The sequence below is a fragment of the Panthera leo genome, chromosome B2 (assembly GCF_018350215.1).
Source record: "Panthera leo isolate Ple1 chromosome B2, P.leo_Ple1_pat1.1, whole genome shotgun sequence".
Classification (NCBI taxonomy): Eukaryota; Metazoa; Chordata; class Mammalia; order Carnivora; family Felidae; genus Panthera; species Panthera leo.
Window position 1 is genome coordinate 124,162,920 of NC_056683.1, and position 144,179 is coordinate 124,307,098.

Genomic DNA, 144,179 nt, shown 5'->3' on the forward strand with positions numbered 1-144,179 from the left:
TGCAAACTTAGCATGTCCAAACTCAATTCTGAATCTTTATTCTTCTCGTGTAAAACCAAAACCTAATAACCTGCCCCATCCAGCGGTCATCCTTCCTGTTGCTCGAGCCTAAAACAGAATGCTCCTTGGTTTCTTTTCCCCCATTTTGCATCACTTTCAGTTCTTTCAGAAATCTTGTTGGGTCTATTCCTAAAAATCTATCTAGAACGTCATCACCTCCACTGCTACTACTCTGGTCCAGTGTTTCTTCCCTGGATTATTACAAGAGCCCCTAGCTGGCCTCCCTGCTTTTGTCCTAATTCCTACACCTATTTCAAACACAGATGAGCCTGAGTTATCCTTTTAAAATAGAAGTCAGATCTTGTCACTCCTCTGCTCAAAATGCTACATGACCACTCCATTTTTCTTAGAGTAAAAGCCAAAATTCTTACAATGCTCTATAAATTCTACATTCTATGCTGTCCTAACACCTCCCACATATTCTCTCTCTCTCTCTCTCTCTCTCCCCTTGTCTCCTGCTTTTTTCCTAGCTCCAGCCACCCTGAAGTTCTAGTCATTCTGAGAACTTACCAGGCATGTATCTGCCTCAGGACCTTTGCACTGGCTATTCCCTTGGTCTGTAATGCTTTTCTGATAACTTCATGGCTGAATCCCTTGCATCCTTCAGCTTTCTGTGCAAATATCACTTGCCCTGAGGTCCCAGTTGACTTCCCCTTTTAAAAGCCCCCCTCCTTCCACATTTACTTTGCTCCTCTTCTTTTCCTCGATAGCATTTATCACCTTCTGATATATACATTTTACTTGTGTGATTTGTTTCTCTTGGTCCCCAAAAATGTATCCATAAAAGCAGGAATCTCTATCTGATTCATTCAATGCCGGAGGAAGGTCAACATTTCAGATGCATACGTAATGTTTTTGATCCAGATTTCCACTTTGCTTCTCCAGAAATGAAAGTATTTACGTAATAAGGTAGAGAAGGAGTTGAGGACATAGTCCTGGCAAAGCCACAGACACGCAAAATAGCAAATAATAAATAAACAAACAGGTCAGGTGTTCTGGATTTAACAGCGTGGGGATGCAGGATTGGCTGCAAATAGGAATTCATCAGCTGAACAAGGCAGTTATGTAACTAAGAGCACAAAATCAACTTACTCCATGATAAGAAATAAAAGGATGAAGTGACAAAGGAGTTCCACACTAAGATACTGATCTGGGCCCTGGGAAACTTCGTGAAAACTTTTACCACAAATAAGTTTGGCAAAGAGCCAGACTTCATCAAGGAGGGCAGCTGTCTTTGGAAGAGTAAGGAAAACTAGGGCTCCTCCTAAGAAAATTGGATCTATCTAAAACTGTATTGAGTTTACCACCTCACCCCAGAAACCTGTTCATAGGCCACCATGAGCCAATGTTGGAGAACCCTAATTAACAAAAAATAGGGGCACCTGGTGGCTCAGCTGGTTAAGTATCCGACTTCAGCTAAGGTCATGATCTAGTGGTTCCTGGGTCGGAGCCCCGCACCCGGCCCTCCTCTGTCGGAGCGGAGTTGCTTTGGAGTCTCTCTCCCTCTCCCTCTCCCTCTCCCCCTCTCCCCCTCTCCCCCTCTCCCCCTCTCCCCCTCTCCCCCTCTCCCCCTCTCCCCCTCTCCCCCTCCCTCCGCCCCTCCCACATATGGGCTCTTTCTCTCTCTCTCAAAAATAGATAAACATTACCAAAAAATTTTTAAGAAAAAAATAGTAATCATAGTTAAGAAATACTATTTCAGGGACGCCTGGGTGGCTCAGTCAGTTAAGTGTCCAACTCTTGGTTTTGGCTCAAGTTATGATCTCAGGGTTCATGGGTTCAAGCCCCTAGTTGGGCTCTGCACTAACAGCATGGAGCCTGCTTGGGATTCTCTCTCTCTTTCTCTGCTCCTCCCCTGCTCGTGTGTGTGTGTGTGCGCGCGCGCGCGCGTGTGTGTGCACGTGCACACACACTCTCAAAATAAATAAATAAACTTTTTAAAAAAGAGATACTATTTCAGCATCATGACAGTTGCTTGGATGGAAATGATGCTTAGGTCAGGATGTGGGTAGTTGCAATACTGAATTGCAGTATTTTGAATAAATATTTGAAACTGACGTTTACTCTGCTAAAAGAAAGAGAATCCAACCACCACGTCTTAAACGTTCAATTCTCCATAAACACGTAGAATTAAACATCCCAAGGTTACCTCCGTGAATGCTCAAATTGAAAGTTTTTTTATTCTAAGCTTGGTATAATTTTATAAAGTTCCCAAGATAATCAAAAGAAATACTATTTAAGTATCGGTAATTTTTTTTTAACTGAAACCAGAAAATATTTCTTCCAAACAATCTGAGCTATTGTGTGTCTGGCTTCTGTACAACTTTGTCATTAACATCCTTCATCTAAATAATTCACTAAAATGTTATAAAGGAGTCCTGCTTCTCTACCGAATACCCCTTCTCTCTGTGTCATAGAACACAGAAATAATTAAAGGAAATTCCGCTTGGGTAGTTTTACTGTAACAATGCTAATGCAGAGACGTCCTCTGTCCAAAATCTATTTCACGTCTGACATCTGATGCCAATCCTTACCGTGAGAAAGGCCACGAAAACAAATGCGGAGGCACTGAATTTAAATACAGTCAGTCCTGGGAGGTCTCTCTGATTGGTCTCTCCTCCTGGTTGCCACTCGTCAAAGAACGAATTTACCAACAGCCATCAGCCGAGCACATCCAAGCTGGATGGAGGCCGCACGCAGGCGGTGTTGTTGAAATCTGGGCAGCGAGGTAGAAGGGTGGCCGGTGCGTCAGTCGGATGGAAACATGCGGGGACTGATGGCCAGCAGCTGGAGGAAGTATGGACACGCTGGCAGGGGGACACATGAGTGGTTAACTAGCGAATCAAGCCTACCTCTCCCGGAAACCCAGCTGCAGGTCTGTACCCATGACTTAAGCCTTTTCTTCCCCCCAAAGTATCTTGGTCAGTTTTAAAGCCAACAATGCCTGTATCCGTAGGATCTTAAAACTTAGTGGCTGCATTTTACTCCCTGGGGATGACAGAAAGCTGACTTCACGGACTGGCACGGTCTGGGGAAGTAACGTGAAAGTTGCCGTCTTTTGACAATGATGAATTCAAGTGAAACTTGCCACAGAGATGTTCCAAGAACTCGTGATAGGTCAGACTTCTCCCAGAAATAACCTGAGGGCAGGAGAGGGGACGACAGAGTTGTGGGCCTTGGTTTTAGGACTTTGTTCTTTACACAGGAAGCGATGTCTGCTTACAGGAAAACAAGAGGCCCCCCTGCAGCTCTCTGGCGGTGTGAGGAGGGGACAGTGTTGCTCCGAGAGTTAGAAGAAGCCACGGATCTTACCTCAGGGAGGGCAGCGGGTGGGGGGGGGGGGGGGTCAGGCAGGCTTTTGTCTCTAAGAAACACCAGCGGCTCGGCTTTGCCTGGGAAGTCACCAAAGAAGCCTCAACCTGAGGCAGCACCAGGGAAAAATATTTGTAGAAACCTAAGGACTCAATTAATGTTATCAGCAGGAGGGAAGCGAGGGATACTGCGGTCCCCAGAACAAAAGAGGGAAACCAACCTATTTTCTTCTCGTCTGGAACATCAGCTGAGGACACTGGTGTCTAAGTCCTCCCAAACTACCTCTTCCAGAAAGAAATTTTAGATGCATTTTATATATACTCACGTATATATTTATATTTACATTTTATGTTTATAATTGCATTTATACTTATGATTGTATATCCTTCAACAGTTACACTTTTGACTGAATATTTTTAGAGACGTTCCCTGAATAACAAAGTTCTTGCATCAATAGACACGTCAGAGAAATATTAAAAGAAACAACTTTGAGGGAAGTTAACAAACTAGAACATTTGACTGAAAAAGCAGACATCTGTGGGGCGCCTGGGAGGCTCAGTCAGTAAAGCGTCTGACTTTGGCTCAGGTCAGGAGCTCAAGGGTCCCTGACTTTGAGCCCTGTGTTGAGCTCCGTGCTGACAGCTCGGAGCCTGGAACCTGCTTGGGATTCTGTGTCTCCCTCTCTCTCTGCCCCTCCCCCTCTCACACTCTCTCTCTCCCTCTCTGTCAAAAATGAATAAACATTTAAAAAAATTGCTTTAAAGTAGGCACCCTTTTTGCATTAAAAAAAAAATCCAAAATAATTTGAACCAATACACCAAGAATTAGTGAAAGAGAAAATTAAGGATATCATAAATTTGTTCCGTATCTCTGTGCCTCTCTTCGCTAGAAAAGGAGTTCTTTATGTCAAGAAATTGTCCTAATTTGCCATCTTAGATAAATCTTTTAGTGCCACTTTATATTTGGATACATTTGACTCAACCAGTGGAAGTACTGATTACAGGAAGGGACTATGTCCTTTCCCCTTCCAAAATTCTGCAACTAATTGCAAACTAATTGTAAAAAAAATGCAACGAGTATTGATAATTACCATAAATGGCATAGTTGTAAACAATAGTGTCTATCACACAAAACCTTTTAAATAGAACATTAAGTATCTTTATATTCTATGCATATTGAACTCAGAGAGTGTAACAGAGTATTTAAAATTTGATGGCCCCAACTGTTTAGAAACTATTATCATTCATATAATTGATGGAGAATGAAGAAAATTGAGTTATGCAAAACAGTCCAAGTTTATCAAGGTTGAAGAGTAATTGTTTTAAGCACCAAAAGTGATAACAGTTTTAACATTTTTATTGATTCGTCTAGAGAAAAAAATCTCAACATAGTTAAATTGCTTTTGACTCCAACTTGTTTTTTACTCGTGGTAGTAAATTTATATTTATGAGTTCATCTATTCTTATAGCTTTTGTAATCAAAGTCGTATTATATCACAACAGATTTTAAGTTAGTAGTTTTGATAAATTAGATTATGCGTAAGAAAACAGAAAGAACCCATAATTTAGAAATACATCACATACATAAAATATATTACTAAAATATTTTTTTCTGAAAAAATACAGTCCTTATAATATAAACATAGTAATGCTAGGTTTTTTAATGTTCACTATATTTTCTAACCTTAGCAATACATTTCTAGACTTCTGTTTATCTTTTGTATTTTATTTTCTAGTAAATTTGACCATGTGAGTCCCTGAGATATAAATATTTATTATTCACCAAGTGCTTTACACACATTGATTCATTAAATTCTCATGCCAACCGTCCAAAAAAGATGTTACTATTTCCACTTCACAGAGAAGGAAACCCAGACCCATAGGGGACAAATAAATGGTCCAAAGTCACTCAGGTATTAGAAAGTCCTACTAGAGTTCAAAGCCAGGGCTATCACACTCCAAAACAAAAACAAAACTTTTAATTTTTATGCACTTCAAGCTAAAATACCTGAACTTACATCTTACCAAGAACAAACTATCTGGCAATATAAATATTAAATAAACTATCTAATTTTGTACCAAAATAACACACATAATTGTAAATTCTTCAGGATATAAAAAAGATTATACAACACTAGATGAGGTCATGGTCAGCAAAACAGTTGTTCTCACCCCCAAAATCAAGGAAAGACCCTCAACTCTCATAGTTTTATTATCATCAAAAGACATGGGGTATCAGAATGGATAAAAACACAAGATTCATCTATATGCGACCTACAAGAGACTCATTTTAGGCATAAAGACACCTGCAGATCGAAAGTGAGGGGCTGGAGGGGCACCTGGGTGGCTCAGTCAGTTAAGCATTGACTTCAGCTCAGGTCATGATCTCATGGTTCCTGAGTTTGAGCCCCACGTCAGGCTCTGTGCTAAAAGCTCAGAGCCTGGAGCTTGCTTCGGATTCTGTGTCTCCTTCTCTCTCTGCCCCTTCCCCACTCATATTCTCTCTCTCTCAAACATCAACAAACATAGAAAGAAAGAAAGAAAGAAAGAAAGAAAGAAAGAAAGAAAGAAAGAGGATAGAGAACCATCCATCATGCTAACGGACGTCATAATTTGTTTTAAATAAGAAGATAAAGAGTTTAGTATTTTGCTTGTTTGTTTGAAACACAATATAAGGCTTTAATTTTTTTTCTTCTGTAATAGTGGATACAAACATTACATTTGGTGCTGTATGAGTTGTATAACAGAGAGGTTGTTTTCTTTTTTTTTTTTTTTTAATACCTCACTACTTCTTAGCAGCTTTATTGAAAGCAGTGTGTATGCAATCTGGAACAGTATTTTTTATATTGCTTTTGTACCTTGCTGTTGAAGCATCATTTCATGGCTCTTATATTATTTACTCCCTCAAGAACCATCATTACCTTGTGAGCTAATAGTGTAAAATCAATACCTTCTAGGTTGCTTAAGAATTTATCTGCAATTTTTTTTTTTAACCAGTGAACTTTCAAGAATATTTAATTTCATGTTTCCACTGAAGTTTGGCTGGGAGACGGGAAGCCCTGCAGAGGATTACTATCATAATAGCAAAGCACCAAATATGCTTACACTTCAAAGATTTTACTCTAAGAAAATAACCAGACAATTAGTGTTTATACCAGACAGGGCTCACAAATAACTGGTATCTCAACGTACAGACACTGCAGAAATCCTCTCATGTCTAGCTTAATAACATCCTAGGGTAGGTAGGGTATTTAGGGGGTGGGGAGGTTGTTTGTTTTCTATAGGATTATAAGATTCATTAGACTTAATTGCTCAATTCAGGCTTTTTTCCCCTTTGAACAGATATAAACCAGCATGTTGCATGAATTTCAGCATGTGGCAGGAATTTGGCTGCAAATTAGTTGCTACACAGTCACTTAGAGAAATTTTAGGCTACGATATAATTTTTTCTTTAAAGAATTCAAAGTTTCCGTATTGATGCTACAGATATCGCAAAAACAAATGGAAGGAATTTTAAAATCTCATGCATCATAAACATTAGCTATTAACTCAGATTTCAAATACTCTTTTTTAATGTTTTTTTATTTACTTTTGAGAGAGAGAGAGAGAGAGAGAGCGTGAGCAGAGGAAGGGGCAGAGAAAGAGGGAGACACAGAATTCCAAGCAGTCTCCAGGCACAGAGCCCCACGTGGGGTTCGAACACTGGAACCACCAGATCATGACCTGAGCTGAAGTCAGATGCTTAAAGGCCTGAGACAGCCAGCCAGCCACCCCCTCAAATATTCTTTATTGTGACATGCACACATAACGATGTCAGAATTCATGCCAGCATTAAAGGATTTAAGTTCCATATGGTCCTTTGTGCGGCAATACAACATCATTGGGCTAGTTCTAAATTAAGTAAGTGCATAAATAGTTAAGAGCAGCCATTCGAAGAATGAGGGGTGGACCTACCGACGAAAACCTACTCTCCTACTGTAATATGAAATACCGTAGGATACCATCAACGTGTATTTTTGACATCTGCATTCCTATTTCATCATATAAATTCGCTTTATTTCCTGCGGGCTCCAGCTCATTGGCATAAAGAAATGACGACAGTGATTCTGAGAGTGGGAATGACGCTGAGAATCAAAAGGAAAGAGACTCTGCTTTCCTCTCCTCCTAACCCAGCTCTGTTCCCTCACTGCAGGGCACCCAGAAGGTAAGTTCCGCGAAAGACGACGTGGAGCCCTTCCTGTGCATCCTTCTTCCAGCGACCATCCTGCTCTTCCTGGCCTTTCTGCTGCTGTTCCTGTACCGCCACTGCCAGGCCGCTAGGCCCCGGGGGCAGGTGTTCAGCATCGACCTCCCAGAGCACCCCCCCTCGGCGGGAGAGGTCACGGACTTCCGGCCCGGCCTCCCCTGGAGCGGCGAGCCTGGCTTCCCTTACTCCCCGCTGCCCCGGGAGGCGGCCCTCGTCCCAGCGTGCTCACCACCCTCCTACGAAGAGGCCACCAGGACCCGCCCTGGGGCAGGGACTCTGGATGCAGGCCTGCGGCGTCAGGAGGGATCACCTGGCCCGGGGGAGCAGCTATAAAACTGCTCTCGGGGAACTATTTCAAGCTAACAGAGAGCGCCCCCCACCCTGCCACTCCCCAGGGAAGGGAGCGGTAGGGGGGTTCCAGACCTTCCCTGCACTTCCCTGGCAGGCTCCAGCATGAATCAGGCGCTTCAGGCTGGGGGTGAAGCCTGACAAATGTCAATCTGGTTAGCCATCGTCACGCTCCGTGGGGAAAATTTCTCCTAAACATGTAACAGCCCTGAGAAAAATAGGAAAGTGCTACAGGGGTTGAGAAAAAACTAGGATTATTAGTCAGCCTAGGAAGTAGGTCTGAAGGAAAAGGAAAACATTGATCAGCCACAGGAGCCTGCTTTTGCCACCAAATAAAATGTGTCTGCCTACACACGTTTTTCAGGGTTTTATGGTCTCACTAGTGAGTTCCAGAAGGAAAACCTCTCTAGAGCTGCAGTGGCCAGTTGTGTTGTAAACAATGGTAAAGTAGGTTTCAGTATTAAGAATGAAAGTGCAGACATTTGCAAACACTTTAGTTAAAGAAGACAATAATAATAAAGCTCTCTGGAATTCTCTCCTGCCCGGTGTAGCTCTTGCTTACTTGTGTTCTGATCTGTCTCCTAGCGCAGGAAAAGGAGGAGGCTGTTGTGTGGGAACGTCTCACACTAGAACGTCGTGGTTGTCAGCGCTGTGGCAGGACAGGACAGGACAGAGTTGCTGCTTTCACACATCATCTTAGGGACACTATGGCTGAATACGGCCTTCCCCAAATAGAGTAAGAGAGTAGATATTGGTTTAACGTTGGAAAGTAAAGGTCCACATTTTGGGTCCCATGGTAAGAAGACATAGATTAGCTCTAACAGGGACCTCGTGAATCATATGGTCCAAACTCTTGCCTTACAGATAACAAAACTAGAACGCGGGGAGGTTAGGAAACGTGTCTGGGGTTAACGACCTCATAAAAGAGCTTGGGTGAGAAGCCTCTGTGCCCTGGGCTAGCGCACCAGATTTTCTAGGACAATTGCTAATGTGGAATTTCGGGTCGTGCTCTTGGCTGGGCACGAAGGCTCCCAACAGGAGAAGCCCAGCTGAGTTTGGAATGGATATAAATCTCCCTCCAGGATTTTCAAATGGGGAGGTAGAGGTGGGTCATGTACCACTTGGGATGCTTATCAGAATACCCGTGGAGGTGGTGGAGGTCACAGGAGGGCGACATCGATGATTCTAGAACTCTTAATTTGATGCGATACTTTTCTTGGTACCACTATTTTTTGTTGCTTTCACAATACAAAAGCCAGGCAACACTCCAGTGGTTAAAAATGAACAAAATGATTTTTTTTTTTATGTGAACATTTTGGTGCTATATATGCAATGTGGTGTGGTTTTAGGAGGATAACAAAGGAAACCCGAACAGGATACATTTCTTTCTAAATATAATCTGATGGAAATTATAATAGCATCTCTGAGGACTGATGTAAAATATAAGCGATTTGAGTGAAGATCAATAAAATTTCTCTCAGGAAAATTATACTGCACGATGCCCTGATGGTCTTTAAGGGAAGTAAATAAAACAAATGGAAAAGAGAAGCCCAGGAGACAGCCTTCTTCAGATTTTTTTTTTTTTTTTTCTTTTACGGTGATCTCAGTTCCTCTACCAGGGACTGATTTGTTCTTTAGGACATAAGGGGAGATTTATGCAGGGGAGGGCTGTTCTAGAAAAGTTTGCCTCCTCTTAAAAAAAAAATAATAATAATACAGGGAAGGAAACACTCGGCCTCTTTGCTGGGTGTTGATGTGTCTGCATGTGATGGCTGGAGCTATGATAGCCATCATGTAACCATGAGGCAAGATACCAGCCATGACTGGTACTGAGGATAGAAGAATAGAAAGAAGTGTTGATGACATTGTAGAGGAGCTGAATTAGCCTTTCAACGGTCTATATTTTAATGACAGAATGTCTTTCCTACTCTTTTAAGTCATTTAGACCAGGTTGGTACTGGTAGACAAAAACATCTCAACTGCTCCAATTTCTAAGGCTATTAAGGAAATGTATGGCCATGTTTCAAAAGGTCCTGATAAGACCTATTTAAAAGAAGTAGTCAATGATAGGATTCCCTTCAAATGTGATCAGTGATCTGAGAAAGAAAGATTTTCTCTTATGGAACCAAACTGAAGCAATAAACTATTAACCAGAGGTTGCGTAACTACAGCCCATAAGCCAGATCCTGCTTGCAACCTGTTACCGTATGTCTTGGAGACAAGAATGGTTTTTACATTTTTATTCTTTTTTTAATTTTTTAATGTTTATTTATTTTTGAGGGAGGGAGAGAGAGAGAGAGAGAGAGAGAGACAGAGACAGAGAGCACAAGCAGGGAAGGGGCAGAGAAAGAGGGAGACACAGAATCTGAAGCAGGCTCCAGGCTCCGAGCTGCCAGCACAGAGCCCGATGCAGGTTTCCAACTCACGAGCTGCGAGATCGTGACCTGAGCCCAAGTCGAACGCCTAACTGACTGAGACACCCAGGCACCCCAACATTTTTAAATAGTTGAAAAAAAAAAAAAACAGCAAAAGAAGAAGGATTTTGTGACACATGACATTATATGAGTTCAAATTTTGGTGTCTAGAAATACAATTATTGGAACACAAGCTATTGCCACTTGCCTGTGGCTGCTACGTCAGACTAAAGTGATTGCAACAGAGACTATAATGCCCTTCAAAGCCTAAAATGTTTACTATCTGGTCCTTTAAAGAAACAGCATGCTGACCCCTGCTAGAGACCAATGGATTTCAACCCTGGTTGCATGGTAGGATTACTTGAACTTTTAGCAATGCCAATACCAGGACCTACCTAGACCAACTAAACTGAAACAGAGCCGGTGATGCTGATATAAAAGCAAGGCTGAGGGGTGCCTGGGTGGCTCAGTCGGTTAAGCGGCCGACTTCAGCTCAGGTCACGATCTCGCGGTCCGTGGGTTCGAGCCCCGCATCGGGCTCTGTGCTGACAGCTCAGAGCTTGGAGCCTGTTTCAGATTCTGTGTCTCCCTCTCTCTCTGACCTCCCCCGTTCATGCTCTGTCTCTCTCTGTCTGAAAAATAAATAAATGTTTAAAAAAAAAAAAAAAGCAAGGCTGAAAGCGATGAAGTAATGTGAGTAGGCCACAAAATACAGGTGAGCTTCAATGTGGATGGATGTAAGGTTACAGGCTGAGAGAAAACTAGGTCTGTAAATCTAGCTCTGAGCCGTCACTTAGTACCCAACCTTTTCTGTACCCTCTGGAGGCCATCAGCCTAATATGCAGCTGTAGCCAGTTCAATTCACGAAGCAGGCTTTGCAAGCAGACTATGAAAGACAACAGGGTAAGCAGTCCGTCCTTGCTTAAATGTTGACCCGCCTGGAAAGCACGGGTGGGGCCGGTTGCTGGTGCTCCAAGACAGACAGAGTGGAGCTGAAGAGAATCCACAAAGGAAAAAACCGATTGTTGACAACCAAGAACTATTTGGGGGAAGAAGTGTAGCCAGAAAAAGGTAAACAGTGACTGGAATGTGGCCATTTTCACCAGATTCTGCACTAGCCCAGAAAATATTGGCAAGGCATCATTTTATAAAAAGGAAAGGAGTCTAGGGTCTGGCACGTCAAGAGCCCGGAAGCCAACACTCCATCCCAACCGCAAGGAAAAGCTGAACGGAAGAATCCACACTGCTTGGACCCATCAGAGAACTAAGGTCACAGGACAAACCACTGCCCCCAAAGTGAGAGAAACAGGCAGAAACAAAATCATCACTTACAGGAGCGGAAATCCGTGAGCAAAAACCTCCTCAGGAACCGGTGTGGGTGTAGGGAGACCTGAACTGTGATGGACAGATGGCTGGAGGCTCAGGGTGATTAAATCTAAGAATCACAAACTCCGGAGGGGGCCCCCACACTTCGTGAGTTTGCCTCCAGGAGCCTTGCCCGGTTCTCGCAGTGAAGGTCTGAGGACAATCCCCTCCTGCTTCTGGGAGGGGGAGAAGGGAAGGGAACCACTTTGAAATAGCCGGAGCGCTCTGTTCTTCACAAATGCTCCCCTCAGACGAAGGCTGAGGCCCTTTTAACCCCGGCTTAATTGGCTGGGCTTCATGAGAGCCTAGTTAACCTGGGGAAAGGGAAATTCCCAGCCCCACCTGTTGGAGCCTTACACCAGGGAAGGAAAACACCCAACTGCAGCCCTTCTGGCCATCTTGTTCTACTCAGGGGAGTGAAGGAAAAGGGAGAGGCACTTGTGAAGTTCACAGCCCAGTGAAGCAGGCTCACTAAAAAAGGCTGAGACCTAGGGGCACCTGGATGGCTCAGTCAGTTAAGCAGCTCAGGCCATGATCTCGGGGTTCATGGTTTGAGCCCCACGTTGGGCTCTGTGGTGACAGCTCAGAACCTGGAGCCTGATTCAGATTCTCTGTCTTCCTTTCTCTCTGTGCCTCCCCTGCTCGTACTCTGTCCCTCTCAAAGGTGAATAAACATTAAAAAAAGATTCTTTAAAGGCTGAGATCTAATCATAGGACTAGAGACTCTTCCTTCTCCCTCCTCCTCCTCCTTGCCCTAAGCACCACATTATTAAAGACCTATTTACTGCAGCTGCTTTTACCCAGCACATCAAGTCCACCTTTTGACAAAAAATTACAAGGCAGAGGCACCTGGGTGGCTCAGTGGAGTGTCCGACTTCGGCTCAGGTCATGATCTCATAGTTCATGAGGTTGAGTCCCTCATCGGGCTCTGTGCTGACGGCTCAGGGCCTGGAGCCTGCTTCAGATCTATGTCTCCCTCTCTCTCTGCCCCTCCCCTGCTCATGCCCTCTCTCTCTCTTTTTTTTTTTTTTCTCTCTCTCTCTCAAAAATAAACATTAAAAAAAAAATTACAAGACATACTAAAAAAAGAAAAAAAAAATGCAGTTTGAAGAGACAGAGCAACTCAGATCAGGACCAGACTCAGATATACCAGAATTATCAGAACAGAAAGGTAAAATAACACTGAAAAATATGCAAAAGGCTCTAAAGGATAATATAGACAACATGCAGGAACAGAAAGGTAATGTCAATGGAGAGACAGGAATTGTAAGAAAGAACTCAAAAGAAATGTTAGAGTTCAGGAACGCTGCAACAGAAATGAAGAATGCTTTTCATGGGCTTACTAGTAGACTAGGCACAGTTGAGGAAATAACCTCAGAGCTTAAGGATATGTTACTAGAAACTTCTAAAACAGAAAGGCCAAGAGAGAAAAAAATACAGAACAGAATATCCAAGAACCAAGAGACAACTATAAAAGGGGTTATACACATAACAGGAATACCAGAAAGAGAAGAAAAAGAGAAAGGCACGGAAGAAATAGTTGAAGAAATCATGACCGCAAATTTCCACAAATTACTGTCAAATCACAGATCCAGGAAGCTCCGAGAACACCAAGTGGGAATACTTCCAAAAAAGGAAAACAAAAACAAAAACAAAAACACTACACCTAGGTATACCATATGCAAACTGCAGAAAATCAAAGATTAAAAAAATTATCTTGAAAGAAGCCAGAGCGGGGCGCCTGGGTGGCTCAGTCGGTTAAGCGGCCGACTTTGGCTCAGGTCACGATCTCGCGGTCCGTGAGTTCGAGCCCCGCGTCAGGCTCTGTGCTGCCAGCTCAGAGCCTGGAGCCTGTTTCGGATTCTGTGTCTCCCTCTCTCTGCCCCTCCCCCGTTCATGCTCTGTCTCTCTCGGTCTCAAAAATAAATAAACGTTAAAAAAAAAAAATTAAAAAAAAAGAAAAAAAAAAAAAAAAAGAAAGAAAGAAGCCAGAGCAAGAAAACACCTTACCTGGAGAGGAGCAAAGAGAAGAATTATGCCCAACTTCTCCTCAGAAATGATGCAAGCTGGTGGAGTGAAGTGAAATATTTCAAGGGTTGAGAGGTGGGGAAAGAAAGAAAACACCAACCTGAATTCTGTACCCTATGAAATTATTTTTCTTCAAAAGTGAAGGATAAATAAAGACTCTCTCGGACAAACAAAAACAGGAAATATGTTGCCAGTAGACCTACCTCGCAAGAAATATCAAAAGAAGTTGTTCAAAGAGAAGGAAAATGATATAGGTTAGAACTCAGATTAAAAAAGGAAGAGGTTGGGAGAAGGAATAAGTGAAAGTAAAATAAACATTTTTTTCTTATTCTTTTTTTTAAATTTTTTTAACATTTATTTATTATTGAGAGACAGAGACAGAGCATGAGTGGGGGAGGGGCAGAGAGAGAGGGTGACACAGAATCCGAAACAGGCTCCGGGCTCTGAGCGGTCAGCACAGAACCCGGCGCGGGGCTCGAACCCACAAACCGTGAGATCATGACCTGAGTCGAAGTTGGACGCCCAACCAACTGAGCCACCCAGGCACCCTCTTATTCTTTTTTTTTTTTTTTAAGTTCACCTATTTATTGAGAGAGAGAGAGAGGGAGAGTAGAAGTGGGGAAGGGGCAGAGAGAGAGGGAGAGAGAAAATCCCAAGCAGGCTTCACTGACAACACAGGGGCCCAACTCACAGGGTTCAATCCCATGAGCCATGACCTGAGCTGAAATCAAGAGTCTAGAGCTTAACCGAGTGAGTCACCTAGGTGCCCCTTTCGTATTCTTAACTGATCTAACAGGTAACAATTGGTTCAAAATAATAATAATAATGTATTTGATGATTATAGCATACATATAAATGATATTCAATGACAGCAAGAAACAGGAGGGAAATTAAGAATGTTTTGTTATTATAAGGTATCTGTGCCTCTGGTGAAGCAGTATAGTGTTATTTGAAAGTTGACTTAGAGGGGTGCCTGGGTGGCTTAGCTGGATGACTGTCTCACTTGATTTTGGATCAGGTCATGATCCCGCAGTTCATGAATTCGAGCCCCAAATCGGGCTCCGTGCTGACAATGGGGAGCCTGCTTGGGATTCTTTCTCTCTTTCTCTCTCTCTCTCTCTCTCTCTCTGCACCCCTCCCCCTCTCTGCACTCCTTCCCCACTCATGTACATGTGCTTTCTCTCCAACTAAGCATTAAAAAAAAGAAGGTTGTCTTAGATTGGTCATAAGTGTATATTGCAAACTCTAGGGCAACCAGTAAAGGAAGTTAAAAAAAAAAAGCATAATTGACATACTAAGAAATGAGACAAATGGAATCCTCTAAATTGCCCAGATAGCACCACAAATGGCAAGGAAATAAGACAAAAACAGAAGCAAAGAACAGGGCAGGGAATAGAAAACAGTAATGAATATGGTAGATGCTAATCCAACCATATCAATAACACTTTAACCTTTGGTGGTCTAAATACACCAATTAAAGACAGATATTATCAGGGAGATTAGAAACAAGACTCAACTACATCGTGTCGACAAGAAACCACTATAAATATAAAGACACATATAACTAAAAACAAAAGGTTGGAGAAAGGTATACTATGCTGCCACTAATCAAAAGAAAGCAGGGGTAGCTATATTAATTGCAGATTTCAGAGCAAGAAAAGTTATCAGGGATAAGAGTAGCATCACATAACATTAATGGGGTCAGTTCTACAAGGAGACATAGTAATGTTTAATGCTCATACACCTAACAAGAGTGTCAAAACACTTGAGGTAAAAACTGAGAGAGGGGCGCCTGGGTGGCTCAGTCAGTTGGGTGTCTGACTCCGGCTCAGGTCATGATCTCCATGAGTTCCAGCCCCGAGTCGGGCTCTGGGCTGACGGCTTGGGGCTTGGAGCCTGGAACCTGCTTCCGATTCTGTGCCTCCCTCTCTCTCTGCCCCTCCCCTGTTCATGCTCTCTCTCTCTCTCTCTCCCTCTCTCAAAATAAATAAATTAATTAATTTTTAAAAAAAGAAATAAAAGAAGGGACATCACTATAGAATCTATAGATTCTATATTCTTTTATTTCTTTTTTAAAGAAAAAATGATATAAAAGGAATATTATAAACAACTCCACGTCCATAAATTTGATAACCTAGAAGCAATGAACCAATTCCTTAAAAGATATAATCTGTCAAAACTCATACAAAAAGAAATAGACAACTTGCATAAGCCTACATCCATTAAAGAAATTGAATCAATAATAACCTTCCAAAACAGAAAGCACCAGGAGACTGGGAAGGTCATCTAAATCAGTATTCTTCAAGGCATGATCCATGAAATGGTGCTGGCTCATAAACTATGTGTTACCAGTCTGAGATAAGATAGAGAAATTGACAGGAAGTGTCTAGAAATGCCATAGGAACTCAACATTTTTACAAAATCCATGCACTTCATCAGTAGACTCATCTCACTGAGCATGGTATAGACCAATTAAATTATTGTTGAACTCATGGGTTAAGAACCACATGGTGAGCAGCACATAGTCTTGTGCAGTAGAATCACACAGTGGCTTATGATGAATTAGAATTTTATTTTTTAAGGCGAGAAGATGCTTCATCACAGACAGCTTGAGAAGCACTGATCTAGGAGACGAGATGTCCCAGGCATTGCTGCTAAACTTTTCCTCCATCATGGAGCCAAGTCAATCTGCCACTGACCTCTCCCATGTCTGGAACTCATTCTGAACATGCAGGTCCAAACAAACTCAGGAGGCACTACCGGGGGAGACTGTTATGCAGGACCCAAGAACAGGCTGAGAACCGACTGATTCATAGGTGTATGTTCGAGACTGGGGCTGAGCAGCTCCTCTTCTCAGAACGGGGAGCACTGAAACACTGGGCACCTCTCCTCTAAAAAAGTCAGTAGGGAATCAAGTCCACCTCCTCCCAATTCTTTCATTTTTCCTAGTCAGGAAATAATGTAATAATGTATGGCAACCGCAAAAGCCCCGTAGGTAAGAGTTTAAGGGAACATCTTAACTGCCCTTAGTTTTTAAAAAATGGCCCTTAATCAAATGATCTATTAAAAATATTTCCTCTTAACTACATCAAGGATTTACTTTCTTTTCAAGAGCTTTTTGAGAATGTGAGTTATGCAGCTACCTAGCTGTGGCATAGTTGGCTATCTCTTTTCACTTCAAAGCATGATCCTCTTAAAAAATCAGTACGGATATGCCCCTTCCTTTTTTTAATAGCCACTCATCACAGTCTCAGAAATTATATCAGGCCTCCTATTGATCAGAATTGATGTTTTAATTTTTAAAGACATTCTCAGCTTTAGACCTGAGCCTTCTTACCCTTGACCCCACGTTCGAAAAAAAAAATGTCTCTTCATTTTCTGTGGCTCATTAGAAAGGTGATTCACAGGTGCTCCTAAAAACATTCAAGCACTATCTAGGTGTCTGATATACATTCTGGCTGGCATTCATCCAACATTTATCAAGCAATTATGTGTCAGGGACTGAGCAAAGTGCTTAGTGTAAAAGGGGTTTCATGGGTTGTTTTGTGTCTAAATAATGGAGGAGTATGATAATTCTCACCAAAACTAAAGGAGAAGCCCGACTAATGGAAAGGTTACATTTCCTGTTAGACTAGCAAGTTGCTACACATTTTACAGTTACCATACTTCGGATAATGATTACTACAAAAAGACCAAAGATTTAATTACATTATGGGTGTAAGAGTAGCCCCAGCGCAAACAGTGACCGGACCATCAAATATGTGAAGACTAGGACCAAATTTTACTCATCACTAAAACCCACCAACCTCTACTACAGCACTATCCATAGAAGGTACTCTTTCAGTTATTACCCGGGAAAACATATCACCCCAAACTTAGTGACATAAAAAAAAACAACCATTTAATTGTGCTCACAGATTCTCTGGGTACTGCAGGGACAGTTTGTGCCTGCTCCACGATCTCCAGGGCCTCGGCTTGGAAGAAATCAGGGACGTCTGGAGATGATGCAGTGGTAATGGTGGGGAGGCAGCATGGGCTGAAAACGCGGTCACCCACATGTATAGGGGTTGAGGGTGATGCCAGCTGTCAGCCCAGACAGCTTGGAACCTACACATGGACCTTCATGGAGCTGCCTGGGCTTCCCTTCAGCCTGGTTGTTGAATTACAAGAGAAACTGGCCCAGAGAAAGAATCAGGTGGAAGTCCTTCATGATCTAGCCTCAGAAGTCACATAGTGTTACTTCTACTGTACTCACAAACCTGTCTTGTCTCAAGAAAAGGAAGCACAAGACCTCCATCTCTTGGTGGAGGGGGGTGGGGAGTGGGAGTGGGGAGGCATCAAAGTCACATGATAAGAACGGCATGTTGGATAGGAGATGATATTGAAACTTCTTTTGGGAGTGAAATCTGCCCCAAGTATGGAATAATCAGTGCGTGACCCAATGATATCAATAATGAACATTAGTGCTTCTCTCAACTATTTGAGTTCTTTGAGAACACAGCGGGATTGTCCTTTCCCACCTCCTTGAGGTTCATCAAGGCCCTATGGTCTGCTTCCATCAGTGAAATATGAATGGAAGTGACTCGCGTAACTTACTGCAGGAAGCCTTTAGTTGATCTTCACGATTCACAGATTCTGTATTTGCAGTCACCCACTTGCTGGCATGTATTTGTAATCCCAAATCAATACTCACAGCACTTTCTTGGTCACTGGTGGGCATCTGCACGTGGAGAGGAGAGGGGTGAGAAGTTGGGAGCGCTGGATGCACACGCTCCCAGCTGAGGCCCAATAGGGCGGAGCTCAGCCTTCTGGTTTCAGCTCTCACGCAGTAAACAAGTGTCCTTTCTGCAGTCTAGGTAGTGCTATGTTTTTCACAGTTTTGTGCTACTTGTGGATTTTGTTGCTTAAAATGGCCCCAAACATAGTGCTGAAGTGCCGTCTCCTGTGCCTCCGTGCAGGAAAGCTGGCATGTGCCTTTTGGAGAGAGTATGCGTGTTATACAAGCTTCATTCAAGCATGAGTTCCAGTGTTGTTGGTTGTGAGTTCAGTGTTAATGAATCAACAATATCTGTTAAATAAGATACCTTTATACAAGGGCACCTAGAAGACAAGGGACCACAGGCTCACAGGAACCTAACTCTGTATTTCCTCTAGAAGCAAGAGTTTAGTATTCAGTAATTCAATGTTCGTGATGACGTTATAGAACAAAGCTGCTGCCAGTAATGAGAATTGGCTGTGATTATGCTGCAGGGCTCCGCGGGGCTCTCTCCCCGTGTGCTGGGGTGAAGGGAGACACCTGCTGGTAGAACCGAGCCACAGGGCGCCACCTGTGCCCCAAAGCTTAACTAGAACATCTCCTTCACAGTGTCATACCAACATTGATTAAATATGAGCTAATAGGAGCGCCCTGCTGACTCAGTCGATGGAGCATGTGACGCTTGATCTTGGGGTTGCGAGTTCGAGCCCCACACTGGGTGTCGCGATTGCTTAGAAATGAGATCTTTATGTATGAGCTAATAGAACAATTTTACCATAATTAATCAAGAAGAAAACTAGCTGGCTTATTCTGACATATGGGTATAAAACTTGAGCCTTCTGAATGTCATTAAATCCGTTCTAATTGAAATCCTATTATTTGGAAATAAATCCTTTTCTTTCCCTCCTTCTGTTCTTTAACACGACTAATTATCACCTTATAACTATAAATAACTCAGCAGAGTCACCTGCTGTTACCTTCATTAATTGTACCTTCCACACCCTATTAAATGAACGTCTCCAAATTAAATGAACGTCTGTTTTTTTATAAATAAAATGCTCCCCCCTTAGAAAAGGCATTGAGAACTGTAAAAGTTACTCTGCAGAGGAGAAGAACAACAGATTTCTTAAACAACAATGTATACTATTTCCTTTTTCTCTCAAAATTTTCTGCAGAGCAAAATTGTATTCCCGACTTTGCAAAGTCACCTACGCAGTGGATCACACGTTATATAGGTTAAAAGCAACGGGCTGTTTTTTAAGAAACAGTCAAAACTCATTACTTAGCCTTCACTAAATAATTCAAACTTAGGTCGGCATAATAACATATTTGATGTAAACACTAGCAAGTGTCGTGTGTCCAAAGGCCACTGCACACTTGTTAGGGCAGGGAGGGAGAAAAGAAAAAAGAGAACATCAATTGCTTTGCAAGCAGAACCGTACAATGGGATATCATCCGACAATAAAAAAAGAACGAAATACTAGCACATGCTACAACATGGATGACTCTTGAAAACATTACACTAAGAGAAAGAAGTCAGCCACAAAACACACATTCTACTCCGCTTATGTGAAATGCCCACAATAGGCAGAGCCACCGAGATGGAAAGTAACTTAGTGATTGCCAGGGGCTGGCTTACTGTTGCGTTTTTAGCTCATTAAAGAAATATGCTTTGGAAGAGAAAAATAATGAGATCATGAAAGACTTAATGTGTAAAGACAGGGACTCTGCTCAGGGCCTTTAGCAGAGTCTAGAGGAGGGTGGTTTGCAACGATTCAAATGCCCATCCACCGATGAAAAATATTTTCCAGTGGAATATTTGTCAGCCCCAAAAAGGAATGCAGTACTGAAGCATGCTACAACACGAATGGATGAAACTTGAAATATTTTGCCCAGTGAGACAAGCCCCTCATAAAGGACCACGTGCTGTCTGCTATGGTCTGTAGGTTTGCATCTCCCCGAAACTCACATCTTGAAAACCAAATGCTCAGTGTGATGGTATTAGGAGGTGGGGCCTTTGGGAGGTGAGTAGGTCAGGAGGGCAGACCCCTTCATGAACGTGGTTAGTGTCCTTGTAAAAGAGGCCAGAGAAAGCTGCCTTGCTCCTTCCACCTTGTGAGGACACCAGCAGCAGTCTGCCGCCAGAAGGGCCTCAGGTAACTCTCTGGCGTCCTGATCTGTGACTTCCAGCCTCCAGAACAGTGAGAAAGAAGTTTCTGTTGTTTATGAGCCACCAGTCTGTGGTGTTTTGTTACGGTGGCCTCACAGATTAAGACGCAGCACTATTTCATTTATTTGAAAGGCCAGAAAAGGCCTACAGAGACAGAGGGCAGATTAGTAGTTGCCTAGGGCTGGGGATGGGGCACTGGGGAGTGACAGCTAAAGAAGTTGGGGTTTGGGGGATGGGGAGAGGTGACAACAATGCTCTAAGGTTGATTGTAGTGATGGTTGCATAACTGTAAATATACTAAAAACCACTGAATGGTACGCATTAAACGGGTGGATTTTATGGTATGTGATTTCCATCTCAATAAATCTCTTAGAAAAAAATAATGAATCTAACAAAACGTTTGTTTTAAAGGCACTAGAGTCCTGTGGCTGTACCTTCCCCATTTCTCTGTGCCCCTTTCACCTCCCTCTCCCCAGCCTGAAAGTTCTAGTTGGACCGACTTAGAGGTTTGGGGGTCATTTCAAGGAAAGGTCAGTAAACAAGGACACTTGAAGATCGTCTCCAGGCACGACTAGGGCGCCATCTGCCTCCTCCTGCGAGGGACCCTGATGGCTGTCTGGCACCTTGGACACCGTCTAGGTGTGAGTAGGGAGGGCCTCACGCCCCTGGCCGGGCCCCTTTCCAACTCGCGCATGGAGCCCTGGGCCCACGGGGTGCCAGCAGGCACAGGCGAGCTTGGAGCCGGCAGGCGCCAGCCCACCGTCGCCCTGGGAGGGCAGGCTCCCTCCCGCCTTCGCGGAGCGCACCTAGGGTGCTGGCCGGCGCTCCCGCCGCTCCCCGGGAGCAGCCAGGACTGCAGAACCGGCTCCCAGCACGGGTGGAGCCGCGGAGACCTTCCCGAACCGGTTACACCAGAAAGCCCGAAAGCCAGTTGCTTTGTCCTCCACCGCCCCGCTCCCACAGTGGACACCTTGGCGTGCCTGTTAATTTAAAAAGCAAGGGCGAGGGAGGGAGTCCGAAAGGAAGCCGGGCCTAAGCGGACCCTACAATCCGGACCCCGGCCCTCACCCCTGCGGAGGGAATCCGACCAGGGGGGCGCGGCCCCGGCTGGAGCAGCTCGGGTGGGAATCCGGGCTCCCGCGGACGCAGCGCCCCCTCCCGGCCCAGGCCGGGGCGGCTCCCGCGGACGCGGGTCCCCGGCACCGAGGGGAGGAGGGACGCGCGTCGACGCGGTGACCGGGGCGCGGGGCAGCGCGGGGGCGGGGACTCGGGGGCCGGGGCAGGCGGGCGCGGCTCGCACACGCAGCGGGGCGGCCCGGAGCGGCCCCGGCGCGGCCCCTTCCTGGTCCCGCTCGCCAGCCTGTCTCCCCGGAGCGTCGGCGCCGCCCATGGCCGAGGTGCTGGAGCCGGACCCCGCGACAGCCGAGCTCGCGGCGGTCCAGGCCGTGGAGACGCCGGGCTGGACGGCCCCGGAGGACGCGGGCCCCCAGGTAGGCGCCTCCCACGGGCGCGGAGGGTGCGGGCCAGAGCGCGCCGGCTGATTTGCGGTGGGGCCCGCGGGTACAAAGTACAATTTTTGAAGTCGTCTGGGCCCCCAGATGGGGAAATGCTGCCCAGATGGGGAAATTCGGTCGGTTAGCCGTAATCTGTGGCTACATCTTCACTTCTCTTGAGGTTAAAAAAGAAAAACGAATTATCCGCAGTGGGACCCTCCCGGCCCAGGGGACGTAACAGATGCTCGGTCTCAACGAGAATAGAGCCGACCGACTCCCCCACCCCTGCGTGTGGGGCCGAGGCCTCCAGCGGCTCAAATCCAAGGATGGGAGCCTCAGGGGAGGGGCCCTGCCCGGTTCTAAAGAACCAGAACCAGAGGCCCATCCCAGTGGGGCGCAGGTCCCGAGATCAAGGGCAATCCTGGTGGACCCGAGACCAAGTCACCTGTTCTGTTGCTTCTCACGTCCTGCCTTTTTAGAATTGCTTCCCAAGTTTCCTCTGTTCTATTTTAGCCCGGAAGTTACGAGATCCGACATTATGGACCAGCCAAATGGGTCAGCACTTCCGTTGAGTCTATGGACTGGGATTCAGCCATCCAAACTGGTTTTACAAAGCTGAACAGCTACATTCAAGGCAAAAATGAGAAAGGTGAAGACAATTTACCTTATAAATTATATATATAGTGGCTGAGTGCCCAGGCTTATTCTTGCGTTTTAGCTTACTAAAGAAATATACTTTGGAATAGAAAAATAATGAGATCATGAAAGACTTAAAGTGTGAAGACAGGGACTCTGCTCGGGGCCCTTAGCAGAGTCTAGAGGAGGGTAGTACTGGGTAGTGCTTTTCAGCCTCTGTTCTTGTCTGTTTCTGCTGGATGAACTGGGCCTCTGTGTAGCTAGTGTTAAGTCCTTTTCATGGCGAATGCTTCCAGATAATTTGGTGACTGCTATGGTAAGAGTCATCAGGAGGTAGGAAGGTACAAAGAACACAAGATCCAGGGTCTCCAGACATCTGGTTCGGGCTCTGGTGCTACTTATGTTTTACCAGTTCACTTAGTCTACGGGATCTCAGTTTCTGAATTGTAAAACGTGACGAATAGACTGGACTCTATGGTCTCTAATTTTCCTTTCTAGCCCTAAAACTAGAATGTATTAACCAGAAATATTAATAGTACAGAAAGTGCTTAATGTGGCCAGTGGATAATTGAATCATTTTCCCTTTTTTATTATTATTTTGAGAGAGAGTGCATGAGTGAGCATGAGTGGGGCAGGGGCAGAGAGAGGCAGAGAGAGAGAGAGAGAGAGAGAGAATCCCAGACTGCACATAGTGCAGAGCCTGACATGGGCTCAAACTCACAAACTGTGAGGTCATGACCTGAGCGGAACTCAGGAGTTTGACACTTAACCGACTGAGCCACGCAGGCGGCCCTGGCCCTTATTTTTTAAAGATGCAAATTATCTTAAAGGTAAATTTTCTGTCGGTAGCATAAGGTAAGTCAGGAAACTCAGATCAAAGAAATTAATAGATTCAGTCTTTAGAAGTAGCCATGCAGATAGTAAATCTGCTTTCACGGTCCTTTCATGGTATTTAAACTCATTATTTTATGGCCCAGAGATGAAAATGAAGATGACCGCTCCAGTGACAAGCTACGTGGAGCCCGGTTCAGGCCCTTTTAGCGAGTCTACCATTACCGTTTCCCTGTACATCCCCTCTGAACAGCAACCTGATCCGCCCGGGCCTTCAGAGTCAGATGTCTTCATTGAAGACAGAGCAGAAATGACCGTGTTCGTCCGGTAAGTGGTAGATAACTTAGAGCCCTGCGGACTGCCAATTTTCCTCGCCTGCACTCAGTTTAGCTCCTGTGCAGTTTCAGTAGGCTTTTCGCCCTTGCACAGAAAAGAGATCCGATGCATTTTGTGGTGTTTTCCTGCTGGGTTAGTTTTACGTGTTACTAAGGGTCTCTTGCAAGGTTATAATCACTTCGTGTCATGAAGAGTCTGTGTCACAGACCTTCCGCAAATAAGACGCGATGCACGTCATTCTCAAAGCACAAGACTGCCCTTACCTGCCATCGAGGTAAACCGGTACGAAAATCCTAACACGTGGTGCACGGTACCCCTCCTCCCGGCTTCGAGGTTCTGAGAGCCCCAGACTCTTCCCTGCGTTCTCCGGCCCAAGGGATGGTACCTGCTTCCTGCAGTTACTGCCTCTGTTAGTTGAGTGGTTCCTATGTACCGTTTCAGACTTGCAGCACCTGTTTGGTGCATTCCTTCAATTCTCTCTGTTGAAATTTAAAAGCACACACGGAATGTGATAACAGTCTCATATGGGAGTCCCTTTATTCCGTTCTGTCCCTCTTGTCACCACCAACCTGCTAAAAGCATCTGTTTCTCTGTCTGTTTCCCATGTACTCCTCAGAACACCACCGTCTGGAAGAGACCGCACCATCTCCTTGAAACTGCCCTCGCCACCCTTGGCAGTGCCCTTGCATTTGTCACATGATGGCAGCCCTTGCCCGTGTGACCCCTGAAGCCTTTGTGTATTGTATATTGACTTTGTATATTGACTAATCTATTCTCTGGATACTTACACAGCCTGTTAAGTCTGAGAACGTCATTCTCTGGCCGTTCGTCTCGTCCTGTTCCTCTCTCTCACCTGTTCCTCTCTCTCACCTGTCCCTCTCTCTCATCCTGTTCCTCTCTCTCACCCAAGAATGCTCCACATTGACCCTCATGTCAGAACAGACTTACTCTGGGTGATCTGTTTACAAAGCTCTAACCCCCTGTGTCCCGTGACTCTCCTATTGTCTCTAGCCCTGATTTCTCTACTTGTTGGACATTTCCATGTGAAGGGTGTGGGGATTAAACTCAACAGCTCTAAAAATGAGCCTTCCCCCAGTTGCCAGTTTATAGGGGCAGTGATCTTCTAGTGGCTGTCTCAGAAAAGGGCCTCATTTGACAATAAATTTCATATATTGAAAAAATAAAATAAAATAAAATAAAATAAACAGTCAAAGAGGTATAAAAAAAAAAAAAAGAAAAGAAAAGGGCCTCATCAGCCAGACAGCCTCCCCAGCAGAGGTCTCCACGGCCACCGGCAGCGCACTCTTCCCTGACAACTGATTGCCAGATCTGGTCCATTCTCCTTGGAAATGATCCATGATTCTGTTCCCTTCTATCCATCCCTGGGACTTCCTCAGGACCTCATCTTACGGGAACCACACCCAAGTCATCTTCGTGGACCCTAGTGCTTGGCACAGTGCCCGATCCCCCGCAGATGCTCGGATGTTTATTCATCTCCGATCTCGTGTGTTCTGCCTCAGCAGCCTCCCGGCTGTTGGGAGCAACCTGCCCGCCGTTCTCTTCCTGTGCCGCTCCACACTGGAGTCCTTGATCTTCCTTACGACAGCAGCAGCAAAGCGATGAACCCCAACCTGGGACTTCACTAAAAATCTCTGTGGCTTTCACTTGCCTCAGGGTGAAGTTCGGATTGTTCACGATGTCTTTTATCACGTGACCCAACCCCATCTCCCCACTGGTTATGTTCCCCTGACCTTCCCACCCTTCACTGAGCAGGCCATTTCTTCCATCTCTCTCTCTGCCCTTTTAAGTTCTGATTTAAGTTCCAGTTAGTTAACGTACAGTGTAATGTTAGTTTCAGGTGTACGATACAGTGATTCAGCACTTCTACACTTTACCCCCGTGCTCATCATAGCAAGTGCCCTTCTTAGTCCCAGTCACCTATTTAACCCATCCCCCCACCCACCTCCAAACCATCAGTTTGTTCTCTATTGGTAAGAGTTTGTTTTTTGGTTTGCTTCTTGTTGGGTTTGTGTGTGTGTGTGTGCCTTTGCTCATATGTTTTGTTTCTTAAATTCTACATATAAGTGAAATCATATGGTATTTGTTTTTCTCTGGCTTATTTCATTTACCATTATATTCTCTAGCTCCATCCATGTTGTTGCAGATGGCAAGATTTCATTCTTTTTTATGCCTGAGTAATATTCCATTATGTGTGTGTGTGTGTGTGTGTGTGTGTGTGTGTGTGTATGTATATATACACCACATATTATGTATATACCACGTCTTCTTTATCCATTCACCAATTGATGGACACTGGACGCTGGGCTGTTTCCATGCTTTGGCTGTTGTAGATAATGCTGCTATAAACATCAGGGTGCATGTATCCCTTCAAACTAGTATTTTTGTATTCTTTGGGTAAATACCTAGTAGTGCAGTTGTTGGATTGTAGGGTAGTTCTTTTTTAACTTTTTGAGGGACCTCCATACTGTTTTCCAGAGTGGCTGAACCAGTTTGCATTCCCACCAGCAGTGCAAGAGGGTCCCCCTTTCTCCACATCCTTGCCAACACCCGTTGTTTCTTGTGTTGTTGATTTTAGCCATTCTGACAGGTGTGAAGTGATATCTCATTGTAGTTTTGATTTGCATTTCCCTGCTAAGTGATGTTGAGCATCTTTTCATGTGTCTATTGGCCATCTGTATATCTTTTTTGGAGAAATGTCTATTCGTGTTTTCTTTTTTTTTTTTAATGTTTATTTACTTATTTTGAGAGAGAGCAAGAGAGAGACCACGTGATTTGGGGAGGGGCAGAGAGAGGAGGAGAGAGAATCCAAACAGGCTCCATGCTGTCAGTGAAGAGCCCAATGTGGGGCTCTGTGCATGTTTTCTGCCCATTTTTTAATTGGATTATTTGGTTTTGGGGGTGTTGGGTTTTATAAGTGCTTTATATAATTTGGATACTAAGCCTTTATCAGATATCTTACATGAAAATATCTTCTCCCATTCCATAGGTTGCCTCTTAGTTTTGTTGATTGTTTCCTTCGCTGTGCAGAAGTTTTTTATTTTGACATAATCCCTATAGCTTGTTTTTGCTTTTATTTCCCTTGCCTTAGGAGACATACCTAGAAAGAAGTTGCTGTAGGTGATGTCAAAGAAGTGACTGCGTGTGTTCTCTTCTAGGATTTTATGGCCTCAGGTCTCACATTTAGGTCTTTAACCCATTCTGAATTTATTTTTGTGCATGGTGAAACAAAGTGGTCCAGTTTCATTCTTTTGCATGTTGCTGTCCAGTTTTCCAACACCATTTGTTGAAGACACAGTCCAATATTCCATTAGATATTTGCTCCTTCTTTGTCAAAGATTAATTAACCATATAAATGTGAGTTCCTTTCTGGGTTTTTTATTCTCTTCTACTGATCTATGTGTCTGTTTTTGTGCCAGTACCATACTGTTTTGATCACTGCAGCTTTGTAATATAACATGAAGTCTGGAATTGTGATGCCTCCAGCCTTGCTTTTTCTTTTTCAAGGTTGCTATGGCTATTCAGGGTCTTTTGTGGTTCCATACAAATTTTAGGATTGTTTGATCCGGCTCTGCGACAGATGTCGTTGGTACTTTGATAGAGATTGCATCGCATGTGTAGATTGCTTTGGGTAGTATTGACATTTTAACAATATTTCTTCTTCCGGTCCATGAGCATGGAATGTCTTTCAATTTCTTTGTGTCTTCTCAGTTTCTTTCATCGGTATTTTTTAGTTTTCAGAGTACAGGTCTTTCATATCTTTGGTTAGGTTTATTCCTAGGTATCGTATTGTTTCGGGCACAGTTGTAAATGGGATTGATTCCTTAATTTCTCTTTCTTCTGCTTCGTTATTGGTGTGGAGAAATGCAACTGATTTCTGTACGTCGATTGTATATCCTGTGACTTTGCTGAATTCCTATATCCGTTCTAGCAGTGTTTTGGTGGAGTCTTTCGGGTTTTCTATCTATAGTATCATGTCATCTGCAAAGTGTGTAAGTTTTACTTCTTCCCTGCCAGTTTGCATATATTTTAATTTCTTTTTGTTGTCTGATTGCCGTGGCCAGGATCTGCCACATCTCTTTACCTGTGACCTCAGGCAGGTTTACTCACATGTTCTTTGCCTAAAGCTCTTCTTTTGTAAGATGTGTATAGTCACAGTGCCTACCTGTCTCATAGGGTTGCCATGACGATTACATCAGTTGATGTCTGTTAAATACTTAAAACAGACACACGGTCTTCCTACTAGCTCTAGCTTCCTCTTTCTCCTCTTCCTGGAGCATCCACTTTTCCCCTTCAGGACTTGTATCAAATAGTACCTCATCTGTGATGCCTTCCTCAGTTTCTCCCGTCAGCCAGCCACTCTGTTCTCCTATTATTCTCAGTTATAATGATCTGTGTACAGACTGTAACTTTCTCAAGAACACAGCAACATGGTACATGTTCATATCCTGCAGCTCCTGGCAAGGGCAGGTGCGTGGGAAGGGAATCAGATGTTTGTGTACTGAGTAAAGCTGTGGATGGATCACTGTAGAACAATGTGTCTTCGGAAAACAAAAGATGATTTCTAACTAGGGGGCTCAAAACTTGATTTCAAGGAAGAAATGGGATCTGAAAGTCCGTTCCCTTTCGGCAGAGCATACTAAAAGTTGGCTCTTGGTTAAGGAAATATTAAATGTAGGAAGCAAAATATTTCTCAACACGTGGTTCAGAGTTATAATTATCAGTCAACATTCTGAAAATTAGAACCGTGTTATCAATTTATCTTCAATGTTTTATTTCATGTACATGTACATACATCGATTCCTACACCATTCAGTGAGGATTTGAAAGATACTAGGTGTCTGATGAACATTGTTGAATGAAATAGACATGGTTTGTACCCTTGAGAGCTTACATCTTAGCTGAAGAATGGTAGGACTAATCGTTCCATTGGCACATTGATAATAAAACTTATGCTACAGAAGGCATAATGGGAATATGTTTTATTTTCTGTGTTTCCCAATCTTAACCTTCAAAATCAAATTCATCGTGTTTACATGTCGGCAACTCAGCTAGGTCTATGTACCATCATAATTTAACCTCAGGACATTTTTGTTTGTATACTTTAAAATCTATACTTAAACTTTTATTCTCTTTCCCCACTTTTTATTTAAATCTTCTGCCTGTCTTTTCTTCCCCATCCCCATAGCAACCGCCTAACTGGCTCCTTCCCTCCAGTCTATTTTCCATCTGTCTTTCCCAGATCCTATCAAGTTACTTTTCTGCTCACCATCCTTCAAATAATCTCCGAAGGCCTTGGGATGACATACAAGTCTCTTCTTTCTGGCTCTGACTCACCTTTCAGAGCTCATTTTGTGGCTCACTATGAACATGCTTTGTGTTTTTGAACTTCTGTTCATTTTCTTATCCTTCTCCATTTTCCCTTTTTCTACCCAGCAAGCCCATCCATTCCAGCCAACTCCATCCATTCCAGACCCAACTCAGAGGCTATCCCTTACTCCTGGGTCAGTCGTATCCTCAGTGTTCCCAAGCATATTGATCCTGTCTCTGTTAAATCTCTTCTTGGGCTAGATATAAAGAGCTGCCTAAATGTTCCTCTATAAATTCTTACATTCGAAACTGTATCATACTCATCTGTAATGTAGAGCCTACCCTTTTCCCCAGGAGAGGAAGAAAGGGGAAATATTCCACAGCAAACTGAAAGTCTGAAAGGGAATCTTCTAAGGGGCTTTCATTGTCACCGCTGACCAGCAGCATCAGCATTGTTGGGAGCTTGTTAGGAACGTGGTTGCCCGGGGCCCCACCCCAGACTTCCTGAATCAGCATTTTAGCAAGTTTCCCAGGTCACCTGTACGCTCCTTAGTCTAAAAAGCAAGAGTTAGAGCACGAAATGGTGAAAGTCCCAAATCTGCCTGCCAGCAGATGGGACACGTGCCTCCTCCGGGGTCTCCTCAGTGCGGCCACTTCGAGAATGGACACCAGAGGAGAATGCTGGGGGGCGGCGGGGGAGGGGGCGGGGGGAGCTTGGGAGCAGCACTTGAGAGTACCGGCTTCTGCTTGCCTCTTCAGACTGACCTTTATGTCCGCATGCGACTCATTCGTGGTTATTTGCTTTCTCCTTCGCAGGTCTTTCGATGGATTCTCCAGTGCTCAAAAGAATCAAGAACAACTTTTGACATTAGCAAGCATGTTGAGGGAAGAAGGAAAAGTTTTCAATGAAAAGGTTTACTATACCGCAGGCTACAACAGTCCTTTCAAGTTGCTTGATAGAAATAATGAAGTGTGGTTGATTCAGAAAAATGAACCCTGCAAAGAAACTGAATGAGGGGGAAAAAGGAAGTACCATTGCTTAGCGTAGATATCCAACGTACCGACATGTAAAATACAGGTCTAATATCCCCGCCCGAGAGAACTATGGTGATTTGAGCTGATTTCCAAGGTGCCTTTTAATGCTTGAAGCTTTATCTAGATACACAGGTAACAGGGGAGAGTCTTCTAGAAACATGAGAAGCAGTCACAGCTCTGGAGCGTGGGTATTTCTGTGAGGGTCCAGGAAGTGTCTTATGGCTTGACCCTTCTTCGCCGTATCACAATCATGTTGGCCTTTTTTGACTTGAATTTATGTCATTTGGATGTTATCCCCTCTAGCTATTATCAATAAAAATGCTAACGAGGTATCCTGTGTGGAACAGTTCGGCTCTCAAGCCTAGAGAGGTGACCTTCAGCTGAGAACAAAAATCAAATTCTTTTGCACCTTTTAGGTTGTGATTTTTGATACGAGACAAGCTAGGTTTCTGGCTTTGAAATTATTATGGATATAAAATTTCAAAATCTCAGGCAATTATTTTTCCAAAGGTATTTGTTTGCACTGATGATTTACTGGTTTTTTGCGAAAAAGAAATTAAATTTCTTTTTCAGCTCACTTAACAAAACCAACTGGAAGACTCCTTCTAGCCCTCCTACTAGAATATCCACGGTACCAGCCTCTACTGGTAGGAGGTAAATATTTCTAATATTTCCTCTAGAGTTCTATATAAAATAGACATCTCTTATGCAATAAATTCCATTTGAAAGAAGAGAAGCATACTTCTGATGACGAGCATTTAGTTGTGATCTGAAACATGTTCAAGAAAAAAAGTTGAGTGGTGCCTCGGTGGCTCAGTTGGTTGAACATCCGACTCTTGATTTTGGCTCAGGTCATGATCGCAGGGCTTGCACTCACTCTGTGTCTCTAAGATTGAAAACGGGGCCCCTGGGTGGCTCAGTCTGTTAAGCATCCAACTTCAGCTCAGGTCATGATCTCACGGTTTGTGAGTTCTGAGCCCCGCATCAGGCTCTGTGCTGACAGCTCGGAGCCTGGAGCCTGCTTGGGATTCTGTGTCTCCCCCTCTCTCTGCCCTTCCCCTGCTCACACTCTGTCTCTCTCAAAAATAAACATTAAAAAAATTTCTTTATTAAAATTAAAATTTAAAAATGGATTTTGTACTCTTCAAGCGCAGCATATCCCATTTTTCCCTTCTCTTCCATAAATTATAAACTAAAACATTTTTCAGCCCTAAATCCAGAGAATATTTCTCATAGCAATGAATCCGTTCTTGTAATTACGTGGCTGGCACCGACTACAAAATATCTCTTATGTCAACATTTCTATGGAGATATTTTTCTTCTCTTATTTATAGGAAATTTATGTGTGGACTTTTTTTTTAAAGTTTATTTATTTTGAGAAAGAAACCGAGCGAGTGGGGGAGAGGCAGAGAGAATCCCAGGCAGTCTCCACACTGTCAGCACAGAGCCTGATGCGGGGCTTGAACTCATGAACCATGAAATCATGACCTGAGTCGGACGCTTAACCGACCGAGCCACCCGGGTGCCCCTAGGCTTTTTCCTAAGGCTAAACGATCCACCTGTGCTTTTGGTCTAATTCTTGTTCCATCAGTTATGCTTCTGCTCTCCTCTTCAGGCTTTCCTGCCCCACATGCTCCAACCACTCTGCCAACAGGGTCAGATTCTGCCTGATCCTCCCCGCCCACCCCCCCCCCCCCCCGAAATTAAATCCTAGCTCCCCCTAGACCCTTATGTGGGGCAATCATTCCCATCTCTCCTTTGCCTGGATTGTCCCATTTCCCTGGGAAGAGTTATCCAGCTTCCTTGGGAGTTCAAGTTTTAAGGAGGGATCCCAGGGATGGTGAGAGGGATTAAGGTGGGCGCACCCCCCCCCCCCCCAGCCACCAATTCTTCCCATAGAGCCGTCTACATTTGTCAATGTTTATGTCACTTTTTTGTAAGATTGTCTTTCTAGAAGTCTGAAAACGGTTCCCTTAACACCCGGTGCATGTCATGTGTTCCTTCTTTTCTAGTTATCGCTTAACCTGTCTCCCTAAACATTTCACCGTGTGGAACACCTGCTGTGTTCCAGGCCCCGCACCAGGCGCAGGGCTGCTGCGGGGTGGTGGGGAGAAACCGCCCTCATCGGCAACTTTGTAAATTAACAAACCCTGTAACGCCTTTTGCTCTTCCATTCAGTCCCCCCGCCCCCCGTCCTGAGAAGTACAGCAGGGAGTGTCCTCTTGGAGTCTGTATTCTAGAGACGGAGAGCGTGCAAATGAAATGAGGCCCTGGGATAGAGTGTGGCTCGGCAGGGGGCAGTGGACCTCACACAGGGGGTCAGGCCAGACCTCTCCGAGGAAGAGACGTTTGAGACGGGGATGGCGAGAAGGAGCCGGTCAGATGAAAGCCTGGCGGGCTGGGGACCTCTTGGGCAGAGATGGCCATGTCAAAGGAAGAGGCCACCTTCGGTATTCAGAACAAAAGGCTGCACGTAGTGCTTGCTGAGCAAGAGAGAGCTGAGCTTGCACAGTCTCTCTGGACAAAGAAAACTGCTGACCTTGAATGGGGTTTCAGGAAGCAGTGGGGTCAAGGGTTAGCAGACTTCCCGAATCCCTTAGGAATGGAGCGTTAGTTGTGGAGGCGTGGCTTCCAGAGTGAGGCTGCTGCTGGTTGGCCTGATCTGGGAGATTACTGATGTGAAGTTGTCATTGATCATTTCTGGGACTTCCGTGGAGCTGTGGCCAAAGACCGGTCATTTCTTTTCTGAGACTGGGGGTTGTGGCAGGCAAGCCCATGGACATGTGCCCCTCAGATCCACCTTCGAGGAAGGACCAGCTGCCTGGCTCTGAGGGGTGTGGTCAGATGACATCTCCAGCTGACACTTTCTTCAGGGTCTGCTGCAGATTCAAGGGTCTGCTGCTATGCCCGAGCGAGGCAGTGGGAGCTGACAGCATGCTGTTTTCTGGCATCTTCCATCCAAAGACCGAGCAAGGTGGTGGCCCAAGAACTAGCTATTTCTGCCCAACCCAGGACCCTTCAACAACAACAACAACAACAACAAAAACTGTGAGAGAGCCAGAACCTCTTTGGTACCTTGCTAAGAAGCCCTCACCTCACACAGAAATTAAGCAGAAGAAGCTGGAGGTCAAGTATAGGAAGTGATGGTAAAAGTAGTAACCACCAAAAACGTTCAACAAGCCAGGTTTGTTCTGCCAAGGTCAGGACCAAACTCGGATAATGAGAAGGGGACACCGAGTGGATGCCCCCAACAGTTTTGACCCCCCCTGCAAGTTTCTGAACACTCTGGGCCTGCAAAAGAGGCTCTCCCTTTCCCCATTAAGAACTTGAACCACCCCTCCCCCCTTCTCCCACCCTAACAGGAGGAAATGCAAGACGCATAGAGATCTGGCCCTGTAAGGCAACAGGTGCCCTAGAAGCTGACCTACCCCATCTCCCAGGTCGATACCCAAGGTTAAGTCATAGCACCACCTGGCTGGGGTCATGCCAGGCCGGATGAAGGAAGCAATGGGTAATGTGCCGAAGGTACTGTAGGGGCAGGGGCCAGGAGCGCGCCCGTGGGACCAGGTTCCGCAGGTGCTCGGTCAGAAGACTGGATAGAGGGAATGTCTACGACTTGGGGATGTCACTCAGGACACGGGATTTAACACCGTGAGACAAACTGCAGGCAATGGTGCAGACTCAGTGCCTTAGGGTAGGTGACTCCCAGAGGCCTGGAAAAAGCGATAGAAATGTTGAAACGCCTGAACTGCCAAGAGAGATATAATAGAGGAAGGAATGCCAAGCTCCCAGAAGGGGCCTTGCTGGAAAGGATAATTAGCCAAGGCAATAAGACCCATCAGGAGATTTTTGCCTTATCTGCTAGGGCTGCCGTAACCAACCACATAGCCAGGGTGGCTCAAGCAGCAGAAGTACCTACAGTGCTGAAGGCTGGGAATCCTAAGATCAAGGTGTTGGCCAAGTCAGTGCCTGGCGAGGGCTGGCTTCTGGCTTTGCAGACAGCCGTTGTCTTTATCCCTGCGCAGCAGCTGGGGGGAGGTATCGGAGGAGGTCACCGAGAAGACACCACCACCCTTTGACCCAAGAGCTGGACCCAGGTAGTTGGAGGCTCCCACTCTGCCCTGTCCTTGGAATGTGTGTTCCACTTGCCCTTCCCGCTCCTAGATGCCCCTGCAAGGACACAGCCTTGGGATAGAAATGGTGATGGGACGGGATGCCTGGGTGGCTCAGTTAAGCATCCGACTTCGGCTCAGGTCATGATCTCGCGGTTCATGAGCTTGAGCCCCACATCAGGCTATGTGCTGACAGTTCAGAGCCTGGAGCCTGCTTTGGATTCTGTGTCTCCCCCTCTCTCTCTCTCTCTCTCTCTCTCTCTCTCTGTGCCTCCCATGCTCACACTGTCTCCCTCTCTCTCTCTCTCAAAAATAAATAAACATTAAAAAATTAAAAACAGAAGTGGTGATGGGACCATCTGGACTGGATACATGACTCACTCAGTTAAGGCCTCTTAAGTGCAGCCATCCCCCCTTGTCTGCAGGGGAGACATGCTAAGACCCCCAGCAGATGCCTGAAATCACGATAGTACTGAACTCTCTATATACTGTTTCTTCCTATACACACATCCCTATGATACAGCTTACATTTTTAAAAATTAGGCACAGTAAGGGATTAACAATAACCAATAATAAAATGAAAACAATATAATAATATACTCTAATGAAAGGTTTATGAATATGGTCTCTCTCTCAAAATCTTACTGGACCGTACTCACCCTTCTTGCGATGATGTGAGAGGATACGGTGACAAGATGAAGTGAGGTGAGTGACAGGGGCATTGTGAGGTGGCGTTAGGCCGCTACTGACCCTCTGACCATACTTCACACGGAGGATCATCTGCCGCCGGGATTGAGGTTGGCCGCGGGCATCCGGAGCTGTAGGGATCGAAGGTGCACCTAAGGGGGGTCTACTGTAAACATCAGAGGTTGGGGGGGTTGTTGCAGAACACCACTCATCCTACAGCCAGTCACCTAAGGCAAACCTCATGGGTTCCCTTGCTTATCAAAACTGCCACCTACCGGTATGGAGCGGTCTACCTCTTTTCTTTGGTCCCTCCCTGCCCTCCGTGTTCGGGGGCCAATTTCAGAGGACACCTGGGATGTTCCTGAGGAAATTGTGAACCAACAAGAGGCAGCTCTGGTCTCTTTCTCTTCTTATAAGAACACTGATCCCATCTTGAGGACTCCACCTCATGACCTCATCAAAATCTATTTCCCAAGGGCCCCATCCCCAAACACCATCGCACAGGTGGCTAGGACGTCCTCGTATGAATTGGGGGGGGAGGGGGGAAGGGGGAGATGGGTGGCAATAATTCATTCCATCCATAGAAATTATGTTCCTTGGGAAGGCCCAGAGGACCGGCCATTTAAGAAGGCCACTGGGAAGGCACAGATGACAGGTGTGTGAGCAAAACCACGTTGCTCGGCGGCAGCTCTCCTCTGCAGTCCAGACCGGCAGGACCGGCTGGGGTGGAGTCTGGCTTGCTGACGGCAGTGGGGGTGATGAGGAGACTGTGACGAGCTAAGGTGGCAGTGCTAACTGCAGACACCAGGGTGCATTATCACATTAACCACTAAGGTGGTAAGGGCAGTCAAGGCGGGCACCTAGGTGGCTCAGTTGGTTAAACGTCTGACTTCGGCTCAGGTCATAATCTCACAGTCTGTGAGTTTAAGCCCCATGTTGGGCTCTCTGCTGACAGTTCAGAGCCTGAAGCCTGCTTCAGATTCTGTGTCTCCCTCCCTCTCTCTCTCTCTGCCCCTCCCCTGCTTGTGCTCTGCCTCTCTTTCTTTCTCTTAAAAATAAGTAAAAATTTTAAAAAAAGAAAAGAAAGGGCAGCCAAGGGAGCCTAACCTGTAGTCTTATGGAGATGGTTAATAGAACATGGCATCTGGAGGGACGAAATAGATGGGGTAGCCAACAAGGGTAATGCTTTATACGTGATCAAAAAGAGAGCAAGAAAAGATAAGCAGGGGATCTCCCCTTGCCCACAACTATAATCCCTTGCCCAGTTTCCAGAGTTGAGCCTCTTTTCAGACCCAAGACTCACTGACTGAAAAGATGGTTGGATTCCCAGGGAAAAGATCCCTGCAATATTTCAGCAAGTGTGCAAAGTAACGAGTCCCCCGATATTTTTCTAAATATCCATCGGGGATGTACATTGGAGAAAGAGAAACACCCAGATACACTGGGGTCCAAATTGACACTGGACACCCAGAAACCCAAAGTGTCATCATAGTTGCCCTCCCCCATTAAGTGGGACCATACAGAGGTTAGGAAATAAATGGAGTTCTACTCAAAGCTTGGCTTCCAGTTGGTCCCTGTGTTTGTAGACCAACCAGTCACTGGCTATTTCCTCAATTCCTGAATGTATAATTAAGATTGAAATACTTGGAAGGTAGGACAATCCCACATTGATTCCTTGACCTGTGAGGAAAGAGTGTAAACTTAGAACCCCACACCCCCCCCTCTCAAATCAGGGCACTAAATCAAAAACAATATTCCACGTCCACTTCTGGCTGTGACGGTAAAACCAGACATTGAAAGTGCATAGCAAATGACTGTGTTCTCTGAGAGAAGGGGGGCGGGAACGGTGAGTTCAAAGAACGTTGAAGCTTATGTTTTCAAGGCTGCTTCTAGGCAGCGAAGCAGGAGGGGGAAGTCAAATGGAGACCAGCAGTCGCACTGAGTTGGAGAGACAGAGATCAGTATTAAGGGATGCCAAAGTGTAAAAGTTAAAATAAGTAAAAATTTAAAAAAATTGTTTCTGCTGAATTGTTGAGCAGCATGGAGGATGAAGAAACATACACACACACACACACTGACACACACACACACACACCTCTATACATCTACAGTGAGTCCTCTTGAGTCCTTGGCCAAGCACTGGTCTGTGAAAGTATAAAAAGAAACTACCCAAGCCAAGAACTGAAAAATTAGAAAGCAGTAAAAGTCATGATTCACAGATTTTATTTAGGTTTGGGAACAGTTTTTGTTTTGTTGGTTGTTGTTTTAGGGAACGGTTTTTGTTTCTGCTAGCAGGAGTGGAAATAACTCATCACGCATGGGGTGGTGTATGTATCAGGTGGTGCATGTATGTATCAGGTGGTGTCCTCACAAGGGTATTGCCTTAGTAGTAAGGTTAAATTGTCTCTTGAAGACTGTTCTGGACCTTCCCTAATGAAACTTAAAAGCAAGCCTTGGAAGGCTCAAACGAATTCCAAGAAATGTGGCTGTGCACCAGAATAAAGCCCAGTACTATTTAAAGGAATACAACAAAATCCACCAACAAACAGCCTAACTCCCAGCATTCAATTAAAAATTACTAGAAAAAAAACGCAAAGGAACAGGAAATTATGACCCATAACTAGGAATCAGTTAGGAACACACCCAGAAGTGGCAGTTGGGAAGGAATTAGCAGCATGGCCCACGTGATCTGGCAGACCTATGCCATTAGAGGTGTCAGTGGTGAAAAAAAAAGTCCAATGTAGAATTCATGATAATCCCCAGTGGGAGAATCACAATGCAGGTACCTGGGTTCCTGAAGGGAGGCTTGCTAACTGTAAGAGAGAGTTACATCCTTTTTGAAACAGCTTCTGGTGTGCTACTGGGCCCTGGTAGAGATGCAACCACGAGACACCAAGGGATGACGTATCCAGAACTGCCCATCTTAGCTAGGTCCCATCAGAACCACCAGGTCACAAAGTTGGTAGGACCAGTCGCCGTTCATCATGAGGCAGAAATGATACATCCAGGAGCCATCATGAGCAGGACCAGAGTTACATACACAAGCTGCATGAGCAGGTCGCCCCAACTCCCACGTCCTCGTGGTTGTACCCACCACCCCCTCCCCTACTTCCCTGTGGTTGTCTGGGTCAACTGAAGGAAGAAGGAAAAGCTTGAACTTGGCATGTTGATGAGTTGGCTTACTTTAAGGATGCAAGGTGAACATGGACGACAGCTGCATTACACACTCACTCAGGGGTGATGTTGAAAGACCACCTCAGGGAAAAAGTTTTATGCAATCTTTCTGCAAAAAAGAAGGGGGGTTTGAATTTTTGGTAATGGAACTAGTCATTTACTTTGTGAGGGAGGAAAGGTGAAATATATATGGGGTCATGGCAATGGCAAATGGCCTGGCCAAATGGTTAGCAGTTTGGAAAGGGGAAAGAAAAAAAAAAGGATGATTGAGACAAGGGAGTCTGGGGATAGAGGCACGTGGAAGGACATGTGGGAGCAGGCACAGAGCTTGAAAACACCGGCTCATGTCAATGCCCACCAGAAAGCACACACCACAGAGGGGCGCTAAGCCACCAAGAAGACAAAATGACAACCTGTTGCTGTTAGCTTTTGTTGGTGCCCACCCCAGTGCTGGCACACTGTGCACACAAATACGGTGGCAACGGAGGCAGAGATAGAGGCTATGCGTGAACCCCCAACAACACGGACTCCCACTTACCAAGGGCTGGCCTCGACACTGCTAACTCTGAATGCCCAGCCTGCCAGCAATAGATAGCAGGGCTGGGACCCTCGTGAGGCTCTGAGAAGATCAACCCGTCACTTGAGGCCAAATTCACTACCTAAGGCCCATTCTTTCCTGAAACGGCCAGAAGATCCTTCACACAAGCTTAGACACTTATTCTAGACATGCAGCTTCCTTTCCTGTTTATAGGGTCTCAACAGCACCCCCCCTCTAGAGACTTAACAAAATCTCTGATCCACTGGCATGGATGTTCTGAACGTGTGATCTACACATCAGAACACCCAATCAGGGAGAGTTACCTATGGCCATGGGGTCCACTAGGCCTCTCACGTATGGCACCACCTAGAAGCTGCTGGTTTGGTTGCAGCCAACACCCTACCAAGTTACATACTTCCTAAATCAGAGATCCTACATAGTGCTGTGTCCACAACAGGAAGGATACATGGCTCTGAGAACCAAGGGGTGGAAGCAAGAGTGACCGTACTTACCGTCACTCCCAATGAGCTGCCAAGGGACACAGGATTTCCCACCCCACCGCTCAGGTCTCTGCAGAGCCAGAGGTCCTTGTTCTCAAAGGCATACACCCTCCCTAGACAACACAACAAGGGTCCTGTTGAACTTCACCTATTGCTGCCACCTGGGGACTTTGGACTCCTTGTGTCTGGGTCCAGCAGACAAGAGCCACCATCTTGTTAGGGATGCCTGACCCTGGAGTGCAAGAGGAGGTAAGTCTGCTGTTACATGATGGAAACTCAGGGCACCCACATGGTGTATCCCTTGTACTCCTTGCCGAGTTAGAACTGTGAATGGACAAGTGCAGCAGCCCTGGTCCCAGAAGGGTTTGATTCTCACGATCTCAGAACCCTCAGGAATGAGAGCATGGGCCACACCACTAGGAAAGCCACTGAGATGAGCAGAGGTGGCAGTTGAGGGTAAAGGGCATGGAGTGAGTGGAGGAGGGAGGAGAAGTACCGGCTGTGGCCCCAGACCGGTGGCAGGAAGGGCTGTAGTTGGTCCCACCAAGCTCCTCTAAAAGACACTTTCTCCTCAGGAAGAGAGAAGTCCACCAGAGCCTTGGCGGAATGGCCCTCTGCGTTTATGGGGGAAGCAGACCCACAAGGTGCAAGGGGCCGAACTGTGGCAGGCATGGAGACATGCCACTTAGATCTCCTCTCAAGACTGGCCATCCAGCGGCAAGAAGTGTGGTTGGCTGATAGCCTCTAATTGGTGGCTTCATCGGGGGCCACCTTAGCTTTCAAGCTGAAGTCATACTATCCCAAGGGTTGGGGACCAGTGATTCTACTAAGCGGTGGGAATTGAAGGCATGCTTTTCTCAGAGTGGCCTCTTGCCAAAGACCAGACAAGGCAGTGGTAAAGGACCTTGCTGTTTCTGTCCAACACAGGAGAGTGAGTGAACTCCGGTGAGTGAACTTTCCCCAGAGTTCCCCATAGGTTGGGCAGCCGTGTAAGGTCATTACTGCAATCTGATAGCTCTCCTGGCCTTATCCTCCTTCTTCGCTTTTCCTTTTAACGGTGTTACACTCCAATAAAACCTTGCATTCCTAATGGTCTCAGGGTCTACTTCCTGAGGAACTTAAGCCAACATAGAAATACAGGCACTTTTCTTTTCAGTAGTTAAAATAAAGGTTTTGAGGTTGAAATGGCTCCTGTCAAGGGACAGAAAGGAGAATTAGGCCAGACTATTTGAATAAGGAGGACAGCGGCAGATCTTAAAGGCTTTGCGGGCCATAGCAAGGAGTTCGAATCCCATGGGCTGTAAGATTCTGTCTTTGTGGAGGGTTTCAAGCAGTGGAGAGCTATCTCTTGTTTTTAAGAGCTTATTTTTATGGTAAATTAAGAGCGGTTGAAGATGCACAGTAAAGACCACAAGACCAGTTGGGAGGTGTTTGCAGTAGTCTGGTTAGGAGACAACAGCTTGGACCTGAGAGACAGCCGTGGAACTGGTGAGAAGTGATTGGATTTGTGAACTATTTTGGCAGTAGGGTTCACATGACTTGCTTATGGTTGAGATGCGGCTTGAAAAGGAAACAGGCCACAGGAATAGGCCTTGATTTGGGGCCTGAGCCATCGTGTAATGCCATTAATTGATAAAGTAAAGATGGTGGTGGGGGGTATGGTTTGGAGACAGGAGGTTTAAAATACCTTTAATGCAGGTGTTGCGTAAGCAGCAAATATACCAATCTGGAGTTCACAGAGGAAGTAAGGACAGGAGATGTCCAGGAATCACCAGTGTGTTGTGTGTGTGTATATCTATCTATATGTGTGTGTGTATATATACATATGTACATATATATGTGAATACGTATATATGTATATACATATATGTGTGTGTGTGTATACACACACACACACACACACACACACACATTTAAGGCTATGGGATTAGATGTACTCAACAAGAAAGAGTATATAGCGTTAGAAGACTAAGAACGAAGCCAGGTCATATCATTCTCCTTCTTATAAAACCTTCATTCTTTCCCAATATTATAGAACAAAACCCCCCAATTCTTTGGGAGGACATCCCAGGCCTTCTATATTCTTGCCTGAGATGACCTTTCTACTCTCACGTCCTACTATGTTCTTCTGGAGACATTTTAACTACATGGCTTCCTCTAAACACTGGCCTCTGTGCCTTTGCTCATGCTATCCCCTCCATTTGGAGGGTCCTTCTTCTCCCACCTTCCCCCGCTTGGTGAAATCCTCCTTGTCCATAAAGTCTTAGTTCAGGTTCACAACCAATCCTTCCCCCATCCATCTAGACAAAAGTAACGACACGTGAGGCACCTGGCTGGCTCAGTCAGTACACATGCGACGCTCAACCTCATGGTTGTGTGAGCCCCACCTTGGGTGTAGAGACTACTTAAAAATAAAACCTTAAAAAAAAAAAAAAAAAAGCAATGACATCTTCCTCTGAGACCCCTATCACTCAACTGCAAGTGAGTGAAAACCGCAGTGCACCTAGAAGGTAGACCACTCAAGGCTGATGCAGTGACTCTAGATGCAATCAATGGACCAGGTTCCTTTCTCCTTCACCTTCCACCCATGTGGCTTTCAACCCATTGGTGCTGAAATGTCGGAAAAGTACTGTTCTTCTAGCCTCCCATTCTTTCAGGGAGAAACAAAGCAACAAGAGATGGGACTGGCTCCTGTATCAGCAACCTTCCTGGAGATTTCCAGACCACTGCTCATGTCTCACTGGTCAAAATTGTACCCTCTTGACTACAGGGGAGGCTGTGAGGTGTAGCGTTTCAGTTGGGTGCATTGCCATCTCGAATCAATGTCAGGTGTTCCAATGGTAAAGGAGGACACACAGGGTGTGGGATCCCAACAGGGTTCACTGTGGAGCTCAGAGTGCTCTTCCTTTTCAACCATTCTGACACGTTTTACAGGATAGTTCACAGTGTGTGTGTGTGTATGTGTGTGTGTGTGTGTGTGTGTGTGTGTTTCACTAGATTTGAAGCCCCTTAATGAGATCTCATCCACATTTTTAATGTTTATTTTGAAAGAGAGAGAAAGAGAGAATGTGAGCAGGGAAGGGACACAGAGAGAGAGAGAGAGACAATCCCAAGCAGGCTCCATGAACTCAGTGCAGAGCCCTATGCAGAGCTTGATCTCACAGACTGTGAGATCATGACCTGAGTTGAAATCAAGAGTTGGACACTTAACCGTTTTAAATCTTAGGACTCCCTTATACCTTGCCTAGCATATTAGAAGTATTTAATAAAGGGCTTTTTTAAAATGCCAAACACATGACTCCAGATTGCTCTAGTCCTTGTTCTATGAATAAAAGCTGACCTGTGTGGAAGGCAGAAGAGCTCATCGGAAGAGACTGTGTTACAGTAACTAAAGGGCTAATGACAGAAAAAGAGACCTCAGGAATCAAACGGACCTCAAAAGTCAGGTCCATATTTTATCTGAAAGACTCTCCTTCTCACCCTGCCCAATAATATCCTAATATCACCCAAGTGTATAATCCTGTTGTACTCATTTCTTGATGGAATCTCAGCAACACAATTATTCATATTCACTTCATGTGCTGAAAACACATTAAGGCAGAACCGATAAAGCCAGTCGCATGCTTCTCCTGTCCTTCCAGGGGGGTGGTGTCTTGTCTCCTTGTTATTGTGACTCTCCTAACGAATATACTCCCACCCTCAGGTGAGAAGAAATGGTTGTAACCCACATCCTTCAGAAATAGGAGGGCAGAAATCAGACCGAAGTTGAGGTGGCTTCCACCGGACAGACCGCACGACCGTTTGTTTCTCCCCCAACTGTCAGGAAAAATAAGGCGGAAGTAATTTGTCCCTAGGACTTCTATGATTATCAGTGACTTACGGCCTCAGGATACAAGGAAGAGTCAACAAGTCTACCCTGATGGGTTTTTTCAAGGTGACGGGGTCTGTAAACAGACCCCATTCCTCACAGAGGAATAAGGTAGCAAAGCTGCCATATTGGCCCAGGGAGGAGTCTAGATTCTGGTTTCCCTAGATTTCATCCACGCCTGTGAAGAGTTCTCGCATCTCTCCACATGCCACACCACCTGAACTATCAGTCGGTACATTATTCATATTTATCCAAAAGTCCAGAGGACACTGTTCAGGGCTGTTTTTCCATATGTCCTTTGAGATGGCACCATCCACAGTATCTGTGATGTTCCATCTCCTCTCTGTTGGGTCCCCACCTCCCACAGGCACCTTCTGGTCTTCACTGCTGTTCTGTTTGTATCCAGCAAAGCACACACCAGTTCTGTGGAAGAAGGCCGACCTTATTATTCAAAAATGCACGCACAAACGAAAAGAAGTAAGGTTCAACTATTTCCTTTACAATTGTTTTATTCAAAGCAAATTTTCAAACCTAGTATCCTTTTTCTTTAAAAACGGGGATTTTTAAAATAGTTTTATAATTAGTGGTGATGTTGTTTTACTTTACCTTCGACATAAATGATTTATATATTAAGTTAAAGTTGTCTGATATTCACGTACATTCTAATCGGGTTTAGGGAGCGAGGAGGTTTCATATTCAGAAGCCAACACCACTTTTCTAAAATGTAGAAGAGGAGATCCTCGGGCCCAGCACGGCAGACGGTAGCTCCAAATGGTGAAAAGTCCTTTAGCCTTTGGCCAAATATCAGGTCTTCATTGCGGGCTGTGTGAAAAGAAGGGTTTTGTTTTCTTCAGAGGATGGAAGAAGCCTTCATTCCTTAGGTTTGTTTTTGTCTCAAAGCCGTGTCTAAAATGGGGGTCTATGGTTGTGATGTGTAATAAACCTTTTGATAGTCTGGCCCGTGCGGTCCAACGTTTAGATGATGTTTTTATGCCGAAAGAGATGACCGCTGGTAGCCGTACTGCACACGGGCCAAGGATCTCCGTGTTGTCGTCTCAAGTCCTTCTAATGAAGGCGACAAGGCTTGTTTCATGTAACCAACAAATAAAGGAGTCCAGGTACACGGCAGTTGGGAGGGAATGGGGGCGGGGGAGGCACAAGAGTAGGACGTAAAAATAAATACTTTACACACTTTTCTCCCACGCCTATAAGTATTAAAAATTCTAGCTGGAGAAGATTAGAAGGTAATTAGCCAACTCAATTACTTATAAAAAATATAAAAACTCACAAACCAAATGATGCAAAAAATCTTTTAATCTAAAATCTCATTTCCCAGGGTTAATTAATAGCCAAGCCCTGCCAATTTTTATTAGTGTATTTGACTAACAAGAGGTATTCAGCATTTTCTTCAAAGTATGAGAATATAGAATAGACTCTGATAAACCTTTCTAAATGGGGGCATGGTACTGTATGTAGGCAGGTCAAGGAAAAATAGCCATACCTATATCTTTGGTGTCACCAAAAGGATATCCAAAAAAGTCAGCAAATGTTGACATATCAAGCGATAAGAAATTGCCAAATGCGAGTTTACACTCTGGTAAAAACGGCCGTAAAAGGAAAATCTCCACCCACAGTTCTGTAGTGCAAGTCTTCAAGTGGAATTCTGAAAAATAAGTCTATTTCATAAGCAGGAAACAGCTTCCAGCAGCGTTATCACTTGCCCCTCTTCCCTTCTCTCCCCTCTCACCCTCTCTGTGCGCGTACGCGGTCATCTTCGTTCTCAAGGGAGGCCTCGGCCGCTACTCAAGGAGGAAAGTCATGAAAAGACTGCCCACGTGTCTAAAACTCAGGCCAGAAGGCGTGTGTCTGTGGCCGCACCGGAGCAGGCTCCAAGTGACTGCCCTGCCACTTCCCCACATTTGTCATGTTCACGAAACCAAGCCTTTTTTCCCCAGGAAAAAGTACCTGAACCCATTAGTCATTTAGCCCTTTCCCATCGTTTTGGGTTCATCACGACACAGCTCACCTCGAAAGCACGCCGGGGCCGGGACCCCGTGTCCTCTGCAGCACCAGCAAATATGCCACCTCTTTCTTAGAAGGAATGGTTCTCTCCCCTCTTTCTTCAGAAACTCACTAGTTTCCCCAAACAGAATACTTTTCAAGCAATTCCCACCTAGTCCAGAAGATTCCATGTTTCCACCCAGCATAGCAGTCTTTCCTTCTCCTATTTCTGTACATGCTGTTTGTGTGTGTGTGCGCGTGTATGTGTGTGTGAGCGCACACACGCGTGTGTTTTAACACAAAAGGGTTCAAAATGCACACACGCACACCCTTCCACACACACACACACACACACCCAGCATTTAGTCAAAAAAAAAAAAGGGGGGGGGGGCGTGGGGAGGAATAAAAAAAAGAAATCTTCCCCAGGAAGCACTTCTGGAAGTTAAGCTTCTACTTGCTTTTCAGCCACAGGGCAAGTGCCGAGAGGAGGCCTAAATAACACCCCCCTTCCGCTGTAGGGCTGGCAGCGCCCGGGGCCCACAGCACAAACGCTGAGCGGGATCCACGGGCAAGGCAGGGAAGGTACCTGTCAGACTTCCTAGAGCGAGGTGTTGTGCGTCTCCCTCACGTTACCTGGGAGACTCACATTCTCGTCCCTAGCTCTCTTCCCCCAGAGGACCTCCACACCGTTCTGATGGACCCGTGCGCTCCGCAGTGACTGCCCCGTTGGCGGGGCCGGGACCCTGTGCCTGCGGCGGGGCGGCGGGCTCCCCGCCACAGAGCAGGCTGCCCTTGTCCGTTTCATCCCCCACCGGTCCATCCAGGGAGCATCCCCTCGCAGCACCCGGGGCCCGGCGAGCCCGGTTGTCTACAGGCTCCAAGGCTTCCCCTTCGCCTTCCGAGATGACGGTCATGGGGCTGCTCTGGATCCGGTTCCGCACGCTGTATCTGCTGCTGGCCGCAGAAGGCGGGGTTCGGCTGCGGCCGTACCGGGGGCCGGAAAAGGACAGACTCCGAGGCATCACACCTTCGTTCTTGGCCCACTCCTCCTGGGCCCGCCTGTTCTTGCTTGGGGAGCAGCTTGACGGGCTCTCGGGGGCGTCTGGTGAAGGCTCTGACCTTGATCTCTGGAATCTAGGGTCTGTGTTCTTCAGCATCTCGGCTGCAGACATGCGGGCACTCGTGTCTGCCCGACTCCCCTTTTTTAGCAGCAGAGCTTTGAAGTTGTCACTGCTGGTGCTGCTTTTACGGACACTTCTCTGAATTGACCCCACTTGCTTCGGGGAGGCCAGGCTGGGGGCAGCACCAGTGGGTGTCACTGGCGGGGAGGGAGAATGGTTTCGGGAGTGATCATCATCTGAATCTTTACGGCCAAGGACTTTCCTCTTGGATCTGAGATTTAAGAACATGAAGATAAAGGTTCATTCCCAGTGGGCCATGGGATGTCGGTCACAGCCGCCCTGCTTCTCTTACTGCATACTCCGGTCACCATTTATTAAGGGTTCCTTTAATAGTTTATTTTATTATCATGTGAGCCCATGACCCAGCTACAATAATGATTAACTCATGGCTGCCCTTCTTTCATCTGTACCCTCACTGGATTACTTTGAAATGCATCTTAAGATATCATATTAACTTACTGTGGTCAGGATCATTTCAAAAGTTTCTATTGCCGTATTTTATTTAATACTCCCGTACTAGACTGATCCCGAGTGAATTTCACTACCGACCACCCTTGTTTGTAATCTTCCTTTTCTTGTTTGGTACTAGCCCTTCAACAGGGCTAATAGATAAGTCAACCGCCAGAATATCCCCTACCATGAGGGAGGCCCCCACTTCAGGTTCTAGAACAATTCTACAGCTCTGCGTTCTCATACATTCTAGAGTGTGACATAAAACCAGGCTTCCTTGGCTCTTACTGGCCCATATGTCAACTTCTGAAAATCCAGTTTTCCAGAAAACTAGAGTGAACCTTCCACACCAGATCCTGTTTCCTGACTGACTTGAAAACCTCTCAGTGATCAAGACAATCTGAAGAATGTGGGTGGAATGTGACAGAGGAGGGGCCTTTAGGGAAAGTTAAGATGTTTCCCGGAGGTGTTTCTTGTCCTCAGTCTCTAAGAAGCTTGCTGTTCAATGTGTTTTGTATGCAGAGTGACTCAGAGATAATAAAGCAGATGAGCCAGGGGGCCCCTTGCTGGTCTCTTCACAATAACAACTCAGTCTGCAAGGAATCTCTCAGCCAGATGCAGGTGCTTTAAGAAAAACTCGGTACATTTAATAAAACAACGACATGGGTACATCTTTTTGTTTGCTATAAAATTATAGAATATGCAGCAGGTGCTTGCAGCACCAAGAGGTTGGTACTGTATATACAGATTGAGAGCTGAACTTGAGCACTACCAACCTCTAGCTGTGTGACCTTGGACAAACTAGTCCTTTTTCATACTTGTAAAAATGGGGGCGAGGATACTACCCTCACAGGTTCGTGAGGATTCAATGAGATGAAGAGCCTCTGTAGTCACACAGACCTGGGCTAAATCCCATGCTAAAGCTTCCTTGCTCTGTGACCTTGGGCAAATTAAAGTTTCTGATCCTTGGGGAGCCTGGATGGCTCAGTTGGTTGAGCGTCCGACTTCAGCTCGGGTCATGATCTCACGGTTCGTGAGTTCGAGCCCCGCGTCAGGCTCTGTGCTGACAGCTCAGAGCCTGGAGCCTGCTTTGGATTCTGTGTCTCCCTCTCTCTCTGCTCCTCCCCTGCTCACACTTTGTCTCTCTCTCAAAAATAAATAAAGATTAAAAAATTAAAAAAAAAAAAGTTTCTGATCCAGTATCCTATCTGGAAAGTGAAACAACGGTAGAGAGCTCCTAGTTTATCAATAATGATGAATGCAAATAACAGCCATAAAGTGTCAGGCATGGAAGATGTGCTCAACAGACCTGTGAGTGTCATTTAGGGAAAAATTGTTCTTTCTTCCTGCCGCTAGGCCCACTTCAGTGCTGTTTTTACTTGGCCTTGCACAGCAAGACACGGGAGGAATGGACCCCTAATGGCTGCCCTGGGCTCGGTGCTCCCACAGTCCTCTTCATGCTTCTGGCCAAAAAGAAGCCCCCAAAGCAGAAGACAGGAGATGGTAAGGACTGAAACAAAGTCTGAAGGGTGTCCAAAGCTGGCGTGGCACCAGCCCCTTTGAGACTGCAGAGCCTGGCCTATGACCCTTTGGTCCAACGGCTCTGCATGGTTGTCAACAGACAGCAGTGCTCTGGAATACATTAATGACCAGCTGACAGAAACCACAAAAATCATAACATCGCAGAATCTTAGGGCTGGAAATGGCTTTAGCTGGTGTGGTCTGACCAGGGAAGGTAACTGATACCAAAGAGTGAAGTCACACAGCTTAATATAAGAACTAGGACCTGATGGAGTATCTTCCTACCCATAGTGCCTGACCTCACAACCTATAGCAGTCACCTTAGACAGTGAATGATTTAGCACTGAAGCTATGTATATTGCCTTATTTGAACGTCTCAAAAGCAGTTCTGCCCATCTCATTCTTGCAGGTACTGCTTTGTAGCCTAATTTTTAGTTTGTTTTTTAAAAGGTAAGGGTGTGCAGGGTGCCCGGGTGGCTCAGTCAGTTAAGCGTCCGACTTCGGCTCAGGTCATGATCTCGCAGTCCGTGGGTTCAAGCCCCGCATCAGGCCCTGAGCTGACAGCTCAGAGCCTGGAGCCTGCTTCGGATTCTGTGTCTCCCTCTCTCTCTCTGCCCCTCCCCTACTTGCATATTCTCTCTCTCTCTGTCTCTCTCTCTCTCTCTCGCTCTCTCTCAAAAATAAACATTAAGAAAAAAAAAAAGGTAAGGGTGTGCTGAAATCCATACATCAAGCCACAGGTATACTTGATTAAAGTTACGGCCTTTAACTGTAGATTTAGAATTAAGAGAGGAGATGGGAATTTATAAAAGTTTTTGTTGTTTCTCAAAAGCAGCTGCCCCTGAAAATGAGAATTAAATCTAAGCACACAAATTCTCTGCATATATGTATGTATACACACGCACACACACATACATGCTCTGTGTGTGTATTTCCAAAGAAGATGGCTATAAAAAGCACTCAAACAGTTAACACTGGCTTGAAAACTAATTACTTCAATAAATATAAAAATTTCACACCTCAACTGGTGTTCTACATTTTCCATCTGGCTTTAAATCTGAAGTGAATTCATTTGCATTATAAAATTTGAAAGCTGTGGGTTCAGTTTAGATACTCTTTCTTTTAAATTATTAGCTTAGGTGGGGCGCCTGGGTGGCTCAGTCTGTTGGGCGTCCGACTTCGGCTCAGGTCATGATCTCGCGATTCACGGGTTCGAGCCCCGCGTCGAGCTCTGTGCTGCCCGCTCAGAGCCTGCAGTCTGCTTTGTGGATTCTGTCTCCCTCTCTCTCTGCCCCTGCCCAGCTCATACTCTGTCTCTCTCTCTCTCAAAAATATATAAAACATTTTTTAAAAATTTAAAAAAAAAAGAAGTTTCTAAATTATTAGCTTAGGTGCTGAAGAATATAAAATAAAATAAAGCCCAAAAAAACAGACTTCAGATGGATTTTTATTATGTCCGTTAATACATTATCAATACCAAAACAGAAATTAGCAGTCGTCTTCCCTCGCTCTCCAATCCATACCCTACTTGGTCTCCATTTCTATCGCGTGTACACAGAATGACACAGACGGGCTGATTTCCACATCTGTAGTAGATAGAATTCACTACTAGGAGGCACCACAGATTTTTCAGTGTCTTAAGAAGGTTGCCAAAGTAAAATATGGAAGAGACATTTGGCGTATTTTTCAGAAAAGCACATAGTAAATTGGCCCCACAATAGTTGGGTTCCTCACTGAGACCAAGTACTTAGTACACAGAGCAAAGAGCAACGTATCTTCTCTGTAGACTGCTATTTTAAATATATATGTCTGCCCATTTAGCAAACCAGTGCATTCCCTATGAAATGAAAGATGCCACATCCTGGAAGAATTTCCTGATAGTTAAATTCCAACTGGTTTCATTTAATCCAGAAAATATTTACGGTGTGCTTATTATGTCTCTAGCATGGTTAGAATAGAAACCTCTGTATAAACTTCTACAAATGCCACTAACGTCCATTTCAAAGACGTAGCATTTTTCATTTTACAGTTTTCAGAAATAATTTCATAAGTAGCTACACCTTTCTATTTCTTTTTTTTTTTTTAATTTTTTTTTTAACGTTTATTTATTTTTGAGACAGAGAGAGACAGAGCATGAACAGGGGAGGGTCAGAGAGAGAGGGAGACACAGAATCTGAAACAGGCTCCAGGCTCTGAGCAGTCAGCACAGAGCCCGGCGCGGGGCTCGAACTCACGGACTGCGAGATCATGACCTGAGCCGAAGTCGGACGCTCAACCGACAGAGCCACCCAGGTGCCCCTACACCTTTCTATTTCTAATGAGATCAAAGAAACCATTGCTAAAGAGGCAGTCTTTAGGGTCTTTGGGGGTATCGTACCAATGCTAGAGCCAAGATGTAAAGAACCTAATTCCTGGGGCACCTGGGTGGCTCAGTCAGTTGAGCGTCAGCTCTTGATTTTGGCTCAGGTCATGATCCCAAGGTTGTGGGATCAAGTCCTGTGTCTGGCTCTGCCCTGAGTGTGGAGCCTGCTTAAGATTCTCTCTCTCCCTCTGTCCCTCTCCCCTGCTTGTGCTCTCTCTCTAAAATAAAAAAATAAAATAAAAATAATAAAAGACTCTACCTTTAAAAAAGAAAAGAAAAAAAGAACAGAATTCTTAACAAACACCTAATTCCCCAGATTGGTCCCCTACCCGCCCCCCCAACTCCTCCCCAAGTTAGGTATTTATATGCTACACAAGGAATTTCAGATCGGGATAACACTGTGCTTTTCATCTCATGCAACAGCCTTGTCAGATTCCAAGAGCTGGGAAAACAGTCCTGACACAAGGTTACTTACATGGAGAGTCAAATGATTTTATAGGATGCTTCGTTCCGGGAAGAGAAAAGGGACCTTGATTCAGGGCCACATAAGGTGCTGGCAGCATAAAGACACTCATAAGAGTGTCCAAAAACACTGTGGTAAAGGAGTTGAGAAAGCAGCAAAGGATTGATACAGCTTTGTGGTTAAAAGTACTTGCACATATCCAATCTCATCTACTCTTACAGTGACACTGTTACGAGCACGCGGCTGTTTACAGCCAGAAAAATAAGGCAATATATATATATAGCTTTGGTGCTAAATCATATTCACTCTCTAGGGTGACCATATGTGAAGACTCTAACAGTTCAGCCAGTTATTTTGAAACATTTACTCTACATTTTTTCTTAAAACCCAACAATTTCTGATGCCAGTAGATGGCACTAACAGTATACACTAACAAATTCAATTCCTTTCACTCCCGCTTTGAAAAGACTGTACTCTTGTATGGCAACATTTTAGTAGCCAAAGAAAATTGCTAAAAAATCCTGCTATTCCTGTGAAGTAAAAAAATAATAATAAATGAATAAATAAATAAATAATAATAAACCACCCTTAGGAAAGAAGCAATCCTCTAGAGCTTAGCCTGTGCCTATCTTCTGTCCACAAAACACAGCATTCCTCCCCCTGGACTAGACCATCCGTCGCTCTAATCCAGTTCTTGTAAATACTCCATCACGTGACTGACACATTGCATTTCTTGCCAGCAAGTGCAGTGCTGGGCAGAAGGCACCCATTGAGTCCCTGTCCCCACGTCTTCATAAAAATCAGTGGAACAAAGGAGAACAGAAATTGGGAGTCAGAAGAAAAAAAGGAAAAAAACATAGACACAACGCTAAAAAAAAAAAAAAAATCAAGTTAATGGGTGACAGAAAAAAAGCTCAAGGAAGACAGACTGAGGAACCACTTAGAAAGACTCAGAGAGTCGATCGCCGATAAGAGCGAGGAGCTCGGGATACCTGTGAATAGCTGCGAAAAGGTCTTCTGTGGTCCGGGGTCTGCTGGGGGTCATCACCTCCTCACTCCCTTCTTCCCTAAGGAAGTCGCAGGCCTCCGAGGAAGCAGCCCCTGTGTCCGGCTCCGGCACCCCGGCTGTAGAGAAGCAAGCCGATACAGGACGCGCACAAGTGACTTGAATTGGCACTTTTCACCGGGCTTCCCCATCTGCTTCCCTGCCATTCCCGATAATGTGAGAACCCCGGGACGGGCAGTGGGGTCGGCAGTTTGATCTTTTATTTGGATCACAAATAAAAGACAGACAAAGCTCACTCTCTTCTGTTGAAGTCCGGGGCTCCTACTGAATCTCTCCCTCCGATTTTGTTGCAACATTTCTTTGCAGCTCTCCAGAAGGGAGATTACTCATTGCTGTTTAATAAACACCCTGTCTGCTGCGGACCACGCTGCCCCTCTATTTTCTGACGTTCAGTAAGCCCTACCCTCAGATCCAGATTTTTTTTCTTTTTTAAATATCATAAAATGCCAAGTTGGTAACCTAAGTGTGAGGCAGCACAATGAGCCCACATGCGGCTAGCTTTACCTTGAACATGCACCGGCCCTATCTTCTGCCTGGGCTGCATGTGGTCGGAGGGGAAGGAGAGAGAAAAGCAGACTCACGCCCTCCGTCCTGTAGAGACAGGCAGCTCTCCGCGCTGCCTCCACCGTCTGCACTGTTCTCGGCACCTGGCTCCTCCTGCTTGGCGGCTGGCGAGACATCGGGCTGCACCATGGGGACATTGGCTCTCACTCTGCCGGGGGAAGCGGGAGCTGCAGCCCCTCCCTCGAGATCCGAGCCGCCAGGACCGGTCTCGTCTGGACCGGCCCCGGCTCTACAAGTCTCGGCTGCCTCTCCCCTCGTGGGGCTGGGCGATGCTCCGCTCACGTTCTCCGCGGGCTCCGCTGTGAAATCTCTCTGCGGAGGTGGCACCACAAGGAACAGTTTGGGCTTCTTGGAAATGGGGGGTGGCTTCCTGCCGGGGGACGGGCCGGGGGGCTCCTGGAGCGGGGCGGCCCCGGCCTCCGGCTCCGCGGTGCGGCCCGGGCTGCGGCTCAGGAGGCCACGCTCGGCTGCACCGTCCTGGTGACCCTGACTCAAGCTCTTGGCAGGAGTCGGCGGCGAGCCTGTCACAGAGGCAGTCTGGCTTTCACTCTCCATTTCATTTATGCTATTTCGGGATTTCAGGAAAGCAGATGGCTTTAAATGATACTGGGGAACAACCGGAGTTAGTGTTTCCTGAGATACTTGTTCATATAACAGTGCTTGCTCGGGTCCTGAGTTCTTTTTCACGGGCCTCAACTGTACCATCTGCAGTGCTTCCGTGGTTATCAGGGGCATGGGGGGTCTACTGCCCTCCTCTTTGCTAGCGGGCTGCCTAACGGCCTCCCAGGAGCACTCGGGCTGGCCGGATTTTTTGAAAGAAGGCCTGGCATCTTTCATCAATTTGGGGTCAAGGGGTGGGGCAGGCGGGGGAGCTGAGGAGGGTACCGAGGCAGGGGGAGGCGGCAGGGAAGCCGAGGCACCCAGAGGAAGGGGGCTAAGTGCCCTGGGGGGAGGGGGAAAGCCCTGGCCAGGGAGGGGACAGAAGGGAGTGAGAGCTTCCGGTGGTGGAGGGGGGAAAAGGGGAGACTGAGGCAGAGAGCCCTCGGGGGAGTCTACTAAAGGCGGGGGAGGGGGAAGAGGAACCGCAACAAGGGGAGAGGCCAGCGCAGAATCCGGCTTCTTCATCGTCCCGCTTCCTTCCGTGGAAGTGTTGGAAGACAGGGAGGTGGACGACGAGGAGATGGACACTGAAGATATCAGGGAGGACTTCCTCTCTGGCACCTTGGGCTTGGTCTTCCCCTTCCCGTTTGCTGGTGACGCGCATTTTAAAAACACAGGCACAGGGGTGAGCGCTGTGGGTGTATTCGACTGGCTGGAATACCCACTGGATGGAGAAGTGACTCTGTGGGACTTCTCCGGTGACGTGACCTTTGGTTTGACGGCGCCACTGGGCACCTGGGGCATCGCGGTCCCGGAGCCCTCCTGGACCTGGCAGGCTGGCCCGTCTCCGGCCGGTGCCCCGCTGCCGCCGGGGCAGCCCCCACCGGGGATCCCGGGGTCTTCCTGCGCGCCCGTGTAGTCAATGTAGTACCCCCAGGGGTCCGCGTACTCGGACTTGACGCTGCTCGTGTCGCTCTGCGACGGCGTGGCCCCGCACAGGGAGTACACGTTGGGGGCGGTGGCCGAGGTCATGCTGCTGCCCGCGCTCACCGTGCTCTGGCTGCGGGAGCGGGACAGCCAGGGCTCTTCACAGTCACTGCAGGGGCTCTGCGAGGGCGAGCTGCCGCCCCTGGCCTTGCCCGGGAGGTTCAGCTGCAGCGAGTGCTGGAGCGAGGCGATCAGGCTCTCGTTCAGCGCCTGTCCGTTGGCCTGCACGCCCTTCTTGGGAACCCTGCGCAGGGAGTCCGTCCGGGAGGGTGGTAGGGGCGGCTTCTTCGCTTTCTTCAAAGAGATGTTACGCGAAAGGGACTTGTCGTGGTCACGTGGCCGGTCCCCTTGGCTCTTCCGAGCTCGCCCATCAAAAACATTGACCACACTGTGCCTGGGGTTCCCGAAGCCATCGCTGCTATTGCACAGGTTTCCAGATCCGTGTCCGGGGTCGGGGTGCATAGATGCGTAGAAGCCATCGTGCTCCTCTGAATACAGGGACCTGGCATCATCTTTGGTCGACGTTTGATCCAAACTGCAGCTGCTCATGTTACTTCCGGGAGTGGAGAAGCCGGGAGTTGCCGCACGTGCCTTCAGTGGGGATGCCCGCCCGTTACCTGCGGCGCCGTATTCCCAGGGCTCCGAGCTGCTGTGCCCCCCGCCCTCGGAAAAACCGGACTCGCTTTTGCCATCCACATCCTGGGCGTGCGCTGGAAAGCCCAGGCTGTTTTTACAGTCGTAGGTCATGGCTTGGGATCCATTCTCCCGACCAGCTGGAGTATTTAGAGAGACCGCTGAATCACAGAGGGAGGACAGCATGGCTGCACTGGGGGGATGGGGATCTAGGGCCTGGGAAAGAACAGTGGGGTGGCCCTCAGTCCAGTGACCACCGTGAGACTGATGGCCCTCTTTACTAGCATGCCTGGACAGGAGGTGCTCTCTGGATTTTGCCTTCAGGTATGAACAGGAGCTGGTAATTTTACCGTCCAGCTGTCCTGGACTGTGAACAGCGTGAATAATAATGACCTCCGGAGAGGACGAGAGCGTGGCGTTTGGGATGATGCTGGTGGAATAGGTTGCGTGAGGAGAAACCACGCACGCTGGGCTAATCACGTTCTCAAAGTGCCTCAGCTCCTGGGACTTGGGCCTCAAAAGTGTTCCGGTCCTCGAGGCACCTCCTAAGTGTCCTAGGTTTTCATCTACTTGCGGGTTCCCGCTCTGGTAGGGGCGCGCGCCATCCAGGTCTTCCGCAGGGCCCAGGGGACCCAGCCGTGGCTCGAGGGACTGGATGTTTGCCCTTGCTCCAGAACGTGGAAGGCTGTGGAAACCAGCATCACTGTGGAGGCGGGAAGGGAACACGATACCCGCGGAATCGCTCAGCACAGACATGTTCCCAGAGGAGCCTGAGAAGTGGCTCATCTGGGCGGCGATGCCTTGCCCCTTCTGTGCCCTGATTCTTCTCATGGAAGGTGGTACAACTTTCACTTCCTCAGTCTGACAGCTGGAGTCCCTGGTTTCTGAGCGCTGCCCAGCAGCCCGAGAGCTGTCAAGCCTTCCCAGTGTGGAGTAGTGGTCTGGGGTATACACTGAGTGAGCACCAACCTCATCCTGGCCGGTGCCTGATGCTGGAGATAAAGCAGAAAGAGGCTTGTTACCTAAAAATAAAAATATGTTAGTTCATCACTGATACCCTCATCCCCTTTTTACTCTGCTGTACTTAAAAATATTTTTTTTTTCAATTCGATTTAGTTTTTCTTTCCTCCTGTAGGCACCTGAGAGTTTAAACAGTTATTGATACTCCTAAAAATAAAAACCCTTCTTATGAATGTCATGTACTTCTCTCGATTTGTACTTCAAACCCTCCTATAGGGTGAGCGCTACATATGGAATTCTCAGTTACTCTCTTTAAGATCAAAGCTGAACACTCTGTGCAAGAGATACTTTTCAAATAACCTCCTTTCAGTAAAGATTTCAAGGTGGCCTGTCACCCACCAGGTGACCGTGCCGAGTACCTGTCAAGCTGTGACGATCTTTCCCAAAGACAAATGAATGCGGTGGTTCAACAGTAGGGCTACAGAGATACCATTTACAGGGGATATTGGTATCAAACAGTGTTAATTATATTAATTTTTTATGTCAGAAGGAATTCCAAGGGAAAAATGATTTACAGGCCCATCTGTGTATCAAACGTTTCATTATCCATCTTAGACCATTGTCATCTGTCTGTCAGTGACATTCAAAATCCAATGGCAATCTGTTATGTTCATCCAGTGAGCATTTCCTCAAATTAGGGTTATTCATTTCTTGGAGCTCTAAAACCAAATGAGAGCAGGTATGTTTAAAGGTGGGGCGGGGCGGGGAGGGGCGGCGCAGGGAGGGGGGAAGCATAAGGAGGGCCAAACAGAGAGGGAAATGGATGAGAAAAAACCTTAAGTGTAGATAACAGTTAGATTTCAAAATACCTAGAAAGGAACAGAATCTTAAAAACACAAATCCAACATGAAACCAACAATTTAGCCAAAGTGGAGAGGCAGAGAGAGAGAGAGAGAGAGAGAGAGAGAGAAGGAGAGGGAGAGAGAAACCAATTCATGCATAGTAACTAACCACTAGGACACATTAAATCTTGAAAAGTAACAGCAAAACCAGTTTTCTCTACACTGTTTCAAAAACTGAAAGATTCTCAATCATGGGCTTTGCTGAGCAATGCAAGTTGGGTGCCTGCTGGCATCACTGTTCACCTGGGCAAGGACACCAGTGGTGATGGGATTCCCGCGAACTCCTTCCCTATCCCACATGAACTAACTACGTGTCCCTGACTGGACATCCAAATACCAAGGACATTACAAAAATGGCAGCGATGTTCTTGTATGAACCATAAAGGAGATGTCATCCTGTGAGGAATAAAGCATAAAGCCTTTTCCTTCACTGTGATGACGGAGAATATTTTTATACTGGTATCTTTTAGCAAAGAGGATCTGTTTCCTCCCCCTACTTCTCTGCCAGTTACGCTCACTGAAGACAGACAGACACGCGCATGTGCGCACACACACATGCACACAACGTTCTCCCTTAGAAAGAGAGGAAGTGGGTCAAAGGGCAGGAGCAGGAGAAAAATCCACTTTGAGGAAAGAAAACAAAAGATGAAGGTTTTGCTATTTTAAAAGGTATTTTAGTAGGTGGGGAAATCGACTTGCATGGCTCCACCAGTTTGCTTCCAAATATTCAAGTTACCTTATTCCATTGAACAATGGATTTTCATGCTTTTTCTTCTAAGATTGAAGCCGTTTTGCACGGGATCAGTGGTAGATTTTTAATGGTCTTTAAGGGCCATAAACAAAGTACTGAATGTGAAACCATTTTAGGCTTCTGAAAATGGAAATATAACCGTTTCTTCGCCATTTACAACCCAGTACAACTTTCTTATTAACCAAGTTTTTCTAAAGACTTTAAAAAACATGTGTGAAAAACAAGTCACATATCATCCGTCATAGGGACCACCAAAGTTCTATTCCCAAAACAGACTGCCTAATATTTTCATAGTACAAAAAGTGTCACATATTATAGGATATAGATGAACACTATCTTGACCAGAATTCAATAACAAAAACAGACTATAAATAAAGAGATGTGTGGGGCACCCGGGTGGCTCAGTTTGTTAAGCATCTGGCTTCAGCTCATATCATGCTCCCATGGCTCATGGGTTCAAGCCTCGCATCAGGCTGTGCACTGACAGTGTGGAGCCTGCTTGGGATTCTCTCTCTCCCCCTTCTCTCTCTGCCCCTCCCCCATCTCAAAATAAATAAATAAACTTAAAAAAAAAAAAGAGAGGACTGCAAATATAGACCTCTCGGGTGCTGCTAAAAATCTTGAATGGATTTATCTGATTTTACAACATAAAGAAATAATTATATTTTTTCTTCTACTTATTACGCAATACTACAAGGTATGTCGAATTAAAAAAAAACATATGTAATCAAAGCTAGTTAATTTAAGGTTTAATAGATGGATTTTTAAAAAGTCATGTCTGGTCTTATGTTCTTAATGTTCTTTGTACAAACTATCAAAAATCATTCAGAAGGGGGATTCCTTTAAATGAAGCTTTTTCTGCTTGGGGAATACATATTGTTCAAGGACTATTCAAACTCTTCAGGAGCCAAATATAATTGTATACCAACAAAATAATCCGATCTGATTCTAAAAGATGAAAACTCATAATGGGTTGTTCAAATACATTTCTATGTATATATAAGATAATAAGAGTAAAGAAAAAATTAGAAATTTTGTCCGATTCACTTAAATGGAAGGCAACGAATTCTAGGCCATAAAGACTTTAGACAGTAAATCTCATAGCTTGACTTCAAAGTACAAACTGGCTCATCTCGAAAATAAAAATAAAAATAAAAATAAAAATAAAAATAAAAATAAAAATAAAAATAAAAATAAAAATAAAAATAAAATAAAACAACTCGTCTCTAGAGTCCACTGTTTATGGTTTCTGAAGTGAAAAGTAGCACAATCAACTTTAATTCTGGAAGAATCTCTGGTTTGATTTTTAAAACTCCAAATCTCCAGCAACTTGGGCAATGTCTAGTGGACAGGAAGTATCTTTCCTAGTGAATGTTTTCTTTTCAGATAATCATATCCTATTTTTTATCTAATTTGTTTGACTCAGCCATACTTCCCTCTCCTTCGTATCTAAAAAAGACTAATTTTTAAGGAAAATACCAAGTGTCTATAAGCTTTCAAACCAGACACCTTTCAAGTACGGAATATTGGGGAGAAAAGGCAAGATCAACCAGAAGTCATAAAATGAAGGAAGAAAATACATGATCCAAATTTTCTGCTAAATGTTACTCTATTCAATATTTATTTATTTTTGAGACAGAGAGAGACAGAGCGTGAACAGGGGAGGGTCAGAGAGAGAGGGAGACACAGAATCGGAAGCAGGCTCCAGGCTCTGAGCTGTCAGCACAGAGCCCGACGCGGGGCTTGAACTCACAGACTGTGAGATCATGACCTGAGCCCAAGTCAGACGCTCAACCGACCGAGCCACCCAGGTGCCCCAAATGTTACTCTATTCAAAGGTTATTTTCCCTTACTCTATCAATCCTTTCAACTAGTCTATCTATAAAACTACAGTTGTTTCTTATCTTTTCTTTCTTTTTTTTTTAAACTAGCTCTCACTTCAATACAGCTGTCTCAGTGGACCACCAGCTATGATCCAGGTTATGTCGACTGTGCAGTGACATCAACTGTCTCTGTTCGGCCAAGACCATAGCGCAATGATGTGGGCAGAGCTATTTCCTTTCTTCCACCATTGCTGGTGTTTCTACGTCACATACAAAAGAGATGGGAGCATGGGCCCCAGGGACTCGATTACTGATTTTAAAAATACAATTACAGAAGACCTGATTTACCTAGCTGATCAGATCATTCCACTAAGATCAAAGAGGCAACTGAGTTATTGGCTCCATACTGGTTGGTTTAGTAATAAAAGTGATAAATTTCATTATCTCTGAGGTTCTAGAAATCATGTTACATATATACATAGAGAGAGAGAGAGAGAGAGAGAGAGAGAGAGGGAGGGGGGAGTAAACAGGGGAGACACAGAGATAATTCACACTGAATACTTGTGTGTATGTATATGTTTTTCTGAGTCAAATTATTCTTATACTCTTTGCACAAAGCCATCCAAAACCTACCTATTTTGGTTGCACAGCCATTTAAAATGTAGACTACCCTGAAATATCAACCTTGTTATCTTACAAAGGGCATGTCTTTAAAGTCACTCCTTTAGGTTAAGGAACGTCCCCTAAAAGACCAGTTAAAATATAAACTTTGCTGCAGTGCTGTAAGAAATTAGCCCATTAAGTATCTACTGAACATAAGAGTATGTACTAGTCTCTCACATAAGTTAGCTGTCACCTAAAGGAAGAAAAAAAGAGAAAGAGTCTGAAAGAATGAGATCCAGGAGGACCGGCCCAGATCTGGAAGCAGATGCAGGGGCACGGACGGAAGACAGATTTCTTAAACCCCGTGGATGCAATCTTGCCTTTGTTTGCAATAAGACCCTGTGTTATGAAATAAGACGGGCACTTGTATGTCACCTGGGTCACCGGAACTACCTAGAGCAAAAGCAAAGAATTGCTATTCTTGTCCCACTGTGGCTTCAGTCTGGAAGGCAGAGCATACATATCGGAGAACTGGGTGGCAGTAAAAGAGAGAACGCCAGGTAAAGAAGAGTGAGCCTTCTGTCCCTAAATCAGGGCATTTCAGCACGTGTTTTGGGAAAAAACACACAGGAACAATGTCTGTAGCACTCGGAAGCTGAAGCAGGCAATGCTACCTCAAAGTATAACAGATCACTAGAGCTAGGATAAACCCATTTTGACTCAAAGACTGCGGGGCAAGTTCCAAAAGAATTATCCCGAGTATCTAGACTGTAACCTACAAAAGCAAATAAAAGTAAAAACATCAGGTGAAAGCAACTAGGAGGAAATAAGTCCACAGGTTGGCTGAAGAGAAAGAGGCAAATTTCAAAATAGGTAGTATTAAGTTCCCTACGGTAATTACAAAAGCAGCTTTTATGTTAACCTATAGTGAACCTACCGGCACCAAGTGCTTCACCTGTATGAATTCATGACACCCTCAGACAACCCTATGAGGTATGTTCTGTCAACATCAACAACCACATTATTTGCATGAGGAAGGAGACTCGGGCAAGTGAAGTAACCAGCTTGAGGCCACCCCGGGCGTCAGCGGCAGAGCTGGGATTCAAATCCACACATCTGGCGCCAGAGTCCCTGCCCCGGCCCAGCGTGCGCTGCTGTCTGTGTAGACATTCCCGATGAGCCCATTGAAAACCAAAGGAGGAAGGGAATATAGAAAGAGGAGAGTGAGAGGGTTACCCAAAGCATCTATAAATACAAGCAGAAATAATATGGATAGGTGAATTATGAAATAAATAACCTGCTCCGCTAGCCCCCCCCCCAAAAAAGATGGGGGGGGGGTTCTTTCTTTTCTGTTTTTATCACTGGTTGAAAAATATTGAATTAAAAACCTATGAAACTGTTTCCTTGGACATTCCATGAAGGCACTATCCAACATAAATGAGTATTTTCTGTTGTACTGAAATTTACTAATTATCTCACACTTGCTGTCTCTTTGATGACAAAATGGCCATCACCGTTGTCAGTATTAACTAACGAAGTCCATCGTCATTATCTGGAGTCCCAGAATGAGTTTTTGGTTTTATGAAAACTTAAAACCTAAACGAAAGGTAAATTTCATTGTGGAAATACCCAATGTGCAAGGCACATGGAGATGCTGACATTACTGTAAATGTCTATCACCCCAGTTGACAGTCTTTACATAAGCTCTTCCTGTAACCGTCTCACCAAAACTCAACAAATCATCTGCAGGGGATGTTAAGACTTGTACCCAGTGCTGCACTCAGGAGAGAAGCTGGCCCTCTGGGGGCACCAAACGGCTATCAGAATGTATTGATCTCGTAAGCACCACAATGAGGTTAGCGTAGTAATGCTGAGCAGTAACGAGGGGCAACAGAATACAGTTCTGATGAGCCATACCTAGCTCCTTCTGTATGTTGTCAGGGACTCCTGTAATAGTCTTTCTCCTTTTGACTTTCTTCGGTCGTCTTACCAGAGTGTCTGTGTAAATTAGAGACCGCCGAAGGCTGGCCTGGCGATCGAAATTCTCCCCTAATATAGAGTAGTAGAACAAGCAAAGCAATGTTATTCTCAAGCAAGCCGACACCATGCACTCTCTTCGAGAAGCTTGTTGTAAAATGATAAGAAGGTTATTAATAATGATGTTAGCCAGTCATATGATGATGAATGAATGCCGAAGGCCAAAAAAAGAAGGAAAGCACATTATCGTCATAAGGCTATTTTTTCATTTCCGGTCTACTTCCAAAGGAAGCACCTTGATCTCACTTGCACATGAGCTGGGGTAACAAGTGCAAATTTGTTAACATGACTTGAAGAGTGATTCTCTGTTATTTACAAAAATGGGTCATTTTGGAAGTGTTTTACACAGGCCCTATCGTCACCAAAATCACCCTTCGCATCAGCGTAGGGTGTGGTGAAGGCAATGAGCATATTGTATTCACTTGTTCTCTCTAGAGAGCAATATGATGTCTTGTCCTGTGTGAGGATACAAATAATCAAGAATTCTTGGATGCAGAGCTTTCTCTTTCTGTCAAGGAGGCTGACCATTTGGGCAGGCTGCGGTAATTGTTATGGTGTAGATACAACTTGTAATGACCAATAAAAAGCCTTATAATGATAAAGTACTTTTACCACAATGAGACCCAGTAGCACTGCTGTTGTTAAAGCTGAACTGCTTTCTTTCTGTTTCTTGATCACTTTTTACAATTGATCTTAATTCAGACATTTCAGGTAGTTTTGCAATCAAACCTAGAATGCCATATCCACAGGACTGTTTTCTGTCCTCTAAAGTACGAACTTGTGTGATTAGCACACCAATGGAAACCATAAAATAATAAAGTATCAGTTACTGATTGGTCTGCTTTAAATTATTTCCCAGTTTAATTAAAGAAAGTTTTGTAGTACTGTCTCTGTTAAATGGTTATTCTCCTCAAAAAGAGATTTAAAAAATACATATACACACAAATGATATACTCCCATCATGCTTATGTTGTACAAAAAGAAGTATATAAACATTCACTCTTTTTAGCAATATTGACACACAAAGTGAGTATGTTGTAAACAAGGCACCCTCTATTTAAATAGGAATAAACTGTGATTAGAAACTTCTTTAAAGCAAAACAGAGGATAAAAGATCTTTTCATGTATGAAACAACATTTCATGTACGAAGCAACAAACACAAATAAATGCTTGCAGCTTTGTTCCTAATGGAGAAAACCAGAAATGATTGAGAGAAGATGGTGAAACACCAGGAGGTATCATCACTGTAATAAACGCATCACTAAGTACAATAGCACGTATGATGCTTGTAAGGGGGCAAGCCACGACTTCAATGGTCCATAGTTCCCTGCCGCAGAGGAAAACAATTTCCTTGTATGAAGGTATTAAAAGCAGGCAAAACATCAACAGATAGCTGCATTTAGTCTCTACTTTTGCTTCCTTAAAAACCAAAACAAGAGATAAACCACTCAAATCCCAAGGAAATTAAGAAACAAACCATGAGAATGGACATCTAAGACATATGCCATTAAAGGCACCAAACTCTCCATCTTGCATCATGGCCTCAAATGTCTGTCCCCGATGGTGGACTAAACATTTCTTGAGGGTAGGTACCATGATTCTTGTACTTTAGCACCCCCTGTGTCACTCAGTTCAATGCCTGACACAAAGTAGTTACTCAGTAAATATTTGTTGAGAGGCACTGGTTCACTCCCTTTCATTGAAAAACAGCCTTAGTCATGGTTACTACTTAGAAATAAACTTAGCTAACGGCAGACATTAGTACAAAGCCAGAGTGCCAAAACTGTTAAGCATGGGACCACTCTATTTATCTTCCAGGTGGAAGGCTTTTAATCCACATGGCGAATAGGAAACCTACACATGTATGCATTTCATTTGAAACATTTTTTTTTTTCCTTCCTCAACTCCTAGAACATGATGATTCCCTACAGGACTATGACTGAGGGGATTAAATTGATTTTCATGCTGGCAGCTCATTGTGCTAATGTTCTGCTGCTATGCCTGGCCGGCTTCACTCTGGACGTAAAATAATATATTTATCGACGTTTCTTTCCCCTGCTGATCCTGACTGAAAATCAAACCGGAGGGTCAATGTTCATCCAAATAAATGAACACATGACAATTCCCTACAGGAAGCTCTATTTTAGTCTCAAAAGCCTTCTAGGGCTGCAGAAACACATCATTTGAAGAGGAGGAAGTGGTATAACCTAGGTCAACTCGACTGCTAAAAGTGAAAATTTTAAATTTAATGCTTCTTTGTGTCAGAATAGTAGAAAAATTAACATCTTTATGTAATGCATGTATATGTATGTGAACACATGGATCCAGAAGACGGACCAAGACACATGCAACTAGATACTAGATTTGATTATTATAGTTCTGAAAATGTTACTCACTCAATTAAAAATAAACTGCGTTTTGACATAACTCATTTTGCTCACTTCTTTGTCATTTGCCTTTCCTACGTGGCATTTGAAGGCCTCCTTTTAAACTCTGTGTAATTCCTATCTACTTAGTCATCAACAGGAGGGAATTACAGCGCAAAGAAATGGCAATGTCTTCTGTTGTTACAATGCATTTCATTGCAAATGATTATTTCCGAGGCTGTAGTTACTCTGTTTTAAATTTCCTGATCTCAAGATAATGCATTTATCCTAATTCCATTAAGGACTGCTGTATTTCATAGCACAATCTTCTTATCTTACAATATTACTTTGGAGGCATCTAATCATATATAATGTAATTTATGTTTCTGCTGCATTTAATCAATCAAATAATGTAATGCGTTTTCTTATAGAAAATTTGTGTGCACGTATTCCATTAAGCAATAAACACACTTTATTCTGAAACACAGCCACTTCTAAAAATAACCTTAAAAAAAATATGATCTAGGTGCATGAGAATCACATTTGGGAAGATCAACGTTATTTGCAAAGAAAATGGAATCAAATACTACGCTATTCCTTTAAGGCTTAAATACAATCAATGTGGGAGAATGTACCTGGAATTTAAAATAATTCATGCACTTATTTACTAAATTTCTCAGGAATTCAAAATAGATGTAATTTTTATTTTAAGTGTAATTTTTAAACATCTGTAAGGTTTTTTTTTTTAAAAAAAGTCTGCATTAACTATCAAAATACAAAAACCTTTCTAACAGCAGACCACAGCATTAGCTTCAGAAATACAGCAAGGGTGCTATGGGTTTCCATCCTAATTTTTTATGAAAACTCAGCCTTATTGGTCACCTGATATTTTTTAGGTTCTGGCCCTAGAGGCCATGCTTTTGTAAGGACTGGTTATTAATGACGATTATTAGCGACCAGTTTCTCTTGAATACACTGTCCAATGTTAACTCTGAACACATCTATTTTACATTTGGTATGCTTCCCAAACCACAGACCTTTTTTATGAGGTACGGAACTGATAAAGCAGGAAAATTCTGGTGTCTTTTAACAGTTCCTCTAAGTTCATGAAATACTGTCTTTGAGCTTCACGTACCTTGTTATCTGTCCCCTTAAATATTACAGATGATTAAAATCTGAGCATAATGTTCCAAAAGAACTTGAATTTGAAGATTATAGAATTCAAATCATGGGGATCAAAATATGACTTGACCATCCTCTTAACTTTAAAACAGTATTTTCATAATTCTTACTGTTAGTTCACTTGATATTCTTATTTTAAGCAATTTGAGAAGACAGAAGGGGAAGAAAATCTATCACTCAAAAATATCACAAAACTGTTACCTCTTCACTTCCATAAATACTACATAAAACAGCCCTTGAGAAGGGAAACGTCATTGTTTCCTTACCCAGGGCCACACTTAGAAGATGTTCCCAAATAAACAAAATATTTTAAAGAAGCAATTCAATGAAAAAAGACACACACATTTTCTATGAATTCCATGACATCAACCTTTGGTGACAGCCCTCTAATCTTACAAGCAAGAGATATTTCATATGCATGCACACATATAAATTTTAGTATTCCTTTCCTTAAACACAGAGCAGGAAGCCAGACTATAGCTATTTACCTCTGGTGTATAAGTGAGATGCTAAGAGCATATAAAGTCATTTTCCCAAGTATGTTTAGAAACCTATCTGTACAGCAAAGCCTACCAGTTATATTAATGGGAACCACGTCAGCCTGGATTGTTTGGGCTTGCTGTCGCATCTTCTCTTCTGGCGTTGGCAAAGGAAGGGACTTGGTCCAGTTCGTTTGAGTATGAAGGTCAGAGAAGTCGCTTGAGGTTGGCGTGTTAGGTCTCCTGATGGAAATAAGTCTTTCCTCTTCTGATGAAGAAATAGAACACTGCAGGGAAAACAGTAAGTAGATGCTGTAGTGTGTAAATAGCTGGCAAAAACATTTAAAAATACATTCCTTGTTTAAAGCCTTTTTTCAACTAGGGCACGGGCGCCTGGGTGGCTCAGTCGGTTGAGTGGCCGACTTTAGCTCAGGTCATGATCTCACGGTCTGTGAGTTCGAGCCCTGCGTCGGGCTCTGTGCTGACAGCTCAGAGCCTAGAGCCTGCTTCAGATTCTGTGTCTCCCTCTCTCTGCCCCTCCTCCACTCAGTCTGTCTCTGTCTCTCAAAAATGAATAAATGTTAAATAAATAAGTAAATCAATAAAATATTTTTTCAACTCATTAAAAGCGAGCCAAAAAAAACAAAACAAAACAAAACAAAACCGGCCACATTTAAGAAAGAAGCGATAGTTTGCAAGAAAACTGCTCATCATCTTGAGCATGACCCGTTATGTATATGATTCACGCCGTCGCCTTAGTCTCTAAACCATGAGGTCTGCAAACGGTTTTGCTGACCCTCGATATCTTTTCGGTTCTTCCTGTTTCTCCTATATTTACTGCGGTCAGAAAGCTTATGGATTTAGTTGAATGCTAGAAGCCCGGAGAAGCATCATGGCTGTGGCCATCGGTTTCCATTTTTATTAAAATTTTGTTTGCTCAAAGTCATTTCTAGCCTCAACCTCATTTCCTTCAGGCGCTGACCTCAAGGAACATTTCTGGAACGATAGAGCTATTGTGTGCTCTTCTGAAACCATTTATATGAAAACAATTGGCGTGAAATTGTTAAATTCTAAGAAGCTGACTGAAACTCTGCTCTGAGCCTTATCAGAATTCCATGAAAACATTTCTGGCAGTGTCTGTTTCAATACAGATTAACATCCTAACTGGGGAGCCCTTCTGCAATACCTTTCTTCCCATAACATCTTAAAAAGCGGAAGCAAGAACGCTGTTTGGGGAAGCATTTTACCATGCACGGTACCATGGCCGCACGACAGTTGGCTCTTTGACAAGGAAGTTCCAAGAACTCAAACACAATGTGCTCACAAACAACAACGAGGACAAAAAAGGGTGATTGGCTTTTGTTGAGAAACGGCAGTTTATAATACACAATAAATGTCTAAGAACTGGTCTTCGAGTTGAAAGCATTTAAACTAACTACCACCTCTGAAAATAGGGCATTTAAAAGAGTTTTACTTCAGAATAAAAAGGCAATGAACCTTCCCAAGGGAATACCTGTGTAACCAGCACCCAAGTCAGCTCAACACTCCCCTCCCCAAACCACACACCCCTAAGCAAGGGTAACTACTCTCTGACTTCTAACACCCCACCATAGCTTTGTTTGCCTATGTGTGACCTAAAGGGAATCGTGACGTTCTCTTTTGTGACTTTCTTTTTTCGTTCAATATTATGTTTGTGAGGATTTATCTATCTTTAAAAAGCAGGCATTGATACCTTGCTGGATTTAATGCAAGTTTCTAAAAGCATACAGGTAAGAAATTTACAGAAGAAATACATCTGTTAGAAATTTCAACCACTTAGAAGAACACTGTAATCACTGTTTATTACTATTGAATTCATCTTGCTGTAAAATATCTGTTTTTATTCTACAACTACCAGCCCTGCACAAATTTCACAAGGACTACAGAAGAGCCAATTAAAATAGTTTGGTGTTGGGGGATAGGGCCTAAACTAAGAATCCAAAGACCTGAGTCTATTCACTTCATACCTGACAGTCTCGTGACTTTTAGGCTCTTCTTGAGCCCTTCCTTTGCTGTAAAGTGGGGCTATATGTTTCCCTCCTGAGTCCCACAAAGAGCCATTCTCAAGACCTAGTGAGATAAGGGCTGCCTGGGTGACTCAGTTGGTTAAGCCTCCAACTTCAACTCAGGTCACGATCTCGTGGTCCATGAGTTCGAGCCCCATGTTGGGCTCTGTGCTGACAGCTCAGAGCCTGGATCCTGCTTCAGATTCTGTGTCACCCCCTCTCCCTGCTCCTCCCCTGCTCACACTCTGTCTCTCTCTCTCTCTCTCTCAAAAATGAATAAATGTTAAAAAAAAATGATTAAAAAAAAGACCTAATGAGATAAAATCTCTGAAAATATCTATGGCTGTTAAACATCATGGAAATAAAGGCGATGGTCCTATAAAAGTGACTTTAGGAAAGCAAAATCATGGGGGCACCCAGCTGGCTCAGTCGAAGAACAAAGGACTCTTGATTGTGGGTTGTGAGTTTGAGCACCAAGTTGGGTGTAGAGGTTACTTAAAAAAAAAAAAAATCTTAGTAAAAAAAAAAAAGAAAGAAAGAAAGCAAAATCATGAATTGACAAGTTCATGATTTTTTTCTTTTATTGCAAAAAGACTACCAATAATAAAGGTGTTGTGGAAATAGATAATATAAAATAAATCATAATGAAACATCTCTATTTTTGACTTTATATTCTTGATACGTAAAAATGTAAAATGATATGGTAGCTTCTTCTCCACCTAAGGAAAATTGTGAAAAGATGTTTGTAATTAAACTGACAAATAAATATACTCGATTTATAATGAGCATATGTTACCGACACCTGATAATGATATTAAATTACATCGGATTATGATATTAGATCACACCATATCCACTTCACATTTGATCCAATTCTGCTTAAATGGTTACAACACCTATCAATGGTTCCAGCTCCTACCTACCCTTGAAAGATAAACAAGGGAATGTTTGAGTCAGCAGTGGCAGCTAAGCCACAGCGAGATAAATAATTTCCAGCCTTTTTGCGCTTGTACCACGCTGGTCACATATGACTTACAATACATATTCTCTACCCTTAAGATGCAGATTCCCCCTGCCCCCCAGGCACACACACAAGTAAATGAAAACTAACTGTATATGAGAATTTCATGACAGTTCGCATAAAGGTCTCATGTCGATGACTGAATCTCAACGTTGCCAATTAGAAGGTTACTCCAATTTTCTGATACACACACAGAAATAACTTTTCAGGTAATCTTGAAATACAGCACACGCTTTCAAGCCTACAGGAAGCAAATCCTAACGAAACCAGTTTAACAGAGAAGTAAAGCCACAGCTTGATGAAGAATAAAGAGCACGGTGACATCCTGCAGGGAGGGTCCCCTTTTCCATGTGACACCTGCCAAGGGAGATGGTGAAGCACCGTTCCACAGTCTGTGTGCGTCTCAGTGGTGCCCAACAGCCCTAGTAACCTACTTTTCTTTTAGCTGACTGATGGCGTCAGAATCGATAACTATCACAAAGAGAAAGTACTTGAGTTTAGCCTGGTTGCCGTGGGATGACCGCCAGGGATAGCTCCGGTATGACAACTTCCAAAGGTAATCTATTATAAAGTGCTCTCTTCATTTGTGAGACAATTTCCCAAGCATGGCAGAGAATAAAGTTCTATGCAAATGTGACTATTACACAGTGCTACAACTAAGGAAAGATAAAAACCAGGACGGTGTGACTTCCACAACGATCGCACTCCTATCCTTCCTAGGATTTATAAATCCAGCAGGGGCGCAGGAAACCACCTCCTGCGTCTCAATAGCTGAACACATCATGATTACTCCATTAAGATGGACACTGTAATCCTCTGGATTATGTTAGCCTCTTACCTGGTCTCCACATTTCTGCCTATTGTGCCCACCCTCCCACTCCAAGTCTACGTCTCAACACAGAGGCGTGAGGCATCCTTTTAAAATTTAAGTCAGATCGTGTTGCTCCTCTGTTCAAACCCCCCAACATCCTTACCATGACCGACAAGACCCTACATGATCTGCAAACGGCTCACCACTCCCTCTGACCTCATCTCCTACTATTCAGTCCCTTATTTCACTCTAGCCACTCCATCCTTTCCGTGTAGTCTCTTGTACATACCATGCACGCTTCTGCCTCAGGGCCTTTGCACTTGCTGCTCCCGTTGCCTGACATGCTCTTCCCTTAGACATCCACACCATCTTTTTCTTCATGTGTTTATTCAAGAGTCTCCTTCTTGTTGAGGTCTTACCTGTTGAGCATACCTCAGATTTCAACTCCTCCCTAATATTTTATATCTCCCTTCACTGCTTTTTCTCTTTAGTACATATCAATAGTATACATATCTTTTAGATATTTACCTTGTTTTCCCTCCCATGAGAATGTAAGTTCCAGGAAGCTTTAAATTTTTTTTTTTAACGTTTTTATTTATTTATTTTTTTTGAGACAGAGAGAGACAGAGCATGAACGGGGGAGGGTCAGAGAGAGGGAGACACAGAATCTGAAACAGGCTCCAGGCTCTGAGCTGTCAGCACAGAGCCTGACGCGGGGCTCGAACTCACGGACCGCGAGATCATGACCTGAGCCGAAGTTGGCCGCCTAACCGACTGAGCCACCCAGGCGCCCCCAGGAAGCTTTAAATCAGAATTTCATAGAGAACTGTTTCAGGATTTTAGCTAAAAAAGGGTCACCATTTATTTACTGGCTGCTACATGCCTTGCTCTGGGTTATAGACTTTATAGAAATTGGCACCTCATTTAATATTTATAGCATTAGCTTCATTTTACAAATAAGGAAATAGAACAAAGTAATTTTACTTTGGGGACGTTCACAAGTGGACAACTGGGATTAGAACCCGGACTTGACCCCAGAGTCTCTGCTGTTAAACAGTGTTAAAATAACAACTTGGCAATATTTGCAGTAAGTTACTAGGTTGCCCGATCTAAAGATAAAATCTCGATTTGTAGCTCTTCTTCAAGAACAAACCTTTTAAAAATCTAGAAAAGCCACCGCAGTGTGGCGCAGTGGAAGAAGCACTAAACCCTGGAGTAAAACACTAAGTACCAGCATCCTCGCTCTTGTCATTTATGAGCTGTAGGTTTTGAGCAGCTCAACTCCCTCTGTTGAGAACAGAGCAACTCAAATAGCTTCACCATGCTTCATATTAATGGACTGCCTCAATATAGAGTGAATTACTGTTTTCAAACATGGAGTTTAAAGTTGCCTTGCTTTTGGACCTTAAATGCAATTTTTAAACCTGTCTGTTGATCAGTAATGTTCCCTGATACCCCATACCCTGATCCCAGAAGGAATGAAGAGTCACAAATGAAAGGAGAAACCACAATAACTCGTGCCAGATTACTTAATTTAGAAAGGGAAATCACTGGCCACAACAGCAGTTGTTGTGTAGATTTGGGATGCTGCAGACCTGCATTTCAGAGACTCCCAGGTCCTGTCTGGAAGCCAGACAAGCTCCCACCAGATGGACAGTGGAGCCTGAAACATGGTCTCTTTGGCAGGTGGCCAAGTTATCAAAAAGTGAGCTTAACTGTGAATCACAGATTAGCCCAGGCTTTATCCTTTTTAATCTGCTATGCTCCTAGCAATTAAAAAATGTAATTACAATCAGAGCTAAATTTAGCATTCATTTAGCAATTATTACTTGAAAATGAATGTAGAACAGATGAAACTATATAGAGTATTATTTTTTTTTTTAATTTTTTAATGTTTATTTATTTTTGAGAGGTAGACAAAGCATAAGCAGGGCAGGGGCAGACAGAGAGGGAGACACAGAATCCACAGCAGGTTCCAGACTCTGAGCTGTCAGCACAGAGCCCGACACAGGGCTTGAACTCATGAACTGTGAGGTCATGACCTGAGCCAAAGTCAGATGCTTAACCGATTGAGCCACCCAGGCGCCCTTACGTAGAGCATTAGTTAAAAGAATACTAACATACATTCCACTCCTTTTTGCAGGACACTTACTCTGTCTTTGATGTTGGTTGTTTTGTTTTGTTTTGTTTTGTTTTGTTTTGTTTTGTTTTGTTTTGTTTCCCAGAAGGAAATCTGTCTTGGGTTGACTCTTGGTTTTCCAGATCATAGATGGCTTCATAAGGTGTCGAAACTTCTGCAGCCTTTTTTGCCTATATGTGCTTCTTCCGCTTTCAATATACTTAGACACAAAAGATCCTGACTTATCTCTGTTCTCTCCTATCCCCTCCCCGCCAACCCCAGGCTCAACAACAACAAAAAAAGCAGGGGCAGTGGAAATGGATCCATACGGAAGCACAGTTCTTGGCCCATCTAGCGGCTCCATCGTGGCCAGGTGGTGGTGTCCATATCCACAAGATTAAATAGCTTCGATTGTTCTTTCTCTCCCCATCAGCATATTAGCCCTTTTACCAAAAAGCCAGCCCCTTTGTCATTATTACATGTTGGATTAAAATATTGTGGACTGAAACTATTGCATATTAAGGATCTTTTCCTTAAAAGAATGGAAAATACTTAAGACCTTAAATGTTTAAACTGATATAGTACTTCTTACTTATAACCTTTTCATTTTAATAAATGATATATACAAAATATATAACATAATGAATATTTCAGAACTTACCACCCAACCCGTGACTTATACAAACTATTACCAACAACTGCATCTACCTCAGTGCTCCTCCCTGCTTTCCCCAAGATAACCACTGTCCTGAATTGTGTGTTAATCATCCCCTTACTTTTTGTTATATATGTACCAATATGTGTAACTTACCTGTTTACTGACTTTTATAAAAATGGTTCATTCTCGGTGTTGTGTTATTTACTTATGTTTCTAAGACACATCCATTCGTGTTACTGAGTATACATTCCATTCCAATACGTATTTATTTATTCACTCTTTTACTAATGTAAAAGACTGCTTCACTTTTAAGGGTGCCGAAGGTGTTCACTACCATGATTGTGGTGATGGGCTCATGTGTGTATACATATATCAAAACTTACTAAATTGTATAATTTAAATATGAGTATTTTATGTAAATTACATCTCAAAAACACTGTTTTAAAACCGAGATTTCAGTTTCAGTATTTTAAAACTACGTGATCTTACGCAAGCGATATAATCTCTCCAAAATGCAGTTTCCTCATCTGTGTTATGGGTACAATCCAAGCTACTTTGCATGGTTGCAGTAAGTATTAAATAGATTCACACATAGCACGGAGCCTAGTCTCTGGCTCCTGAACTTTTCCACATGTTGGGAGATACAGAGGTATACAGATAGCAACAAGACAGGAATGCTGTGTCCCCATTTAAAGGGGAAGGCAGATATGAATGGAGCCTTATTCCAGTTTAATGGGGTGTTTGCAACAAGAGACACTGGAACAATTTACTGGTTTGAATGCATAAAGGTCTGGAAAAGTGACAGTCCCCAGGCTTCTCATTCCTGCCTGCAAGGTACAAAGTAACCAAGGTGTCCCAAACTGGGAAGCACTGAACACACAGAGCTAGCATAGACTCCTCTGGGTTTCCACTGTGCCCTGGAATTACTCACAGAGACCCAATACAAATGACTGCACTAGAGTCAGCTAGGGCATGGTTTCTAGACCATAAACCATCCTAGGCCAGCCAGTATGTCTGTATACTGAGACGAAGTGCTACTTGAGTGGTTTTTGAAACAATGGTATGAGTGAATGAACGAATAGCAGACAAGTCGACAGTGGAATGAAAAATGCCAACAACAGGCATAATAAGAAGGCATTTGGGGAGTGAAGTATTCTCCCCCTTTTGTTTCACCAACATGGTGCAAGGAAGAGAAATGGAGTATAAAGCGGGGGCCCTACATTCGCGTCCTCCCTGATGCGTTCTAGCCATGTGATCTTGGGAAAGCAATTTCATAATTCTGAGTCTTGGTTTCCAGATCATCAAAATGATAGCAACGAGGCGCGCCTGGGTGGCTCAGTCAGTTAAGCGTCGGCTCTTGACTTCAGCTCAGGTCACGATCTCACAGTCTGTGAGTTCGAGCCCCACATCGGGCTCTGTGCTGCCTGCACGCAAAGCCTGCTTGGGGATTCTCTCTCTCTCTCTCTCCCTCCCTCTCTCTCTCTGCCCATCCCCTGCTCATGTGCTCTGTTCTCTGTCAAAATAAAGAAATAAACTTAAGAAAAATGATAGTAATGATTATTAAAATACTTCTTCCATTGGAGTTCCTGTGGGAAATGAGATATAACTTGAAAAAGTCTGGCAAGTGTTCTAAAGTAAAGTTAGTGCTAGTATGACCTCTAGTAGTTCTATTTAGAGATAACCAACAAAGACACAACAGTGGGAAGTTTGTCAGTAGTTGCTGAAACCTCTCAAATTTGTTGCTTCAGGCAGGAAATTCTTTGTGGAAAGTCTATAATAAAAGACTTAGGGGGAGTGGGAGAGTGGCCAAATTTCATTGTCCGCGGAGTGCTTTTCTTTGTAGTCTGGTTTGAAAACTCAAGCAGTTTAGTAATACTGAACTAGCCATTATTTGAGCATATTCTATGTGCCAGGCACCAAGTGAAGACTTTCACAAACATTAATTCCTTTCAACCTCACCACATCCCTCCCCAAGGAAGGTAAGGTGGCTGCGTAACTTATGATCAAAACCAGAACTCCTCTGAAAGTGAAAGGGGGTGCTATTAATAATTACGCAGGACAGCAGCTGTAACACAGGACTGTCCTGGGCAAACCAGAACATGGGGCTTCTAACTCTTTACAGCGAGGAAACCGAAGCTCATGGAGAGAAGCAATTTACCCAAAACCACTCAGCTTCAACAGGTGGACAGGCTGCCCCAAACCGGCGATCTCAAGCATCATGTCATATAAGCCTCCGATATGTGCAATCACAGAGCAAGTCTACAATCCCTTTTGTCTTTTCAAAGTCCTCCTTCAATTGAAGTATCTCTCACCAATGAGGACTAAAACAGAACCTGAGATGCTAGTTCAAAGAATAACAGGAAATAGAAAATTTCAGGTTACATCAGTACCATAAAAGCCAACCTTTTATTGCCATAATCCCAGTCTAATTTACGTGTTTGGGAGTTAATTTTATTTATAAGAGATTGAGCAACTCATAACTGACATCCTTTCTGCTCAGACAATGGGGCCTCTATGAATGTTTCACTGATTCAGTGAACATATCATCAAACATAACCTCCAACAATGGCAGTTGGGGAGATGCCCTATCAACTCACTGGAAATATTTTGGCACCCATAACTGAACTTCCTGCAAATACCTGAAAAACCTGTTTGCTAGTACCTGGTACACACTGAAAACTGAAAGAACACACACACACACACACACACACACACACACACAAGGCTGCGACTAGCATAATACGAAAGCACTGACTTATTCTCTGATTTCACGGTTGGAAAAAAAAGGTGTTCTGTGAGATTTCTAAAGCCCTTTGCAGACAGCATTTCTCTCATGCAAGTTTATATATAACATATATCATTGGAAATAGTTATTTTTCTTGCTACACTTTGAAAGACACATGTGGAGATAATTAGCAAAATACCATTCCTTATACCATAAACAGGAGTCTTACTTCGTAAACATGTTTTGCATTAGGATAATTATTCTAGAACAATTCTCTAGAATCAACACCCAGAACAGATGTCCCCTAGGTTCTTCTAATGTATGTCTTTAGCTTTTACCTTATCAGCAGCTCTCCTTTTAGGAGCGTGCTTCTATCCTAAGCACATAATAGTTGCTTCCTATTGCTGAATGCAAATTAGATGCTTTTCATTCTGTGTACCTCTTTCCAGGTCAGAGCATTTGTAGTCTAAGCGTTTGTTAACTTCTGTGTAGTCCACTGCTCTCCTCAGCATACCCCAACTCCTACCACTTACCTAGAAAATACAAAGTAAAGGCTTTCCCCGGCATTTTCCCTCAAATTTGACCTCTACATACTCTGTATCTAAAATAACCCCAACTGTTAAAATGACTTTTAAGAGCATGCATTGCACTTAAGGGTCTTGGCCTTAACACAGAGACCATAAACTGCTGGCTTGGAGCCCCTTTTATAGTTACTGAACTCCCACCTGATTTCAAATGTCAACTTGATCACGTACTAAATCCCATGAAGATTCAAGTAGACTTCTGGTCTCTATAGTCTATGTTTAACATTCTGTCCTGCTGGTCTGTACATTCAGGTTCCACACTGAGCAATTCCTGACTCTTTTTAGTACCTGGTGAGGCGAGTAGTTCTCCTTCCTCATTGCTCCTCTAGGTTACAGCTTTCCCCGCTATGACCCTTAGATCCTCTCTGGTCCTTCCCTTTCTCTGTCCATCCCCCAAATCACTCTTAAACCAAAACGAAACTAAACCACTCAACATCTTATTGGTGTTGTGTTAATTCTATAAATTAATTTGGGCAGAAATGACAGCTTTTTGATATGGAGTCGTCTCATCTAAGAGCATAAGAGAGAGGGAGAGAGAGCCAGTGCGCAAGAGCAGGAGAGAGAGGCAGAGGGAGAGACAGAGAGAATCCCAAGCAGGCCCCGCACTCAGACATGGGGCTGGATCCCACCACCCTGGGATCGTGACCTGAGCTGAAATCCAGGGTCAGATACTCAATCGACTGAGCCATCCAGGCACCCCGTCTGCCATTACAACTTTAAATAGATTTTTCCTATTATATCTTGTAATTTGCTTTTGTAGATATGAAAAGTATTGGTTTCCATATATCAACATCATACCTTTCTATGTCATCGAAGTTTACTGTTGATAGCAGTTTCAAATTTTTATTTTCCTGGAGTCACCAAGTATACAAATATATCATGTACAAAGAATGATAATTTAATCTCAGTCTTCCCTTATTTCTGAGCCTCTTACCCTACAACTTTTCTAATTGTTTTGGCCAGGTCTTCCCATACAATGTAATAATAGCGACAAGTGAATGTCCTGTCTTACGTCTCATTCTAAGAATGGCCCATGGAATAGCATGTTGGCTTTGGTGACAAGGCAGATACATTTTAAGGTATGAGTATCTACTTGTTTCTATATTATGGAGTGTTTCTTATCAAGAATGGATGTTGAATTGTTTCAAATACCTTGTCACTATCTATGGTTTTGATCCGATCGTTCTCTTCAAATCTATTAATATATTAACATGTGATTAGATTAACTGATACTGAAAATCCTTGCATTCCTAGTGGGATAAATCCAGGTTCATTTTTAAACATCTGTCTTGTAACAAGCTGTTAAATTATGTTTCCTAACATTCTACTGTGACTTCTAATGATAATATTCATGAGTGGGACTGGCCAGCTGATTTCTACTTTGTGTGGTCTTTGTTAGGTTTGATCTCAGGGTAAATCTAATTCGTTTAAAAAAAAAAAAATCACACCATATCCTTCTTTTTTTTTTTTTTTGCTCTGAGAAAGTTTCAAGCACTGGATTTACTTACTCTTTCTATTTTCTTTTCCTTTTGTTTGTTTCAAGTTTTTATTTAAATTCTAGTTCATTAACATATAGTATAATCTCGGTTTCAGGAGTAGAATTTAGTGATTCATCACTTATATATAACACCCAGTGCTGGTCACAAGTGCCCTCCTTAATACCCATCACCCATTTAGCCCACCTCCTGCCCACCTCCCTTCCAGCAACCCTCAGTTTGTTTTCTAAAAGTAAGAGTCTCTTATGGTTTGCCTCCCTCTCCTTTTTCCCCCTTTCCCTATCTACTTACTCTTTAAAAGCTTTAGTAGAACCCTCTCTATGAAACCATCTGAACTTGATGCTTTTTGTAATTTGGTCCAATTTTTTCTTTTAAATGAGCTTCATTTTTCCACCCAGTTTTATCGAGATATAATCAACATAAAACATTGTGTAAGTTTAAGGTGTATAATGTGATAATTTGTTATATGTATATACTGCTAAATGATTGCCACAATTAGACTAGTAAACACATCTATTACCTCACACAGTTACCATTTATTTTGTCAACCTGGTGTGAATTTTTGACAAAATTTCTCTATTTTTCAAATCAGAAATCAGTCTGTTAAAATACTCCCTCTCTAGAAGTTCTAGAGTCAGGTTTGATATATTATATAAATTAGAAAATCAGTTTCAACATTATCTCAACATCTTCCATCTAACACAAGATGGTACATACAACTTTTGTTCCTAATCATAAAGTCGTCTGCTTAAAAATGTTAGTGACTTCCATAGGGCACCAGGGTGGCTCATCTGATTCAGCGTTCAACTCTTAAATTCTGCTCAGGTTGTGATCTCATGATTCGTGGGATTGAGCTCTGCATCGGGTTCAAACATGGAGCCTGGTTGGTATTCTCCCTTTCTTTCTCCCTTTCTCTCTCTCTCTCTCTCCCATTCCCCCTCACAATAAACAAATAAACATTAAAAAAAAATATGTCAGTGACTTCCTATTAGCTATGCAATAAAACCTAACTCCATCACTTACCATGGCTCCCCTGTCATCCCACCTCAGCCTCCTTCCACCACTACTCCTGTTAACATTCCTGGTGAACTCAGTAACCACAGAGCGGATCCTTCCCTCATCAGGCTTTCACGACCTCACCTCCAACGTGCCCCAATGACCCAGTCTCAGAAACATGCCCTGGACTTCATCATCGCATAACATCGGATATGGGATTTTAGTAGGGGTTCTATAATTGATAAATATAGTATTTACTGAAGGTGTAAAGAGAATAAAAGCAGCAAGAATGTGCCCAACATTTTTGGCTTCAGCATCTGGTAGAACGGAGTTATACGGTTTACCGAGGTGGGGAAAACTATGAGAGGAGCAGGTAGGGATGTGAGAATGAACATTTTGGGATTTGGATTAGGTTTGAGATGCCCATAAGATAGACAGTAAGCAGCTAAATGCATGGGTCTGGACTGGTGATAGAAATTTAGGAAACTTCAGTGTCTGGAATTTAAGGCCATGGGTCTCAGTGGGATCACCCAAGGATTAAGCCTGCTTCAGAGGAGCAGAGTCAAACCAATGTTTAGATATATGGAATAGCATCCAACCATGACTGAGAAGCACTGGCTAGTGAGGGAGGAGGAAAACCAGGAATGTGTGGTCTCATGGAAGCCAAGTATAGAAAGTACTTGAAGAAGGACAATAAACTATGTCAAACACTGCCGAGAGGCTGAATCGGAGGGGGGCTGAAAACTATTAGATTTGGGCAAGATAGACGTGATGAACAGACTTAACAAGAGTGATTTCAGTAGCGTGCTAGGGATAAAAGTTTATTTGGAGGGGGTTCGAAGGAGATTGTGAGAAAAGGCAGTGTTGACCGCCAGTCTAGACAGTTCTTTGGAGGAGTTCTATTCTAAAGAAGACCTGGAAAATAAGGCAGAATTTGCAGGGGGGTGAAAGGTCAAAGGAGGGTTTCTTCAAGATGAAAGACAAGGTAGCTTGTTCATATAATGAAGAGTTCTGATGCAATAAAGGCAGAGAATGGATTAGGCCAAAGAGAAAGGGGCAAATTGCAGGGATGAAGTTCTTGAGAAGGTGGCCTTAATCATTCCACTGAAAAAATACTGAGTGTTGACTGCATGCCATGCCCTAATCTAAGCACATGGGTGCAAACAGGGCAGAAAAGAAGCCAGGACTGTGCACTCATTGCAATGGCAGGAAAGGGTGAGTAGGTGTAGGCATAGATGCAAGCCGTTCAATAGGTTTGGTTGTGAAAGGATATGCCTTCGGACTGCTCCCCCCGCCCCCCTTCACCCCACAGTGCAGTAGATATCACAGATGGTATCTGAGAGTAAAACAGAAAACATGGTGTTTGGAGATTTGAGAAATATAATTTGGGCAGTGGGAGAGTGAACTGATGAGCTCATATGTTAGGACTGCTGGCACTTTAGGTCCGAGGTTAGGCATTTATAGCACAAGCGGCCAGTAAAACCTGGTGTTTTCCTCTCGCCTTGTTTAGGGAGCCAGGCTTTAAGTGCAGAGCAGAGGAAGAGCGGGATTCAGATGGGATCGGGCTCTTCCCGTAAGCGGCCTGAGGTGATCTCTGAAAATGGTTCGCTATTCACTTGACCCGGAAAACCCGACAAAATCATGCAAATCAAGAGGTTCAAATCTTCGCATTCACTTTAAGAACACACGGGAAACTGCCCAGGCCATCAAGGGTATGCGTATCCGAAAAGCCACCAAGTATCTGAAAGACGTCACTTTGCAGAAGCAATGTGTGCCATTCCCACACTACAATGGTGGGGTTGGTAGGTGTGCCCAGGCCAAACAGTGGGGCTGGACACAGGGTCGGTGGCCCAAAAAGAGTGCCGAATTTTTACTGCACGTGCTTAAAAATGCAGAGAGTAATGCTGAACTTAAGGGTTTAGATGTAGATTCTCTGGTCATTGAGCACATCCAGGTGAACAAAGCCCCTGAAATGCGGCGTAGAACTTCCAGGGCTCATGGTCGGATTAACCCATACATGAGCTCTCCCTGCCACATTGAGATGACCCTTACTGAAAAAGAGCAGATTGTTCCTAAACCAGAAGAGGAGGCTGCGCAGAAGAAAAAGATATCCCAGAAGAAACTGAAGAAACAAAAACTTATGGCCCGGGAGTAAACTCTGCATGAAATACATGCAAATAAAAGTAAAAACAGAAAAACAAACAAACAAACAAACAAACAAATGGGATTGGGATGTCTTCAGGAAAGTGACAGAAGGACAGAGGGGCCATCAGAGTTCCAAGTATGCACAAAGAAGTGAATATAATTGTGGGTCCTGCCATCTAAGATGGGGAAAGATAACTGAGGCTATGAAGAGGGTGATTTCTCACGGGGTCAAATAATTTTTGAAATGGGATTCTAGAAGGATCAAGCTGGAAAGACAATAAACGAAATTATCCCTGACTCTTCTTTTTCTCCCAACTTCAGCAAATTCTATAGGATCCACTTTCAACATAAGCCTAGAATCTTCTCCGCTGCCACCCTGGTCCCGGCCCACATCAGCTATATCTTGCCAGGATTACTGCAATAGCCTACTGACTGACCATTCTACTTCCACTTTCAACTCCCCACAGTCTTGCCTCCATATAGTAGCCAGATTGCATCAAATAGTAATTCAGACTACCCTACTTACCACCTCAGTTCCCCCAGTGCCTCCCCATCTTCCCTAAGAACAACAAATCCAAAGTTCTCACCACGGCCGGTCAGGTCCTTCCTATGTGATCTGGCCCTTGGTTGTTTCCCCAAAGTCATTATTACCTCTCTCCCCCTTGCCCACCGCAAGCCACTCTGGTATCTGGCTACTTCTCGCACAGGATTAACCACACTAGGGTCCCCAGGCCTTTGTACTTACTATCTCTTCTTCCCAGAAGCTCTTCCCAAAGATATGCCCATGTGGTGTTCCCACACTTCATTCTGAGATCTGCTCTAATGACACCCTCGGAGAGCCCCCTCTTGAAAACTCAGTCTAAAATAGCAGCCCGTCACTCTCAAACTCTTACTACCAGTTTATTTTTCTTGTGTGCATCTTGTGATGCACAGTGTGCATCACCACTGTGTTGTATTATACTTGTTTACTGCTGTTTCCCCACTGAGGAAAGGTAAGCCTGTGAGATGCTGGATATGTTAATCAACCCGATTGTGATGGCCATTTCACAAAGAAAACGGATGATTTAAATAATGTACAATTTTATTTGTCAATTACAATTTCAATAAGGTTGAAAAATTAAATAAGAAGAGAACACAATCCTCACCATATAACTCATCTTTTGATTTCTATTTTCCTTATTCATATCAATGAGAAAAAAAAAACTTTAAAATTAAAAACCAGATCAATTTTGAGGTAGCTCCTTTTCCTACTACAGTATTTCCTAATACAGTATTGTGTATTTTGAGTCCCAGAGGACTAAGCTAATATGGCAACATACTTTTTTTTTTTATTTTTTTAATGTTTATTTATTTCTGAGACAGAGACAGAGCATGAGTGGGGGAGGGGCGGGGGGGGGTGGGGACACAGAATCCGAAGCAGGCTCCAGGCTCTGAGCTGTCAGCACAGAGCCTGACGCGGGGCTCGAACTCACAGACTGCGAGATCATGACCTGAGCCGAAGCTGGACGCTCAACCGACTGAGCCACCCAGGCGCCCTGGGAACATACTTTTGAAGAGATAAGAAAAAATATTCTCAAATAAAAACCTGGGTTTTTATTAGAAGACTAAAAAATTATGGTAGTAAATTTCCCATTTTTGATCAACTGTTATCCACCCTTTTCTCTGATGTTATTTATGTGGGGAAGGGCAATAAATTTTGACTAATGTTCTCTAAACAATAACGCATTTATGCATTGACCTAATTCTACCGAAATTTCTTAGATTAAAAAATGGTTTCTAAATCAACACGTGTCCGTCAAACTTTAAGTCCATAGTACTAAGTAAAATGAATTTAAAAAACCCATATAAGTCAAAATCTCTCTACATTTTTATCTGCTCATGGGGCATCTATTACTGAGAAAATATATTTGCCTTAAGTAGTTTGTACATACTACAAGAGATTGCATGAGAAGAAAGGCAGCCAGGGTAACACAGCATCTCGAAGTGAACTGACCAGTTCTATAATATTAAGTCAAAGTGCTGCTCCTGTTCAATCTTTCTGAGAAACACTGACTGCTTGTGAAACAGTGACTTTTGCCTGTTATACTTAGAGCTCTTGTTTTAGGATCTGAGTGGGTTCTTGGTCATGAGAAAAAAAACCCAAAAAACAAAAACAGGACCTTCAATTTTTCTACCCAAAAGAGAATATTCAAAATGCACAAATATACTTACTGATTGTGACCCTTTAATGAATTCCTTGAATCCTAACCTTACCTTTTTTTTTTTTTTTTTAATTTTAGACTGACTGTGACTTGCGGAAAAGTTGCAGTCATAGCGCTGATAATTCCTGTGACCCCTTTACCCAGCTGCCCACAATGTTAACATGCTAAATAATCATGGTACCTTGGTCAAAATTAAGAAATTGAGATACCATTATTAACTGAAACCCTATTTTATTCTGATTTCACCAGTGTTTCAACTTACGTCGTTTTTCTGTTCTGGGACCCAGTCCAGGTTCCCATGTTGAATTGGGAAGCCTTACCTTTTGATCTGTTTCTTCATCTTCGTTTTGATAATCATCGCAGAGGGGGTTGGTACTGGCTGCAAAGGTCGGCCCCTGGGAGTAGTACTGTGAACTTCGGTAGCCATCCCGCCTCAGCTTATCACATTCTGCAGAGGGTACAGGCCAGGGAAGGGGTGGGGGAGGAAGGGCGTAAAAAACCAGAATTTGTTTGCTTCTCTTTATTTACCTTTTCTAGCAATATTTTCCTAGGCGTAAGATTTCAAAATAATCATACTATTAATAATGAAAATGATGATCAAAACAACTAAGAGTTAGTAGATTACACACTACATACCATGTTCAAATGCTTTAATGGGATGATTATTACCTTTAGACTTCACAACAACCCTCTGAGTCAGGTTTAGAGTAATTAAATTTTTTTCTCAGTAAATGTTATACAGATAAGCAACGGACTCAGAATACGAAACCAGGTTCTTAATTACTGTAATTGTTCATGCACGGCAGTGGAGGATGCAACTCCTCATCAAAAAATACAAAAATTCGGGGCGCCTGGGTGGCTCAGTCGGTTAAGCGGCCGGCTTCGGCTCAGGTCACGATCTCGCGGTCTGTGATTTCAAGCCCCGCGTCGGGATCTGTGCTGACCGCTCAGAGCCTGGAGCCTGTTTCAGAGTCTGTGTCTCCCTCTCTCTCTCTGACCGTCCCCCATTCATGCTCTGTCTCTCTCTGTCTCAAAAATAAATAAACGTTAAAAAAAAATTTTTTTTAAAAAATACAAAACTTCTCGCGCTATGCTTCTTATAGATTCCTCAGCTGGAAGGGACACGAGAAGTCACGGATTACAATGCCCTCATTTTATTTTTAGTTCTCAACCTAACTTTGATGCCAAACAGGCTATAATCACCGAGTGGAATTTAATGTGAAGCCGGGTGGCAGTCTGAGCCGTCTGCCAGACTACAGAGAAATACCTGGCAGCAGCAAGTGGAAGGTAACCAGAAGCATGGCACCCTGCTTCGCAGCAAGGCTGGGGCCGTCGGCTGCTCAGAGACCAGCGGTTCTCATCGAGGAGGGACCACTGTGCTAATTGTAACTACTCGGATCAGTGGGGGCAAGTGCAGCAAGGAAAGTATTAGTGGCTTTTTAAAGCCCCAAGAGATTTCTTAGTACCCAGCCAGCACCTTCGAGGAGGGTTTGCCTTGCAAAAGGGTTCACTCACCACAGGGTACCTTTAAATATCCGGCTCATGAAGGAGTGTGAAATGTGTTTGGTTTGGGAAGGGTTTCCCCTTCGCACAGCATGACAAAACCGTGCACCTAATGGCACCAAAGTAAAGTAGGGCATCTTCAGAGTTCCTCTGTAACAACACTAGGATCTGTGATTCTTCTCAGACAGGAGATGACGAACAGTCACTTTAGTGAAAAGATAAAAATTCTCCAAGCGGGGGAAGAAAAGATCCTTACTCTCCTTTGCTACTTCACGGTGGGAGTGAATAAAGTTTCCAACCCAGAACTGCTAATCAGATTTTTAAAAACCCCATGGAAATAGTCATGAGGATCTTTTAGGATGTCAAACTAACTTTAAAAATGCATTATGTAATCACAAGATAGCTGCTTCCGTTACTTAGGAGCTAACTAATTTGTGGGCTCGGCTTGCAACCACTCAATATGGAGTAAAATGGGAAACTTTTTTTAAAAAATTCTGAAACTTCCAGAATACAACTTATTTTTTAATAAGGATTTATTCATATTAATCTCTTTTCAGTGAGAAATATTTTCACATTTTTTCCAACACTAATAAGTTTTCTAAAAAAAAATGTAAACAGAATGGTCAGAATTCTACTTTCCTTCTACAGAGAGAATATCACATAAAGCGTGATTAGTGTTTTTCACTGTTCTGGGTAGTTTTGGGATTCTGTAAGTATTTGATTTGATTTTCTTTAATTAATTACCCTAAAGTTAGGATAAAAAAGTAATACTCAGTAGTTTTGCATTTCATTAACTTGTGTTGCAAATTAACTCTTCTGTGGTCCTATCAGCTGAAGTCTCCTAAGGATTCAGGGTGAACCTTGTGTAACAAACCAATAAAAACTGTTACCACTTTAGAGGGAACACACCTCAACATAAAATGGGCCATGTATGAAAAACCCACAGCTAGCATCATATTCAATGGTGAAGAACTGAGAGCTTTTCCTCTAAGATCAGGAACAAGACAAAGATGTCCACTTGTATTCAACATAGTACTGAAGGTCCTCGCCACAGAAATCAGATAAGAAAAAGAAATAAAAGGCATCCAAGTTGGTAAGGAAGAAGTAAAACTTTCCCTGTTTGCAGACAACGTGATACTATATACAGAAAGCCCTAAAGACTCCACCAAAAAACTACTAGAACTGATAAATGCATTTAGTAAAGTCACATAATACAAAATTAATTACAGAAATCTGCTGCATTTCTATACACTAATAATGAAGTAGCAGAAAGAGAAATTAAGAAAACAATCTCATTGACGACTGTACCAAAAAAGAATAAAATATCTGGAAATAAACTTACCAAGTTGGTGAAAGATCTGTATCCAAAAACAATAGAACACTGATGAAAGAGACTAAAGATGACACAAATAAATGGAAAGATATTCCACAGTCATGGATTGGGATAACTAATATTGTTAAAAAGTCCATATTACCCAAAGCAATCTACAGATTTAATTCATTTCCTTTCAAAACACCAACAGCATTTTCCACAGTAGAATAAATAATCCTAAAATTTGCATGGAACCACAATAGTCTCAGAAGAGCCAAAACAATCATAGAAAAGAAGGAGAAAACTGGAAGTATCACAATCCCAGATTTCAAGATATACTACAAAACTATAGTAATCAAACCAGTATCATTCTGGCACAAAAGCAGAATTATAGATCAAGGGAACAGAATATAGAGTCCAAAAATAAACTCATGCTTTTATGGTCAATTAATCTTTGGCAAAGGAGGCAAGAATATGCAATGGGAAAAAGACAGTCTCTTTAACAAATGGTGCTGGGAAAACTGGACAGCGACATGCAAAAGAATGAAACTGAACCACTTTCTTATACCATACATAAAAATAAACTCAAAATGGATTAAAGACCTAAATGTGAGACCTGAAACCATAAAATTCCCAGGAGAAAACTTAGGCTGCAATTCTTTGACATCAGCCATAAAAAGATTTTTCTAGACATGTCTGTCTCTTCTGGGAAGGGAAAGAAATGCAAAATTAAACTTTTGAGAGTACATCAAAATAAAAAGCCTTTGCACAGTGAAGGAAACCATCAAAAGAACAAAAAGGTAACCTACTGAATGGGAGAAGATATTTGTAACTGATATACCCAGTAATTGGTTAATATCCAAAATATATAAAGAACTTACACAATTCAACACCACCACCACCAACCCCCCCTGAAATAATCCAATTAAAAAATGGGCAGAGGATACACACAGACATTTTCCCAGAGAAGACATCCAGATGGCCAACAGACACATGAAAAGATGTTCAACATCACTCATCATCAGGGAAATGCAAATCAAAACTACAATGAGGTATTACTTCACACCCATCGGAATGGCTAAAATAAAAAACTCAAGTGTTGTCACGGACATGGAGAAAAAGGAATCAGCATGCACTGTTGGTAGGAATGCAGACTGGTGCAGCCACTGTGGAAAACAGTATGGAGGTTCTTCAAAACATTAAAAATAGAATTAGCATAGGATCCAGTAATTCCACTCCTGAGTTTTTATGCAAAGAAAATAAAAATACTAATTTGAAGAGATATATGCACCCCTATATTTACTGCAGCTTTATTTACAATAGCCAAATTACGGAAGCAACCCAAGTGTCCATCAATCAATGAATGGATAAAGAAGTGGTGTGTTTGTGTTCGTATGTGTACACACACACACACACACACACACACACACACACACGCACACACACAATGGAATACTATTCAGCCATAAAAAAGAATGAAATCTTGCCATTTGCAACAACATGAATGGATCTAGAGAGTATAATGCTAACTGAAGTCAGTCAGAGGAAGACAAATAGCATATGATTTCACTCATGTGGAATTTAAGACACAAAACAAATGAACAAAGGGAAAAAGAGACAAAAAGAACAGACTCTTAAGCACAGAGAAAAAACTGGTAGTTAGCAGAGGGGAGGTGGGTTGGGATGGGTAAAATAGATGAAGGGAATTAAGAGGACACTTACTGTGATAAGCAATGAAGTAATGTATAGAATTGTTGAATCATTATATTGTACACTTGAAACTAATATAACACTGTATGTTAATTATACTTGAAATAGAAAAGTAAAGAGTTAAATGCAATCAGCCACACATAGACACACACACAAAAAGTTACCACTTTGTATCTACTTATGTTATAATTCATTATTTTCAAATACTTGACAAACAAAACAAAATAAAAAGTGAAGGCTAAGGCCCTTTTATATATATATTTTTAAGATTTTATTATTTTATTTTATTTTAAAGCTTACTTACTTATTTTGAGAGAGAGAGTGTGTGTGTGTGTGTGTGTGTGTGTGTGTGCGCGCATGAGCAGAGGAGAGGCAGAGAGAGAGAGTGGGAGAGAGAGAGAATCCCAAGCAGGCTCTGTGCTGTCAGCAGTTTGTGAGATCATGACCTGAGTTGATATCAAGGGTCAGACTCTCAGACGACCAAGCCACCAGGTGCCCCTAAAGATTTTACTTTTAGGTAACTTCTACACCAAATGTGGGGATGGAACTCACAACCCTGAGATCAAGAGTTACATGCTCTACCAAAAAAAAAAAAAAAAAAAGTTACACACTCTACCAACTGAGCCAGCCAGGTGCCTCAAGCCAAGGCCCTTTTAAACGAAGTCCTTCTGTTGTTCCAATTAGTCTTTTCCCCTCACTAATAGACCCTATAAGAAGTATAAGTTTAAAATTACAAGCTTTTATAGTATTGAAAATCTTTTTCATGTATTGGGTACCCCGTCAGATGTATTTGAAAAGATTTCTTGCCGGAAAATAAGGAAGGGCTGTTGGGCTGGATCATCTCTAAAGCTGAGCCGAGTTCTGATGTTTTTGGCAATATTAAAAATAGCTGACACGACTGGATACACATTACATCTTAAAAGACCAAAACACTGCAAAATTATTATCCATGAAAGTATGAAAAGCTGGCAAATATTAGTACTTCCACCATCACCTTTTGAGCCTAGTTTAAGAGACAATGCCCCATTTTTCCATAATGAAGTTTGCGTCACAGAAATGTTTAAATAGTGATATGTCAACTGAAATAGGATGCCGGGTCTAAGGTGAGACTGGGCAGCATACATTTATGGCAGATGACCAATGTTTTCACTCTTATCAAATTTCTGAAATCTAATAAAGTCATCGAATTCCACTGTCACTTGTCTTATTCCAACGCTAGGGGAAATCTAGGAAAATCTCCTCTTGTCAAGTTGCAACAGCTCTCAGTTTCTAAAACCATGGCTTTGTTCATTAAATAGAGTTTATTGTCTGGAGAGTGAGATATAAGTAAGTGCAAGCCATCATGAATAAACAAAGACTTTTCCAACATTAAACTGAGAATTACTGCAAGGCAGAGCATACTTTAAAGCGAGCCAGGCCAGCAGCTACAGGCTAGAAATGAGATACTAAATGTAATGGAAGATCTACCTTTAACACATACTCCTCTTGCAACAGGAATTTGGACTAAAGCCGACCTATTGTTCTCACAGTACTGCTTGGAGAAAGGGATCACTGTTCGTTGTATCCTCTGGTTTCTCAACCATAAATTTCCTCCTCTTTCCTTTCATGTCAAACTATTTTCTTTAGTGCAAGAACAGTGGACAAACATTCCTTGCTAGACCAAAGTTTTAAGTACAGAAGAAAAAAATAATGTCATACTACTGGATGGTCATTTAACCATCTTACGAATTCAAACCTTTCTTGGCCTCCAAACTTTCATGTATTTCGCTATATTAGACTGTTCATGTTACTATTTTAGACATGTTAAAAGAGTCTATCTACTAAAGAGACTTGGGGGTACCTGTGTGGCTCAGCTGGTTGAGCATGTGACTTCGGCTCAGGTCATGATCTCACAGTTGTTGAGTTCGAGCCCCACATCAGGCTCTGCGCTGACAGCACGGAGCCTGCTTTGGATCCTCTGTCTCCCTCTCTCTCTCTGCACCTCCCCTGCTTGTGCGCTCTCTCTCAAAAATAAACAAACCTCTAAATAAAATAAATAAAATAAAGAGGCTTGGAGGAGTTATTCAACGTAATCTCCTCTGCTGGAAATCCTCAATGAATTTCCATGCTCCATGTTTTACTTTTCAGTTTACTGAATCAGTCACAATTAGCTAGAATATGCAGCAGTTACAAATAGTTCCCAAACTTCAGTGGCTTCAGAAACTCGGAGAATCTTTGCTGCACGCTGTCCTGGTAGAAGTAGAGCTAGCAGGAACTCTGCTTAGCACAGTCACTTGGGGACTGGAAAGAGGGAAGTACCTGTGTTCATCGGTCACATGGCAGCACGGTGAGAACGTGGTGACTCCCACACTGGCTCCTAGGGCTTCTGCCAGAAAGCTTCACTTTCTTTACTGACTCTACTCTCATTTCTTTGGCCAAAATAAGCCATGTGACCATATCTAACTTCAGAGGGGACTAGAACGGGTAATCCTACCTCGTGAACAAGGAGGGAGAGGAGAATATTCAGCAACTATTCAAGTGACTCTTCCAGACAGGGATCACGCCGAATCTCAGATTTTCCGGACCCCTGCTATGCTTATTTCATGTTTACTTCAATCCTTCTTGAATGAGGTTGAGAGGCTTTTGGTGGGGAATCTGCAACAGCAATGAAAAGCTACTCTCCGTGTTTCAGGAACAGGAAGTTAACTATTGGGAGGGATTCTACATGGAGAAGCAGTGGAGTGCCTGGAATCAAGACAGACCTGGACGTACTGGGGGACGTACTAACTGTGACGTCTAGGGGACAACGCTTGAACCTGCTGGAAACTCGGATTCCACCTCTGTAAAGCCAGGACTTTACTCAACTCAGTCTCGGAAGCCGTCATGAGATTCATTCAACAAACAACTCTGAGTGCGCTGCTCTCTGATGAGAGAGCTGAGGTAAGGATATGTCAGAACTTTGCACAGAATCCTCCACATGGCCAGTACTCAGAAGATGGACACCGCTTCCAGAATCTACCACATAAACCATAACTACCTCAAACTCTTCTACTTTTAAAAAGCCAGCGAGCAAGTCCGCAAGATGTGCTTGGCTGCACAATTCTTCAAGATACCACAATTTTACCAAGCCTTTGGCTATATCTTTACCAAAATATCATGAGGCTACATTTCTTTTCCTAAGAAGATGTGTTAGGTACTCCTAACCCCCGGTACCTGTGAATGTGACCTTATTTGGAAATAGGGCTTTTCCAGATGTAATCATGTTAAAGTGAGGGCATTAGGCTAGGCCCTACTCCAACAAGACTTATGTCTTCATAAGAAGAGAAAACAGAGATCGTGGGGCCATGTGGAGACACAGAAACATACAAACACAGAAGGAAAAAAGCCCGTGAAGACAGAGGTAGAGATTAGGAGTGATGTAGCCATAAGCCAAGGAATTCCCAGAACCCCCAGAAGCTGGAAGGGCAGGAAGGGATTCTCCCCTCGAGGTCGGTGGGAGCACGACCCCATTGACACTTTGATTTTGGATTTCTAAGAGAAAAATAAAGCAAGGAAGGGAATAGGGAGCAGCATTTGTAGCAGGTCTCACCGAGCGGTGATTTCTGAGCAAAGAAAGTATGTCCCGTCAACCTGAGAAAGAACTAGAGAAAAGTACAGTTTGGGGTGAGAACAGGAGACATGGCCAGATAGGTAAACAAGGGACAGACTATGTTAGGGCCTTGAGGGTTCTAAGGACTCTGGCTTTTACCATGAGGCCAAGGGACAGCCTCTGGAGACTTGGAACAGAGAAGTGACATGATCTTACTTGCATTTATCACCTTCTTCCTGCTTACCCACTTCCCTAAGATGCCAGGACTCAGCTCAAAGTCCTGATACTGACACATATATTCCAAATAAACCACAATAGGAGCTTGATTGCTATCTACAGGAGGAGAAAGCCAATCAATCATTCAGTGATGCCAGTAAAAGTACATGGACATTTTTATCACCGAATGGTATAATGCACCAGAGTTGATTGTTTCATATTTATAAATCTATAAGAGAAAACATACACATAGCGAAAAATTTTCTGAATTTATTATAAAGAGTTTGAAATATACTCAAAGAGAACAAAGCTCTTACCTTAAATAAATGGCCAATAAGCCCGACTTGCTTAAATGAGAGGGAAAAGGAGGAACAGTAGAAGGAGAGGAGACACTGGGGTCTTCTAGTCCCCAAAGAAATGATATCGTATGATAAGGGGATGCTAAAAGGAAAAAAGTGAGGGGCGCCCTGGGTGGCTCCGTTGGTTATGTGTCTGACTTTGGCTCAGGTCATGATCTCATGGTTTGTGGGTTTGAGCCGCATATTGGGCTCTACACTGACAGTGCAAAGCCTGCTTGGGATTCTCTCTCTCCCCCGCTCTCTGCCCCTCCACAACTCATGCTTTCTCTCTCTCTCCATAAATGAATGGATGAATGAATGAATGAATGAATGGATAAACAAACAAACAAACAAACAAACAAGGAAAAAAAGTGAGAAGTCTGTTGACTTGTTAGGCTGTGTGAAAAAGAAGGGAAGAGGGGAGCCTGAGTGGCTCAGTCGGGTAAGTGTTTGACTTCGGCTCAGGTCACGATTTCATGGTCTGTGAGTTCAAGCCCCTCGTTGGGCTCTGTGCTGACAGCCTGGAGCCTGCTTTTGGACTTTCTGTCTCCCTCTCTCTCTGCCCTTCCCCCACTAGTGCTCTGTCTCTCTCTCTCAAAAATAAATAAACATTAAAAAAAAAGAAGTGAAGGAATGATGAAGGAAGTATTTGAAATAAGCACTGCTATAGTAAAAGCCAGAAGGAACAGATAAGAAGATAATATTGTCATTCCTCAAGTCATATGGGTCGTGTTGGTGCGTCCAGGTATGAACTGCCAGGAAAGTTCTGGAACATTCAAGCCAAAAGCACAATTTTGGTACTCCACAACAGCAGAGCATTCTAGACATGCCATGTTTTATTTTATTTTTTATAAGCTTTTATTTAAATTCTAGTTAGTTAACATATAGTGTAATATTGGTTTATGGAGTAGAATTTAGTGATTCATCACTTACATATAACACCCGGTGATCATCAAAACATAGGCATACCATATTTTAAAATCTAAATGTGGTTTCTTTTAACATATTAAATCTTTCATAATCCTCCTACTATAATCCAAGGTCATTGAAATTGGGAGGATTCTACTTCCAAAATTAATTATAAAAATAATAGTCATGAGGTGCTGCTTCAGTGAGGATGTCCTATGATGAACCATAGTCTAAAAAAGTCCTTTTTTCCAGATCACTGATTTTTAAAGCCATTACTAATGACACTAAATAAATGCATTATTTTCTAAACTGGAAGCCCTTGGCCATCATTATTTGATCCGTGTTTCAAGTATTTCTGTGGGAATTGAAAGAGCACAAATACTATAGGTATCTTATGGATTATGAAACCCAGGTATAAAGTTTCTGGAAGATCCAGGTTTACAAACTTCTTTCCCAATTATTTATCCATCAGATTATCAACAACAGGGGAAAAGGCCAGTTCTATGATCTATCTTTGTCCATTAGTGGAGAACTAAGGACACATAAGACTATAAACATGCATTCTTAAATGAAAATCAATTCCAGTCCAACAGCTGTATTGGGTATTATACAGCTAATCTAATTTGAGCTTTCAAGTAAGCACACAGGAAAAATCTGTCGCATTCAAACACTGCACTTCGTAACCATTAGGGAATTTATTTTCTTAAGAAAATTAAACCAAAACGCATTTTAAAATAGAAGTGATTCACCTTCTAGCTCATTAATTTATTGGGTTTGGCAACACTGGAAAAGAAAAAAAATCTTACTCATACTGTGGTTCACATTGTGCCTTGCCAATCAGGCCCACTGGATGTTTCAAAAAATACATTCGGATTTTCTGCAAATTCTTTGAAACAGCTGAACTTCAATTTATTTACATTGTTTTTAAGAATAAAAAATTAGAATGATTAAGAGATTATAGACGTTCAGACGTTTTTAGGTTCCTTGGTTATTTATAGCCTACCAAGTGAGCTGAAAAGCTGTGTAAAATCTTAAAGACATTATGAATTTATTATAGATCTTGGATATGGGTATTTTCCTAGATAATTTGGTTGCAATTTTAAAGGATAGATTTCAAAGAAATATGCCCTTTGGTTTAGTATTAGACTAATGATTGGTTCTTTTCTTCCCTCCCCTCTTTAGAGTAAGAATTTTTATATAGTCTTACCGTAATATTTATAATGGCATAAAAGCATACTGTTTATATATATATGGAGTAGTAAACCCAAATTTATCTTCCAACAAATGCATAGGTGAGTCCATAAGATCACTTCTTTGCCAGAGTCATCATTTCAATGATACTTAGCATCCAATGCACCATAAAACATAAAAAGATGAAGAGAAAATGCATGGCTTTAATGATTAAGCCCAAGCCTCTCTAAAAGTTCTGAAAACAAATGTCTCCTCTCTTAATGGTGCATGTAAGGCAAAATGTCCCAGGTGCTAGCATATCATTTGCTTAACTGGGTAAGAAAGAAAGAAGGCCAATCAGGAAATATGCCAAGTATCACCCGAGTGTCAAGGAAAAGGGAGCTCCCTTGAAAGGAATGAGTTTCAATTTGCACAAGTCACCTTCTGCTAACAGCCAGAGTGACGAAAAGCAGCTGTCCAGAGCTCAAACCCCGCATGTGAACAGTTATGTGTTCAAATCCTAGCTTGTAATGAGCTAGTGCAGCAGAAGGAATACTTCCAACTTTCAAGGGGCCTCGCTGACGGAGAAACAAGTTCACATGGCAACTTACAGAGCCAAGGTTTTCCAAAGTAAGGTGCCTCAGAACCACCTGGAGGGCTTGTTGAACCCACTGCTGGCCCCGCTTCCAGAGTGTCGGACTCACTAGGTCTAGGTTGGGGCCAGAGAACTTGCATTTCTAGTAAATTCCCAAGTGATGCTGAGACTGCTGGTCTGAGAGCCACAGTAGGAGAAAAGACGGAAACAGAATTTGGATCATTTGAGACTTCTTACATATTCCAAGTGAGAAAGGCCAAAAGGCCCGAGGGGAAAAGAGGGTTGATCTGTTTCTTTTATTATGTCACAAGTGATTCACACTCACTCACAGAATAACTTCAGAAGATGAAGAAGACTTTAGCTTATGGGAGGGGTCAATGCGGAGGGGAGGAATGCTAAATGTGGCATCTACTTTTAGTTCCTCAAGAACACTGGTTTGTTTCAGAAAAAGCTTTGACTTTGCTACTGCAAGTACCTTGCACATCGAGCCTCCCTTAAAATGCTTGAAGAGTTCCTGCTTTAAACATCCCTCTCCAGCTCCAACACAGGAGGGAGCTTCAGGCGGCCACCACCTCTCACCTCATTTCTGTGCTAATCGCCACCCAGTCTCCTGCTTCCACCCTGGCACCCATGTGGTGAACCTTTAACACAGAACCTGACTGAGCCACTTAAAAACGATGAATCAGATTATGTCACTCCTGAGCTCAAACCTCTCCAGTGGCTTCCCAGGCCCTGAAAGTAAAAGCCAATCTCCTCCCAGTGGTTTCCAAGCCCTGCATGATCTGACTCTGTGTGGGTGGCTAGCAGGGGCACGGTGAGTTCATTAAATGAATGAACAAACAGCACTTGAAAGGGTACTGTGATTACACAATAGAGGTCCCGCCCCATTCCTCTCCCAGGTGTATTTTATCATTGAACACGCTTTCCACTGTAATAAACCCAAGGCATATGACCTGCCTCATCTATCCTGGCCATGTCACCAATGTTTATTAAGCACAACTGGGGAGCAAGGGCTGGGGCCAGTATCGATACAGAACTTAATGGGGGAGGGGCCCCAATCACATGTTCAAAAAGTAAAAGGATGAGGGAAAAGCAGGTAGGAAGAGAATGAGGTAGGGAAGATGACGCCCAGGGCTCAGTCGGTGTTTTCTATCCAAGGAAATGTATTAGTTTCAGTAGAATTTCAGGGAAACTGATCAAATCCAGTATTCAAAACCTAACTGTATCATGGACAACACCCAAGAGATTTCTGGTGAGATATAACCAGAGAAAGCTCCCAGAAGTTTTGGGTAGGAGTAGGGTAGAAGACAGGATATGGTGATGGAATGGATGCCTTTGTTCTTTTTTTTTTTAATTTTTAAATATTTATTTTTGAGAGAGACACAGAGCACAAGCAGGGGAAGGGCAGAGAGAGAGGGAAACACAGAACCGAAGCAGGCTCCAGGCTCTGAGCTGTCAGCACAGAGCTGGATGTGGGGCTTGAACTCAGAAACATGAGATCATGACCTGAGTTGAAGTCAGATGCTTAACTGACTGAGCCACCCAGGTGCCCCTGGAATGGATGCCTTTGAAATGGATAGGTTTCTTTGCCAAGGGAGGAAAAAACAAAAATAAAAAATGACAGGCAAACTGCAGAATTCATACCCTTAAAAATTATTTTAGCACAATTCCACATGACTTCCTATGTCAGTCTACACAGTGGACTTGGGGAAATAAAGTGATCAGGATAGGGAAAGACAGAGCACCGCAGACAGAAAATGCACAATTGTGTCATCAGCCCAAGAGTCAAACAGGAAATGAGTTTGCTGACTAACGTATTAATGTGTATTGGAAAGAACCACTCCCTTCCTGATCCTGGGACCAATATCTCCCTCACTGACTTTAAACAACCACAGGCAATTTCACTTCATGTAGATAGGTTTTAAAAAGGTCATTTTGACGAGGATCCTCCCTCTATGGTTACTTTCTCTTAGGAATAGAAACCTCAAAAAAAAAAAAAAAAATTAGGAATTAAGTATTAAGACTGAAGCAGTTGGAAAAAACTGTTAGCTTTATTTTTCACTGCAAACCACGGAAAGGTTTATCCTTAAAGGTTATTGGCCGTTGTAGAAAACTGATTGCTAACATTTCTTCTCCTCACATCCCCAAATTAATTCAAGGAGCATCAAAGAACTCAATCTGATTGGAATGAAAGCGAACGCTTTCTGGTGCCCATGATTAATGTGAGCATGTGAAGAGTTTGCCAGCCCCAGCTGAGTGGCACCACAGCTCAGCCAAACTGGAGGGGATCTCATTTCACTTTAGAATGAGAAAGCCCTATCACTGGCCGTAGCGGAGCATCACCAAGGTTACTCAGTATCAAATAGCCTGCAAAGATTCTAAACCAGCAGCGGAGACTTCGGTTGTACGGTTGTACGCAGAGTGATAACGAGCCTTATCCACCGTACCTTCAATGTAGCATTTTTATGCTGTACTGAGTGAAATATAGAGGCCACTCAAGTTACTCACTTTATCAGGAATTAAAATAGAATTGCTGAAACAGCAGACTGGCTATGGACACAAAAACAACACAAAAAGCCTTTTGTTTAAACAACCCATAGTGCTTTGTTAAGACCTGGATCATTTAAATGACTGTCTTTGCTCTTCTATCTTTTGTGTGTTGCTTACCATTAAAAAAAAAAAAAAAAAAAAAAAAAAAAAAGAGGCAACATGTCTCTTAACCTACTGGAAAAGCAAGGATTGTTCATTTTTCCCTGGCTCTTGCATCAGACTTCCCGCTCACAGGTTAACTACCCTTTCAGGGTTACCACACTCAGAATAGTTGGTATTATAAAAAAATTCCCTGAGCCATCAAATCCAGCAAGAGAAGTTAAACCACCCCTTTGGTATATCCTTTCCATTCTGTTGATTCCTTATTTTTGTCTTTGCGCTTCTCTTTCCTCAGTAGATAATCTAGCCCACTGTTTGATCAAGTCAGACAACTTTCCCTAAGGACAAAAATTCCAAAAGACGTTTAATGAAATTAACGAAAATTAACGAAATTTAATGAAATTAACCAAACATTAAAAAAAAAAAAGCTTTTAATAACAATCACATGAACTTTTGTCTTTGAAAGATCAACCTAATTAAATTCACAAGCGCTGAACAAGAGCACCAAATGAAGTCATTCTTCTCACCAAAGCACGTGCAATATTGTAGCAACAGAGCGGGGGCCACATTTCTGTCAAGTCTCCACCACCACCTAATGAACGACTTCACCATGTCTTTTGCTCCGTCTCAAAACTTTCCCCAGTTGTCTGTCTAGGAGACACAGGTGGAAACCTGACCTCCCCCTGTGCCCCTGAGTTCACCGCCTACTACTGCCGCCTCCTCAGGGAACATCCTCCCCATTCTCTGTTTGTATCGGCCATCTTTCCCCCTCCTCATGGGCTCCTGTTGTCTACGACCATGTTTCAATTGGCTTTAATTTTTAAAACAATAATATTACCTCTATCTGGCCATTACCTCAAAATACAGTTCCCTTTCTGTTTTGCTGACATCATTTATCCTACTTCATTTCTCAAAAGCTTACTTGTATTGTTTTTCTGCTTATAAAAATAATTTTTCTCTCACGAAGTCTGGCTTCTTCCATCCAAAGCTTTCTTTGGAAGGTCACCAGTGGCAGCCTAAGGACCAATTTAGTAGCCTTTCTTCAGACTCTCTCCCTATCTGTGAGTCTCATGAGGACTGCCCATCCTGACCTGACTTTCCTCTTCCCAAACTACTCTTTTACCAACTTCTCTTTCCCAGCCCCCTAAAATAGAGGCTTCTGGGCTCAACCCTACACTCTCCCAATTCTCTATCTCCTCACTCCTGCATTTCCACCCCTTGTCTTGTGGCTTCGGCTCTCACCTCCTGAGTTCTAGGTGACCTTTCCGGGACTTTCACAAACACAACAGTGCTTACAGTCCAACAAAATACCAAACACAGAAAAAGAGAAGCTTTTAAATAACATTACCATTTGTCTTTGAAAAGTCAACCTAATTAAGTAAAGCACCAGACTGTGTGCTGGGGTCACACAAAAGACAAGGAAAGGTCCTGCTCCCAACGGTGTTGCTGTCAGGCAGGGAGATAAACGAGTAAATACAATTACGCAGCACAGAACAAGCAGCTTAATGGAGAACTATAAGGTTTTGTGGGAATGTGTGGAAAAGTGTAGAAGGCTTGCCCAAGCCTGCCCTGGGGAGTCCAGGTACATATTGTGGGGACTCTTACAGGGGAACAGGAGTTGGCCAGGTGTAAGAGGTTATGATACAAAAGGGAGAAGGACCAGACTGGGACACGCAGCGGAGAAAGGAAGGACAAGATGAGTTCGTATTCCGACACAAGGACTTTATCCGTATAGGTGAAGGCACAGGTGAGAACCTGGGCGGAGGGGTAGAGAAGCATGGGGGAGAAATGGTGAGCTGGCAGGTGAGGCTGGACTGAAACCAGGGGCAGATCAAGACGGTTCTCAGATGCTAAGGAGCCGAGGTTTCATCCTGTCTGTGAGAGGAGCTCTTAGGGAATTTTTAACAAAGGAGAGAAACGATCAGATTTATGTTTTAAAGACAACCTCCAGGGGCAGGGGCGAGGCTTAATGATACCCCCCTCATCCACCTTGTCACTCATGAATATATTCTCTCTCTGGCTAGCTTTAAGCTTCCAGTGAAAGCAGCAATATCATTCATTCAGCTTTGACTCGGCTACAATGTTCGGCCTTGTGCTTCACCTGCGGGATGCACTTAGAACATTTTTATGTCAACACAGACACAGATTTTTGATAACCTGGTCTGTCACATCTTATGCTCAGCAGTAAGTTCTATCTTTGTTATTTTTTTTTAAGCCTATATCTTTTGAGGGGGTGGGGGCGGGGGAGAGAGAAGAGGAGAGAGAGAACCTCAGGCGGGCTCTGCCCTGTCGGTGCAGAGCCCAACTCAGTGCTCGAACTCACGAACCCACGAGACCATGACCTGAGCCGAAATCTAGAGTCGGATGCTTAACCGACTGAGCCACCCGGGTGCTCCTGTCTTTGTGTCAGTAAACTTCACATGCATCACCCTTAAGCAGTTAAGTACTGGGAGGCCAGTCAGAACTCTTGAGCTCCGAAGGGAACTTAGACATCAGCCGTTGTTTTCCAGAGGAGGAAGCCAAGGACAAAAACGAGACATGGTTTTCTAAAACCCCACGGGATACTGGCCGCACTCGCATCAGAATTCTGGCCTCTCATCTCATGTTCTTGACTGGTTAATGACAACGGAACAAAATGGCAATGCTGCTCTGTTCTGGGAAAGATGAAACAATATATTCCCTACTCGTGTTCAGTGGCTTTTTCAGAATAACATATCACTCTCCCCACCCGAACTCTAGACCTATTTGTGCATAAACTAGAAAAGAAGTTAAAATTCTGTATGAATGAGTGTAAGTAATTGAACATTTCTTACTTATCAAATATTAAAAACAACCTTCCTTTAACCAGTGATTCCTCCCCTTCTCCTACCTATCAATACCTAAGGATTCTTCAGGAAGTATACAAGTAATGACCAAAGAGTAGGCTCAGTGCTGAATCATTGGTCCCCTTATCTTTCCCTTATCTCTTCTACACCCTGTGCCTGTTTTTTTGTTTTTAAGTCCATCGAGGTACTGATGACATATTAGAGTTCTAAAAATACACACCAAATGCCATTAGGATGAAATGGACAGTTACAGACACTTGTCACACCCGATGTCCCATGATGGAGCTTCCTCCCTGTACTTCTCTTAAACTTACTTGAGCTTCAGTGAAATCAGGACTGAGTGAAGAGAGTTCCAGAGCAACAGAGAAGCCCCACCTTCAGGCACAAGCTAACACGCAATCCCTAAGTGAATCAGCTAACGAAACCAAACTTGTCATGGGCCTTTGGATTCTGACTGAGCCCTGGCCCTATGACCTTTCTTTCCTTTTTAAAATTTTTTAATGTTTACTTTTGAGACAGAGAGAGAGAGAGAGGGACACACACAGAGCGTGAGTGGAGGAGGGGCAGAGAGAGGGAGACACAGAATCCGAAGCAGGCTCCAGGCTCTGAGCTGTCAGCACAAGAGCCTGATGTGGGGCTCAAACTCAGGAAACCACGAGATCATGACCTGAGCCGAAGTCAGACGCTTACCAACTAAGCCACCCAGGTACCTGTCCCTGTGACCTTTCTGAATGTTGAGGACAAGCATCCAAGCGGTTTGTCTTCTCAGTGCCCTTAGGATCGGAGATCTGAACAGGTCGGCATGGGCTGAGCAAGAAACCTGATTCCAAATCCTGACCTAGTCATCTTTCAACTGCAAAGTAGCTATAAGATAATCCCATCTCTTCTCTGGGCCTTGCTTTACTTACCTACAAAATGCAGAGGGGGTTATTAATCAGAGGATGTGGGAGGGCCCTTCCAGCTCTACCAGTCCAGACATCTTTCAGAGGTGGATGGAGGGTGGGAGAAAAAGGCACCTTGCTTATGTGAATGAAATGAACCTCGGGGTCAAGTGCCTGTGGCTGTCCCTGTCATCTGACTATGTTTCTTGTTTTGTTCCTCTTTCCCTCCTCCCCACAGCGTATCTCTGGAGCATAATGGATAGAAGAGAAGGCAGCAGCTAAGTCCCGACAGGACATCATTTGGGAAAGAGGGCTGAGATTTATAAAATCTCCTTTGTATTCCATTGCACTTAAATGAAAATCCACCCTGCCCTCCACAAACAGTGCTTCCAGCTTAAGGGGTGGGAACTTTGAGGTACTTTACAAAAGTAAGTTCATTTTATTCCCACAAACACAGACACTGTGGTCTTTATTTTACAGATGAGAAAACAAGCTCAAAATGTTGAAGAAATAAACTCAAAATTAAACTCAAATCATAGATGCCGAGTACCTAACAGGCAGGATTTGAACCTAGACATGTCCCATGCTCTTTTCATTACACCTGGATTTTTCCTGTTGGAAAGCAAGAACAACAGGAGGTTTCTAGAGGTTAGGCCAACATTCTACTTTTTGACCAGGGTAATGGTTACATTGATATTTACTTTACAGTTATTTGTTACATGGTAGATGTTTTAGGTACTTGTGTGACATGTCACAACTTTTAAAAAGTGACCAAAAAGAAAAAGAATTCAAGGTTTAGCCCAGGTGGGCAAAGCAAGATGTTCACCTTGAGTGTGTCCAAGATGGTGAACGGACACACCATTCCAGAAGACAGAGAGAGCTCTCAGTCAACATCCACAAGCCTCCATCTACAAACAGGCCTGTGCAAGGTGCCACAGGACCCCCAAGAGGAGCATCTATAGCCAAAGCCACAGGGCATCTGGGATCCCCTAGCGACCCACGTGCCAAGGCGCCTCATCAAACCCAGAGAGAATCTCACAACCTCTCCCAGAACAGACTCATCTAAGCCAAAAGCGAACTAGGAGGCTCCTCGCCAATGGAAGGTAGATGCAGTGTCCCTTAGATAACGTCTGTGTGTCAGGAACGACCCGCGGAACCTGGCTGGAACGAACTTGAAAACTTGTTCATGATTTTAAGAAAGGTGCACCGTTCTCCGGTGTTGAACACGTTGGTGTGTGTACTATCGTTTTTAACCACTTGGTACAAACAGTCATTTCTTCACACTGCAAATCTTCAGTTCCTGTAATAAATATAACCAACCGCGGACTGAATTAACGCAGGTCAGATCCCTGCACTCATACTTCTAATTCTAGAACCACAGAGCGGGCTGACCTGCTAAAATGCATTTCTTCAGGGAGGCTATAGCTGTGACTAGAGAACATTTTTGATACAACAACAGATGCTCTGTGAACTAATTCTGGCAGGGGTGGACACAGACACAGTAACTAAACTGCCTGTTAAACATACTGTGAGAAATTATGTTTCTCTCTCTCTCTCTCTCTCTCTCTCTCTCTCTCTCTCACGTTGGGCTTTCGGAGGAGGGAGGCTTGAAAATAAGGTGTCTTTATCTCAGCCCTTAATATGCTCATAATTGTCGACCGGGGTCTACACTTACAAAAAAATAAAATCTGAAGCTTTCATCAAGGCCCCATCCCTCAACTCCACTTTTCCTATTTAGTGTGGCCCTTTTAATGATGCTAAAGATCATCCAGATAAAACTTGAGTTAAGTAGATGTGAGTCATCATCACATCCAACTCTGATAAAGTTTATGAACTGTTCAAACAACTAGGGAGATTAAAAGGTAGAATTCTTCTGGAAATTCAGTGAAAAGCTAAGTGAATTCTTTACAGATAAGGGGACCCATCTTTAGAAATTAACTCTTCATTGTCAGCCAGATGTCCCGTTAAGCCAAATATCAGAATACCATTTATAAATCTAGGTACATGGGGGCGCCTGGGTGGCTCAGTCGGTTAAACGTCCGACTTTGGCTCAGGTCGTGATCTCACGGTTCGTGGGTTCGAGCCCCGCGTCAGACTCTGTGCTGACAGCTCGGAGCCTGGAGCCTGCTTCGGATTCTGCGTCTCCTTTTCTCTCTCTCTCTCTGCCCCTCCCCCACTCATGCTCTGTCTCTCTCTGTCTCTCAAAAATAATAAATAAATGTTACAAAAAATTATAAATCTAGGTACATGTATGTGGTCATTAGCAGTAAATCATTACCTAAATCTCTAGCAACAAATCAACAAAAGCAAATCATTTGCTCTAAAAATATGGCCACCAAATTCTATCAAATTCTCCAGAGACTAGCCAACAACAAATACAAAAGATCTCTGCTCTGTTTGGACCAGAACAGAGTGAACTTGTACATGGAAGACACCTGCTCCAGCCATTCGAGATGCCATTTTACAAACTGCCCACCTCCTCTTTGATGGCAGGATGAGAGGGGGGCAGACGTGGGGGAAGGGGTCTCCCAAAGCTTTTCTTTTCCAGCTGACTGAGCTCTCTACCTGCCCACTGTACTTCATATACCTCTCCATTACACCACTGTCTATTTACTTCAGTCTTGACACAAGACAGCAAGCTCAGCTCTTTAAGGTTAGGGACCCATGTACTTTCATTAGTTCATCTAAAAACTCCTGGCATAGTACCGAATTGATGCTCAAATACTTACTACATTGAGTTTATCATCTGCCTTTATGTGCTAACTCAAACTTAGCTTTTTCATGAAAACATTTTCCAGTAAAACCTTCAGTACCTACCTGTATTTCTGCATTAGTTTAATAAGCCAATGTTTATAACACTTAGTTATGAATTTATTAGTACTCACTGTATCATTTCCCTCCATATTTTATGATGCTTGAGAGCTGAGCTCCTTGTAAAAACCGACAGAAGAACTGATACAATGGGCATTTAATGATTATGAAAAAGTGCCAACCTGTTTAGCATTAAAGAATAGTATTCCTTCCTTGAAATTATGGATATTGGATATTCCTATGAAATTATGGATAAGGTCACAGTAAGAAGAGAAGGAACAAAATAGATTACTCATTGTGAATAATTAGCTACCTTTCTATATATTTTTTAAAGGTTATTTATTTTTGAAAGAGAGAGAGAGAGAGAGAGAGAGAGAGAGAGAGAATCCCAAGCAGGATCCGTGCTGTCAGCACAGAGCCCGACTTGGGGCTCGAACTCACGAACCGTGAGATGGTGACCTGAGCCAAAATCAAGGGTCCAACACTCAACCATCTGAGCCACCCAGGTGCCCCAATTACCTTCCTATATTTTTAAGCAAAGAACATTGAGGTCAAATTAACTTAGACTGATAGCTTTTGTATAACATCATACCTTGATAGTGCCATATATTCAAGGACTGAACTTTTTTCTGTTTAATCTTCACTCATAATGAGGCAATAAATGCTCTGTACTCATGTTTATCTTGAGTTGCTAGCATGATGTATGGGAGGTGTGGTTCATGAAGTTCTGTACGCATGATTAAAAGTAAATAAATAAAGAGAAAAACAACTCAGCTGCTCTCTCCCATTTCAATCACTATTCTTAAAGTTATTATTTACCTAAAATCTCTTAGGGAGTATTTAAATCCAGACTTTAAAAGTTGAGCTCCAAGAATTTTCCGAAGTTGTTAATTTTATTAAATAGTAAATCCCTTTGATGAGGCATTTTAGGGCATTAAAGCAATTACTAAGGCATTTGCCTTTTCAAGATAAAATTCAAGTGTAGGCAAAACCAGTGGTGATGATATTTCATATGGGGCTACTGAATAATCGAAAAGAAAATAAAATCAGAGAAATCTATATACAGATGTTCAATCTTCTATGGGAAGAAAAGAGACACTGTGATCTGATACTTGAAAACACATGAAAGAGGTAGCAAAGTACAATTTCCTGGAGAGTGATCAAAAAAAAAATTTAAAAAAAAAAAAAAAAAAAAGCCAGGCCTGATATTCAAACTCACACATACCTTCCTGAGAGCTTCTCCACAAGCCAGACAGTGAGTGCAGTGCTCTGTTGTTCATAGCTCTTGAGAGAAATGTTAACAACGGCATGGCCTCAGGGGTGTGTCCCGGGAACTGTGCCATTTAATATTCTTATTAATTATTTGGGGGAAGAAGGTGAGCTATAAGGAGAGAAGCTCTTGCTCAAAAGGTACTGAAGATAAATCACTAGGTAGTGAAGGGATGTAGCAGAAATTTTGGTTGGATTTAGGTACATCATGAACGCAACCAAGGTCAAGTACAATTCCAAGGCTGTATGAAAGAGCCCAACTAATGCAGTTCTTTTCACTTTAAGCTTACAGTCGCTAAATATATGGCCAGCTAAATGAAAAAGGGGACCCAATAACCTAATTTCTGTACAGTCCAATGCCAAGACTGGAAGATACAAGATACCGTAAGATATATGAGGTAATCTAAGCATCAGAAAAATTCAAGGAAAAAAAACTAAGGCTATCATCTAAATGTTTGTATAGTTCTGTTCAGAATACCAAGTCTATTTTGAGTCAATAGATAGCTATTCCTTCTTTCTCTAAGCAGAAATTATCTGCTTTCTGGGGTGCCTGGGTGGCTCAGTCGGTTAAACATCCAACTTTGGCTCAGGTCATGATGCCGCGGTTCATGAGTTTGAGCCTTGCACCAGATTCTGCGCTGGTGATGTGGAGCCTGCTTGAGATTCTCTCTCTCTCTCTCTCTCTCTCTCTCTCTCTGCTCCTTCCCCACTTGCGTGCACGTGCACTGTCTCTCTCTCTCTCTCTCTCAAAACAAACAAACAAAAAAGAACGAAAGAAACTATCTGCTTTCTCTAATTCCTATACAGCAATTTTTGGCACATCTCTTGAGAATTTTTCACCGTTCTGACCTGTACTATAGAAGTAAAAATTCCTTGAGAGCCAAGACCCCGCCTTTATAGCCTGCATTTCTGCCAGAACAAAAGATTTCCAACAAGCGGATGTTAAAGCCAATATAATGCAGTGGTTAAGAATATGGGCTCTGCAGCTTAGGACTGTTCAAGTTTACATCCTGGTCTCATCATTAACTAACTTTGAGGGCAGCCGGGTGGCTCAGTGGGTTAATCGTCTGACTTTGGCTCAGGTCATGATCTTGTGGCTCCTGAGTTCGAGCACGGCTTCAGATCCTGTCTCCCTCTCTCTTTGCCCTCCCCTTGCCCCAGCTCTTGCTCTCAAAAATAAATAAATTAAAAAATAAATAAAACCAAACAAAAAACTAACTTTGAGATCTCAGGCAAGTTTCTAATCTGTGTATCTCCACCTCACCACCTGTAAAATTTGCATTAAAATAGTAAAAAGATTATTGTGAGGATTAAATGAGATAATACGTGTAATGGGGTTAGAACTGAAGCTGGCATATAGACAAGTGTTTAATAAATATGAGTTGGGGTCCTCATGCTGGGATTCCCTTGAATCAATAACAGATTTCTTCCAGATTTAAGTCTTTCACAATTAGATAAGATACAGGACGTCCAGTTAAATTTCAGATAAACAACAAGTACTTTTTCTCTTTTTAGGTTTATATATTTATTTATTTACTTTAGGAATCTCTACATTCAACGTGGTGGTCAAACTCAGGACCCTGAGATCAGAGTTGCATGGCTCCGATCAAGCCAGCCAGGCACCCCAGCAACAAGTACTTTTTAAATAAAACTACGCCCCAAATATTGCCTGGTAGGAGAAAACTGGTGGTAGAGTGAGAACATTAGTTTGCTGTTTTAAGAAAAAAGTCTCTGAATCTTAAAAGACACTCCTTCGTTTAAAGAACTTCTTCCCTTCATCACTTTTTTTTTTTTTTTTTTTTTTTTTTTTTTTTTTGAGAGAGAGCAAGACAGCATGTGAGCAGGGGGGAGGGCCAGACAGAGAGGAGGGAGAGAATCCCAAGCCGGCTCCACACTGTCAGTGCGGAGCCCGATGTGGGACTCGAACTCACAAACATGATCTGAGCTGAAACCGAGAGCTGGACACTTAACCGACTGAGCCACCCAGGGACCCCTCTTCTTTATCACTTTTGAGAAGCCCTCCCTGCCACACATTCAGATTCCTCCACATCCACAGTAAGGTGAAGTGAAAATGAAAATTTTAAACTAGATACAGGAGTACACGCTTCCTGTATTTCTCACTGGCCACTGCGTTGTCTGCCCGTCTGTTGACAGAACCTATGCTTAATAGGAGACCAGCTGGGTGCCGCCCACATTCTGATAAAACAAACCACTGTGAGCGCTTTCAAAGTCTATATGTAGGTCCCCTTTTCACCCAACTCGAACGAAGCAGAAACAGACCACTAGAAAGTATTAGCTGTTACAAATTTGCTTTGAACACTTCCGATGGTTCAAGAAAGGCGATGGCAAAGCTTCCCATGTAAGCAGGGTTCATTTGGATTCAACTGGTACCCGTGGCTTGAACACGCAAGAAAGTTTCTAAGCAGGGGTGGGGTCTTTGAGGACAGATCTGCGTGTCTGTAAACTGGCAGGTTCCCACAGAAACCAGGACATCGCAGGCTTGTATTAGGTTGTAAGTATTCATGATACCTTGAAAGAAACAGCGGACTGTATGTTCTCTATAAATAGGTCTTCTTTTACAAATAGCAATCGAATTTGTGCTTTCATTTCTAGCGGTCGGTGATCCAAGAACCGCAAGCTGGCAGCATGCGATCTTACCCCTCAATACTGATTTGAGGTTGAGCTTGGCCTGGCGGTGCAGGTCCTCCACACAGGGCGGTCTCGTGGCGGGAAGGAACACATTCTCCTGCTGGTGCCATGGGGCCGTGTAGTGGACTGTCCATCTACTCTCCTCATCTAGGTTGGAAACAGCTGCAGAAGGAAAGGCAGAATAAATTACGGTGTCAAAATAAGCTGCTGTGGCTTCAAATATTTTATGTCAAGATGGGTTTCTGGTGCCTAACACACCCACGGGGTAAGGGCCGACAAGGGGGAAGTGGAGCAAATTCTGAGTAAGAGTTAACCTTAGGCTCCAGGGGTCCTGCACACACAGTGTTTTGCCCCTAAAGGGAAAGCTGAAACTGTCCATCACCCCCCACAACGTTTTGGCAGAATTGTTTCCTCAGGTGATGGCTTTCCAGCATTTTAGGCACTTCCTCTGCTCCAAAGTTAGAAAACAATTAAGAAAACTGATAGAGGGGCGCCAGGGTGGCTCAGCGGGTTAAGCGTCCGACCCGATTTCGGCTCGGGTCGTGATCTCACAGTTCATGAGATCGAGACCCACGTCGGGCTCTGTGCTGACAGTGTGGAGCCTGCTTAGGATTGTCTCAGCCCCTCCTCTGCTTGCGTGTACATGCACACTCGCTCTCTCTCAAAATAAATTTAAAAAGAAAAGAAAAGAAAATTGATAGAGACCTCCAATTCCTACTTAACTCCACCATAACGAGTATATATTACCTAATCATACAATGCCATTGCATCAGTAAATGTTAGATTGCCAAGACAAATACAAATTTCCTACTAAGAGTTTGAGACCAAATCTGTCCCCTCTAAAGCATTACTTTAAGACATCACTGTAATAAACACAATTAAAAAAAAATTAAGCATATTCAGTATGTCAAAATACATTTTAAATAGCATATCTAAAAGAAGTAGAAATCAATTTGTGTGACAAAATTTTCTCTACATTTCCTGCTTTCGTAGAATACTTTTCTTTCCATAGAATATTTTTATATTAAAAAATTTAATTCCAATGCAATTAACTTTTCCCAAAATAATCCAATTGAATCTTCCTAACACAAAAGAGGATGTCAGAGGAGGAAATGATAGGTAATCATGAGAGTACCCTAAATCTCTATAATAATTTTCCTTGATTCCTCCAAGGGCTTGGGATCTCGGTGTCTATTTCATTTTTTCCTGAGAACACAGACTAAGTGTCTTAGTGTTCAAGATAAACTGAACAAGCATGTGTGAACTACTGAACTCTTCTATTTGGACACATTTCAAATTAAGTCAAAGTACCTAACAGCACCGTATTAGAGCTACTATAAAGATCATATGAAATAATACATGTAAAGCATGATTGTAGCAGGAGCAGTGAAGTTACTCTAACGAGGCCCCCGACTTTATAGCTATGGCTGAAGGGGAACCTGGCCTTTCTTAGTGCCCCGAGGCACCTGAGTCACAGGGTAGGTCTCCCCCATAGCCCATCTTTTCTATAGCTGCTAAATGCTACAAGTCTCGTCTCCAAATAATTCATTTCTCAAATCACCCCACCTTCTCCATAAATTGCTAAATGGGAAAATAAACATTGAGAACTAGACATCAAGCTAAAAACAGAAACGTCTGTGTGCTTTCTGCTGTTTTAATGGTTGACAGGAACAGCGTGTAAATTAGGCACCTGGTATTTCACGTAACCTCTGGTTGAACAATGTTTTGCATCGTGCTTGTAACCATCAATCTAAATACATAAAATCCACAAAGCCGTGACTTCGTCCTTATGTATGTGCCTGGGAATCTTGAGCAGCGCGCAACTCACCGTATGTCCTCCAAAGGGTAGCCGTGGTTAACTGCAATGTTTTGCGCCGATGGGCATTTATCTGAGACTGAATTACCGTGCCTCATGGTTGGAAAATATTGAAAAGCGAAACTTCCCATTTACCAATTACAAATCAAATCCAAGTAATGGTTCTTGTGTCTGTGCAATCATACCGTCAGCCCCATTGTGCAGCTACCAACTGGCTCCTATGAAAGGACAGTTGTCTCTTCTCTGGAGCATCTCACTCTTGCCAGGGCAGATTTTAATCGATCCGTCCAAAGATAGCCTTCCACCAAGGGAGCTACAGAGAATGAGCCGAGAGTGCTGTTTTTTGTTGCTTTTTCCAGTATCTCTCTTACCAGTTCTCTAACCCATCCACATTTAGCTAGTTTAAATTACTGGTCGAAAAACTACATTAAACTAATCCCACACCTATGTAAAATTAAAACCATGTGTTTGTAAAATTTATACTCTGCAAAGAATGAAGAAGCACCTGAATTAAGGAAATTTAAAACACCGGTAAGTACACAATGCAACCATGCCACAAAAGCTGTACTCTATACAGTGACTGAACAGTCTAGACAGAGTTTGTCCTCGAGCTCTAAAATACATAACAGACAGTTCCAGGGAGTTTTAGAGGATCATCCCCATCAAAAATACGTGATAGATCACACACGGCCTCCCTGCACAGTAAGCCAAAGAACCAAAAAACCATATATCAAGGTGGACGTAAGGTAAACACAAGGTTTTTTCCCCCTTTTTCAAAGGGCTTCTTTTGAGAAGCACAAAAGAAGCAAATTCACCTAAAATCCCAACCATAAATAAGACATGCTAAAATCACATAATTCTGCCCTAGAGTTATAAAATCTGAGGTATTTGAACAACCTGGTGAAGAATAGAGTTTAATTTGTGCTAATTATATTGTTTCACATTTTAATTTCATCACGCAAAAAGATGTAGTACATAAACACACACACACACACACACACACACACACACACACACACACACCCCACGGGCGGTGGGGGAGAAATTACTTACTTTTTTTCTTAAAAAGTTTAATTAAAGACTTGATTTTTGCATTAATGAAGACCACCATTTCCAGATGCCTGCATAGAGCTTAGAAATTTAAATCACATTAGAAGCTCAACCCATCAAGCAGGTGGCGAGCTGTATCCTTCCGCTCCAGATTCTAACTTTCTTCTTCCAGTCTCAAATCCTTAGACATCTGCCGGGGGGCTGATGTAATGTTGAGGTTGAGTTTATTGTCAGGCAGTTTCAACCCATTAACAGTCCTTGAACCTGAAAAGCTCCCAGTGAAACCTAATCTTTAAGGCTGAGAGCCGCAGTGACAAAGTGTACAGGAAGAAAGAGAAAGCCAATCACAATTCTTATTTGCATGATAGCCACATCAGTCTTTCTGCCTCGGTGCCCACTTATTCACTTTCTCTCCAACAGATCAGAAGTTTCTCCTCTCTGGAGTCCACAAAAACAGTGCAGATTTTCCTCTACGCAAGTCAAGGCGAAGCAAATGTGTGCCCCATTTTCACTAGGCTACTAGGAACATCCAGATCTTTTTCACTGGAGCCCACAAGAGTCTTACAGCAAGTATGTTTTGATTCTTGGGCTCTCCAGTTCATTCAGGCATTTGAACTGATTTTGTGGGGGTGTGGGGGGGAAGAGCCAAACTATTGTTTCCCCGACCACGCCCCCAGGCTCTGCCTCCCATACCAAAGGAACCTTTACAAGCAGTAAAACTTTACGACAGAATCTCCTCAGAGCTGTAAATGATGACTTCGTTGCATTTTCATGGAAATTAGTACCTCCTGGCTTCTTACCAAGTGGGTTTTTGTTTGTTTGGTTTTGGTTTTGATTTTTTTTTTTCCCAGTGACTGAGAATCAGCATTGTAATTGTACTGTAATGATTTAAATCTGACTCTACACTCCCCGCCCCCCCCAACCAGAATAGTAATTCCAAACAAACATTATTTACGTTCTCTCTTTAACTTGAATAATACACATTACTGGATTTGGTTCTTCTGTCCATTTGCAATTAACCTCCCAGAACTGGGGAAACAAATAGAAAGGGAAGAATCAGAAATAATAATACACGAGCCGGCACTAGAAAAATATCTTCTGGGGTAAAGGGACTGGAACAAAAAGGAAAACCCAGGTCGGGAAATACTATGAAAACGGACCAAGGGAAAGAATGATCCTTATACCTCTGCCGACTTTCAATTCATGGCAGAACGGTTCTGGAGACATGTTAGACAACCTCTTGTTTCATAGCTTAGGGCCAGACTTATAAATGAATGGAAAAATGTAATAATCCACTAATGCAAAACATTTAGTTTATAACAAAAGCTCTTAGTCAAAGAAGAAAATTTATATAAGGGGCTCCCTCTAGGGAAAGCTTTGGAATGATTCCTCCCCAAATGTTCCCTGCCACCCCCCACACCCTTAATCTTAGATTTTGGACAACAGCAAAAACAAAGCCAACAAAAAAGTAAAACACACATATTATCATCTCACCATACATATTATCACAGATTTCCAATTTGTGTTCTCTCATCCTACACATAGCCTTACTTACAAGTAATTACACGGCCAGATGGCAAACAAGAAGTGACTCAAATGAGAAACGACTCCAAAGTTAAATTATATAGCTGCCTTAAATTAGCGAGCGAAATTCCCCTTAGGAAAACAAATTTATAAGCAAGAGTTATCTGGCTCTGCGTCTCAGCCTCACTGCATTAGAGACAGGTAGTAGCATCGGATGGGCTCAGGACAAGAGCTGTCCTCTTCACAACCCACAAGTTTCCGAGGTTAAATGTCACGCCACCTACTTGCCATTGACAACAGCATGCACGTATACAGCCACGGCTTCCAAACACTCATTAAAAAGGTATCTTGAGCACAATACTAAGCGTCACGCATTTGGGGGTACAACCATGAGGTCCTATATTCTTTTAAGCATGGAGCTTATATTATTTGACGATAGACTACAATCACATGACATGTGAGAAGGCAGTGAGTGCAATGGGCAAAAAAAGTTGAACAGGATAAAAACAATTTTAGGGCGGAGGAAATGGCCAGGTTGCAGCATCAAATAAAAGTCAGGGCAGACCTCACTGACACGGTGAGATTTGAGTAAAAACCTTAAGGAGGAGATGCCAATAAAACAAACATCTACAGTGAATCCCACTGGTGCTCATGTAAGGAGGGACTATGTTTTTTGGGCAGGGGTGAGACCTTACCAGGACACCAGGACTAGTTGGAGAAGGGACTAGAGTCACTCTAAGCAAATGAACTGTCGTAGGAATCCAAACGGAGTAATTTCCTTTCTCACTCAATATTAAGCCTCCTAGTAAGTGGCCAGAAGTGTGTTAAGACAATGCTGCTATTTGGTATTCGGTTACATGCTCGTCAGTGATAAGGCCAGGGGTAGAAATCAGGCTTCTGTCCCAGCATCCGGGGTACTTTGTCCTCTGTGCATTATTCCATGCCGTCTCCCCCGAGTCCAGATTTTCAGCTGTTGGCCAAATAAATTATGCTACTTACCATAGTACGCATTAGCCCGTATTTCCAAAGAGTTTATTAACTATAAAGATTTCCCAGACAGTTGTAGCATCTCTTACTTTCTACCCTGTATATCAGCATGAGAAGAAGGAAGTGGCTTAGAATCTGCATTGCCTCAGTGTCACAGTTTATTGGAGAGCCAGGTTTTTATGGAAGGGTCTAGTATTCTTTTTCATTTTTAGTTGCACCATTTATACATTCAACAGAGAATATATAAACCCACGGTATGTCTTCTTCCAACTTTAGGCCTGTTATTGCAGCAATTGTTTAAAAAAAAAAAAAAGGTCTAATATTCCAGACATGGAAAGTTGATGGCATGTCACAGGGAGGAGTGAAGAGCCCAACACTGGAGCCATCCCATCCAGGATACTAGCCACTTACTTACTAGAGGAGGGACCTCTCCATACCTTGGTTTTCTCATCTGTAAAATGGAGGCAATAATAGTATCGATGTTATAAGGTCACTATGAGGATTTAGGGAGTAATTATTGATATGTCCTTAGAACAGTACCTAGTACATGGTAAGCATGTATATTTGTTAGACGGATGAATGAAATCTTAAGAGATAGCTCAGCAGCCCTAAGCTTAATAAAGGGCCAGTCATGCTTTCATAGAAGAGAATCAACCTCACAGACCTCGCAGTCTTTCTGCTTGTCTCAGAGTTCAACTACCAGCTCCATGAATCATGGCTCTAAACCCACAACTTCCAGTTTCTATGCACTTACTATCTTCTCTACTGCCTAAAATTCTCTCTATCCGTTTACAAAAAATTCTCAGTGGTCACCAGTGCACCTCTAACTAGAACCAATGGTCTCCTCTCTCCTCTTCGAATCATCTTTAATTACATACCACCAACGACCCAGTTCTTGAGCTTTTCATCAACACTTGCTCCTTTCCTACATCTGACGGTTCCTTCTCTGGATTCTAACAAACTTTCAACAAGCTTCCAAGAGCCTGTCCTTAAACCTTTGTCCTGTGCTACTTAACTTATTACGCCTTGAAACCTTAATGATTTTACTGGAGAACGGCAGGCAGGAATCAGCAAATTATAGCCCTTCAGGCAAGTCTAGCTGGCCCCTTTTTAAACTGTTGAACAAAAATGAAAAGAACAATATTTCATGATGCAAAAATTATATGAAATTCAAATTCTAGTGTCCAATAATAAAGGTGTATCGGAACATCACTATACCCATTAGTTTATCTACTGACTATGGCTGCTCTCAGGCTGTGTGCACCAAAGACTGCAGGGCCTGCAAAGTTGAAGATATTTACTCCCTGGACCTTTAGGGAAGAAGACTACTGATCCATGGATTAAGCTATTGCCTTTAAACACTCAGCCATCTTCCTCTCAAACTACAGTCTTTCATTTGTCTGCCTCCAGATCCATATTGCCAACCTCTACCTAAATTTCACATTATCTCATGCAGGATGTCTAATTTAAGTCAGTCTGCTTTCCTCCCAAACCCTTAGCTGCTTATCAAGAACTTTCTCATTTCTATCAGGGCTACAGTCAATTTTTCAGTGAACCAGAAGGTAGATTTCATCTTCAGTGAGAAACGAGAAAATTGTGATCTAGAAGCTAATGCAATGCAGGAGCTAAGATGAGAATCTGGGTGTCCTGATTTCTCTTTAATTAGCACATACTAAGTTGAGAAAAAAATATCTTTAGTACATTCAAGTTAATATATCTTACATAAAAGTCCTTATTAGGACACATAAGTAATAAAAATATTTGAGAATCATTGTTCTCTAAAAATACTACCAAATCTTACCAAAAAAAAAAAAAAAATGCTCTCCATCACTTGAAAAATCCTGGTGGCTTCTCCTGGTCTAGGGCATTCTATTACCACTTCTACTGTATAAATATTTGCATCCTTATAAAGTCCCAACATTTCTGCTTAGTCTTTCTCTGAAATGAAATCTCATTTCTGACCAAACATTTAAAATTTTTCTTCTAGGAATCACCTGATTGTTTCTATAGTTATCTAACTACTTCTCGGGAGTAGGTACACAACACATTAGCAAAGAGATAAAGAAATATTTCACAAAGTAACACATATTCTAAAAAACCCAACTGTAAGTATGCATCTGCATTCCACCATTCAGCAATTTTACATTGAGAACTTGTTAACTGCCTTGCCTTCGACATCTGACATCCAGGTTAAAAGTAAATCCAACTTGGTCCCTGACCTTAGGAAGGTCAGAGTCTAATGGGGGTGACACACCCAAACAGATAAGAATAATAAAGTAATGAACAAGCATAGGGAAAGAGATAAGACCATGATGTTAATGGGAAAGATGGCAAAGGGCATCCACACCATTTGGAGAACAGAGAGGAAGAGAGGACTCTTAGAAAAAGCAGTCATGGGCACACAGAGGTTCTGAGGTTCCTGATAAGCTTATGGGTGGGGGTGGGTGGTGTGGAGAAAGACGGCAAGGGAGGTAGAGAGAGGCAGGGCCAGACCCTGAAGGGCTTTGCCTCCCACAAGGAGGTGGGTTTTCACTGGTGGGCCAGGGAGTCACTGATGGAGTTGACAAGGGAAAGTTGAAGGGCCAGTGTCGCGTTTCAAACAGATCACTTGTACAAGATGAGCAGTGGGTGTGAATGGACTCCACTGGGGGCAGAGAGAGAAGCTGGGAGCTGGTATAGCAACCCATGCCAGAGGTGAGGAGGTCTGAATCCATTTTTGCTCAGGGCGATTTTTCAACAACTCCCTTGGTCTTACCAGCCTGTATTTAAGTCTGTAACATGTATGTTTCAGGAACATATGCTTAAGGTATAAAAATTTTAAATTAAGCCTTAGCTGTATTTTATTTTATTTTATTTTATTTTATTTTATTTTATTTTATTTTATTTTATTTTAGAGAGAGAGAGAGAACTTGGGGGTGGGGGGAACAGAGGGAAATCTTAAGCAGGCTCTAACCTCGGCGTGGAGCCTGACTTGGGGCTCGATCTCACAGCCCTGGGATCCTGACCTATGCCAAAAACAAGAGTTGGACACTCAACCAACGGAGCCACCCAGGAGTCCCAAATCCTACGTGTTTAATAAAGGACTCTGTTTCCACACAGGTCTTCATCTTTACTATAACCTTAAAATACACCCTTATTGTTTTTATTAAGGATGAAAGATTATATGTTTAGCCCCAAAACCTTAAGAGCAGAGCTGTCTATGTCTCCCAGTACTCACAGATAAGGCTTCTATCTCTTCTAGTCCTTCCCCATGTCCCCTATCTCCATTTCTGCAAATCTTCAGGCCATCCTCTGTGCATTCAATGCAGTTAGGGCATGACAAGTTTTTATGTGGAATCCAAAAAACTTTCACATACTTTGTTAAACAGTATTTACTAAATAAGAACACTTTCAAATACTCTCCACAAGAATTATATGCAGAAATGAGGTATGATTATGCCATATAATATACACATTTTGAATTAAACAAAATCTGAAGGCTTGATCAATTGGAAATGGGATGTATAATCAATAAAGATTACTGTGGTTTTTAAGCTGGAAGGCAGGGAAGGGGAAAAAATCTGATACAATGGAGTACTGATCAGGGCCATGTACTAAAAGGTAATTTTCAGCTCTTGTCAAAGGAAATTTACCTCTTCAAAATGTAAAATTTCTCAGCCCAAACTTATCTATAAACAGGACTCGTGCTGTTAATTTGTTTTAGGCTATTAAAAAACCAAGCTTGACATCTAAAAAGAAAGACTATCTGTGACTAAGTTAACTTAGGTGTCCTCATTATCTTTACATACGGTTAGAATGCATGAAATACAATTTTTAAATCCACAGACACACCCATTCATTCTTGTGCTTTTCAGACCTGGAGCACTGGAAAACATCATAGAAGAAAGTACCCAATACAAGGTCCTTGGGCCTATAAAACAAAATACATACACTTAATAGTAAGAGATTTTAGAGATATTTAAAAATTACCTAGCAGCATAAGCCATTTCAACATTCATAATAATGTTTTAGTAATAAACTTAAAGAGAGCTTAGTCCTATCCTAGAGTCTTCTCACAACTCTAACTTTTGGAGGTAAAGATTAGGTCTCATGTTTTTATAAACACTTTCATTCACATTGAGGGCAATGGTATATACAGTCTACAATTCTTATCTATCAAAATAACAATCATTATTGAAGCTGCAAAGCAAATAACACAGGCAGATGAACACAGTTAATAAACATATAAATAAGAGAGTAACTTTAAAACACAGGGCTATTACTCTGAAAAACAGTATGGAGGTTTCTCAAAAAATTAAAAATAGAACTACCCTACCACCTAGCAATTGCACCAGGAGGTATTTATCCAAAAATACAGGAGTGCTTTTTTCGAAGGGGCACACGCACCCCAATGTTTATAGCAGCACTGTTGACACTAGCCAAAGTATGGAAAGAGCCCAAATGTCCATCACCAGATGAATGGATAAAGAAGATGTGGTACATATAGATGCGATGAAATATTACTCGGTGATCAAAAAGAATGAAATCTTGCCATTTGCAACAGTGTGGATAGAGCTAGAGTACATTAGTTAAGTGAAATAAGTCAGAGGAAGACAAATATCATATGATTTCACTCATACGTGGAATTTAAGAAACCAAACAGATGAACATAAGGGAAGGGAAACAAAAATAACACAGAAACAGGAAGGGGGACAAACCATAAAAGACTCTTAAATACAGAGAACAAAATAAGGGTTGCTGAAGGGCTTGGGGTGGGGGGATGGGCTAAATGGGCAAAGGGCATTAAGGAGGACACTTGTCAGGATGAGCACTGAGGGTTATATATAAGTGATGAATCACTAAATTCTATTCCTGAAATCATTATTACATTATATGTTAACTGACTTGGATGTAAATTTAAAAATAAACAAATAAGTAAATAATAAATAAATAAAATTGTAAAAAAAAAAACAAACAAACAAAACACAGGGCTATCAGATAAAATACAAGATGCCCAGAGAGAAAATTGAATTTCAGGGAGATCAAATTTCACAAGAAAAGGATTTTTTTAAAAATCTACAGTAAAATTCATTTGTTAACACAACTGTAATTTAAGATATATATATATATATATATATATATATAACTGCCTTAAGGATTTCACACAACAGATGAAAAAAATATACTTTATATTATTCAAGACAAATTGAATTGACTATAGGTTCTTGCTGTTAGACACTGAACTGACTAGAAATAACCCAAAAGGTGAGTTGGTTACATGTGACTAAAGAATCTCTCTCTTATTTTTTCACAGCAGGTATTCTCACAAATTTCTACTATTCCTCTCTCAATAGTCTAAGACCTTAAGCATTCAAAACTTCTTCTTTGATTCACTGGTCAATTTTTTATTCCATTACTGAAAAGCTGCCATGTAAGAGAAATATTAGAGCCACTGCACAGGGAAAGGACCAGCCTGCCACCTTCCTAGTCCAGCAGACATAAAAGGGAGAAGCAATAACATGTGTCCCCTGGTGTGATGAAATACCAAGGATAAACATCACCTACGGTAAAATCAAGTTAAACATTTTTGAGAAGTTAAATATTTCCTGTGTAAAGGGAATACAAGAGCTAACAATGAACAGTCAAACTAAAAGTGGAACATTTTGCAGGTCTGGCCTCTCCAGTTATACAATTAAATAATAATGATAGGAATGTGCCAGATTAAAAGAGATTTAAGGAACACCACAGTCAGATGCATATCCTGGAGAGAACACAAGTTTTAGAGAAACCAGCTATAAAGAAAGGCATTACACAGCAAGTGAAGAAATTTCAATTATGTACTGGGTGGGATCTCAATCTTATGCTTTCTACAGTTATCTAATGATAACACACACACACACACACACACACACACACACACACACACACACACACACAAAGTAATGTTGTAGAGGGTCGCCTAGGTGGCTCAATCAGTTAAGCGTCTGACCCTTGATTTCGGCTCCGGTCATGACCGGTCATGATCTCACAGTTCGTGAGTTTGAGCCCGCACTGGGCTCTGCACTGATGGTATGGAGCCTGCTTGGGATTCTCTCTCTCCTTCTTTCTCTCTGCCCATCCCCTGCTCGGGCTTTCTCTCTCTCTCTCTGTCTTTCTCTCAAAATAAATAAACATTAAAAAAAATGTTTTTAATTTAAAAACGGTAACGTTCTGGAGGCACATCCCAGAAAGAAAACGTGTCTGATAACAGATGTTCATGAAGAATTATATTAATTGTCCCTTAAATTATGATATTTCATAAAAGTATGTTAAAAATCCCCAACATTCTAGAACTTCACTAGTGCAATGATCTTTTCTTTCTTCTGCTTCTGAATTAATCTTTAATGATGAATCATATGGCATATGGAAAGCAAGACCAGTGGAAATCTCCCCATCAGTATCTGGTGGGGGGAGCTGGTGGGTGTAGAAAGGGAAACCTTAAGAGATGATAATGTATCAGTTATTTAGAAGGAACCTGATCTGGCATCCACTTTGCCAGTTAACTCTGATGCTAGGAAACACCCTTTACTCTGCATATGTTGAAGCTAAAGGCTTCTGCTGTGGATCCTAGTTAATAATTTAATCTAAAACCATTGCTACCATCTGCTCGGGCAATTTCAAAACGTCTGCTACCATTGTGACGAGTTTAGTCAAGCCACAACATTCACGTGGCAAGTGCTGAACAAATGAAAGGCGAGGCAGACAGAAAACATGCTATGACAAAAAGAAACCCCAATCAAAAGTCTAAAACACAAAGGGAGCTCTGCTGACACAGCAGGCCAAGTTCAACCCTGCCCGCAGAGATGGAAGGATGCAATGTCTCTCTAATGCGGGGCAGGGGACAATCTGGAGACTGTCCCGAGATAATGGGCACGAGGCGGGGCTGACAGCGGACAGCTCTGTGAGGGGAATGGGTCCTGAGGTTGGAAGAAATGGTGAGTGGGGTTATGGCAAGGGCAAGTTGAAAGGGGGAGATTTCCTATTTTCCTAGGCAGAGCTGAAGACAGTCTCAAAAGGCATCCAACCCACCGTTTTTTATTACACAAAACAAGTGACCCGCAGTACGTGCATCACAGAGCCATCCGGCACCCCCGTGAATCCTCCTTTGTGTGCTCGAGTCGTTAGGACACCAGGCTCTCTCTGCCCTCACTGGGAGTAGGCTGGTGGGGCAGGGCTCCAACTGTCCACACTCATCTCTGCCCCCATGCCTTCGCACCTGTCATTCTTCCACCTGGGATGCTCCATCCCTGACTGATCCACTTGGCATGCCCTGGTTGTTTTTCCTTAAGACACATTCCTTGACAGAGCTTTAGTAACTCTTTAGTTCAAAAATACAGGCCATGTTCCCTCGAGTATAACTTCCTCAAAAGTGAACTACATCTGTCTCGCAGAAAGAACGAATGATTTCCTTAACTCTAAGCCTCTTATGCTTGTGCCAATTATTCTTCATGACATGTTGTAGAGCTCTAATCCATCCACCCACCTAGTACTGATTCATCTCATTCATTCTGCTCAGCCTATATGAGGAATATAAAGTCTCATTCAGGAGAAAAATAATGTACATGAGTTACAGCTACATATCAATTAGTCCAATTCTAAAGTTAACTCACTTTGCCTTTCCTAATTCAATCATTCAAAACACAGAATGCTTATTAGGGGTGTACCATGTCTTACAGAAGAGGATAATTTTCTGTGCTATTTAAATTTGCCATAATTATATCCTTTTGTAATAAAAATAACTTAAAAGGAAATGAACCTTAAATTTGAAAAGAAAAAAAAAAATCAATTCAACCTTCCTTTTAAAATCTTCAGGGAAGAAAGAAAAACAAAATCTCATCGCGGCCTGAAAAGCCAAAGAATAATGAATGTGATGATCCGAGAGATCTAATTTAAGAGCCACGTGATGAGCTGAAGTGCTTTATACTCTGGGCTCTCTTGCACCTCTAAAATTGGACAATATTAAGGATTCACTGATTGATGGTATTACAAAACTTACAAGAAATCTGTACTTGGGAATTTTCTACTTAGAAAAAGAACTGAGCAAAGGGCACATCCTCATCAAGACTACATGTGGGGTGGGACTGGGTGGGGGTGGGGGGGACAGCTGACAAAATAAAGTAGAAGGTCGCCACCTACAGGCGGATGCTGTAAACTAACGAAACACTGGTACAGGACAATGACTCCTCTGCTACGGTCTCTTGACAGAAAGGCTTGGAAGAAACGGCTCTAATTTAACAAGTCTCAAAAGACCGTTCTCATCTTCCTCCACCAAAGGAAGACCCCTACTCTATAATCTCTGTGAATTTTCTTAAACTACCTCGCATCTGCAACCAAACGCAGCTTAAGGAAACACCCCTGAATTATGTAAAACATTTTTTATTGACTTTTTTTTAATGTTTATCTTTATTTTTGAGACAGAGACAGAGCATGAGCAGGGGAGCAGCAGAGAGAGAGGGAGACACAGAATCCGAAGCAGGCTCCAGGCTCTGAGCTGTCAGCGCAGAGCCTGACATGGGGCTCGAACCCACGAACTGTGAGATCATGACCTGAGCCGAAGTCAAACGCTTAACCACTGAGCCACCCAGGTGCCCCGAAAGTGTTTTCATTTAGGGAGAAAATGATTCTGAAGCCGTATTCCCCACAAACACACAAAACATGCTTTATTTAAAATGACTGAAGGAAAATGATTACTTATCATCACTTAAACTAATCACAGTGAATGATCAATAAATAGAAAGACTTAAAGCATCATTTGAAGGCATTGTTTTGTAAGCAACGGAACAACCTCACAAACTGTTCAGTTTTTCTTTTCTCTACTTCCTGTGATCTCTTGTATTGTTTCCCATATGGTTAAGATGAGCGCTACAATTAATAAACTGGTGTGACCAACTGCTTTTGTTAAGAGGCCAGCTGGTTCACACGCAAAATGATAATTAGACAAATTAAGACAGCCCGCTCTGCTTTGCTGATGAACTGACAGCAGCACTAGTTAAAATGTCTAAACTGTCTTTGGCTTTCTAGTCATCGCAAAGGTTGACCTAGGTGAAGATAACATTTGTCTCATTAGGGTTGGCTTAAAAAAAAAAAAAAAAAAGAAGAATTACACAGTCTGACACTATTGGATAGACAGCAGCAGCATTCTTCAGAGAAACCCTAGCTCCTTATTAAGCGTGAGTGCTATGAGGATTCTGTAATTATGCTGGAGGGGTCACAGCAGGAGCAAAGGAAGGTCAGCCAGGCATAAAATGATGTTCCGAATTAGTCTGGAGGGTACAGAACTTTCATTAAAGTCAAGCAGTCAGAGACTTTTGAAAGGAATAAAACCTTTCCTGTGAGCTCAATGTTTCATACTCTTTCCCTGATTTTTTTTCTTTGCAATGGAGGGAGATAAGAATTATTTTTGATAACTGAACAGCAAATGGGAGCAAGACGCAAGGGTGAAGACATCAATCATTGCAGGGGGACATATGTTCAGTAGCTCTACGTTCTAGTAACCTAATACGTCTAAAGCAAGGAGTTCACAATGGAGATTCTGAACTGACGCCACAGAAGTGCCCCCATGCTTGCTGGCATTTCCCGGAACCAGAGGGCAATACAATTAGGGCACAGCTGGAAGGAAGGGAGGCGTGTTGATTGCACGGCCCACATAATTAGGCCCACACAGAATTTGAGAAAAATCAAATGGTAATCAAAGCAAGAATGCTGGTGCTAGATAATGGCTGGCCACTGACTTTGTTAAAATGATAGGCTTAGCTCCTCCCCAGCAGTATCACGAGGGCTCAAGACAGCAGACACACAAAAAAATGGAATTCGTCACATCTTAGCAAGTAAAATATTAGGAAGGGTTAAGACGAGCAGTTTCCCTCACGGACCTAACTAACAACAGTTTCAACGTGCAGTCAAAAATAGGAAGCTTGGAATTGTAAAGACAGGTGCAGATAGTTCCTATTTCAGTGCACTGTATTTTGTTGTTGTTGTTTGTATCGCTAAGGGGAAAAGGTGAAGGGAGTAGAAATCACCATAACGATTTTGACCCACAATAAAGACACAAAAGCAAGTATTATCCCCGAACCAGGTAAAAAGAAAAGCGAGACAGATATTCGGGGAGAAAATGAAGCAGATAGGTTCTTATAACGCAACTTATTTTCCCAAACCTCGGTCAAATTGTACAGCAGCTCTCAGAAGAGTCAGCCCAACCCGTTTGTATCACCTTATCTGAAACACCCGTCTCTTTGTGAGTAGCAGTCCACACAAATCATTACATGATACAACAAGTTCAAACGAAGCTCCCGCTTTTCATTAGCAAACCACGTTTGATTGCATAAACATTGAGGCTCTCGCAGGCGGTCCTAAAACACCTGCACTTGTCTTGACATTTATGCACAACGGAATGGAATTATTTTATTCTAACTACTTTCTGAAGAGAAGTACTCACCAACTGTACCCCACTGGATAGAGGAATCGGGCACAGACTCCAGAGGATATATTACGTTCATTATCAAAACAAATCCCAGAGCGTCTATGGAGAGTTCATGCCAGCAGGATGTCCCGGGTTGAAATAGGACAAAATTCACTCTGTTGTTCGGTAACCTCCCTCCTTCCTCTTGTCAGTACAATCACAACTGCCCACCAACAACGGTAACTCTATTCCGAACTTTCCAGCTTCACTTAAATTGTGTTTGCTACCACCACTCTCCCTTGCTCCCCCCCCCATCCCAAAATCGCCTCTGCTTTCTGCAGCTGCTGAATGCCACAAATAGCTTCTTGTATAATTTGACTTAGAATGCACCCCAAACTAGACATGTTGAATGGCAATGTGAATGCTTCATTCAGAGAGAACTAAAATGTGTAGAATGCCCTAAAAACATCACAGTGGTAAAGAGGATCATTTGGGAGTCTTGGGGCAGAGAACTGCTTTCAGCAGTAGCCTGCAAATTCTTCTCAGGTCTATGCAAATGGCAAGAGAAGGGTTGCAGAAGATTCCCACAGGGATCAAAGGATTAGCTAATTTCCCTGGGTCTGCCCTGTCTGGATGGGGTTTCCCTAAAGTTGCCTCCATTCTCCACACACATTTTTCTTCCTCCTCTCCTAATAAAATTCACTTACTCTAAATCTATTCATGCTCTAGCATCAATGATCCATTCTTAGGTTAATTTTTGAGACTGTTTGCCTTAATGCCTTGTGTGTTCCACACACGGCAAGCCCCGTCTCTGATATTTTTGTGGGGCTAGAGCCAAATCCAAGCAGTTCACTTTGCAAAGTCAGTTACTCCACAAGCTGATATAACAGGACAGCATGTAACAAGAGGGCACCTGGCTGGCTCAGCCGGAAGAGCGTGTGATTCTTGGTCTTGGGGTCGTGAGTTTGAGCCCCATGTTGGGTGTAGAGATTACTTAAAAATAAAATCTTAAAAAAAAAAAAAGTGACAACACATAATATTCATGGGTGCATTCAAAGAAAGAGGAAAAGCATCCATCTTTATGAAATGGATGAGGGAGGAAAAAAGCCAGGAACTTAAAAAGCATCTATCCTACAGAGCTGCAACAGCCTAACCTCTATGAAAACTTCCCTTAGGAAATAGCTTGCAAATAACAAAATAAAAACTTCTGTACAGATAATGGCTATTTTCACTTCACAGATGTAAGTCGTTTTTTGAAAAGCTTCCCTGTATGTTGAAATTGGAATTTATTTTCCCGAATACCAAGTATATTGGCAATCAAATGATTGTGGGAGCTGGAGGTCAGGGAGAGGTAAGAGTTCAAGGACAACTCTTTTGGTTGCTAGGTAAAAATGGGAGCCAGAAGGATGAGGAGATTGCCTTTTACCCGCTCTCTTCCCATCATCCTCTGGGTCTCAGATTAACTGACATTTCCTTGGGAAAAGAAACCTTTCCTCACCCTCTGACTCTGTCTACACCTCCTATTAATCACCCTGATCAAGACCCATGCTTTTCTTATTGCACTACCACTTGTTTTCGTACAGTTGTTTGTTTAGTGACTACACGTGCCACTAGACACATGATCTAGACACAAGATCCAGAGGCCGTGGCTCTCTGGATTCACAAGGCCTGGGGGCTGAGCACCAGATCCGATACGCAGTAGGCACACAAGTATTGTTTTATTAAAGGAATGAATTATAGAAGGAAAAAGCTTCAACAAAACGAGATCCAGAGAATTTAGCTTTCTTCTGTGGTATTAAAGAACAACTAATGTTAAAGTCTCACAGTATTGGTGGACAGCTTTAACTAGACACAAAAGTTAATTTCAAAAAAAAAAACAAAAACCACTTCATTCATTTCCAGCCTCGACTTGCTCATTAAAGACACTATACACCAAGCACAGTACTAGGCCCTGGTGAAACCCAGATGAAGACAACCTTCTCTTACAAAGTCTCCCTTGACCTTTTTGTCTCCCATGCCTTCTCCCCAGAAGAGTCATTACCCACTCCTTTGTGGCTTTATCCCTCCCTAATTTTACTTATCTATCTCCTCTACTAGGACCTTCGTTCCTTGAGGTTGGGAACCGGGCCTTTGTTGGTTTTGGAGACACCAGTTAAGTTTGTTGATTGAAGAGCAAAATGAATGAATAAGCAACCTATTCCTTATCTGTTAGGAATTCCATCGGATAGAAGACTGATAAAATCAAATGATAATAAGACACATTTTCAAAGAACAGGGTGCCCTCTAATGGGAACTAGAAGGAAATAATATCAGAGAAAATGAGGAAACACGACATAGCAGGTGGATGAGTGAGAGTTTGCTAGATGCAGAAGGATATGAAACACATTCCAACTAAACAAAAGAGCACGAGCAAAGGAACTGAGTCGTCTGTATGTTGGGAATACTGAGTTACGTGTGTAACGGACAGTGCACCTCGCCTGCACGGCCCCAAACCACCTTGTAGAATGCAGTGCATGTGAACGTCTAGCAGCTGAAAACCACATTTCCCAAACCCCCTTACACCTGGTTTGCAAAGCTGGTCCAGCTGGTGAATTTGACTGAGGACATCAGTCCACACTGCTGCTAAGTCTGACTGTGGGGGCATTTTGGTAGGAGTGGTAACTGAAGTCTCAGTGCCCAGTTGCTACTTTTGTGGGGATGGGAGGCAGAGCGGGTGGCATTCATCTGCTAGTAAGGTATACAGCTGAGGCAGTGTGGTCTTGGAGTCAAACACTGGGTGCCAGCTTCCTGACTGCAGTAGAGATAACGGCTCCCTTGGTAAGTCAGTTCTGAGATGGTGTCTGGGGGCAGGGGGGGGGGTCGTTCCTGGGAGTTCAGCTTGGACCAGTTTCCCGAGCTTTTCTGATGATTGTATAAGTACCATACGCCCTGTGTTAAATCCGCTTCTGCTTACATTGTTGTCTGCAATTGAACCTGCCTGAGAGAACCTGCTGGCCCACTGGGATGACAAAGTGGTGCTCGTAGGGGTGGCGGTGGGAGATGCGGCTGGAAAAGTAAATCAGGACCGGTCCAGTTTTTGCGAGGCACCTTGCCTGTCAAGTCAAAGAGGTTAGATCTCAGTTGGTTAGGCTTAAATATCAAAAGTTTTCATAGAAGACGGTGGTCTGTGTTTCAGAAAAATTTTAGAGGCAAAGGAAAACTGAATCGAAAAGGTAGGCAAAAAGGTAGGCAAATGCCATAGATCCAGGGTGACCATGTTGATGAAAGAAGGAATGGGGGTAACTAGTCTGCCCTCTTTTTGGTAACCTTTGGCTGGGCCATCACACTTTCTGCCTCTCTTAAATGCTTTATCTACTCTAGCCAGTCGCCAACGGCCCAGGGGTAGGATGCGTCCACCTGCTGACTTGAGTTAGCCTCTCCCCTTACCGGTCTCTCTTTTGATTTCATAATGTTGGGCAATTTGGGGTGAATACTTTAGTTCCTGATTATTTGATACGTAGACTGATTTTCTCCTAAGCGTAGAATTTGCATAAACAATATGGTCATGATAAAAGCCCATAACTGAAAAGTCACATATTCTCGGGACGTATTTTTTAAATGCTGACTTTCCCCCAACCTTAGTTACACAGAACTGAAGTACTCCGTAAATTCTGATAAAGAACACACAAGAACATCTAACCACAACCAGTATTAAGGGAAAGAGCATCCGATAACTGAAACAGGACAGCCCACACCTTGTTAAAGCGCCTATGAAGGCAGTGTCAGAATACTCAGATGGGAGCAACAGAACGTACTCATTATATTAAGCAAAAAGAATTGACTAAGAGATATTAAGGAGCTTCCGGAATCTCCCGGAGGGCCAGAGGATGAGGAGTTGACATGCCGCACTGCCAAAACTGTCACAGTGAAACACTGCTGTTGCTGCCACCTGCTGTCACTGCTGATCCTGTGCAAGTCTGGATGCGAAGTGTCCAGAGAAGCCAATGCCTCAAGAGCAAGAGGCCGATGCTGCTAGTAGGCTTACAAGTCGATGCAAACAACCTATACAGCTACTGCCTAATTTTCGTACCGCATCCATATTCAATACTGGTGGACAGAGCCTTTGTCACATACCTGCACTCTAGCTGCAAGGGAGTCTGGGAGTAAAGGCATCTGCTTAGCTACCATGATAGGAGGGGTCGGGCCAGACAGGGATTTGGGTGAGCCAAGACAGAATCTGCTGCAGGATTCCCAGCCACGTTCTTCAGGAAGAACAAGCTGTAATATCATCCAAACTCAATTGGGATTTGTAGTCTCTTAGCTCAGTTTTGATTCAAATCCAGAAATATGGCTATTAACACCAGAACTCCCTGAGTCAGAAGCTGAAACGGAGAATTCTTTTATTCAGATTGCACTGGTGGTCCCCAAGAACTCAAGTAGTATTCCACACCGTCAGCTGTTGAGTAGAAAAACTCAACACAGTCCAGAATTGGGTTTCTTCCCATGGGCTCCCTTTCTTGAGAACTTAAAAAAAAAAAAAAAGAATCAGTTTTTTTTTTTAAAGACATGCTCAAATTCATGTCATATATGAAAAATAATGCCAAATAGGTGAGGTGTAAGATTCACAGCAATGATTTTCAGGAAACTAGAAGAGTCCATGGGTTGTTGCAATCTGACTTTACAAATTAAAAGAAAAAAATCAGCGAAGTCACTTTTGCAACTACCTTATGTACTTAAAGTTGGAAAAAAAAATAATAGAAGTTTGGCCTTACTTCCCCACTATGTGGGAGTTCTTATGGACAAGACAGTGAGTAATCTAGGCAATGACATAGTAACTTCAATATTTATACTTCTAAAATGCCACTGAAGAATAAAACGCTCTACAAGTAAGCATCTATTGAGAAAATATGACTTTTCTGAACAGCACTGCACAAATAGACCCTCTGTGAATCAGGCAGAATAAAAATGCTTTCCCATGTATTTGGGGATATCTTCAACAGTAGTTTTTTCAAAGTATAATCCGTGGTAATAATTTAATAGAAAGCAAATCTTCAAAAGAAACTATTCGGCTATTCAATTTTTCTTTTGATAAAGTGAAGACCTTCAACTTTTATCAAGAAACAATGGCAATCAAATGGAATTTCTATGGATCTCATTAATTGCAAATATTTATTTCTTCATAAACACCCAGATATTATAATAAAAGCATGAAATATTAATGTTCCTATCCAGTTTTTTAAAAAAATCAGAGAGCTATCATCCTGGATAGAGAAAGTAATTTGCTCCCATCTCAATACATGAATAATTTAATTTTGCAAGGCGAATGGGACATTTGTCTAAGATGTCTTTCCTGTTGTCTATGATACATAGACCCCCATCAGAAGATCAGAAGGGGAGCAGGGGAAAATTCTGTAAGCGATCTTTGAAAACAAGCAGTGTGTGCAGGTTGTTCTCTGTGGTAGCTTTTCTTTGTGCTTCAGAAAGGACTTTCCTCCACACGTAGCTGGGGGTTTTGAGAAGGGAAGCGAGAGAAAGATCTAGAACACAGTGGCAGTATTTCCCATTCCCTCCATTTCAGGAATTGGATAGGGTTGATTAGTAATGCTTTTCTTCACACATATATTGCTGACATTTTCTATCTTAAAAAAAAAAAAAAAATTCAGCATCATGTCTACCTATGACATCGCCTGAGTGAAAAGTTGGCCACGTCCACCTCGAGTTCGACTTTATGCCACACACGCACGAACTTCAATCAGATCTCTCTTTGACCACTGTGTGGAGAACAGATTGTGTATGGGCAAGTAGAATTAGGAAGCTATTGCCATGAACTATGCAAGAAATGATGGCAGCTTGAACATCTTTAAAGGGAGAAATGGGTGGATTTGAAATCAATTTTGGAGGCAGAACAGAAAGACTGGATGTGAGGCAGAAAGAAAAGGAGGGATCAAAGAGAACACTTTCTCTCAAAGGTGCCTGGATGGAGGCTGGTGATGCCATTTACTGAGAAGGGGAACCCCGGCGGAGGAATGGTTGGAGAGGAAAGGAATCCAGACATGGCATGTGGAAATCTCACACGGGCAGTCGCATGAGGCTCAAAAGAGAGGCCAGTGCTGGAGATTAAAACCACTTGGAAATGAGCATACAGAAGGTACTTCAAGCCACCGAATGACAACATTTAGGGAAAGGAGGCAGGCACACAAGAGAACAGAAGATTGAACCCTATGGCTCTTCCTTAGAAAAAGAGGAGGAGAATCCACTCCAGGAGCTAGAAGTGGCTGAAGTAGTTTCTTGAATTCAGGAGAAGTACTTTTGAGGGGCGTGGGAAATGCAGTAGGCAACTCCACAGAATATGCTAATAAGGCAAAGACAGAACCCTGAGCACTGCATTTGGTTACGTGGAAGTTTTAATGTCCCTGAAGAGAACGCACAGTGCATCGGAGGGCCAGAAGTCCAGATTCTGGTGTAGGAAAAAGTGACGAGGGAGTAGGGAAGCGGGAAGATCGGAGGCAGACCACGTGTTTGATTACTAAGTTTTGCTCTGAAGACAGAAAAACAGGTGGGCGCTGAAGGATACGCAAGGTCAAGTAATGTCAAGAACTGAAATAAGTCCTTAGGATTTCCTTTTTCAAAAAATGTTTGCTTCGTTTTTCTTCAAGTTCTCTTATTTGTTTCCGAGTGCACAAGCCACGGCAGAGCCTTTTTTTAGATTCACATTATGAAACAAGATTCAACAATCTGGGTTAATGAATGACAATAATCTTCAAGCAGAAAGGCTGGGAATTATTCTCTGAATTAATGAGTTTCATTAATGGGAAAAAGAAACGACCTCCATCCTCCCCAACGCGCACACCCTTTCATGACTTTTTTTTTTTAATTTTTTTTTTTAACGTTTATTTATTTTTGAGACAGAGAGAGACAGAGCATGAACAGGGAGGGTCAGAGAGAGGGAGACACAGAATCTGAAACAGGCTCCAGGCTCTGAGCAGTCAGCACAGAGCCCGACGCGGGGCTTGAACTCACGGACCGCGAGATCATGACCTGAGCCGAAGTCGGCCGCTTAACCGACTGAGCCACCCAGGCACCCCTAAAGAGAGGAATTCTTGATTGGCTTATGGATTTGTAATCATGAATATGAAGTACTAGTACAGAGAAGTAATTTCGAGTATGAAATCTTTTCCAAGGAGGTAAGAATGGAAAGCCCAAGCCTGTGTCTAAGCTGTAGGTCAAGCCTGGTGCCGAATGGCAAGATTGTTCCGTATGTTAAAAGCACAGAACAGTCTTTAGGGAAACAAAAGAAAAATAATAGCTAGAAGCAAATGGTGCTTACTCCGGGCTGAGCATTTCATGCACAGTATCTCATTTAACACACATCGCAGCCCTCGAGGGCTGGAGCTTTTATTTACCCCCATTTTTCAAGTTGAGGAAATAGTGGCTCCGAAAGAAGCTAGGTGATTTTCAAAAGCCATTAGCATGCCAAGTGGCGGGTCAAGAATTCAAACCAGGTCTGGGATGCTGAAGGCTTCCTCCTACCTACTCACCATGTAATAGGACCTCTGGGAATAGCTAAGGCAGGAACAAGCACTTTGCGAAGCAGACAGAGGGCTGAGCCCCACACGGACTTAAACGAAGCAGGAAAACTAAAAGCTAAAATTAAGCCTGGGCTTTCAGTCAACTTTTTATGGGGTACAGAAAAGTGCGCAAAATAGAAGCGTGCCACAAAGCGAACGCCCATGTGACCAGTACCCAGATCAAGATGTAGAGGACGCCCAGTTGCCAGAACTCTGTTCATGCTCTTGTCATCGTTACCCCCACCGCCCCAAAGTGACGCCACCCTCACACAATCACCATAGACTACTCTCGCCTGGTTTTGAATTTTGTAGGAGTAGAATCATACTTTCTGTGTTTAGCCTAGTTCACTCCACACTGTGTTTGTGAGATTCACCTGTGTGGTGCATGCAGGAGTCTGTTTATTCTTACGGCCGTACAGTGAACAGGACGCTGACTCCCTGCATTATTTACGGTCATTTCTTGTTATTTTGTTGTTTTTCTAGTTGGGGCTTTTATGAACGGTGCAGCTATGAACATTCTCATAGATGTCATTTGGTGAACACATTTCTACCTTTATGCTGGGCAGACTCCTAGAAGGGGAAGTTGCTGGTTTACGGGGAATGCATATATTCAGCTTTAGCAGACACTGCCAAAAAGTCTTCCAAAAAGGAAACACTAGAGTAATGATTTAATGGTTTTCTTCCCACGGTAAATGGGCTGCCAAGTGAAAACAGATTTTGAAATATTGAAGGATAGCATAAAAATTATCACAGGGCCACTCTTCAAATATCAGAAATAAACTAAAAAAGAGAGTCTTTCTGAAAATCATCTGAACGACGGAAGCCCTGATTGCCAAAGCTCCATTTAATTAAACGCTAAAGAGAAAATTGGTTGAAAGGGTCTTGAGGAAGGGTTGGTACATACAGCAACTGGGCTGCCTACAAATTATGCTGGAGACAAAAGTCTTCGGCCCAGGACAGCAATTGCTAGTTTGCACCCTGCTACGTGAGACCTGGAACCTTCATGTCTCTGGGCCTTGGGTGTTTCAAATCTGAAATGGTAAAATGGCACCAGTTGAACTCTAAGTTCTATTTTGGGCACAAAACAATGTGAAACAGACAGATAAAAGACAGAATGCTTCTGGCTTGTCAGAAACAGCAAGGACTCAGGCCTCTACACTCACTATATAACGCACCCAAAGCTAGAAGATATAAAATCACAGATACACTTTGGTTGCAAAGCAAAAGAAAACAAAAAGGTGAGCTGGGCTGATACATTAGGGCAGTTCTAAGGACTACTTAACTGTTGGAGATATATTTGGGGATCTTATGAGGAAGTCTTTTAGAAAAAAAATTTTTTTTTGAAAATATTTAGCCAAAATGATCCCAAGATTAAAAATAAATTTTAGGAGCACCTGGGTGGCTCAGGTGGTTAAGCATTTGACTTTGGCTCAGGTCATGATTGCACAGTTTGTGAGTTCAAGCCCCACACTGGGCTCTGCACGGACAGGACAAAGCCTGCCTCAGATACTTGGTCTCTCTCTCTCTGCCCCTCCACCACTCATTTTCTCTCCCTCCCTCCCTCCGTCCCTCTCTCTCTCTCTCAAAAATAAATAAACATATATTTAAAAAAATTGTAAAATGTGCTCTTGGGTTCCCAAGCATAGTGTCAAAATATCGTATTTTGCCATATACAGCTCCCACTTCTTTTCCTTCTCATATATGCACTTCCCTCCTCTGTCACCTGAAACACCTAGGACATATGAAACTTGTTCCAGCAGATTGCCATTTTCCTCCCATTCTTATTATAAGGTTTTTCAATAACTACGTTCCTTTACACTGTTCCTCGAGTCAAGAGCTTTTCATTTTTTTGTCTAAAAATAAAAACATGTAGGTTTACTAATTTTCCTCTGCCTGCAGTTTTGGCTACATCCCATCAGTTTCGAAATTTAACTTTCTCTGTATCTGCATCTACTTTCTAAAGAACCTGCGTTTATATTTCAATCTCCTCTTGTCTTTCTACTTTTCATCTGTAATACTAGTGAATTTGAACATACCCGACATATGGTCTTAAGTTGAATAAAATCCATCTTGATAGTTCTCCATAAGAAGTTTGTCTTTCTTGATACCTCTTTGAAGTTCCCCCAGCAACTATCCTGCCTCTTGGCACTCAGAGATACGCTTTAAAAGGTAACGCGCCCGGTCACGTGTGTAACTTTAGCTTGTCTTTGCTTTGCCGTGTTTAAGCAGGAAAAGCAAATTGAGCCAGCTGTATAAGCAGTACACAAATCTCGGTCTCCCCTCCTCTGTCTCCTCCTTTTTTATCCTATTGACATAGGAGGTCAAGACCAGCTCTGTGAGACGGCACCGGAGTTTGTGCAGATAAGGATTTCTTTCGCAGTTACATATTCTGGAAACTGAAGTCAAGTACAGAGAGAAACAACACCATGAAACACCAAAAACCATGTAGACATTTAGATGACTGCTCCAACTTTACTCACAAACAGCAGTGTGCAACTGCAGCAGGGAAAGAGAAAGTGGGGGGGGGGGGATGTCTTTTTTAAATCTGAAGTGACAAAAGAAGTTTATGAAGCTTATGAGGCTTGTGACACCATGAAAACAAATCCCCTCCTTTACATCCGTGAAGAGCAGCTGAATTTAGAGCTCCAGTTAAATGGCCAAGTCCAAGTGCAGCAGGATTACCAGCCCCCAACCATTTGCTGAGGGCATTTACATATGAAAAGTAGAAAGAAGTGCGTACCTATTAGGACCCTTACCAATCCACGTAGGAAACCAAAAACCCAAAGTGAAAAGATCCTGTTTGGCACTACGGTGGGACAAATACCAGTGAGACGGGCAGAGGCTGTGAGCGTTCAGCACGCACACAGGACAGAAAGAAAAATGCCAGTTAACAGTTAGTGGGTTTAGCCAAGCTTCCGGGCAAAGCCTTACATCCATTATCCCACTTAAAAGTTCATGAAAATCTTATCAGTTAGGGAATTACCATTTGCATTTTAGAGACGAAATGTCAGAGACCCAGAAAAGTTAAGTGACTTGCCCCACAGGCCCCACAGTTCCACAGGTGGAGCCAAAGTCATCAGTGATTAGAAAGCCCCAGACAAGAACCTGTGAATTAGAGGCCAGCTCCTTCTTATTATTTCTTCCTCCCATAATTCTTCCACTGCCGTACGCGGGCCATTTTCCGATTCGCATTTTGTAATTTACCGGGGAACTGGCAAATTGCACCTCTCAGGCTCAGATGACAGGATTATGGGGAGAAAGCAAGTTATCTGGCATAATTAATTACAAGGCTTTGTAAGTCAATATAATTTCACATTATTACATGATAAGCCTAAAGATTTTGTTTCTATTTCCTTTCTAAAAATATATTCCTAACACTCCAAGAATAACTGGAGTAATAGAGAAGTAAAGGAGGACAGTAGAACAGCAAGAGCCAAAGGTTTCCACTCAGAAGGAAGAGATGTGAAATTATTTAGAAAAAGAAAGAAAAGAAAAAAAAGCGAAGCAGATCCAGGTTAACGATTGTGCCAAGTTTAATATCAAGGAAGAAAGGAAGTGCACGGTGACAATTCAGTAGCTGTTTAGTGGACAATTTGCTAGTAATGTTAGCCTGGCCTTCCAACACTACCGTGTAATGAAATTGCTCTCAGACTAAGTACATGTTTCTTTGGGAAAAAAACCAAATATGCTAAGATGCCAAAGAGAGACTGGCTTAGAAAAGAAAATATAGACAATCTCTGCACGACGAAGTTAATGCACCGATCAAATAAAACTCATTCCCAAATTAAGGATTACAGCTCACATTCGTTACACCTATAAAATAACTAAAGCAAGCAAGAAAAAAAAACAAAACACTGTCAACTTTGTAAACTTCATCGGCAGCGGTGGCCCATCAAGTCAGTAGCCAGTCTTTTTAACTTTCATTCTTTGACTAGTCACTAAAAGAATTATTGATGAGCCTGTTATTTCATGTTTGAGAGGAATAAATGTATAATTCATGATTTTTCCTCTAGAAAGATGCAGGCAGTCATTACTTAATTCCTACAAAGGTGAGTGATTAAGTAGGGTTATTAGCTCTGTTAATTTCTGACTCTATCATCATCCTGTGCAGACTCAACTGTTCTAATATTTCAAGCCAACTCATACCAAGTCGACTGTTTTAATATTTCATACAAATAAATCCACCACATTGGCAAAGCACAGCCCAGACTTAACTTTTGCCTGTCCTGCATTTCACAACCAAAATAAATGGCTTTGAGAATTGCAACAAGAGGGGCGCCTGGGTGGTTCAGTTGGTTGAGTGTCCAACTTCAGTTGGAGGTTCACGAGTTCAAGCCCCACATCAAGCTCTGCACTAACAGCTCAGAGCCTGGACCTGCTTCGGATTCTGTGTCTCCCCCTCTCAGCCCCTTCCCTGATTACGCTCTCTCTCTCTCTCAAAAATAAACATTAAAAAAAAAATTAGAATTCCAGTGAGAGTACAGTATTTCTTAAATGACATTGAATCAACTCCTCCATTTTTATTAACAAAAAAAGAGTATATTTCAAGGCTTGGAAGGGGGCCTTGACAAACAGAATGGCTCTCATAAAGGCAATATTAGAAAAACAGTACTAAAAAGAAGTAAACACCGCTGATGTCCTGCTTTTACACAACACTTGGAAAAACTGAGAATGAGCTTTTGATATTCTACTACCAAAAACAATCTTTATTCCTCTGATTTTTGTTAACTACTCCTGTACAAAGTCAGCATATAATAACGTATGATCAGTCTTGATTTTTCCACTGGAAGCCTTAGAAGTCGGAGACCCACTCAGGGGCATACCTTGAATCAACTATGATGCTCCGATGTTAGGGAAAGATCTTGGATCACCCCGAAATAAAGACACTTTACAGCTGTCGGAAAGGACATTCAATTCTAGTGTTTTCAAACTTGGTCCATTCAGTACTAAGGTCCACTGGAAATCAAGTCTTCCTGACAGAAAGGTCCCCACACCAAAAAGCTCCCGTGCTCTGGCACCATTTTTTGTTTTGTTGGTGTAGTAGTTTTCTACAGCTATTGTAACACATTACCATGACCTTGGCACCTTAACACAATACCCTTTTATTATCTCACAGTGTCCTTTGTCTAAGATTTCACAAGGCCTAGAGGCACCCGGGTGGCTCAGTCGGTTAAGTGTCTCTTGATTTTGGCTCAGGTCATGATCTCACGGGTTCGTGAGATCGAGCACTGCATTGGGCCCCATGCTAACAGCGTGGAGCCTGCTTGGGATTCTCTCTCTGCCCCTTCCCTGTGCGCACACGCTCTCTCTCTCTCTCTTTCTCTCTCTCAAAAATAAATAAACTTAAAAATATATGTATTTCACAAGGCCTAAGTCAAGGTGTTGACTGGCCTAGGCTCTTATTTGGACACCATGGAAGAATACCTGCTTGACAGCTCATTCAGGTTGTTGGCAAAATTCAGTTCCTTCTCACGGCTTCCTAGTGGCTCCCTTCATCTTCAAGCCAGCAACACGCGGACTCCTTCCCAAGCTTAGACTCCCCCTGACCTCACCTTCACCAGCAGCTGGGAGAAAGCTCTGCCCTTAAAGGCTCCGATGATTACATTGGGCCCACTTGGATAATCCAGGCGATTCTCCCGTTAAGGCCACTGAGTGGTAACCTTAACTGCATCTGCAAAGTCTCTTTTTGCCATGCAGTGGAGCACATTGACAGGCATGGCACCAGGGGATGAAAGTCCTGGGGGGGCCAAAATTTTGCCCGTCAGCGTCGGCAGAGTGGAGTTTTCCATTATTTGGATGCCTCCATGCCAAAAGACTCAGACCATTTCACCTTGATAATCAGTTCTGGCTCAATCGCTGTTTCTGAGTGCTTTTCTCGAATGGGTTAATATTTTCAGTTTGCACCACTCTTCCAGGCGACGAATCCTCTATCCCTCGTCCTGAAGGCCTAGCTCTGGTCGAAAACATCCACGCCACTTCCTCTTACAGAGAATATTGTGGCGCTGCATCCCAAACACGGTTTTCCCAGGTAAATCCCAATTATTTTAGGATTTCTTGGCATCGTTGCTTCTCCTTCCGACGCACATCATCTTAACTGAAACTTTTTGTGCGTTTCAACACCTGAGAAATTATTTATAGAGAACAGCTGGAATGAGGCACAGTATCCCAGGTGTGAACAGTTCATACCTTTATACATGGGCAGGGGAATGTTTCCTATTTTGTTTCTAATGCTAAGACAGATGATGCGCCAGAATTTTCCCCTCACATTTTTCAAACGTTTCAGTATTAATGAATTGATTCAACCAGCCAACATTTATGTGATTCTTGGCATCGAGGGCAAGGAAGAACGCACATTCCCTGCCTTACTGCCCAGCACGAGAAAACTGCTGTAGAAAACCAGCTTTGGAAGGTCCGCGTGGAGGACTTCTACAGGAGGGAATGTCTGAACGGGGTCCTGTTGGTCCAATCGAAATGTTAGGATGATGTACCAGGGGAGAAACAGAGATTCCTCCTAAGCAGACAATCCTGGCACATGCAGAGAAAGACGAACAAAAGTGGGAAATATGGGGGTGCCGGGGTGGCTCGGTTGGTTAAGCGTCTGACTCTTGGTTTCAGCTCAGGTCATGATCTCACAGTTCGAGCCCCAAGTCAGGCTGGGTGCTGACAACACGGAGCCTGCTTGGGATTCTCTCTCTCCCTCTCTCTCTGCCTCTCCCCCACTCGCTCTCTGTCGGTCTCTCTCAAAAAAAGTGGTAAACATGGAAAGCGGAGTGGCTAGTGGGAACTTGAAGCTGAAGAGGAGAATATGGAGGCGTTCTTTGATGAAGAGCTCATATACGTCATGTTAAGGACATCGACTTTAACCTAAAAACAATAACATGGTGAGGGGACTGAAGAGTGTTAACCAGAGAAGAAACCACATTCTGGAGAGAGTCTGGGTAGGTCCAGGGAACAAGTAGCTTAGAATCAGGGAGACAGGAGCCTGATAAGCCAGGAAAAGAATGCCCACTCCTGGGCAGCGCTGGCCCAGAAGACAGAGAGGACAGACGGGTTCCAGAGCACAGTAAAGCGGGAGGGTTGACAGAAGTGTGGGAGAATGGGAACAGGAGGAGACAGAGGACTGCCAGTTTCCCATGACATTCCGGGCGCCTTATCTCATCTGATTCCCACAGAATCACCCCAACAAGCAAGCAGGACGGTCACTTCTATGCGTTAGGTGGCTCAGAGTGGTTCAGTGGCTTCCTCAGAGTCAGTAAATGATAGACTCAGGATCCGGAAATGCTCCCTGACTCCCAGGTTAAGAGTCTTTCTGCTTCACATGCAGAAATTTTAGTTATGGTTAAAAACATCAAGAAGGCTTCAGGCTCATATTCCTGAATGTGCATGTCAGTAAGATCTCAACTGGTCATTAAAATGATGGGTCTGTCATCTTCATTGTTTTTGAGCTGAAAAGACAACCTCTTCATCAAAGTTCTTGTAACTTTTAATAACCATAACAGTTCACAGAGATGAAGGAAAGGAATAAAGTCTCTAACGCAGCTAAGTGCTCAATCACTCAACAGATATTAATAGAGCACCTCTAGGCGTAGTCCGACATAAGGTCCTGAATAATAACCAGCTTGTTCTCATGCTACCTAGTCCAGAGAGAAAACTACAGTGACCAAATCGTATGCATATTTACAGAGAAAACGGGGAACAAAGGTTATGATGAAAGTGGAATGAACTGCATACAGGGGGCCCTAGGAAATAATCCAGTGCACCTGAAAAGTTACAACAAGGGATAAGAAGACCAAAGGACGTAAGATTCCAATGGAAATATTTCAGCAGATGTTTAAAAAAAAACAAAACCAAAAAAAAAAACAACAACAACAACAAAAAAAACCCCAAAACCTCACGTTTGGTCTAAGAGAAAAAAAAAAATCCATACTTCTAAAGACTATTTTACCACTTTTCTTTTTTTGCCCAGGCTCAACTGCCCATTCACCAGACTATGCATTGGACTGGTGGTGTTTTTTGTTTTGTTTTGTTTTTGTTTTAAAGCTAAGTGGAAAGACACTGCTTGGATAAGGGTATGTTTCTCCTTGGTGAGTAAGTCCTCAATCCCTTGGTCAAGAGAAGTGCAAGCCCTTCAGGATGGGGCTTGAGCGAGACCAGCAGGACCCTGGCCACTTCCCTGAGTGACCCTGCCACTTCAAAGACCAAGAAGGCACCTGAAAAATGCATCCCCTCCCCCTTAACCACAATGTTTGAATTTCTAGAACTACGTTACCTTTCTCCTTTATTATCAGCTTCCCACTCTCACCAGCCATTAACGATTAAAATCGCTGCATGAGATTTTTCTATCCAGTTGTTACAGAAAATAAGACTCTGAAAGTTAAAAATCTTTCTTGCTCTGCTTATTGCCTACATGTTTTCAGCTGAATGTAGAAAAATACACTTTTGTATTTTAAGCGATCGTCCCAAATGCCCATTTATTTTCAGAGGGAGTGATGTCTAACGTCCTTTTCACCTGAACAAGGCTACATATTACATTTCATGCCTTTAATCCACAAATACTGATTGGAATTCCTTCTTGGTCAAGCTGATGTGCTGGGCCCTCCAGGAACGTAGAATCTAGCAGGGAAGTGAAAGCACCAATCACTACCACACACATAAAGAGCAGTATGTGTCTCAAAGAACATGCAAATCGCACTCAATGAGGGGGTCAGACCTGCCCTCAGGTTTTATAATGCTGTGAAAGGAAAACATCCTGTACTTGTCATGAGAGGACTTTTCGCTATCCCTTATAACACACCAAAGCTCAGCAAAACAAATACCTGCAGAAGAAGAAAAACCACTTATTAAACATGTAAGTGAGCTTTCTAATTTGGATAGGCTCTCTACCAAAAAAGCCATGGGAATCAATGTTGCAAAATCCCAACCCAAACTTTATCAAATCTATTTAGTAAACACCAAAGGTACATCTCAGGCATTAAATCCACAGACTGAGGGGCGCCTGGGTGGCTCAGTCAGTTGAGCGTCTGACTTCGGCTCAGGTCACGATCTTGCGGTCTGTGAATTCAAGCCCCGCGTCGGGCTCTGTGCTGACAGCTCAGAGCGTGGAGCCTGCTTCAGATTCTGTGTCTCCCTCTCTCTCTGCCCCTCCCCTGCTCACACTCTGTCTCTCTCTCTCCTTCAAAAAATAAACATTAACAAATATATATATATATATATTTTAAATAAATACATAAATACACAGACTGCTATCTTTAATGCTAAAATGAGATAGGGTAGATCTTCATTCCCCTTGCGGAGAAGACAAAGGAATCTCACTAAACACCACACCTTCTATGAGCATCAAACAAGAGCACAACTCACTTGGGACTCTTTTTCCTCTTCTGCCAGACTAAAGGATTAGACACAGCTGCAAACCCTGTCGCTTAAATAACAACCCCTCTTTTCCAAGATTTAGTTTTGGCCCCAAAATAAAGAGAAGTCGCCAGGACTCAAGCTTTTCCTCCAAGTGAAATGGGGTTTTGAACGAAGGAGCGGCACAATCACTTATGGGTTTTTTGGGGGTTTTTTTTTTGTTTTTTTGTTTTTTTTTTTTTTACTGTTTATTTTTGAGAAAGAGAGGGAGGCAGGGGACAGAGGCTCTGAAACGGGCTCTCTGTTGACAGCAGAGAGCTCGATGCGGGGCTCAAACTCATGAACGGTGAGATCACGGACCTGAGCCAAAGTCAGAGGCTTAGCCGACTGAGCCACCCAGGCGCTCACAATCACTTGGGTTTTTGAGGGTTCACACAGGCTACTGGGTTGAAACAGTCTCTACAAAAAAAAAAAAAAAAAAAGAAAGAAAGAAACAGTCTCTACAGAGAAGCTAAGTCTCTACAGCAGTCGTCCAAGTGGGACTCAGGCAGGGAGGGGGCAGTAGAGGCCTGGGGGATAGTCAGATTCTGGAAAAGACGTTAACAATCAGGTCGATGGAATTTTCAAACACACTGACTGTGGGGTGTGAAAGAGAAAGGAGTCCTATGTGACTTCAAGGTTTGGGGCCTAAGCAGTTGGAAAGATGCCTTTGCCCCACTCTCCGCCCCGCCAGCTGGAATGGGGAAGGCACAGTGGAACAGATGTGGGGGCAAACGGGAAGGGGGATCCGGAGTTTCGATATATTCATGAAGTCTGCTAGACATCCAGTTGGAAATGTGGAGCGGGCAGATGGCTATTCATATCTGAAGTTTAGGTGAGAGGTCGAGGCTGGAATAGAAAATGTGGGCCCTACTGGCACATCACAAATACTAGATTCATGTTATGGGCAAACAGCAAAGGGCTCTTGACAGTGACTAGAGGATCACAGGGCGGGTTCTCGTTGTGTGGTGAGGGCAGCATGACCCTGGCCAAGAGAAGCCTCTTCTCTCATTTCTCTACAGGACCCATAGAGTCTGACATCATCTCGGGCATCACATACGGTTGCTAGGGGCCAACGTCAAGCAGGAGACAGACAAAGGTAGTGGTTTTTCATGCACAGAACATGGAGGTCACTTTCCAATGTTAAAATGAGGGAAAGGGGGAAATTAAAGCAAAGAACATCTAGTCAAACACAGTCCAAAATAGTAGGAGGCTGGGAGAACCTTTTGGTATGTCACGTGCCAAAGCAATCTCATCTATTTTAGGGTCTCCTGTTTTCCCCTTGGCTCCCAGACACGTTATCGCCTACAGATAACATGCCAACGATGGAGCCGTTCTAGGATTTCATGAAGGTGAGTGAGGGGCAGGGAGCAAGTAACATCGACTCATTTCCAGCCAAATTTGCTCTCAGAAGCCAAAAAGCACACAAATGAAGATTTATAACATTTGCCATACCAACATTAACTTTCTATGGGAAACAGACAAGACACTGGACACTGAAGCTTTAGGCGTTCCCAGTAAGTGACTGAAGAGAAGCCGTCTCTATAGGCTTCGCCTAACAAGCCCAAATGTAAAAGTGATGGCGAGTATCAGACTAATGTTTTATATGCAAAACAAGCTTAAAGCCATCAAAAGTTTACTCACCTGTACTCAGTCCTTTCAGTGTTTACGGACGGCATTTTTGGAGGGATGGATATACAATGTCGCCTTTCCAGGATGCTACTTGTTTTAAACTTCCGTTGGGATTCACAGACAATTCAGTTGGACCACATTTACGCTTGCAAGCTTATTCTGAGATGAAAAGTGGGCTACCAATCACTGAAGGATTAGGAATTAGGGGAGATGGGAAATAACCCAGCGATTAAGGAGACCTCATTACCAATTTCTCACTCAGCAGTCATCCTAAAATAAGGACACTACCATCTATGTAAAGATAAAACTATCCATCCATCCATTCCGCTCATATAATTATGGAGAGATTGTCTGAAAACACAACGGTTTTATGAGAGGCATCACGAGGAGTCCAAATCTTGCTCAAATTTTTTTTATCAAGTATTTGTTCTGCCAGGAAACGTTTCCAAAAAGGAAAGGTTTTGTCTCCATTGCTATGGCAGCAAACACTTCCGATGAAGCAGTTAGAAAGGTATCAGTATGCTCTCGCTGGCTTCCAGGGCTTTCAAAATATTTGTACTGCTATCACACTCATTTGCCAGTATAGGTGACTTTTAGTACTTTGTATTCATCTGGGTGTATTTATACAACTGCGATTGCAGAAAACTTCACAAAAGTTGATGTAAATATGCTGTGAGAAAAATCCAGCAAGATATGAGGCGCCTGGGTGGCTGAGTCGGTGAAGCATCTGACTTTGGCTCAGGTCATGATCTCACAGTTTGTGAATTTGAGCCCTGCACTGAGTTCTGTGCTGACAGTGCAGAGCCTGCTTGGAATCTCATGCTTGCTCTCTCTCTCTCTCTCTCTCTCTCTCTCTCTCCCCTCCTATCCCATTTGTGTACTCTCTCTTAAAAAACAAAAAAAAAAAAAACCAGCAGGACATCTTTCTCACTGTATAGTTACACTATACTCACAGATTAAGGTACAAATTGGTCTTTACTTTCAGAAGCCCAAGGTAGGTCTAATCCATAACTTGCTTTGTTCTTAAAGTCCACCTTGGGGAAAGAGGAACCCCCAACAGTGTGCCCAAGTAGACAGGAAAGAGGCTGGAGGTCTTGGATGCTGCAGAAACCCAGGCCTGGGGGCTCTGAGGAACCCAGGAGCATCAGAGACAGAGGCTTTCCTGGGGATGGGGGGCACCAGGCATGTGGTAAGCACCCATCAACATCTGATGAATAAACGCTTATACCCAAATTCTATCAAAACATTTTGGCCAGATGAGATGAACTTCAGACGTATTTCAGAATCTCAACAAATTCTGGATGAACTTAGATGTACAAATTAGCCACTTTGGGATAATATTGGCCTTTTTTTTTTTTTTTTTTTTTTTTTGCCTAAAACTGGGTATTCTGTTACAGCAACACTTTTCTAGGAAAAAAGAAGGGACCAGAGCTTCCTTCGTCCTCTGGAAATTAGGGAAGAGTCTGGAGAAAGCAGAAATGCAATCTGCAGGAGATGGCTAGGCGGGAGCAGTGGAGTACCAGAGGCTGCTAAGTGCTTCCACAACTTTTGTTTTCTCCTGCCCTGTCATCTAATCCCAAGGCATTTTCCAAAGCGCCCTTTGCATTTGGGGAGGAACCTTTTCTGTTTAAAAACAGAAAGGTCACTATTCTTTTTTCTTTTTTTTTCTTTTAGTGTTTTTTACTTATTTTTGAGAGAGACAGAGAGACAGAGCACAAGTGGGGGAAGGGCAGAGAGAGAGAGAGAGAGAGAGAGAGAAGGAGACACAGAATCAGAAGCAGGTTCCAGGCTCTGAGCTGTCAGCACAGAGCCCGACGCACAGCTCAAATTCATGGATCGTGAGATCATGACCTGAGGTGAAGTTGGATGTTTAACCGACTGAGCCACCCAGGCGCCCGAAAGATCTCTAGTCTTAACTTCTGGTGCAAATCAGTTTCCCCAGCCGGTCTTCGGCCAACTCTAGAATCTCCTGGACTCCTGCTTCTCTCCTGAGGCTGGCCTGAGCAATGTGGACGCCCTCTGCCTCCCTTTATTGAGAACACCCTCTGAAGCCACGGTCCAGCCTTCCCTCACTCCCACCCCTACTGTGAACAGGGGTTCACTTGGGAGAGCAGAGGCATCGGTCACAACTTTCATTCTAAAGTTTCGGGAACAACAGAGCTTGCACAGTTTTGAAATAAAGATCACAGATGTCTTCTTGAGGTCATCGAAGGAGAGATTCTCTTTGTTTTCAAACGCTGCCTTCCAAAATTTCTCAAGAACAAACCTATATACAATCTGACCTTTGAAAACCACTCTCCACTGAAACATAAATTTACTTTCATTCTATTTCAACACACAGTTCCTAAAGTTCACTTTATGCTATTTATATCTTTTTGTTATAAGAAGACATTCCGAAGAAAGAGTGGTCATGAGTGTTCACGTTTCTCTTACCATGCACACTCC

At 43.1% G+C, this 144,179-nt stretch overlaps 4 protein-coding genes and 1 long non-coding RNA gene across 9 annotated transcripts; 4 read left to right on the top strand and 1 right to left on the bottom strand.

Annotated features, from left to right (window-relative positions):
- Window positions 1-2,819: 2,819 nt before the first annotated feature.
- SMIM28 (small integral membrane protein 28) lies at window positions 2,820-8,501 on the top strand. Its single transcript, XM_042937423.1, has 2 exons — window positions 2,820-2,935; window positions 7,564-8,501. The coding sequence occupies exons 1-2, from the start codon at window positions 2,825-2,827 to the stop codon at window positions 7,948-7,950; spliced, it is 498 nt and encodes a 165-aa protein (XP_042793357.1). The 5' UTR covers window positions 2,820-2,824; the 3' UTR covers window positions 7,951-8,501.
- A 13,481-nt stretch (window positions 8,502-21,982) lies between these two features.
- HEBP2 (heme binding protein 2) lies at window positions 21,983-30,689 on the top strand. Its single transcript, XM_042937424.1, has 4 exons — window positions 21,983-22,188; window positions 22,705-22,840; window positions 23,805-23,985; window positions 30,139-30,689. Exons 1-4 carry the CDS (start codon window positions 22,087-22,089, stop codon window positions 30,335-30,337), a joined length of 618 nt encoding a protein of 205 aa, XP_042793358.1. The 5' UTR covers window positions 21,983-22,086; the 3' UTR covers window positions 30,338-30,689.
- A 13,843-nt stretch (window positions 30,690-44,532) lies between these two features.
- On the bottom strand, window positions 44,533-110,303 carry NHSL1 (NHS like 1). 4 transcript variants are annotated; one of them, XM_042939938.1, is made up of 8 exons: window positions 110,244-110,303; window positions 107,384-107,536; window positions 83,290-83,417; window positions 66,263-66,455; window positions 62,021-62,152; window positions 52,862-56,056; window positions 52,207-52,339; window positions 44,533-46,629 (listed from the first exon to the last, which is right to left on the bottom strand). In XM_042939938.1, exons 1-8 carry the CDS (start codon window positions 110,299-110,301, stop codon window positions 45,894-45,896), a joined length of 4,728 nt encoding a protein of 1,575 aa, XP_042795872.1. In that variant the 5' UTR covers window positions 110,302-110,303; the 3' UTR covers window positions 44,533-45,893. The 4 variants fall into 4 exon arrangements, with proteins under 4 accessions (XP_042795872.1, XP_042795871.1, XP_042795875.1 ...); XM_042939937.1 differs by having other exon boundaries at window positions 107,255-107,536; XM_042939941.1 differs by lacking the exon at window positions 62,021-62,152.
- Window positions 47,046-52,156, top strand: LOC122220429. Of its 2 annotated transcripts, none has more exons than XR_006202844.1 (3): window positions 47,046-47,277; window positions 48,225-48,371; window positions 51,864-52,156. It is a non-coding gene; the product is annotated as an uncharacterized LOC122220429 (long non-coding RNA). The 2 variants fall into 2 exon arrangements; XR_006202843.1 differs by having other exon boundaries at window positions 51,955-52,156.
- Window positions 80,161-81,566, top strand: LOC122220428 (60S ribosomal protein L17-like). The gene has a single exon (XM_042939942.1). The coding sequence runs from the start codon at window positions 80,224-80,226 to the stop codon at window positions 80,776-80,778; it is 555 nt and encodes a 184-aa protein (XP_042795876.1). The 5' UTR covers window positions 80,161-80,223; the 3' UTR covers window positions 80,779-81,566.
- Window positions 110,304-144,179: the final 33,876 nt, after the last annotated feature.

Coding starts and splice junctions, on each gene's coding strand:
- HEBP2 (XM_042937424.1), top strand. CDS start 22,087: ATGGCCGAGGTGCTGGAGCCGGACCCCGCGACAGCCGAGCTCGCGGCG. Junction 22,841..23,804: donor TCAAGGCAAAAATGAGAAAG/GTGAAGACAATT, acceptor TTTATGGCCCAG/AGATGAAAATGAAGATGACC. Junction 23,986..30,138: donor GAAATGACCGTGTTCGTCCG/GTAAGTGGTAGA, acceptor TCTCCTTCGCAG/GTCTTTCGATGGATTCTCCA.
- NHSL1 (XM_042939937.1), bottom strand. CDS start 110,301: ATGGTGGTCTTCATTAATGCAAAAATCAAGTCTTTAATTAAACTTTTT. Junction 56,057..62,020: donor CAACATACAGAAGGAGCTAG/GTATGGCTCATC, acceptor CTTTATCTCCAG/CATCAGGCACCGGCCAGGAT. Junction 46,630..52,206: donor CTTTTCGCAGCTATTCACAG/GTATCCCGAGCT, acceptor CTTAAATCTCAG/ATCCAAGAGGAAAGTCCTTG.
- LOC122220428 (XM_042939942.1), top strand. CDS start 80,224: ATGGTTCGCTATTCACTTGACCCGGAAAACCCGACAAAATCATGCAAA.
- SMIM28 (XM_042937423.1), top strand. CDS start 2,825: ATGCGGGGACTGATGGCCAGCAGCTGGAGGAAGTATGGACACGCTGGC. Junction 2,936..7,563: donor TCCCGGAAACCCAGCTGCAG/GTCTGTACCCAT, acceptor CCCTCACTGCAG/GGCACCCAGAAGGTAAGTTC.